We start from the raw sequence: 142,298 nt of genomic DNA on the forward strand, positions 1-142,298 counted from the left end.
GATCCAGTGGGGCTGTTCTTATGTTCTTATGATTGCAGCCAGAGTCTCACCTGATGGGGAGGGGGGAAACAACTAGCAGCCCAATCCTATCCACACTTTCCTGGGAGTAAGCCCTATTGACTCTAATGGGACTTACTTCTGAGTAGACATGTATAGGATTGGGCTGTAGGATGGGAAGAAGGGATCCCTACCTGCTAACAAGGAGAGCGGAGTGTGACAAGGGTCCCTCAAATAAATGTTTTTATTTAGGGCCAGCTTTAAGCCAACTGGGCCCCACACCTAAGGGTCCCATGCACTCGAGTAGTCTAGTCTCATATGCAATTTTATATTAAAATGTGCTTAGATCCATTTGGTCCGTTAACTCACACATCCTTTTTTTAAGTGCACATTTTGATGGCTTTCCATCACAGAGATATAAAGTCTATAATAAATTTACATCTCTTCTGCAGGCCTTGGCTGTGAACCTGGGGCCCTGCAAAATAATGCTTCCAGTTGGGCCCCACAGCGCCTAAATCCAGCCCTGTTTTTATTAGACAGCATCTGAAAGGGAAAAACACAAGTGCAGGGTTGCCAATTACCTTCTCCCAGCAGGGCTGGAACGAGAGGGCTGGTGACCTCAGCTGTGCTCACATCAGTCACTGCAGGTAGACAGGCCGTGTGCCTGTGGGGCAGCCGCCTCTGGGACAACTGCCTGTGGGGAGCACACTGAAACACAGAGAGAGCAGCAAAGTGTAATCAGTATCGCGTATTCTCTGGCTCAAGATGCATACTTGGTGTTTGCAGAGGAGCATGCGCCATCTGAATGTATAGGCAGTGGGGCCCTGTCGAGGCTGGGCATTGTGGCTCAGAGCATGATTAAGCACCGTACCCCAATGTACGAGGTTGTGGTGGAATGGAGGTGTCTATAGAACCTGGACTAAGCAGGCTCCCTGACATCACCACACCAAAAATGTTCCACTTATGAATTCTGGCCCAAGGCCCAACCTCTCCCACAAATGTTGCAGCCTGATGTGCCACTGGAAAACGCAGCTGTGATCAGAACCCGCAGTATGAGAAGAGAGGGCATGCCTGACCCCCAGATCATCAACACACATGCATTTCTTGTGTGGCTTCTTCAATTTTCGATGCTGGACCCCTGCTGCTGCTGTTGCTGAATGCACTTGATACCTGGAAGCACACAAAACAAACTCCCAACTATGAAGAGCAGCCAATTGAAAGATACCAGGAGCACAGCCTGTAATTTACCAGCAAGGGAGAAGATAGAAACAGCAATGACTGGAGAAGCCCAGACGAAAGAGGTGTATGTACCAGCATTTCTCAACCTTCGTCCCCTGACATACAGCTTCACATGGACCACCTATAGGAAGTAAAATGGTTGGCAACCTTCAGTCTCGAAAGACTATGGTATAAGCCTACAGCACCCGGTATTCCCAGGCGGTCTCCCATCCAAGTACTAACCAGGCCTGACCCTGCTTAGCTTCCAAGATCAGACAAGATCAGGCATCTGCAGGGTAATAGTTGCTGCTACCACTGGAAGTAACTGGCAATGATGATGATGTCATTACCAGTTACTTCTGGATTGGGAGGCCAGATGCAACATGACAAACACAGGTAAGAGGCTCAGGGCAGACAGGAAGGCTTTCTCGAGTGCACCAAAAGTTCACAGAGCTCTACCTGACAAGCTGGGCCTCCTATCACTCCCCTCCTGTCGTGTAGTGAAGCTGACATGACAGCTGAGCCACCTCCTGTCATGTCACGCTCACTGCCAGGTGGCAGGTGTCCACAGGTGCATACCAATAGACACCACCTCACATACCACTGGGTGATACACAAAACACTGGGCTGAGATCCCAGCACATTCTGGATCCAGGACTGTCCAGGAGTGACCACTTCTCTCCTTCCCAGGTTCTAGAGAGTCCATGCCCCCCCCCCAATTCAATGCCAATTACACAACATCACGCTCTGCTGACCAGCAACTCTGGTGCATCTGGTGCAGCAACTCTGAAGTCTGGAATACTCTGAAGACTGGAAAAGACTGAGGCTGCAATCCTAACCACACTTTCCTGAGAGTAAGCCCCACTGAACAAAATAGAACTTACTTCTGAGTAGACCTGGTTAGGATTGTACCCTGAGTCTGGAATAGCATGAGGGTCTGTATCATGGCACTATCTAGCTGGGAGGAACCTGTGGTACCTCCCATCCAGAAGCAGGGCTAGTAGTGTTAGCTGGGACAATGCGTCACTCAACAACTAGCTTGAGCCATCCCTCTATACCCTGCTCTTGGTTCATTCTCCATCCCCTGCTTCCTTCTCTGGCCCTCACTCCTGAGGTAATGACTGAGTCCGTGCTAAGCAGAGCTATCAGATCTCATAGAGACCCCATGGACACACTGAAATGAGGCACTTCAGTCGCCATAGGTAGTGCTGATCCTATACACCTGCTCAGAAACCCAGGAATGCAGTAGACCAGTGGTTCCACACATTTAGCACCGAGACCCACTTTTTAGAATGAGATTCTCACCAGAAGTGATGTCATGAGGGCTGCCCCGGAAGACAGTTTGGAAACTGCAATTAGTGCAGAATGCGGCGGCCCACGTGGTCACTGGAGCTAGGCGGTTTGACTCTGTCAGCCCGCTTCTCCAGGGGCTACATTGGCTGCCCATTCATTTCAGGGCCCAATTCAAGGTGCTGGTTTTGACCTTTAAAGCCCTATACTGCTCTGGGCCAGGGTATCTTAGAGATCGCCTACACAATCCGGCTCATCCTCTTAGGCCATCAGAGAAGGCCTTTTTACAAGTGCCGCCGCCTAAGGAGGTACGTGGGGCGGCAGCAAGAAATAGGGCCTTCTCAATAGTGGCACCAACCTTATGGAACGCCCTTCCCCTTGACTTGAGAATGGCTCCCTCTCTTGAGACTTTTCGGCAAGGCCTGAAGACCCTTTTGTTTAAACAAGCCTTCTGAGTTCATGGCCTTTTTAACATCTTTTTTACATCTTTTAGTATTTTTACAGGCCTGAGTCCTCTATGATCTGCTGCTTATGCTCTTTTTATCTGACTACTGTTTATGGTATCTGTTAATGTGTTTTAATATGTTTTTATCTGTTGTTAAAATATGTTTTAATCTGTTTTAATATGTTGTAAGCCGCCCTGGGTCCCTTTGGGGAGAAGGGCGGGGTATAAATAAAGTTGATGATGATGATGTTGATGATGATGATCGAAAGTGACATCATCAAGCAGGAAAATTTTTAACAGTCCTAGGCTGCAATCCTACCCACACTTACCCAGGAGTAAATCCCATTGATTTTCATTGTTAAAAGGATATGCATAGTAGCTGAGCTGAGACAACCAAAGGGGCCTTTTGGTGAAGTCTGGAAAAAAGAGGAAGGTCCAGGAAACTGGAGGCCTACTGAATGGTGAAGTGGTAACAGACAGAGTTGCTCAGGTCTTATTCTGCCCCTGTCTTCTCCCATAAGGGGAAGGTGGACCAGCCAGCCTAACAGTTGTGCTCGTCATTAAGGGGGCATCCCAACTCAGGACAAGTGAAGAGCTGACGGGGAACACCGTCTCTCTCAACGAATCTAAGTACCCAGGACCAACTCAGCTACACCCAGGGTCCTGAAGTGTGGATGTAACTTGGAGCAACACTCACTAATCCTGGAGAACTCCTGGAGAAGGGGTGAGGTGCCTGAGGATTTGAGATGAGCAGATGCTGGCTCCACCTTTAAACAGATGCTGACTCCCACCCTTTACTACTGCTTTGTGAACTAACTTTTGCTGAAAAGCCGTACAGAAATGTTCTTAATAATAATAATAATAGTAGTAGTTGTAAGAAAGGGGAAAAGGAAGATCAAGGAAGCTAGAGCCTGTTAATACCTGGACAGATCCTGGAAGAGATTATTATGCAGAATGTCTGTGAACACTTAGAAAATAATGGGGTGATTTCTAGGAGCCAGTGTGGGTTTGTCAAGAACAAGTCATACCAGACAAATCTCATCTCTGTCTTTGAGTGGCTAGTCTGGTAGACCGTGGGAACACCATGGACACAGCACACCTAGATTTCAGCAAAGCATTTGAACAGCCACCCATGGTATCCTTGTGGATAAAATGTGGCCCAAATGCTACTACTGTTTGCTTATTCCCACTTTTCCCCCTAAACTATAGGGCACTCAAGGTAGTTTATAATAAAGACAGTTCAAAAGTAAACACCACCTGTGATCCGGGAGCAAGGAGGAGTCCAGGAGGATCCCCGAGCTGTGAACCTGCTGTTGCAGAAGTTGCACAACCCCCATTCGGAACAGGTTGACTTCAGTGTGCTTTTCTAAACCAAGTGGACCTCTGTGTTGTCCAGATTTAATTTCAGCTTGTTAACCCACATCCAAATACTTATTATCTCCAGATTAATGCTGCATGATTTCAACACCGTCCTTGTCATTACATGGTAAAGAGAGGTAGGGCTAGGTGTCAACCATATATGGTTGACACCCAGCTCCAAACCCCTGGATGACCACTCCCAGTGATTTCATTATGGGACATGAAAACTCCATGGGAGACAAGATGGAACCCTGCAGCCCCCCACATGCCAAAGGTCAGGGTGCTGAACAGGTGTCCCCCAATAAGACCTTCTGTGACTCCAGGAACGACCAGAATCACTGCCAGACTGTATCTCCAAGACCCAACCAAGACAAACAGCCCATAAGGACACCAAGACTGATGGTGTGAAAAACTGCTGAGAGATCTAGCATGACCAACAGGGGTGCCACTTTCTCTGTCCGGTCCCTGGATCATCCACCAGGGTAGCCAGAGCTGTTTCAGTCCCAAAGCCAAGTCTGACACCATATTGAAAGGGATCTAGATAATTTGTTTGATCCAAGAACCCCAGGGGGCTGACCCACAACCCACTTGGTCACCTTGCTTAGAAATGGGGGGTTAGAAACTAGCCGATAATAATTCTCCAATACAATGGAGTCCAGGGTGGGTTGCTTCAGGTGGGGCTGAATTTTAGTCTGCTTTAAAGCAATTGCAATGCCCCCTCCCTCAAAGCTAAGTTAACTATCCACCCTGTCCATTTCACCAGTCTCGCCAGGTACATCCCATAAGCCAAGCTGGGAAAGAGTCAAGCATGCTGCAAAGGAACCTGTCTACGTCCTCAAGTTGTACAACTGAAAAAAATCCCAGACCACTGGAAACTGCTCCCTACACCCTGACCTTAGTGTTTTAGAGCAGTGTTCTTTAATCTTGAGGTCGGGATTCCAATGGGGACCCAAAGCCTCAGTTGTGAGGTCATGGCAACTTATAGAAATGCAAAAGGTTGAAGACCCCTAGATTAGGGCACCAGTAGACTAGGACTAGGTTGAAGACCACTAGACTAGTTAAAGGGGGAGGCATGTGATTTATCCCTTCAGGTACCTGGAGGTTATGCCCCAGTCCTGCTCTGGTTCTTGGCAATTGTGCTAAAATAGCTTTCTCTAGTCTGGATTCACGGTATCTTTTTTCTGCTCTAACAAGAATATTTGTGTACAGTGAATAGTATTGGGAGGGTATAACAGGGGTGGGCAGAGGGTGGCAATGGGGGTGGCAATGAGCAAATAGTGCCCTGGAAGGGGGCAGGATCGAGGGTGGGTCCCCAGTCTCATACTTTATTATTTATTTATTTGTTGGGTTCATGGGACTAAATAGGTTGACGACCACTGTTTTAGGGCACAGCCTGGTGGGAAGCCTTGCACAAGCCTCGGGGAAACAAGGAGATGTACAAAATGCCCTGACCCCACTCAGTCCAGTGGGACTTTGATGAGAGGAGCTTCCCTGCTGTCTAGTCAACTTCCTGAAGCAATGGAAGCTGTTTATATAATTGCTGCGCATTAATGACAGACTACAACAGTGCCCAGCCACTCATTGCACAGTGCAATAAAGCCAATTCGTGTGGCAACACAAAGGAAGGCACGTTCCAGGCCTTGCTGAACAGGCAGCTTGAAAGCCCATGTTATGCACACCCAGCAGTTTCATCTGTGGGGAGGAGGACCTCGCGCATGAATGCATCTGCTTCCAAGGAGACCTATGGAAGAAAGCGCTGAGCCGTACACAGGTGACTGATGTGCATGAAACTGGAACTTGCCCTTGTTCCAGCTTGGAAAGTCTTTCAGCCCCCCAGGCTCCTTCTGTTTCAGATGCAACAGATTGTGTATTGCTTGACTGGGCCCAACTTTGACATTGTGTTGGCCAAACTTGGCTATGACAGGAGATACTGGGGGGCTTGCATGTGGGGCCTTCCCCCCCCCACTCAGTGTGCGCTTTGCCTCTAAGCCCTGCCTGGGTCCCATTCAGTGCATGGCACTTGACCTTGTCTCAGAGAACATTTCTTCATCCAGTGTGCAATTAATCTGTGGAACTCCTTGCCACAGGATATGGGGGTGACTTCTGGCCTAGATACCTTTAAACGGGGATTGGACAGGTTTATGGAAGAAAAGTCCATTACAGATTATAAGCTACAATGGGTATGTGCAACCTCCTTGTTTTAGAAGTAGGCTACCTCAGAATGCCAGATGCAATGGAGTGGCAACCATGTTCAAGTGTCTTGTGTGCCCCCTGAAGCATTTGGTGACCCACTGTGAGATACAGATAGATGGGCCTTTGGCCTGATCTTATGTTCTTAGCAGAGTTCCTTTGTCTCTCTGTGAGTTTTACACTGATCAAAGAAATGCTGTGGTGTTTGATGGCTGCTGATCCTGCGGCTGATTTGCTCCGTGACCACCTCTATTTATTTATTTATTTATTCATTCACATTTTTATACCGCCCTTCCTCCAAAGAGCTCAGAGCAGTTTACACAGCTGCTCTTCCCCTCCTTCTTGTCCTCACAACAACCCTGTGAGGTAGGTGAGGCTGAGAGAAAGTGACTGGCCCAAGGTCACCCAGGAAGCTTTGTGGTTGAGGGGAGATTTGAACCTGGATCATCCAGGTCTAAGTCCACCTCCCAAACCACTACACCATCCTGGCTCTCTTGCACATTGAAGGTGTGCAGAGAACACAAGTGTTGTGAACCCTGGAACCTGAAATCTGATTTGGAGCTGGCAAATTTGAGAGAAAGAAAAGGTCCGTTTGGAAGGTTAGTTTGGGTCTTCCTGTTTATGACATGCTTTCCTGCATGTTCAAAACTCTTCAGATATTTTATTTTGGAGCTAAACTACATGTTACCACAAACATGTCATGTGATGAAGTGGGGGGGGGGTGTTGAAGGCTGGAGAAAGACCTTCTTTGCCTGGCCGAGATCCTCAGAGCTGCTGCCAACTCAGAGTAACCACATGCCTGGGGTCAGGGGGCCAATGGCCTCATCCCACAGAAGCCATCTTTGTATGTCTCCTCCCCCATTGCATTCCCTCCACGCAGCAGAGTAGCTAGAGGCCACTGCACCCAGTGTGGAGATGTCATGACATCATGTGACGTTGACATCACTTCCAAGCTCTTCTCTGCCAAGCAGCCACTGGTTGCAGCAGCCTTATTGCCTCCTTGTGTTTTGGCAGCCTTGTGGTCTGGCTGCCGCCCCTTTCACCTCCTTTTGAGGCACATTGAGAGCCTCTGCTTGCCTGACTTTAATAGAAACTGCTCAGTGGTGACCCCCTTCAAGTGGTGCCCAGGGCACATGCCCTGAAACTGCCATACCTTAGATACACCATTGCCTCCAGGGTCATGTTGTCCACCCCCCTTCCCTCACCTGCTGTGGTGAGCGAACCAGTGAATGGCAGGGAAGGAGGCTATCTGCAAAGAGCCATCTGCAATAGGGTCTTTAAAGGACAGTGCCTGGGGTTGGTACATCACATGGCAATGGTACACCACACCCACCATCCCAGGGCATTGCCCCATCCACTGCATCCATCATAGGGGTGGTCCATCATAGGGGTGACACACTGGCCTCCCACACCAGGTGGTGCAAACTCTCATTGATGCCACTGAGACGCATGTGTTTGTCTGTCCCATCTACCTGGCTGAGTCAAGCTTTGGAAACCAGGGTCTGCAGTCCCAGTAGGGTTCTACCCCAGACTAGCTCACTCTTCTCTTCTTGCAAAAATGGACTGGTTTGGAAAAAGGGGCATTATTCAGAATTTCTGGTGGAAGAAGTCTGGCGAGAAAGAGGGCAGTGAAATGATTAGTGAGAAAAACAGGAAGGTGCCACTGTCCCAAGGGAAAGGCGAGGCCTGTCTGCAAGTTACATAAGAGACGTTGCTCCCAGCTTCAGAGGTCCTGCAAATGCAGCACACTCCTGTGCATGACCCCATTTCGGGGCTCTAGTCAGGTCTTCTCTGCTGCTTGTCACCAGAAGGCAAGTTTCCTGTGTCAGGGCTCAGAGTCGGCTTCTAGTTGATATTATGGAAGAGGAACAGTCAGACGTCTTGGCCAAGATTCATACTGTCTAAACGATTTCTGAGTACTGTTTGTTTTTCCTTGGTGAGTGGGGGTGGAGGTGAAATCCTCTCTTAAGTGATCCCTGATAAAGACAGGTCCTATTTTGGCCTTCTGGGTCTGGCTGGCTGTTTGGTGAAAATTCTGTCCACAGGTGTTGTTGACGGTGCTATTAGAGAGCCAGGATGGTGCAATGGTTCAAGAGCTGGACCTGAAAGATCCAGGTTCAAATCCCTGGCTCAGCCATGAAGCTTCCTGGGTGACCTTGGGTCAGTCACCACCTTTCAGCCTCACCTACCTCACAGGATTGTTGTGAGTACAAAAAGGAAGGGAGGAGCCTTGAGTTCCTTGAAGGAAAGGCGGTATAAAACATGACAAATAATGTTTCCAAGGTTCACCTCCCTCCGTACAAACAAAAGTGAGTATCAGTTGCCACCTGCTGAGTCTAGGCTTTGGGCCGCCTAGCTGGGTTTTGGCTGGTAGTGGTTTTCAGGGGTTCCAGGCAGAGAAGGGTCTTTCCCAGCTGAACCTGGGACCTTCTGTCTGCAAAACGGACTGCCAGCCACGGGCTTCCGTGCCTTCCCCTTGCTTGCAGCCAATGGCCTTTTGAGCCAGCTGCCCTACTTAACTCAGCGGCGTTCCTTTGAAGGTCCTTTGGTTGTGTGATTGATCGGCTTAACTGCCCTGTAGCAACTTTCCCACCTTTGTGAGTGCCAAGAGCAGAGAACTTCCTCCCTTGCATGTTTCCACAAGCTTTCTCCTGCAGAGGTTCTTCTGTGCACTGGGGGAACAGCAGTGCCTCCCAGGCAAAATCACTGTTGACTCTTCGCTGTGGAGCCTTGAGAATGCACTGGATGGAAAACAAGCTTTCAATAAGGGGTCTTGGGAATGTCACTGTTGTGTGGCTGGATGGAAGTGTTGGGCTGGATGCAGTGGGCGAGACTGAACTATGCCCCTGAGGACTGCAGCTGGGGCACTGCCGTGTTGAACACCCCCCTCTTGCAAAACAACCATCGCTGCCACAAAGCAGGCCCCATCTGCCAAGTTTCTCCCCAATGAGCTACATTTCTCCTTCCATCAAGACTGAGGATTTCTCCAGAGTGCAGCCCACTGTCCCTTGGCAGCCTTAGAGGTTCTGCCACACTGCAGCCTGTAAACACCCTCCTCCCCAGGTGCAACAAGAGAAGCCAACATTCATGTGCCGTTGTGCAGGCTGGAAAGCTGACAGAGGACACGGGGCAAGGACCTCCAATAGAAAGTTTGCATTCAAGCACAGTGACGAGCCGAGGAACACCTTGTGTCCCTGTCATGAGTATGTACATGTTAGGCCTAGGTTGGCAGTGGAAGCCTGAACCACACTAAGACAGTGTAACTGAGAAGTTGCTAGCAGTTCCCAGCTGCAAGAATGTGAGTAAATAAACAAAAAGATTGTTGTCTCTCCTTTGCTGGCCAGGAAGGACAGATAACAAGAATTACCACCCATTGGAATGTTTAGCACCTTAGTACACAGAGAGGTGCCTGATCAAGCATGATGGAGTGCAGCTATGGATCTCCAGTTGGGAGGGGTAAGAACTAGGAGAGCTAGCAACCAGGCCAACTTTAAGAAGGTTCTGTCCTCAAAAGTTTCTGATTGGACAGTCTAAATAAGTATGAAGTCACCCCAGTACTATTAGCATAAGAAGTATAATAATGAGTGCTCAAGGGGGTGTCCCGTTCCTTCTTGGACAGAGTTTTGAGTGCAACATCCTGCACACTTGGAGCTCCACTGTCCACCATGGGCACCCGGCCTCATAGGTAGCCCTGGAGCTGAAAGATCTACAAGAGTTACTGACCCAGGTGAGAGGTAGGGATTAATAGAGATAGCCAGCTTGCTTTATTATTTTATTGCTGATATGTTTCCTAGATGTTTATGCCTCTAGCATTTGCTGCCTTATTGTAGAATGTGTAACCTTATGTACTTAATAAACTAAAACACCTTTTACCAAGCTGTTTCATTGTCTGTTGGGGACAAGGGTTCAGAATCCTTTCTAGCCGTTCAGCCAGCTACCAAGTGCTCGATGAGGTCTAGTAACTTGAGGACTGAAGCTTTAATTGCAGAAAGCACTCAGTGCCTGCAAGGGATAGAATTAAGCCTAGAGGGTCTCAGTGTCCCTGGACTGAGGCACTGGCACATACAGGGTGGTGGCAGTACTACTAAACAGGGAGGCCTTGAGGGCTTTAGGGTTCGAGAACCAAGAACTCTGAGCAGCCCAAACAACCCTTGTTGTCTCTCCTTTGCTGGCCAGCAAAGGAGAGACAACAATCTTTGTGTTTATTTACTCACATTCTTGCATCTAGGAAGTGCTAACAGCTTCGCAGTTACACTGTCTTAGTGTGGTTCAGGCTTCCACTGCCAACCTAGGGCTAACATGTACATATTCATGACAGTCCCCAAAGTGCCCCCTTTGGAAATGCTGGATCTATTTTTGGGTGCTGAATCTCCATTTGCTTTCTGCAGCAAATCCAGCCCTGGCCCTGCCTCAAATGCCTTGCTGGACATTTGCTTGCTCTTCGTGCTTCAGCAAATGAACGAGGCTTCTCCATTTTGGCAGCCACACTGCAAAGGCAGGATCCTGACATGCATGCATTTGCACACTCTGTGACAGCCTGAATGTGAATATATCCTGTTAAATCGTAGCAGTGCTATAGTTCAGTGGTTCTCTTTAGCACTGGGACCCCCTTTTTAGAATGACAGTCTGTCAGGACCCACCAGAAGTGATGCCACTGATGTGGAAATGATGTCATAGCCAGAAGTGACATCATCAAGCAGGAAAATTTTTAACACCCTCCCTACAAATCAAATCAATCAAGTAATAAGTAAATTAAATGTTTATAATAAATATGTTTTAAAAATTATTTAAAATAAAGAAGAACCCTCCTAACCCACCCAAGCAGTTGCTGATGTTTTAAAAAAAATTCCCCAAACATCCCAAAGGCTGCAATCCTATCCACATTTACCAGGGAGTAAGCCTAGTAACTATTGATTGTCATTATTAAAAGCATATAAAGTACATAGTAGCCTGTTAAAAGTACAGATCTTTAGCATTTCCCCAAATACACTCACATACTGTTGCAAGGTACCCAAGATGCTTACCTCGCATCAATACCATGGTGGCTCAAGACTAAAATATGAAAAATAAAATACACATTGAAATGAATGGGGACCCACCTGAAATTGACTCATGACCCACCTAGTGGGTCTTGACCCACAGTTTGAGAAACACTGCTGTCATTATTGAAAGTGCAGTTCGGCATTGGGCATTCACGCCAATGAAGAAGCACCAAAGGAGCACCACTCCTATCAAATGGAGCGGATTCTGGAGTGTCCGTTCCAGCCAGTGTGACTCATTTGCATTAGCTGAAGGGGCTTTCTGATCTGTTCATCCCGAGACGGCCCACAGTGTGTTGAAAACATATTGAGTATATTTGCCTGCCGGAGCTCTTGACATGGGGGCAGGGCATTGGAAAGGCATCCTTTATAAAACTTATTTTTTCGCAGATTTCATTTTTCCCCCAAGGAGGAAAAGTGCAGAAACTGTGTCATGTGTTTTTATTCCAGGGACGCATTTTTATAAACTAAATTATAATCGCTTTACAAGTGTACTAGGTAGGTACACTTGGATTGGATCCAAGCCCCCTCTTGCACAGGTTTTGAAAGGTTGCCGCGTCCCCCCAAATGAAGCTCCATGACCTCACTGGGGTCCCAACCCACAGGCTGAAGAAAGCTGATATATAACATATATCATATAACATAACGATGTATTGATGTTCAAAGTTTCCTGCAGGTGTTGAAAAAGAAGTCAGAATTCTGCTTGAGCATCTTGTAGTAGGGTGCCATCGTTCTCCGGATTCTTCTCCCGTAGAAGATGAGCAAAGTCAAGGTACCATTTACCTATGTTTAGATGGGAGATGGGCAGAGGTCCCAGCAAACTAGGCTGCATCAACAAAAATACTGTACTAGGTTATTGCTTGTGTGTACAATCAGGCTAGTATTTATGGGGATAGTAAATGCTGCAAAGGGGCGGTGAGGCAGTGAGTGGGTTCTATTAATGGCTTTGCCACAGACTTCCTCTGTGACTGCAGGCAAGTCGTTTGACCGCTCGGAGTTTCCCCTTGCATACAGTGCAATTAATAAGACTCAACACCTACCTCACAGAGGGCGTAGCACCAGGTAATGAGTGCTTGGAAGGTGCATTCAGATTCAGAGATGAAAGGTGCTGGAGGTGGGAAGGCTGTCATTACAGGCGGATCAGCAGTGACGCAGGCTGGTGGAATACCACCACACACCTCTGTGAGCTGTTTAGGAATCAACAACCCACAGGCAGGGCCTCACAACAGTGACATCTGGTGGGAATCAGGCCTACCAATGGCTCCACCCTGGGAGGAAGGAAGGCAGGCAGCGAGCAGAGAGCAGAAGGAACAGATCTGAGTTCACATTTCTTACAGGTGCACTGGAACACTGAATTTGGGCTTATTCAAGTAAACCAGTTCTCTAGTCCTCATTGTGGCAAGGGCCATAATCATAAAATACAGAATCAACATCAGCTGAAGCTCAGGATGTGTGAACAGTGAAGGGCGTGTGTTCCCCTGACCAGGGCCTAGGAGAGGGGGTAAAGAGGGTAATTTGTACCTGGGCGGTCAAAAGGGGGGCCCAGGAGCCAATGGAGGGGGCCCAGAAATTTCCTGGGATCTGACATTTCCCTATCTACTCAGACTTGTTGCCTATATGGGATGCTTGTTGCTATATGGGTCACTACCATGACTGGGGATGCTGGGAACACTACTGCTCTGTTTCATCTCTCCCCCTTTGCAAAAGGGCCGAAAAGAAACTTCATACCCCCTGATAAAATTCCTTTCAGAGGCCCTGCCCCTGACAACCAAACATCATTTGTAAAGACAGTGGTGAGAGGGCTCAAGCTTCTGACATGGGAACCCCTCCTGTTACCCCAGACCTGCAGGAGTCCTTTGTGGTTGCAACTAGTAGTAAGGCAAAAGCACTCTGAAGATACTCAAGGATCGTTTTCATTACTGCTTCCAGGGCCTCTGAGAAGAATTTTATCAGGGGTTCAAAGATCCTTTTGGGTCCCTTCCCTTCTCCATGAGATCATAATTTATACGACTTACAATATATAAAACTTTGGGCACAATCCTAACCAGGTCTACTCAGAAGTAAGTCCTATTGTGTTCAATGGGACTTACTCCCAGGAAAGTGAGGTTAGGATTGCAGCCTATGAATCCTAGGCTGCATTTTGTGAATTCCAGGTTTCACACAATATCTATTTACTTATTCTTATTTGTTTGTTTGTTTGTTTGTTTGATTTGTAATCCGCCTTTCTCCCCGGAGGGCACCCAAGGCGGCTAACAACATTTAGTAGTCATAAAATGCGTAAAAACAACAGCAATAAAATAGATAATAAAATAGACAATATTGTATCTACAAACATTTTCTGAGATTCCAGGAAATTTTCAGCTCCTCTCCTTTGGATCCTGGGCCCCCTTTTTGACCCCAGGCCTAGGTACGATGTACGCGTATGTTCTGCACCAGTGGTGGTCCTGGAATATTGTGCCTCCCTAGGACGAGCCTGGAAGTTGCACCCCCCTTCTTAAAGGATCTTAAAACATCTGGAGGCCTCAGAAGGCTTTTTTGGGGGCCTTAACATCACTTCCAGTCGTCGTCCCCCGCCCACCAGAAAACAAGAAGTGATGGTTTAAGGCCCTCAGAGGCTTGGGGAGGCGGTGTAACCCTCATAATGCCTCCAGACTGGGAGGCAGCAGGCGCAGGCAGTCCCTGGGTCGGCACAGTTGGGGGGTGTCACTACTGCCAGCTATGCCACCTGGGAGCACTTGCTCCCGCTGCACCCCTATGTATACCACTGCCCTGCACCTCACTCTCACTGGGCTCTGGTGAGATAAGAAAATGTAAGATCCCAGGAAATTTCCACGCCTCCTACTTTGGCTCCTGGACCCCCTTTGTGACCCCCAGCCCGAGTACAATTTACCCTCTGCACCCGCTTCTCATGGGCCCTGACTGCTTCACGCACTCCAGAGTAGAGGTTTCTCATCAAACAGAGGTGACGTACTAAGCTTTGCTGAGCTGGGATGAAGATCCAAGCATTCAGAGTTCTTGGCTCCTAAATAGAAGTAGGACCCACACGGTCCCCCAATACAGACTGGGACAGAAGGACACTCAGTCCTTTTGCCCTCCAGCAACACCTCTTGTAACTGCTGCTTGCCCTGTGGTCAAAGGGCAAAGGGTGAAAGCCCCCTCCTCTCCATCCTGGCCCCATTCAGGGCTCCAGACAATTTCTCTTTGCCTCTCGAAAACTCAGACATGCTGGCCCCAATCCCTCAGTAAGCATATCACCCAGTGGGGGGCTGGCTTTTACAGCGTGCCCTGCTTCTGCCACCTGCTTTGCTGCCCTGCAGAGCAGGCCCTCTTGTAATCCTGAGAGGCCGAGGAAGGACGTGACCTCAGGAAGAGGCAAGCAGGCTGCTGAGCCAGCAGATTCTCCGTCCCTCTCATTCCAGGGCTCTTTGTCATCTCACCAAAGCAACTGGGGGGTTGTGAAAGGAGGGCAGGAAAGGTTGCTCCACCCCACCCACTGCCCAAGTCAGCCTTTTCCCTCCCTTCCCTTCCCTTCCCTTCAGGTTCCCTTTCTTCTCCCTGGCAGTCATGGCAGGGCTGCCAAACCGCACTGGGCAGATCCCTTCTGCCCAGACAAATCACAGAGAGATAGGAATCAGCTTAGCTCCAGCAGCCTGGAGATGCAAAGGCAATCAGGGTGTGTTGCTTGCCCCAGCTGCCAAGTGTGGCTGAGCCACAGGCCTCCCTCTGACTCGGCCTACATAGTGGGGAGGGAAGACATTGGCTGTGGCTGCTCTCAAGGGGGGAAGTCCCCAGGAGCTGCAGAGGAGGAACACTCCCTGGGTCTCCTTTGACTTAGGCTGGCAAAGCGGCTGGCAAGGGTCCAAGGAGACCCATAGGTGATCAGGTAGCCTACCAGGGGGGTATTTTTTACATACCGCCTGCAGGCTGTCCAATCACTTACCCACCCCACCAGACCATGCAGCGCAGCCTCTGTTGGCGCGGTTACAAGCTATAACATGGCAGGAAATTGGATCGGACAGTCAATCCCTTGCTTTCCCCTCTCCAGACAGGGTCAGTTCTCCTGTGCACTATCTTTCGGGGGGGAGGGGTGCCCTCGTTCTGTGTGGCCACCACTGAAACTAGTCCTCCCAGCCCTGCCTCTGAGCAAACAGCAACACCAGGCGCACCCCTTGAAAGAGCACCACAATGAGCCTCTGCATGGACACCAACGGATGCTGCAGTCGTGTCAGGAGAAGAAGCCCTCCAGACAGGATGTGTCTGCTTGGAAGTACCAGTGTGCCTGTCTGGCTAATTGGTGCTTGTCCCTCAAAGGCAGAGACTCCGCCTTTTGGTCAGGTCTAATGAAAGGTCAGATCAAGCACTGAGCTGTCTGTTCCATGGCTTTGTTCACCAGCGCATACTTCAAGGCAAGAGGCAGGCAAACATGGGGAAAAAAATTTGATCAGCAGGGCCCAGGGATGAGTTCCTGGCCCCACCCAATGGCTTTTTGCCTGTTCACCATAAATCTCGCCCAAGCATGCTATAGCTTGGGCCACAGCTATTTTCTCCTACAATCTCTGCAGCCAGAGCAAGGGCTCCTTAACCCCTTCCCCTCCAGGTTAAATGTCCTCCCTTGCACCTCCAGCTGCTCACTCCCTTGTCCTTGGGTCTTGGCTTGCTCTTGGGTAGTGAGCAGCTGAAGTGCACACGGGGAGAACTCTGGGCTGGTGTCTGCCCTTACCAGGGAGGGGATGAAAGACTGGCCAGGATGCTACAGATTCCACTTTGCTGAACTTAGCAGCTGTAAGTTTCCCCCAGTGGGCATGCACTCACAGTGGCTTTCCATAGCTTTCACAGTGGGCCAGTACCCACTGGCTCTGTTGATTTAGTGGCTATAAGCTCAATCAGAGCAAGGGCCTGGTGGTTAAGCTGGGCCTTGGGGAGCTGTTCTGCAAGCAAGAGCTATGCACAGCAGATTCTGCTGGTGCCTAGCAGGCAAAAGCCCAGCCTGATAAGGAACTTTTATAGCAGTGATTGTTATGTATGTGAGTATTATCAACAGTGGGAAAAGCAACAGGTTATATGTGATTGGCTGTCCAATCAAAGGTGATGTATGTTGGCTGGAGTTGTATATATATCCGGGATATCTGTGTATGTGGGTGTGTGTGAATTTAACTCGTTTTGGGGTATGAATAAACTATGATGGAATTTTTATTCAAGTCTACTGATGCGTAAGACCCACCATATAACAGTGATTTTCAGTCTTTTCCATCTCGTGGCACACTGACAAGGCAATAAAATTGTCAAGGCACACCATCAGGTTTTTGACAATTGACAAGGCACACCATGCTGCCAGTGGGGGGCTCACATCCCCATTGGCCCTACTAATAAATGATCCTCCCCCAAATTCCTGTGGCACACCTGTGGACCACTCGAGGCACACTATTGTGCCATGGTACAGTGGTTGAAAATGGCTGCTTTATAAGATAGCTATTGTATTTAACTATAGAGGTGCGGGTGGTGGAGAGCCAATGGACAGCCTGATGGAGGGGTCAGTCTGGAGCCAAGGATGCCTTCACCATCCAGAGAACCCTCCAACCTCTGTGGCTCACCTCCTTGGGGAGGGGGGCAGCAATGCACTGCTCCATGAGTTCCAGGTTCTGGCCCCAACAGCTCTTGACACATGGTCCAGGGTTATAGGTAGCTCTCTTGCACCATTTGGTCACAGGTTGGAGGGGAAAGGGGTGGAGTTGAAAGTTCAGTAGATTTCTGTCTAGGAGAGGCATCAGGTTGAAAGACAGGAGAGTGTGTGACCAGTGGATTAAGAAAGGTCATGGGCCATGGAGAGACACACAAGGCAAGGACAGGTTAGCTGGTCAGGTTCCGTGATGGAATAGGCACCCATGCAGAAGTGGGTGCTGAGTGAAGAACAAGCCCCCCCCCCGCCCCGAATGTTCTGTAAAGTCATTTACAGAACCCAAGGTGTTGGAAGGGGACTGTCAATAGGCCCAATAAACTTGCAGGTTGGCAGCTTTGGATGGCTGCAGTGCAGGTCTGGTGAGCCATTCTGAGCCATCCATAACTGGAAGGTTTTGTTTTATTATTGGGGGTAGTTATAGTTCAGGTTTGGTTTTATTATTATTGGGGGTTGTTATAGTCCAGCGTTTCTCCACCAGTGGTATTCGTACCATTGGTGGTACTTGAAGTGGTGTCTGGTGGTACGCACGGGACCTCCAGACTTGTACCACTGGCAGCAACACCAGCAATGCAATGTGTCAAGCAACAGTAGGAGGCTCAGCTTGGTGGGCAGAGCTCCAGCATGTACTTCTCATGCACTCAAAAAATCTGTCCTGAAAAATCTGTCCCATTTGCCCTGAGTGTTTGCCCTTCCCAGTGTTTGTCATGTTGTGTTTGGCTTCCCAGTCTGCTCTCCCCCTGATAAACATAAGAGGATGCCATTTTGAAAGGTGCCTCCTTTGTCTCAAACTAAGGCTGCAGTACTGTATGCACTTCCCTAAGAGTTAAGTGCCATTGGATTTAATGGGGCTTTTTTCTGAGTAGATGTGCCTAGGTCTCTACTGTACGTAAGTGCAATATACTATGTGTAGGCACCTGGCCCATGGACTCCTGGGCTCTTTGATTCCTGTGGGGCACAGCAGAAGCCACCTTGCGCTCACAGAAGGCGCCCCTTCCTCCGGCAGCTCTCTTTACCTTGAATGCAGAAACAATGACTGCTGGCCCCAGGTTGTGCCAGGAGACTCTTACTGGGAGGGCCAAGGCCTCCCTCGCCCACAGCCCCCCACCTGCGGGTGGCTGGCCACACCCTTCATTTTGCTGGACTTCGGGTTTGCCCTGGGTGTGTCCTGTGTCCCTGTTTATGGGGTGAGGGCATAATTGCTGCGTCCTTGGGAAGGAGGAGCACACTCTTGGCTTCTGGGCCTTGCAGAGGTTAAGTGCATGACACCTGCCTCTAGTGGAGTTACCCAGCAGGTCTGCCCACCCATTTCCTGCTGTGCTGGTGTCTTTCGGGGTGTCTGGCTTTCTTGTGGGCAGCCCATTTATTTCCTACTTGGGCTTTGTTGGTAATTGAGCCTTCTTGCCCTGGCGTTCATTAGGGCTCTGAAGAACACAGCAGCCGAGGCACCCATTCACTTGGACTGTGGAAAAGAGTCATGAATAATGGAAGCTTCTTTCAGGCCTTGAGCTGCAGACTTCCACTGGTTCTTCGTCCTTGGCCATTTGTGTTTGCCCAGAGGAATTGTCCTCTCTGTTTACCTTGTGTGTCATCTACATTGACAGGTGCTCACAGAGTAGTGAAGAACGGCCTTGGCATACCCTGTTGGAACCAGTGAGCACAAAAGTCATGTGTCCAAGTCAGAAGCCCCATGAGTTGCACTTGCAACCACTGGCCTTCCACTGCCCAGAGCAGGAGGGATGGTGCAGTCTGGCTCACATACTGAACTTGGAGAAGTCTTTCGGTGGAGCAACCCAGAAGGGTGGGGTGGCCCCTAATGCCAAACTGGTGAGTGCCTAAGGGTGCCACAGCTGTCTCACAGTGCCCAGGGGAACATCCTAAGGCTTCCTGGCTGTAGGCTACCAGCAGAATTGTGTGTCTTGCTTTCTGAGTATCCTTACCAGTAGCATGACATAGCAATGTGCATGGCCAGGAGACGTACCACCTGAGTGTGGTGTGCTGTTCTTTCCACACTGATTTCTGTAAAAAAGCTTGAAAGCTTGGCAGCAGCCATGCTGGTCTCCCGCTGCAAGCTCTCAACAGCTCAGCTGTGCATTTCAGTGGAAAGTGTCCAGCCCTGCAGCCCTCTGCCTCACGTGGCATGTCCACTGCAGAGGACATGAGAGGGCTTGCTTCATTTCGCACTGCTTGGTGCTTTACCCGGCCTTGGGCTAACCCCTGCTCCCTTGCTGTGTGGCCTCTCCCCAGTGCCCTTTCTGACAGCAGAGGGTAGACCACCGTGGCTTTTCAGAGGGCCAGTTTCAATGCACACAACTCTCATTTCTGCAGTGTTCACGGAAATGTCTGTGATCGCCTCCTGTCCCCACACAATGGGCAGGACCACTTGGTAGCAGAGGGGTAGCCATGATGCCACACTGTGGAGGTGCAGGACTGCTGAGAGCTGTCATTGGGCTTGGGGAAAGATGACTGATTGCTGTCCCCCCCTTCTTACAGTCTCTAGAATACACTTGGGTAATTGAAAGTGCTTTGAAAGTGGATTAAAGCTTCATCTTAGGGAGGAGGAGAGTAGTGATGGAGATGGCCTGCTGGCTAGTAAGGGGGTAGGTGGGCTTCTGCCTCTTGCCCCTTTGGCCAGAGAGTTTGAGGGTGCGAAGCTGACTCCCTGCCTTGGGCATGGGTGCAGAGACACCCCAACAACCAGCCAGCCTACTCGCATGCTGGAGAGGATGCTGAGCTGTGCTGCTGTTGCCCCCTGCAGGAAAGGGGAGGAAAAGACAGTGAGCATCTTGTTTTAAAAAATGTGTGCCAGAGGTAGCAGGGCACAGCCAAGAAGGTGAGCCTCGTGGTAATGATGATGAATGTGCAATGGTGCGAATGTATTTGCATGAAGTGGCAAGAGGGCAAGTCCTTGCCTTGAGGGGCTCACAATCGAAAACTGAGCAGAAATGAGAAAACAGAAGAAGGTGCAAGAAACGGAGGCAGCCACAGAACTGGAAGGATGTGGCAGGCCTCTGGGTGGTTGGTGCCACTAGTACAGAGTGCCATCCACACTTGCTGTGGTTTATGAAGTTTCATAAGCAGAAAACACCAGAGTGACAGGCAAGAGGTGAATGGCAACAAGTGTGGGTTTCTGGTACTTCAGAACCAACAAAGCAGCAGGTGACACCTTAAAGGCTTTCCCCTTCAGCAGAAGTTTTCATGGGCTGGGTGCATCTCACACAGTGGACCGAGGTCTCTGAGGGTTCCGCTGAAAGCAGTGGGTTCACCTTTGAGGTACCACCCCGAGGCTGAGGTGGCTGGAACCCAGTGTGGAGCTTACCTCAAAGAGGCTTGGTGTTCCGGAAGTTGGGGTGACGTGATGACATTGTAACATCATTGTATCATTGCCAGCTGTTTCTGGTGTGTCCCAATTTGGAGCCAGTCGGAGGCCAGGGAAGGCGGGAGGACACTGTGCATAGAGAAACATCTGAGCACAGAGCTCCGCTCGCCGTTCTGGGCCTTGTCACCCCCCATTCCGGACTGTGTCATGTCACCCTCCCAGAGTACCGCACCCCAGGTGACCCACAGCAGCCACTCTGGCATTGTGATGCCCCTGGTGCCACTCTTTGTGTGCTGCCACTCTGGAAGCAATTTCAAATGAGGACGATGAAGCAGTGACAATTATGTTGCAGGGAAGTACAGATTTAAGTACAGCTTCATTGAAAATGGGTTTCCCCAACTCCCTCCCTCCCTCCCTCACACACACACACACACAGTTCATCTGCCCCTTTTATAACTATCACAGTTATAGGAGGCTATGCATACCAGTCAGTCAGCACCTGGATTCCTCAGCAGCCCTTACATTCTTATGCCCAATCCCATAACGTTCGACCTCCTGCGCACACACACGCTCCTCTGTGATGCTTCTGTGGCTGAAGTTGTCTCCCATCACTGTTGGGCCTTGTCAACTTGTACAACGGTGACTGCTACAAAACTTTCCAGATGACTTGATGCAATTGTTTGTGTGGTTGCTAGGCAATTTGCAAACATCTCCTCATACTTTCCTGGCTTCAGCTTGGATTCCTCTCTCTCTCTCTCTCTCCTTTGCTTCCCATGTTCAATGTGTCACTTGGTTACATTGTCTTCATCTGCACCACCCTGCACAGACCTGCCCTTGCTGAATCTGGGACCATGCTCTGCCTGTTTCTTGGTGCAAACTGGTGCAGCACCACGCTGCCTTGGTCACCGTCTGAACCGCACCTCTGTCATGAATTCTCACAAGGTGCCCTCAGGCCAGCCATTCCCACTTAGTCTCAGCTGCAGCTGTGGAAAGAGCCCTGGCTCCCCTTACAGGGTTGTTGTAAGTCCAACATCAAGCTAGTAACCATCTCTCCCACAAGTCCAGGGCTCATCCAGACCCAGAGCTCTGCTTTAACTGCAGCTTATAAACCACAATGAAACTGAGATTGAACTCTGGTTTCTAATGCTGTCTTAACCACAGTTTGCAAACCATGATTGTTACGCAACTCTGGGTACTGACAAGCTGCAAGGTTGTGAGGCAGCCAAACCATGGTGTGGGTAATGAAACTGGGGAGGTAAGCACAGGGGACAGTGTGCAAGCTGGGTTTATATCCATGACCCAATGTTTAGGCTGTGTTTGGAAATGACTGCTGGCAGCCTTGGGCTACGAAAGCAGCAGAACAAAGCAGAATTTGAGGATCACGTTTGGTGTTAGAGGTGGTGTCTTTCTATGAAGTGTCTACATTTTTCTGTGTGCTCCCTATGCCTGTGGTTCATTCTGCTGTGGGTGAAGCCCACCAGGCCTTCAGGACGGTGCAGGGTATGTTCAGGAATGCACTGAATGGCTTTATGGAAGAAAAATCCATTACAGGTTAAAAGTTGACTGGCTGCAACCCCTTGAGTTTTAGAGGTAGCCTATTGCTGAATGCCAGGTGCGAGGGCGTGGCAACAGATTCTAGGTATCTTTCTGCCTTGTGTGCTCCCAGAGGCAACTGATGGGCCACTATGAGATACCAGAAGCTGGACTAGATGGGCCTGATCCAGCAGGGCTCTTCTTAGGTTAATTCTTCCCTGTTGGTTAGGATCCAGTCAAGGATGGCCCTGGGCTTGTTCCTTCTTTCACCAGGTAATTGCAGAGAATGCTTGAGGGAGCGGCATGTGTTTTCTGAGTTACCTGCCTTGCATCACAGCTGGGCTCACTTATTTGATTTACTTTGCATGGATTTTGAGCGATTTCCATGATTTGGGAAAAAATGTGGCTTGGCTCACTTCCCTGAGTGACCTGCTTTGTGTGGACTGTGCTTCTTTTCTCCCATTGATTCATTCAAGGTCCTGCAGCTGGGCACATCTGTTTGAGATGCAGTTATAGTTAGCATGCTGTCCTCCTGCTACAGTTGGGAACTTACCTGTGTGATCTTGCCCAGACTTTGTGCTGGTAAACTGTGCATTCATGAAGCCTTAGAGGTGGTGAACCTCATTTTGCAGTGTTGATAACAGGCCAATCAGGTTTTCAAGTGCTGTGTTATATCTTTAGCCCAAGGAGCAAAACGGTTGCAGATTTTAAAGTACTGTAGGTCAAGCAAGTTACAACAGGATGAGCAAGTAGCAGATGACCTTGGCCCAGCTACCAACTTCCAGTATACCTCAGGGGTTGCTTTGAGGCTAAAGTGGGAGAGGAGCTGTGTGCATCACCCTTGCAGTTCCTTGGCAGAAGGGGCTAAGGGGGTGGGGTAAATGCAAAGCAGTCTCAAGTCCCTGATCTTTCTTGGAGCAGGTTAACTAAACTTATTGCCATATAGGCCTTCTGGCTGCCTGAGAATCTCTGCAGACCCATGCCAGCTGGTGTAAGTCCAAGGAGAGCAGGGGGTGTTCTGGAGCACAATTACGGGGATAGGATCTGGCATGCACAATTGCTGCTGGATCCACCCCTCCTTCTCCCAACACCCTCTCCTCCTACAGCTCAGCCCTGTCACCAACTTACTGGCACCAGTGGTGGCTAGACCATCACTCTGGTGATATGTGCAGAGCCACTTTTTCTAGCAGCCCCATTTTGCATGCAAACTTGGCAGCTGCTAGGGCAGTGGTCTGGGCCTTCTGCAAGTTCCATCAGCAGAATGCCTGGATAGGGCTGTTTGTGTGCCCGCCAATTGGCTCTGTGTTAATGACAAGTCAGAGAGCAGAGTCTTTGGCCTCAGTCTTAGCGCTTGGTTAGGTCCATACTGATAGAGGCCCAAAGTGAGAGATGGTTACACAGGATGAATGACAGGCTACAATGATGGTGTAATTGACAGATACTTGATTTCTGTGACCACAGCCTATTCTTCCAGGACAAAAGACTGCTGGGAAATGATGAGTCGCACCTCACAAGAACCAAAAAGACTGTTTTTGGCAGAACCACAGCCAACCTAATCAAGAGGGGGTTAAACTGAAGACTGAGTTGCAGTTGGGGGTATGTTTAGAGGTGCCTAGCAAGTCCCAAACAGCAGAAGGGAAATTAGAACTGTTAAAAGCAAAAATAATGTAATCACAACCTACTAAAAATTAAAACATTCATTTATTAGAATATTTATGTAAAAAGATTCTTTACCTATCTTTTTATACAAGTTTTTTTCTCATTGCTTTAAGTGCTCCTGCTGGAGACATAGTACATGAAAGCACATAGAGGCTCCATTCAGCCTGAAGCTGACAGCCACAGCAAGGCCCACAAGCCACAGAGTGCACACAGTCATGGGAACAAACCACACAGGCCCGCTTCTGCCACCCTACCCCCCTTACCTCTGCTGTGGTGAAGTTCTTCCCCCCCTGGAGGGGAGTCTTGATTTGGATGGAAGAATGGACAGGCACACGCATAGTAATTCAATGGGCCATGCCCAGCTCTCTGGACCAGGGCCCAAGGTCGCCAGATGTACAGAGCAGCAAATCACGACACCATTTTGCGCAGGCAGACGCTGTATGGCTAAAGGCACGACACGGGGCAGAGAAAGGAAATGCCCCCTACAGGGAATAGGGTGGGGAATGGGACAGAAGGCTATGAACTACTGGGAGGAAATTGGCACGGCTCTGTAGAGCTCGGGGTCTTGGAAATGATTTTTGCCGAGAAACTCACAAGGTCAAAAGTATAGAATGTAGCCCCTCTCCCCATATTTTGCATTCACAGCTATAGTAGTGTACCTAGAAGGGGGGCAAAATGGTAAGTACTGCAGCTGCTGCAATGCACTGTGTAAGTGGCCCCTCCTACCCACTGCCAGAGTCATTCTGGGCAGCGATGGCAGCATGCAGGCACACACTGAACCAAATGGCATCTCATGTGCATTACCACTGCTGCCCAAAATGACTTTGACAGCGAGTGGGAGGGGGGGCGCTTACACAGCATGCTGCGGCGCCTACAGTATTCACTTTTTGCCCCCCCCAGCTATGCTACTGCACAGCCATTCTCAACAAAACTCTGCCCACTCTCAAGGACACAGACCCAGATTGCCCCAGTGCAGGACAAGCAGCCTAGTGTCAAAGCAGAGTAAGAATGGCAGGGGGGGGTGGCTACCCTCTCTGGAGTTCACCCGCCTTGTCTCGGAACAGGTGGGCCCCCCAAAACCAAGCAGAGCCTCTACCCTTTTCTGGACTCCTGCAGCTCCTGCAGGGTTGTGCTTGCTGAAAAGAACTCTGACTAAAGGCTGTCCTGAACAAGTGACAAACTGCAGGTGGGGGGGAATAGGTGCATGGCTGAATGCTCACGATGCATAGGCACATCCCTGAGCATCCTCATGTAGGAACACAAGGATGCCAGGGAAAGACCTAGGATGCAAGTCTTTCCCATGGCAACCTAGTTTCCCACCTGAGGTTCACATTTATCCAACTGGGTGGGGGGAGGGCCTTTCAATCATGCCATTTCCTCACCTGCAGTGGGACAGTTCACAAAAGTTTGACACCACCCCCCCCAACACGACTCTTTCTTGCCAGAGCCATACTGGCACTGACTGGCAGATTACTCCTGGTTCTGGAATAAGCATGGAGCCCCCCTGAACAGAATACAGTGGGCCCTCCTTATCTATGGGCTCAGTGTTCGTGGATTTGTATATCCACAGATGCTGAAGCTGTGGCTGCAGGGCCTCAGAGAACCTCCCAAACGAGAGCAGAAGTGCCTTCCAGTCACACCCAGGTGAACGTGAGGAGGCTGGGAAGCAGCATGTGATCTCTGGAAGGACAGGAGCAGCTCCCAGCTAATTTCCCCATAGATTTCATGATCTGTGGAATCTGGTATCCATGGGCAGTCCTGGAATGGATTCCCCATGGATACAAAAGGCCCACTGTATACGGTAGGTGAGGATTGCGCATCCCCAGATAATGAGCTTCTCAGAAGCTCTGGGGAGATGTGGGTGATGGGTTATTGAGGAGGGGGAGAAAGGATAAGCAAGCAGGGGTGGGTGCGGAGAGACTAGCACCTTCTGGGTGAGAGCAGTGCCCGTGGTGGGAGAACACTGGAACAAGGGCAGCGATGTTAAGAAAGAGTTGAGCAGGCAGGGGAAAAGGTGGCAGACACCAGTTTCAGTTACGCTCCTGCTGGGATCTACGGGGATGGGCGGGACTGGCTAAGTACCGCAAGTCTTCTCCGCACTAGCTATTGCTTAACATATGGGCCCAACCAAGCTGCCAGGCAGAGTGACTCTTGCTTCCTATTTCTAGGCAGGAGAAACTATTACTCAAGCTTTTCACTAGAGGGTGTGCAAGATCTCTGAGCTGCCTGGCAGACATCCCCATAATGCCTTTTGTGGAATAATTTATTTTTAAAAAGAAATATATACCCTGTGTTTAAAAAAAAAACAAAACAACAACCAGTACTTCTACGTACACAACCACCTTTTAAAGTCTTTGGTCAGCAAAGTGTTCTTTGTGTGTATGCGCATTTTCAAAACAAAGAAAAACACCAACTGAGGTCATCAGAGGGAAGTGAAATATGGAGAGGTGAGCAGCAAAGGGTGGGCACCCTGGAGAGGTTCAGAGCAGTGAGGACAGGCAGGGTTGTGTGAACTCTGCCAAGTAGTGGAGAAGGGTTGAGGGGCAGCTCGGTGTTCACACACTTGCCATTTGCACACACTTGCCTCTTTCACAACAGACTGGAGCAAGGTGATCCCCTCTGTTGGAGTACCCTGGCTGCAGACTCCGTTCCAGGAGCAAACCACTCTGCTTCTCATAAAAGATGCGGTGGACAGGTGGGGAATCTGGGAGACTCTGGGTCTGGCAGAGTCACTGTTCTATGGCTTCATGGAATCTCGTGAGAAACTCACAGAAATGGCTGCTTTCTTCCCCACCCCCAACCAGCTCCCAGGACGAAAATCGTAAGTGGAAGCAGCACTGCAGTGGGGCAGGGGAAGTGCCTGGCAGCTCTGAAAACGTGTACTGCCACACCCTCTCTGAGCCAGGAGCACCTGAAGAAAGCAACAGACACACACACCTGATGGGGTTTAGCGCCATGGCTCAGAGATTCCATGTCCGTTGCCGCCACTGTTGGCCCCAGGACAGGAAAAGCTAAAAGTACAACTGGCAAAATGAGGCACGCTCAGAACCCCACAAGGCAACCCTAGACAAGGAGCTCAGCATCCCCCACTTGCTGGCTCAGACGCCTCTTCTCTATGGTCAGTCCAGGGGAATGCAGAGGGAGGCCTGGCCCACGAGGTCTGATGCAAGGAAAGCCCCCATCTTCTCAGCTTCCCCAAGGTGCACTTGGAAGAAGACAGTTGCTGAAGTGCAAATGGCCAAGAGGTTTCAGGCACCATGGCAGTGGAGCCGAGCACACCCCCTATCCCAGCAGAGAAGCTCCTCCCGCTCTGGGGAGTCTACAACCGTTACTTCCTTGGCAGAGCTGAGCGAGACGGATTCTGTCCAGTACTATTTCCCACCTTCCAGCAAAGAAATACGGTTTCTGAAATGAAGAGCAAAAGAGGGGCTGGAGAAAGCGATGAGGGGGAAGAGGAGAGAGCCCAAGGTGTCTGTGCAGGAAGCTCTCCCCGCAGGTCAGGTCTTGCAATGCACTTGGGGCTCACTGGCCTTTGGGGATGAAGGGCTCGCCCTCCTCAGGGTCCGGCCTGGGCCCAGGGTCGCTCAGGCACCGCATAATCCGCTGGTTGCTGGGACTGTCCCCAGCTCCAGGGGTGAAGACGTCATCCGTGCCTGGGGAGGAAGGCTCCTTGGCTCGCATCACAAGCCCTTCTTCATCCTCGTCTTCCTCTGGAGATGGCGGCAGTCGGCCCATGCCCTTCAGGGCCTCGTTCACCAGGTCGACAGACTCTGGAGACTGCGGGGATGCAGGGTCGATGGTTATGATGGGGAGGTTCTCAGAGTCCGGCTTGGGGTCATAGGCTAGAGGGTCTGGGGGGGAGGAGGAAGGACAACACAGCTGAAGGAAGGAGCAGACAAAAGGAAGCTGGCCAGCACCCCCCAACTCTGGATAGCTGAGACTCTGCTTTTTCTAAATTAAAACAGGTGATCCATTTCATACTTCCACCCACTTAAAAGTGAACCTTTTTGGGCGGCAAGCTATTGAACCAATCTTCAAAATGAGCCCCGCCCCCAAATCTGATTGTGAACAATTGCTCTGAGCTTCCCTTCTTCCACCCAGATCAGTAACTCACACAGAGACATGACAAGGAGGCAATTCTGTCAGTACTATCCAGGGGAGTGACTGAATCTCTCAATCACCCTGAAGCAAAGATGCAGCAGAATTAGCACTCTGAGTGGAAGTGGATAGGAAAGAGGTAAGGGCCAAGAAGTGAATCAAGCAGAGACTCAACAGGCAGCCTCCTCTGTTCACAACCTGGATACCCAGCAGCCTTTCATTCTGTATTTATTTATCATGGCACAACAGCAGTTCTCACTCTCCAAGCAGTTTGGAATCACTGAATCTGACCAGGGCAAATTGACATGGAGCCTCAGAGTCTACGAAACAAATAGCAGGGGACAGCGGGGGAGGGGAGGCACAGGGGAATAAAGTCTAGTGGATACAGGCAGCTAAGGATGCAAGACTGCATCCTTATCATGGGAAAAGGAGTGGGCTAGTCTAGGTTAGAGCGGGACTGTGCTGGGATCCATTACCAGCTGAGGAAGAGAGGCAGCAGTCCTGGGTTATAGGCAGGGTTCTGATAAAAAAGAGGCACAAGACAAAGTGAGTATCTTGGGAGAGACTGGAGAAGTCTTGGCTCTTTGCTCCCCCAGCTAGATGAAGACAGTATTCGGCCCCACAGGAAGTCTGCCTACATACTTTGGTTACATATCTTACATCTGTTGTGGCACACAGCTTTTCTTGGTGTGGAATTTGGGGTACCTGGGCTCAGAATTTTGATCTCCAATCTTTTCAAAGAAGAGGCTCTGCACAGCTGCACTCAATACTCAGCTGACATGGAGTATTAGAGGATATCTGGGACACTGGCTACCACTGGGATACATGCAGAATCAGAATGTAGCAATCCCCCCCCCCCCCAGATACCTTGGGTGGTTGAGCTGAGAACTGTGTTATGGTCAGGAGAAGTAGAGGCTCCCCTGTTCTGTCCAGCTCCAATGAAAATAGCCTCACATGCCTTCAGCAAAAGTAGCCTCATGTACAGGGAGAGGACAGCATGTGGCAGTGACAGCTCAGCCTCTCCTGTGATTGCGCACATGCAATTTCTGCGTGCTTGCATAAAAACCGCAGCAGCGGCTTGAAATTCCACTCCCAAAAGCTTCTTACTCTGTCTGGTCACTCCAACTTCTAGACTCTAGAAGCTGCAGCAGCCCCTACTTACCTGAGCCAATGCGTGCCCTTGACATGGTTGGGGAGTCAATTTTGTGCGCTGGGACCGTCAGGTAATTGTTCATCTATAATCAGATAAATACATGTCATGCATTAAGAAGGCACCTCACCTTGGAAGATCCTCATCTTGGAGCCCCTTCTCTCTCCATCAAGCCCAATCTCCCTCTTGGAAACGCCTCTTCCATATAGCTCCCTGGCCTCCTCTCTTCCCAAAATCCACCTCTTTTTCCAGCTCAGCAACCCAACAGCTTAATGGTTTTTAGACTGGAGAACCCTCAGGCTCCTTGAAGGCTTGTCAGGAGTCCTCAGCAAGAAAACCAGTGTCAGCACACAAGGCAGCTCCCCACAATCATTTTTCTTTCCCAGCAATGTCCAGACACAGGTGAGCATTGAGCAGGTCAGAGGGGACTCTCTGGGCTCCATCAGGGACATATTGAGGCCAAGGATGCTTGGATGCAGCCGTAGAACATTACCAAGAACCCTCTGCAACACACCAGGGTTCCATGGCACATGCCCTATAAACAAATTGGGAAAAGACCTAAGAAGATAGAAACCCCACTGCCTTCCAAACCTGTTCCATGGATGGTATATGCAGCCAAGCTCAGTCTACCTCAGGCTTCCTCATTGTGCTCTTCCTTATTCTTTGAGGGAAGAAGAAACTCTACCTTGAGGTCTGCCCATATCTGAGGCCAGACAGGATGTCTCTCACTCTGTGAAAGTCTCTATGGGCATGCCCACCATATTCCAGCCACCGATACCTTTTTGTGAACACACTTCTTCTTAAGAACACATGAAGAGCTCCACTGGAACAGCCAAAAGCCCTCCAAGTTCAGTCTCCTATATCTCACAGTGGTCCAGCAGATGACTCAGGGAGCGCACAAGACTACAAGATATCACCACTCCCTTGCATCTGGCATTCTGAGGTTGTCTACCACTAAAACCAGGAGGCTGCACATACACCCATCACAGCTTGTAACAAGTGATGGACTTTTCCTCCATAAATCTGTCCAATCCCCTTTTCAAAGGCATCTGGGCCAGGTGCTATCACCACACCCTGTGGCAAGCAGTTCCAATCATCACATTACAGCTGCAGGTCTCTCTGCTGCTTGGAATGCAGCCTAAGGACTGGGCTAAGCCTCCTCTGGCTTTGTACAGGTGCCAGCTGGACTGCTTTGGCAGATCTGCAAAGCCCTTTCCCTGAAAGTGGTCATCAGCTTCATTAGGTTTTGGAAAAAGCAATGCATGAAGACAGGTTTGTTTGCTGGAGCGAAGACCCTCCAAACCTCCCTACCACCCAACTCCAGCCTTCCCACTGCTGCACCTTCTGTTCCAGTTGACGGGCCTTCTGCCTCCTCAACAGCATCTGATTCCACGCTTCTTCATAAGGGTCCGCCACCAAGGTGTGTCGGTTATAAGATCGAAGCTGGAATGGAAGTCAAGAGGTCAAATACATAGACACACACACCCCCCTCTAAGGTTAACATGCTGAACCCCTGTAATGCAGTCAACCCAACCAGGCCACTGAGCATTCTGCTAAAGCATCTGGTGCGGCAGCAAAACAGCTGTTTTGTGGCCAGTTGGCCTCCAATGCCAAAAGTGAAGACCAATCCATATGCAAAAATTAGCCAGTTGGCCACCTTCTTTCTGGGAAGGACCAGAAAGGGTTTCAGACCATCTTAAGACTCCTTACCCTCTGCCTGGTTTTCTGCAAGTTGGTCCGCAAGATCTTCCTGATCTCCTCCTCTTTGTCCTTAGAGAGTGCCGGCAGGATGCGCTCCACAGGCAAGGCTTTCGGGTTGATGTTCCTGGGAGCACAAGAGCAGGAAAAAGCACAAGAATTTAGGCAACAGGATAACTCAAGCCTCTTGAGGGTTCCCAACTCTTCTAATCATGAGTAACCTGAATCCTTCACTCTGAGCCTAGGCTTGCACGTGGCTTCTGCTGACTGAGATTTTGCTTGCCCAAACTGGCTGCCTCCTCACACCTGGCATCTCTCTCTTCTGCTTGTTTTCATTTTTGTCCAAAGTTTATAAGAAGCTAAGAAGAGCCCTACTGGATCAGGCCAAAGGCCCATTTAGCCCAGCTTCCTGCATCTCAGAGTGGCCCCCCAGATGCCTTAAGAAACACACAAACAAGAGACCTGCATCTTGTTGCCACTCACTTGCAAATGGCATTCTGAGGTCACCTAGTTCTAAAAACCAGGAAGTTGCACAAACCCATCAGGGCTTGTAACCTGTGATGGACTTTTGCTCCATTCATTTGTCCAATCCCCCCTTTATAAGCATCTAGGCTAGGTGCCATCACCACATCCTGTGGTGAGCAGTTCCACAGATTAATTAAGTGATGGGTAAAGACATTTTCTTTTCTTCCCCATACGGGCACTTACTGCATAGAGACCGTGGAGACTGCAGAAGGGATCTTGCCCATCCCGCCGCTCTCCACCAGCTCGATCGCCTGCTTCATCTCCATCTTGTGATAGAAGGCGATCAACTGGGGTTCCTTCGACCTCTCCCCAGCAATCAGGCACTTCTTCACGTACTTCTTGTTGAAGCGATTCAGCCTTTCCAGAAGCAAATGCAAAGAGAGGGAAAGAGACATGAAAAAGCAAGGTGACGGGATGCAAACACCAGCCACAGAGCCCGTTTCAGCAGCAAAGCCCATAGAGGCTGGGACTGCCATTGTAACTCTGGTGAATGATGCTCACCCTCAACAGACCAGAGCGTCTGGTGCCTCCAGCCATGGTAGCCTCCAGGAAGGTTCTAGACTGATTAATCAGCTTTGGGCAGGACCCAGATATGGCCAAAAACGTCTACACCCCTCTAGACTTCAGGAGGAAGATGTTTGTGTGCGCGTTTAATTCTCCAATAGGAACTGAAATGTGCAGCTGAAATGTTTCAGGTGATCCTCCGCAAGGTCGTATCTTCATAGCCACCCTCATGGAGGGTTTGCAAAGATGTGCTCAGCTCTCACTGGCTCACAAACTGATGTCTAACGCTAAGATGCAGTAAGTAAGCTGCAACTTGGAACAGATCTCAGGGAGCAGAACCCACCTTTCAATCTACTGGTGGGGTTGCAGGGGCAAAGCACCCAGCCACCCAGTGCCTCAGGCAAAGCTCAGCTCTTGGAACAAAGCATTCCCTCTGTCCAACAGGTGAGACATCCCTGAATGGAAACCATCATCTCATTTGGACTGGAAATATGGCTAGGTGCTTAAAGTCTGCATGTGCACATATCAGAATGCCAGACTAGGAGCAGGGAGACCTTAGGTCATCCTTGCCTACCTCAAAGTGTTGTTGGAAGGATAAAGTGGAGGCTGGGGCAAGCAAGAGAACCATGCACACTGCCCTGAGCTTCTGGGAGGAAGGGTAGAACTGGAACGTTTTAAATACAGAATGTCAAAATAATGACAGTGCCCCCAGAGAATTAATTCACAAGGATAACACAGATCTAGTTATAAATCCTCATATTTTACTGTTTCTCTGGCTCTGCACTTACTTGTCCTTCCAGTGGTGGTGGCCGTAGTGGCCACAGATGTCCTCAATTCCTGTCAAAAGGTGATCCAAGAACTATTTAAAAAGAGAGAGAAAAAGGTGTTTCTCTGCTTCTGCAACCCCCAAGACGTTTCATCCAGCAGCCTAACCGGGGGCAGCACCAGGGGGGGTTGACATCATGACATCACACGATGCAGTGACATCACTTCTGGGTTTGGAGGAAGCCAGGAAGCTTTAGCTCAGTGGCACCCCCTTTCAAGTGGTGTCCATGGCACATGTCCCCACCTGCCATACCTTAGATATGCCACTGTCACCTCTGGCACAGAAAGTGAGGGAGAACTTTCTTCAACCTACAGAGATTTTGGGCCTGCAAAAAGCACCATTCTTTTCCCGATATCTGAACTGGCCTCATCTGACTGTTGTGGGGATCTTTTATTTATTTATTAGCTCACACAGACCTACAAACATATAACATACATTTAGGAGTGCTAAATACCATATACCATTACTAATTAATCATAGTATATCTCCTAATCTACATACTCATCTATTTCTACCTCTTATTGATTTATCCATTTATTTATATAATATACAATAAATTTTCCCTAATGCCCTATACTATATTTTCTAAATATTCACTTTCTACCAAGCGTAAACTAACTTCAATTGCTCATTAATATTAAAGCAAAATAATCTAATTACCAAAATTATCTCCTCAGCTATTTCAACGCCAATCTAATTCTCCAATCTAATTACACTTTTTTTTCCTTTGACATAATAACCACATATAAAACAATTCTTCCACACGTTTACATTTCCAAACGTTTACTATTGTGGGGATCTTGTGGCAAAGGATTTGAGCTCCTTGGAGGCTCTGCTCTGGGCAGGGTTCATGAGGAGGGATGCAGTTCCCCCCCCCCCCAATACAATCTGCCTCTCTCCAGCACGGGCCCAACCACTCTGCCTTGCATTTGCTTTGAGATTCTATGAAATGCACAGTGACCAGAAAAAGAAATCATCCCTCCCTTCTTCCCCTCATACATTGTGAAAAGACCAGCTACAGAACAATAGCAACTGAAAGGACTATTGCAACAAGGCTACTGTGGATACCAAAAAGCACTTAAGCAATCTGCCAAAATGGGAGCAAGACAAGAAGAAACTTCTTCAGCCTTGTCAGTGCCAGGAACCCTCTCTATCTGAAGAGCAGGACCCAGTGTAAATTCCTCATAGACACATCCCTCTTTCTCCTGCATTTTCTTCTCTTGCTGCCTTCCTGGGCACAAAGATTTTGCTGACATGCTACACAATGATCATTCCAAATTCCTAACCAACTTGCAGATCCCAAATAGATGGGCGCAAACTGCAAGAGAGGATATTCCAGTTGGCCATCAGGAAGGCATTCTGGATGTTTAGGGTGGTTTGGTAGTGGAACAGATTGCCAGGGGAGGTGGCAGATCCTCTCTCACTGGAGATCTTCAAGCAGCAGCTTAAGAGACACCTGCTGGAGATGCTCCAGTTTCCTGCTACTTGCAGGGGGTTGGACTGGATGACCGTGTAGGTTCCTTCCAGTTTGTAATGCAGAAGTGGCCCCAGTACTTGTTCAGCTTCTTGTTGCCCCCCTCCTCACCCATCTTGCAATCACTGTGATGGTGCCTCTGGTGCAAACTACCTTAACTCAGGTCACAACCTGCAAGTTCTAGACCAGGGTGTCCAAACTTTTTGGCAGGAGGGCCACATCATCTCTGTCCCAGAGCTTGTTTCAAGACTCTGCTGCCATCTGGTGGCCCACTGTAGCACTGTGCCTAATCCCAAAATGCACCAATCTGTTGGTCTAGAACAGGGGTGCCCAAACCCCGGCCCTGGGGCCACATGCGGCCCTCGAGGCCTCTCAACATGGCCCTCAGGGAGCCTCCAGTCTCCAATGAGCCTCTGGCCCTCCGGAGATTTGTTGAAGCCCGCACTGGCCCGATGCAACAGCTTGAGGGGGACTGTTTGACGTCTTGCGTGAGCTGTGGGATGAGGGCTCCCTCCATTGCTTCTTATTGACACTGTGTTGGGGGCCAGGAAAAAAAAGAATTTAATTTACATTTCAAACTTGTATAAATTTACATAAATGAATATATTAGAGATGGAACTTATATGAATGAATGAAGGTTTTGCAATAGCTCAAGGCCTATAAAAGGCCCTGCACAAAGCAAGATCAGCCTTTCCTTTGCTGCCACTGCTGCATCACAGATGTGAAACAGCAAGCAGTGGAGGGAGCCCTCGTCCCACAGCTCACGCGACAGGTCGAGCAGTTGGCCGTCACGCTGAGAGCAGTTGCATCAGGCTAGCGTGGGCTCCAGCAAGTCTCTGGAGGGCCAGAGACTCACTGGAGACTGGGGCCTCCCTGAGGGCCGGACTGGGAGCCCTTGAGGACCGCAAAGTGGCCCCAGGGCCAGGGTTTTGGCTCCCCTGTTCTAGACCAGGGATGTCCAAAGTTTTTGGCAGGAGGGCCACATCATCTCTCTGACACTGTGTCGGGGGCCGGGGGAAAAAAGAATTAATTTGCATTTAAAATTTGAATACATTTACATAAGTATACATAAATGACTATATAAAAGATTTATATATTAAAGATTATATATATATATTAAAGATTCATAACTTATATGAATGAATGAATGAAGGTTTTGCAATAGCTCAAGGCCTATAAAAGGCCTTGCACAAAGCAAGGCTGGCCTTTCCTTTGCTGCCGCTACTGCATCACAGACGTGAAATAAGAAGCAATGGAGGGAGCCCTCATCCCACAGCGCACGCAAGACGTCAAACAGTCCCCCTCAAGCTGTTGCATCGGGCCAGTGCGGGCTTCAACAAATCTCCGGAGGGCCAGAGGCTCATTGGAGACTGGAGGCTCCCTGAGGGCCATGTTGAGAGGCCTCGAGGGCCGCATGTGGCCCCAGGGCCGGGGTTTGGGCACCCCTGTTCTAGACCAACAGATTGGTGCATTTTGGGATTAGGCACAGTGCTACAGTGGGCCACCAGATGGCAGCAGAGTCTTGAAACAAGCTCTGGGACAGAGATCAGACTTTGGGACATTTGGCTCACCCACCCTAACAATTTCATTTTAAAATGGATTTTACATGAGATCACCGGCACTGTAAGCCTGTCTACTAATCAGTGGAAAGAGGCTGAAGACCGAAGAGCAGAGGAGAAGCCCCTGTGTGTATGTGGACAAGTGAGCAGCAGAGAACCAGGATTACCTGGGTGTGAATCTCCTCATTGATGGACCGCTTAGTCTCTTGCTTCTTCTTCACGGCCAGGAGGTCCACCAGAGGACGAATGGTCATGCCCTGTGGAGAGACAATTCTGGTCACGACCTCTTAAAAAGGACATAGTGGAAATGGAAAAAGTGCAGAAGAGAATGACCAAAACAATGACTGAGCTAGGGCACCTCCCTTACGAGGAAAGGTTACAGCATTTGGGGCTCTAAAGTCTAGAAAAAAGGTACCAGACATGATTGAGGCGTACAAAATTACACAGGGGATGGATAGAGAGATGCAATTTTCCCTCGCACACAACACCAGAACCAGGGGACAGCCATTAAAATTGAGTGGCAAGAAAGTTAAGACAGACAAAAGAAAGTATTTCTTTATCCAGCATGTCATTTTTCTGTGGAACTCCTTTCCAGTGGATGTGGAGATGGCAGCTGGCCTAGGTACCTTTAAAAGGGGATTAGACAGATGGATGGAGGAAAAGTCCATGCCAGGGTACAAGCCATGATGAACATGTACAACCTCCTGATTTTAGAAGTAGACTACCTCAGAATGCTAGGTGCAAGGAAGTTGCACCAGGAAGCAGGTCTCTTGTTATCTTGTATGTTCCTTGAGGCATCTGGAGGGCCACTGTCAGATATAGGAAGCTGGACTAGATGGTCCTTCGGCCTGATCCAGCAGGGCTCTTCTTATGGTATTATGACAAGCTTGGTTACATCCAGACAGTTGCTCATGGAGGTGGCTGGCAAGTGGACGGACCAGGTAACTTGCACCAGCTGGCCCACTTGTCAGTGCTGCCCCATCCACCCTCTTGCTGGGTCCATTGCCCTCTTCCCTTACTCCACTGCCTACAGCTTCTTCCAGGGATGTTGATGAAAGAAGGAAGCTACACTCCTCCTCTTCTGCCCTACAGTCATTGGAGCAATGAGTGGCTGTCATCATTCTTGACTTTCTCTGCCATGGATCACCCTGCCCTGACAGTGGGGCAGAGGCACTGACTGCAGGATGGTGTGGGGGTGCTGCCTAATTCCCACTGGTCCCGCTCTCTGGCCCTGTTTGCCAGAGGTCACTGTACCAAGCTGGTTCAAACAGAGGTTTTATTCAGATGCACTGGGAAGACCAACGACAGTGTTGCATGTTGGCATCAGCCTTTCAGCCTCTTGCCCACTGGCTGCCAGCAATCAAACAGGGTACCCCACCAGATCACCTCAAGGTGTAAGGCAAACCTCATCACCAGGCCAGTCACAAGTCTGGGCAAAGAAAAGGGACACAGCCTACCTGCACAAAGACAGTGAAGAAGATGACTGTAATGATCGCAGTGAGGAACATGGATTTCATGTCGAAATGCTGCAGAAGGTAACCCAGGGAGAAGGCAATGGCCCCTCGCAAGCCACCATAGGCAATGATAAACTGGTCCTTTGGAGTCAGCTTCACAATGCGGAATTTGTTGATGAACCAAGTCAGTCCCAGGACACCTGAACAGAGGAGGAAAAGGGTGGGAAATAAAGATTTTTTTTTTTTATGGCATACAAAGACATGGACAGAGTGTGGAGTCTCTCCAGAGGCACACAACCCATAGGAATGGCCAGGTTTCACGTCAGAGAACAAGAAAATATTTGGAGTGGAAAGCAAAAGTTGCCACCATTTGACTTCTTGCAATGACCCAGACACAGGACTCTGGACACCAAACAGGCCTGACAGTGGGCCCTCCTTATCCACGGCCTCAGCATTTGATTGGAGCATCCACAGATGCCAAGCCTGTGCCTCAGGGAGACCCTCTGAGTCTCCCTGGCACAATCAGAAGCCACTCCCAGCTCATGTTTGCGACTTCCGGTCATGTCCAGGTGTTCTGAGGCACAGGGGAGGTTGCAACATGATCCGAAGTCATCAACACCAACCAGAAGTGGCTCCTGGTTGTGACTGGGAGGTCTTCTGAGGAGGCTGAGAATCCAGTGCAAACTCCAGAGGACCCAGTGCAGCCTCCAGGTGGGTTACTGAGGCACTGCAACCCTGCTCCCCCATGGATTTCGGTGTCCACATATTTCAGTATCCAAAGGGAGGGGTGTGGAACTGATCCCCTGAGGATACACACTATACATCCTTCAATAAAAACAGAGCGAGTCTGAACATTCAGAACTTGTGGTAGCTATAATACCTGAAGCTCTTGCAGTAGGAGCTGCTCTGGAACAGCTGACACATTACAGGAGAGCCTGATCTTACTGAAGTCACCTGGAATGACTCTGCAAAGAGTTCTGCCCTGCCAAGGCTGCAGGTTTGCTTCCAGCTTCCCAAGCCGCAAGGCAAGCAATAGATCCCTCCCACCCCACCACCACATACTCTTGTCCCTCACCTAGAACCCTGGCAACCAAGCAGAAAACCAGAGTGGCTATAACGAAGGTCCAGTTCCAGTGGTGCTCTCCAGCCACGGTCGAGACACCCAGGAAGATGAAGATGAGGGTCTCGCTGACGCTGCTCCACATCTTCAGGAAATACTTGATGGTGGTGTGGGACTTGTGAGAGATATTGGCCTCCACATAGGGGCGCATAACAACCCCAGCAGCAATAAGCCTGGAGGATAGAAAGATGCATGCTGAAGATAGGACAACACCAGAATGAACCACCTCTTCCCCAAAACTGGGGGCCCACAGGTAAGAACTCAATGCACAGTGTGCACATGCAGAAGTCCAGACGCACAGTTTGAGAAACACTGATCTAAGGGAACATTGAGCAATAGGGAAGTGGGGGATCTGCAAGGGCACACTCAAGGGCATGCAGCAGTTGCCCAGAGACGTAAGCGGCACCTCTGATCCAACCCTAAATTCCAACGAGTCCCCAGCATTAGCCATTTTGGTGGTACTTGGATGCCTCTCTCACGTTCTTCACTTGGCCCCGTGGTCACTGTGTCCCCTCCCAGCTCATGGCTGCCCTCCACGCAGGGAGTCATTGTTCTCTTTTTATGCCAGCTGCATTGGCAATGCCAGCCTGATGATGACTCACACGTTCAACTCAGTGGATACCTGTTGCTATGTCAGCCTCTTAGAAACAGAGGCAAAGGGCTTTGTGGGGCAAAGCAAGAGGCTTCACACAAGACAACCTCTGTGTCGCAGAAGAACTGAGACAGTACAGAAACATCTCTGAGACACTACAGAAACATCTCTGTTCATGCTTGCCACTCGCAGCAAGTCAACTGCGAAGCACTGCTGGCAATCCACACAGACATTGAGATCTGTGTTGAATGATCCTTGGCAAGAGGCTCCTTTGCATGAGTTGTGAAAGTGATCTGTAAATCTCCAAGTCCTGGGTTCAAATCTTACCTCAGCTACAAACCAACAGGCTAGGCTTTGGCAAGAGATGACCTCTGAGCATCATCTGAGGCCATGAAACCGCCCTGCCCTGCACAGTCTCTGTATAGATGGTGGAGATAACTTACGAGACGCATCCAAGTACTTGGTAGGGCTCTCGCATGCTATAGAGAGGACACTAATTGAATGTTAACAGGAAGGAGGACAGATAGACCTGTACTTGCATTAACTGAGGCACCTTTAAGCAATTAAAAAAAATACTTCTGATTGACAAATCTAACCATTTAAAAACATTGCAGCCCTTGTAGGGCAGAGTGACATAAAAATACCAAGAAGAGTTAATATGAAATGCAACCAGTTTTCAGATCCATGAACATAAATCAGCCTTTACGATTTGCAAGGCAGCTAAATTCTCTGCATTGTGCCCTAGAAAGAGCTTGCAAATTGAGTGTTTTGTTCTGCTCGGCTTTCAATGGATGCTGTTTTCCTTACAAGTTCATACCTGGGGAGAAACCTACAGAGCTGTAGCCAACCAAAAGGGCTTGTACATCTTTCAGAGACCTGAGCCAGGGCCGGCCTTGCCATGAAAGCAAGCTGGAACAGACACAGAGTGGCACCTCTGGTGGAGTGGTGATCCAGCCTGTCTATAAACCGCCCTCATCGGTCTACAATTCCACAGGGGGCTCCAATCCTTTTTTGATCAGCTGAGAGCACATCGGAAGAGGATTGTGGCAGCGGCAGCCCCTTCTCCCTCTGCAGCACTGCTCCAGATCACCTCTCCCCAGTGCCTGGCATTTACAAAGCCCCAAGTGAGGAGGGAAGCCCCCTTCCCTTGACTTACCAGGTGTATGGTGGAGTAGAGCCCCCTCTACTCCAGAATGCTTCTGTTTGCAGTGAACAGAAGTGGTACAGACTGGGTTCTAAGGCTGCTGGAAGAAGAAGAGGAGAGGAAAAAAGCTAGCTGCCAGATTGACCCTGCCCAGTACTTACGCCATGATGCCTGACAGGTGGAAGAGTTCTGCAGAGAGATAGGCCATGTAGCTGTACAGAAAGACAAAGAGTGGCTCAATGACGCGGATGTGGGACGTAAACCGGGAGGTGAAGGCCGCAATGATGCCATAGACCACTCCAACAAAGACACCTCCCAGGGACACCACGAAGAAGCTGAGGAAACCCAGGACAATGTCCGTGAAGGTGATCTTGTCAAAGGTGGCAAACTCTTCAAAGAGATGGTAGAGGACCTGGAGGGACAAGGGAGGGTGGAGGTGAGCTCAAACTACAGGGGCACTGAGTAGAAAGAGGCAAAACACTGGTATCCCACAAAGGAAGGAACAAAATTTCATGTCACCAGGGTTCCCTCAGGTGAGCATGACACCCTTTCCTAACAGCTGCCTGGAAAGCATCCAGACCAATACAGGCCACCACTCAGGTGAGCCTAAGAGCACCACAGCAGGGAAAGGCAGCAGCAACCATCCTGATTTGGGATCAAAACAGTCCTCCTGCTGGAAGCCTCATATGTGCAGAATTCAATGTTGCTCCAGGCTATGGCTGAAAGGAGCCACTGTTCCACCAGTTTCTTTCTCGGGTGGCTGGGAGGCCATGGCTACCCTCAGGCCATTGGGCAGCTGCTGCCAGGCTCCACCTCTTTTCTGCTAGGCTCCACCCTAGGGTCAGATTTTCCCCCACCCCATTTTCAAGGGTTGGCAGCATAGTGAGGATACCAATCCCTGCCCCAGAAATCTCAGGGCTCAGGATGCATCCAGCCTGCAACATGTCCCTCATCTGTTTGCTCTTTTCAACATACATCCATACCTTGCACTTTCGTCTGGCTAGGGACCACGGCATGGATGAAAGGCAGAATGGATGAATGTCAACACAGAGCCTTACTTAGCTTGAAAATTTATTTAGCTGGCAAAAAAATGTAAAATAACTAACTACATAACATATGCAAATATATGAGAAACCTAAACAAGCAGAAATAAAAGAAAAACAAATATGAGTCATGGAAGGTTGGATGAATCAGACGAAAGAGGACAAAATTTGAAATGTGGCTATAATTGAAAGATGTCACCCTTTTGCAAGGCAGAGCAATGAAAGTCAAGGAATTGTTGTATACCCCAAGTGGCCCAGTTGTACTCAAACATTAAAGGCACAGCAATACCTCATTTTGGTCACTCTCAGAAGCATTTTTTTTTTTTTGGCTCCATACTGACATCCTGTTTTTCTAAGTGTTAAACATCAAAACTCCAGTGGATGGTTTTCTTGGCACCTGAAACATGGCAGCAATAAATCCTTTTTCAGACCACTGCCTGTCTCTCCCCTTCTCCTCCAGAGACCTTCCTAATTCTCCACATGTTAGCAGGGCTATGCAGGATGACAACAAAGAACAGCTCCTTTGTGACACACTGTCCACTCCGCACACTGGGCATCCACTCTAGGTGTAAGATTCACTAGAAACTCACGCCGTTGGAAGCACCATCCCTTTTTTAATGTGAGATGGTGCCTCTCTCCTCTATGGGCTCCAGTTATAGCTGCTTCCCTCCCCACCTGCACCCTCCTATGTGGGGCTGGCATCATAAATCAACCTTTTGAAGGGGTGGGCTTGACCTGCCAAGATGGAGGAGAGAAAAATGCCCTCCAGGCTTCCCAGGTGAGCTGCAGGACAAAGTTCACCAGTGAACCCCACCAGGGGTAGCAACAGGGAGACAAACATGGAACGGGTCTAACCAGTTATTTCTGCAGCACTTGCCCAACAGTCACTTGAGCTGGTATTCTGAACTCAGAGAGGTAGGAGAGGCCAAGACTGGGGTGACTTGGGACATTTTGGTTGAAACGCTGTCCTACACACAAGCAGAGGCAAGTCGCAATCACCAGCTCAGCTCCCCTTTTCAAACCATGAACAGGCACATGCCAGCCAAGGCCATCACCACCACAGAGTGTGCAGCCCCTTGCGAGGCAGGGACCCAACTGTGCTGGACAGAAAACATGCCTTGTGCTTCCTCATGGCTTGGCTTGCCCCTTGGCATTCAGTTTGCCACAGGGGAGAAAACCCATGGCTCCCTTGTCTTTCGGTCATATTGTTTTCTAGTGTACGAGAACAGGAAAGCCGAGCATGACCAAGAAACCAGTGGCAGGAACTGCGTGATTGATATGGTTCAGATATCATGAAAAATGGTGGTCTATTGTTTGATTTTTCTTATGTTTACCACCTTAGAAACCAAGGAGGAAGGGCAGTCCTATAGCAAATAAAACAGAAACAAGTGGCTTTGTGGAGAGTCACGGGCCCAGAGTGAAACCACAGTTCCCAGCTTTGCAGGAATCACAAAGCTGTGGTTTAAAGAAGCCAGGACCAAACCACAGGTCTGCAATGAAGCCAATGTGGCCAGGGAAAGGAGAGGAAGGAGCCTGCAGGTCTCCAGAGCTTATTGTAGGAAAGCAGGTTTCCCCTGGGGTCTGAGGCTGCCCATGGGGTGATTTGAAGGGTGGCTGAAACCCAAGAAAAAGGCTGGAGAACTAGGGCAGAAAATAGTTTGCATTTGTCATTCAGCAACAGAAGTTCACTGTAACCCTGGAAAACGTGGCTGAGTACCTGTATCCTGCTTGTCAGAGGAAAAAGATCCCTCCCACCCCATCTCTTATTAGAGGAATGCTTTTTTTTAATTGCTCTTCGCTAGTGTAGTACAGAAAGGCAGCCACAGCTATCAACTATAGCTATCAGCTATCAACAGAGCAATTAATTCAGCAATTAATGCAGAGATAGGATGGACAATTCCTCTGAGCGTTGTGGCTTCTTTGATCAGCTCACTCCTGATGCAGAGACCCAGCAAAATGGACCTGCTCCTGGCAGAGCCTGGTCAGTCTCAGCCCGACTCAGCGCCTCTGCATTCAGAGGAGGACTGGCTTGGCTCGCCCACAAGCTGCCTTGCAAAAGGGTGACATCTTTGCAGTGGTCCAGAATCCCTGTGCTCCAGTGCATCCAAGATTCTCCAGTGGCAATAGATCACTGTCCTGTTTTCTCCCTAGTGCCACACGTTCAAAGGACCCTCTTTTCTTAAACCTATAAGCAGATCCCACTCCAGGCCCCTGCAGGAAAAACCAAAGTGCAAACAAAGGAGCATTTGGTAACTCTCCCTTTTCCTGTTTGAAAGCAGACTAGACAAATGTTTGTGGACAAGAGTCTTTCAACATCCAAGAACCAAGACAGCAAAAGGAGATTTCCACAGTCACAGACCAGAAAACTCTGCATACCAGAGCCTCGGAGCCAACAGCTGGGGAGGGAAGCTATCTCCTTTAAGCCCTTCCTTTCTTGCAAACTTCCAGAAGCCCCCAGCAAGCTCTTACTAGAAGCAGTCCATTAGCTAAGCAGTGCTGATAGTGCTTGACTGGTAGTGCTCCAGAACAGCCCAAAAAGGATTGCAAAAAGACCTCTGCCCCGTTTGCTTGTGCTTCTAAGAAGCATTAGGGAAGCATTCGGCTAGTGAACACCAGAAATTGAGTGAATGGAACCCTTTTGTTTCTCCTGAAACCAAGAAAATACTTCTTTACTCAGCAGGTAATCAATCTGTGGAATCCCTTGCCACAGGATATGGCAGTGGTTTTCAAACTGGGGCATCGTAACACCCCAGCCTGAAGGCTCTGGCCTCTGCCCCCTTAATGGGTGGGAGCAGGAAGGAGGCAGCTTATCCCCAGGATTGCATTGCTATTGGGGCTGCAGGGACTGGGATACATTCACCAGTCCCTGCAACAGCCGTCCTGGGATGCGGAGAGCCCTGTGTGAGCATCTGCAGGTCTCCCCAGGTTGTCAAAAGTGAAAGTGGAGATCATGTCGCTGCCTCCCCCACCAAGACTTACAGTTTCAGACTCTCCCAGAGAGTTTGAAAACTGCTGGGATATGGTGATAGCACCTGGCCTAGATGCCTTTAAAAAGGGGGACTGGACAGATTGGGAGGAAAAGTCCATCCCAGATTACAAGCCATGATGGGTATGTGCAACCTCCTGGTTTCAAAAGTAGGCTACCTCAGAATGCCCTGGCATTCTTGTTGTCTTGTGTGCTCTCTGAGGCATCTGGTGGACCACTGTCAGATACAGGAAGTGGGACTAGATGGGCCCCTGGTCTGATCCAGCGAGGCTCTTCTTAGGTTCTTAGGTTCAATACCAGCCATGTTCAATGAGCTCTAAGTCATCCTTTAGGAAGAGCAGCTGGAGCAACTGCCCTGGGTCCTCTGTTTTCATGACCAATATATGGCTGTAATGGGGGGGCTGCACTGGTTGAGTTGCCGCAGGCCCACACCCTGCCTGGGCCAGTGTCAGGTCTGGCTCTAGGAATAGGGCAAAGCAGGGGGGAAAAATAAATCTATGGGCATAACAAGAACATGATCCACCCATTGCCCCCTTCGAGAGAGCTGAGCCATATATGTGGTTCTGTTCATCCCCCCCCCCCCAAAATATTCATTCATTCATCTAATAGTCTCAGGAGGAACATTGTTCGAGGGCGTTGCTCCCTTCGAGCACACACAGTAATTCTCAATGTTTAAAACATTCCCCGTTCTGGTTGACAGACGCTGTGTTTAAATACTGCCCCAGCAAGACTCTCAAAATGTTTTTGAGAAAGGTGCAACATTGGCTCTCTTGGCAAAGCTCAGGTTACACCAGACCAAGTGGAGGCTGAATAATCTAAGCATTAGAACAGGAAAAACCAAACAAGAGAAGTGGGTGGAATCCAGAGAACCATAAGTGACTGTGTCTCTGGCCTCCTTGTTCCCACTACAGACCCTTGCACTGAGATTTTCAACCTTTTTCATCTCACAGCACACTGACAAGCCACTAAAGTGGTCAAGGCGCACTATCAGTTTTTTGACAATTGACAAGGCACACCATGCTGCTGATGGGGGGTTCACATCTCACTAATAAATGACTCTCCCCTAAACTCCCACAGCACATCTGTGGACCACTCACGGCACAACAATGTGCGGCGGCACACTGGTTGAAAATGGCTGCCCTTGCATCTCCCAAAAGGTCATGCAGAAGGACTTGGAGGCTCCCTGAAACAGCATGGGCAAGAAGAACAGCCAAGGGTCAAGAGGCAGAGAAACTGGAGTCTGTGCAGACTGGGTTGCTGATATTCCCTTTTTAAAAAGCCATTTGCTCCTCAAATTGGAGCCTTCCCTGTCTAAGGAGCTCAAGTCCTTCTGATTCACGTAGACAACTTTACAGACCCAAAGCAGCAGCAATCTCTTATTATTCCATTAATACCATCCTGATGACAATTTGGGATGGAAAAGCAATCTTTTCAGAGAGCATTCACAGGGCGTGTGGAATCAAGTGAAGAGGAACCACAGCTAAAAAGGAGATGCCCTTCCTGAAAAGAGAATGGCTGCATTACTAGGAGCTCAGCTGCATTCTTGGGGCACAGACAAACAATGCACAGATCAATCACTTCTGGCAGCCTTTCTGTAAGACAAGATGATGCGCGCGGGGGAGGGGGAGCTATGTTCACAAGACTGTAAGCATGGCGTATGTCACAGTCCCAGATTCAATTAACATGCTTCCCATCCAGTGTGGCTTGAGCCACAGACTGGTGGCAGACACTTCATGACCTGTTTAATTGTTTTTGGTCCTGCCAGGTGGCCTCATCACTTGATGGGATGCAGGACAAGCTGTCCCTGCCCACAGGCAATAATGTGCGATAGGGCTTAAGTTCCTCAACAGGTCTGCCCAGAGTCAAGGATGCACTGCTAGTCTGGATTCTGTCAGCTGACTCCAGCCTAAATATGGAGAGCTGCCTCTGCTGGCAGGAATATAGCAATACATTCAGGTGCGGATCCAGTGATTGTATTAGGGCAGTGGTTCCCGGCCTTTAGGAGCTCAGGGACCACATGCAACCCCCCCACCCTCACACACTCAAAATTACAATTAAATTTGTGATACATAAGAAGATTATTTAATAATTAATGTGATGGTTGTGCTTACATTTGCTTCACTAGCTGTGAAAGTCTTGGGTTTACATGGAATACATGGAACCCAAAATAATTCCCCCCCCCAAATCAGAGGTTTTCATACCCACCCAATTCAATCCAGTCTCTTTTCCCCCACACCAGACCACATTACACACAGCCCTTGCCTCTTTTAAGTGTGGAAAAACACCTCAAAAAGGGAGAAGGTAAGCACAAGGGGATTTTAGACAAGTCATGCAAGGTAGTTAAATGAGCCAACAGAAAGCGCACACATCCCTCCACAGTTCCTTTTGTTACAAAGCCCTGGCCCTGCTCCCCCCACTTGTGAGTCCAGAGTCCTTAGGAAAGTGTTCGACACAATTTAGGCAGGTCGGTCCTGAAGGAGAAGCACCAGCTCAGAGCAACATCTCAGAATGGCTGCTGCATGTCTCAGGAAGAGAAGTCCTTTTGGTGTGCACTGCAAGGTCTTTAGGGGGGAAAAGCCTCTCTTTACTTCCTGTTCTAATTGCTGTCATGCTCTAGCTGTGGACTACTTTGGTTGGAGCTAAGAGAGTGTGAGCAAACCTATAGGTAGGAGGCAGCCACAAAACAAAAGCTGCCTGCTCTGCCATTAGTCTGTGGAACTCCTTGCCCCAAGATGTGATGATGGTGTCTAGACTAGATGCCTTTAAAAAGGGGAGTGGAGAAATTTCTGGAGAAGTCCATCACAGCCACAGCCACAGCCCCATTCTAGGCATGTCTAATCAGAAGTAAGTCGCATTATAGTCAATGGGGCTTACTCTAAGGTAAGCATGCATAGGATTGCAATCTGAGGAGATGGGAACTGTCCAAGTGTGGGGTGGGGGAGGGCTCTCCATGGACACTGCTGCTCACTGAGGAGGAAAAGTCAGGGGTTACACCTGCTGTACTTGGCTATGGTGGTGCCTGTTCTGCAACTTCTGGAATTGCTTCTTCCCAGGTGGGCAGCTTGCAGGAAGACAGCAGAGATGCTGCCTGTTTCCCTCTCCGAAAGGGGTGCAAAAACCTGGTTGCCTGGATCCCTTGTTCCACCCCGGGCATTAGAAGAGCACATCCAGGGGGCCCAATCCTGCCAACTGGGGAGGGGGTACCAGGGCTGGGGGTTGAGCATACTGTTTCTCCCCTCTCCTGCTGCCACACTGTCTCCAACTCCCTTCCTCTATGTTCCCTGGCCAGCTGGAGTCTGCAATCCCAGGGAAATCACATCCAGAGAAACCCACTCCCAGGGAAACCCCCACAGCCAGCCAGCCAGAGATGCCTTTGGGAGCCTGCTCCTTCTCCTCCTCATCCTCATTACTTCCATTCCTCCCCGTTCTCAGGCCTCTCTCCTCCTCCTCCCCTCCTCTGGCCCCCCTCCCACTCAGGCCCCCCCACCCACCCACCCGCCTGCAAAAGGGACTTCCCAGGCTGGCTGGAGTCCTGATCTGACTCCTGAGAAACCAGGCTGCCAGGGCTCACCTGAAGGCACAGGGTCAAGGAATGGGGGCAGTGGGCGGCAGGGCACCTCTCCTCTGCATGCAGCTGAGCCATGAGGCTGCACAAACGCACGGGCACCTTACAAGGCGCCTGCACTTCACTTTTTTGCTTGTCTGGGCACTCACAGACCAGGAGGGAAGGGAGGAGGGAGGTAGGAGAGGGAGAGGCTCTGAGCTGCTCTGATTGGCTGCTGGTGCTGCAGAGGCTTTTTTCTGCCTGGAAGGGCTTTTTTTTTCCTTTTATCACCAGAGACCAGTGGTCCGCGGACCCCGGGTTGGGAACCCTAGTATTAGGGGGAGAGGCCATGAGCATTACCTTAACTTCAGAGCCCAGGTCAACCATGTGGGTAGACCTGGGCTGAACTTAAGGCCTCCATGGCTGAGGTTTGCTGGGTGCCCATACTTGGAGCTCAGATCTACCTGCCAGGTACCTGGCATCTACCTGGACTCCCATTCCAACCGAACTTGCTGGCACCCTGCCCAGTGGGCACTCCCCTGGCACCCGATTTTGCTCCCCATACCGGCAGGCACTCTTCCCTGCAGGAACAAGAGATGGGGGGGGGGCTATGCACCCATGGCTCCCCCCTTGGATCCACCCCTGAATACATTGCACTTTCATCTGGAAAGGAACCAGAGCATGGATGAAAGTCAAAAATGGATGGATGTCAAAGCAGAGCCTTATTTAGCTTGCAAATTTATTTTGGCCAAAGAAAAGTGTAACTGAATAAGTATATAACATATACAATCCAGGTGGAATCCAAATCAACATAAGAACATTGACAAATGTCGTGGAAGGTGGATGAAATTGGACAAAAGAGGAAAGCACATGAACAGAATTTAAAAGGTGGTTATAATTGAAAGAGCAAAGCGATGAAAGTCAAATATATGCAAGTCAAGGCATGTCTGAACCGTGCCAGCAGGCCAGCTCTCCTACTGGAGAGTAGTAGCTCAGTAGTAGCTATGGTCCACTTGTTACTTTGCTGCCCAAACCAGAACTTCAGATTCCCCAACTGAGTGGCTGCCCGGCAGGAGGTGCCAGTGCTGGTTGCATCCTACTTACCACAGTGACTGCATCATTCAGCAAAGACTCCCCAAACACCAAGATGTGTAGCAGCTCATTAATGTGGATCTCTTCGAAGACGGCCAGGACGGCAACGGGGTCCACAGCGGAGATGATGCTGCCAAAGAGCAGGTTAGGCAGGAGGCCAATGTCATTCAAGCCGGTGCCACCGATCTGGCAGACGGCGTACAGTAGCATGCCCACAAAGAAAGCGTTCCAGAGTGTTCCCACAACCGCAAAGACAAGTATCGTGCCCAGATTCTCGGTGAATTGGCGCAAGGGTAGGAAGTAGCCCGCGTCCAGGATGATGGGCGGGAGGAGGAAGAGGAAGAAGACCTTCGATTCGAGGATTGGTGGGGACTCCCCTACGGCCTTGATGAGCCCGCCCACCAGCAGTCCGACGACAATGAGCAAGCAGCTCTCTGGGACTATACTTGAAATAGTGGGGATCACATGGAACCCTGGAAGAGGAGAAAGAGACATCAGTTCCTCTGCACAGGGACGGACCTCCGGCACCTACAGTTGCAAGTAAGCAGAACTCCATGGGGCAATTCTTCTAGCACAGGATTGGGCAGCAAAGCTCGGGCATCCTTCACTCTTCAAAAACAAAACCACTAAAAAACAACATTGCAGCCACAACCCCAAGCAACCCACATTATCTAGCAAGGAAAGTGGAATTCCATGGCCTTGTGTGCATTATGCACACTAGGTAGAACTGTCTTGTCTTTGCATCACTTATTCGGACTCTGATGGTTTTGGGGAAGCATGACAAAGAGGCTGTTGGACCTGTAAGATCAGCATTTTAGAAGCTTCAACAGACTAGCAAGGGGTCAACTTCCAGTTTGGAGAAACAAGCATCATGTGTTGTGTTGAATGCCAGCAGTAACCCAAAGAGAGAGAGAGCCTTGCGGTCCTCACCCAGATGTCTTTTCCAGCCTCCACTGGTCAACCCAAGTCCAATGGTGTTTCCTCCAGCTGTACACAGCTCTCTCCAAAGTCCCAGCCAGAAGTCTTGCCCAGTTAAACAAGATCCTTCTGCATGGAGATGCCACCAACTGACCACAAAGGCACTTGGACCTGTGGGTTCCACAGTCCCAATCCGTGGGCTCTCAGGACTTTTGCCATGTTCTTCTCCTTCCTCTCTCCCATGTTTACACTCTACAAAGCAGCACTCCTGGCTCACCAGGGAGTGCACACTCAGGAGTAAGCCACAGCTGGCCCCCGGAAGCAATCACAACAGTGATGCTTCTCAAGCATACACCTCCAAACACGATACACAAAGTAGCACACAAGCCCTGGCAGTGTTGAGAAAACAGCTTTTGCCCCTCAATGTGCACAGTTGTTGCAAGCCTGCCCAGTGGCAATCCTGGCCTCTGTGCCACCCAGAGCCAGGACTGCAAAATGCTGCCCCCCCCTCCACCAATCACAACCAGAGGCCTTCTAAGGGCCAGAGAGGCCACGTACTCCCTCTCAGGTCTTCTGAGGCAAGAAAACTGGAAGAGACATTTTAAGGCCCTCCAGATGCCTTAGAAGGCCTTCTGAGGGGCAGGGAGGCCACACTGGGCCTCTCCGGCCCTCAGAACATCTCCGGAAGGGGAGGCAGCTGGCACAGCTGCCCTCATGGCCGCACAGCTGGGGTAACAGTGCTGCCCCCCAGCCGTGCCGCCCGGAGCCACCTGCACCCATGGACCCCACCTAGGCACTCCACTGAGCCTGCCGTTCCCTTTCACCACAGCCCAGCTCCCTTCCTTCATCGACATCTGCTTATTTGAAAAATGGCCACCATTTCCCACATGTGCACTCCTTGGAACAACCTTTTAATCACATTCAGCAGTTTCTTCTTCCCAGAACAGGCTTTTCAGTGCCGCCCCCCCCCCCCGAATCCAGCCCTGCTGCTTAGGGGAGCAAACTACTCGCTGGCACAGCATGTTCCATCCTTGACAAACCTGGCACAAACATGTTCCATCCTGGTACAAACACAACTTGTCACAAGGCACAGCAAGTTTTAATCAGTACTTCAGTTGTGCTCTGTTCTTTCTGGTGGAACTGTGGGGCACACACAGCCATCTGCTCTGGGTGCCACCACCAGTGAAGCTGCAACCATCTCATGTCGCTGTGCACCTTTTCGTGTCTGTGGATAACACAGCTGGAGAGGGCAAAGACAACCTGGTCCAGATGCTCTGGGGCCCTCTCACCATTGCCCCAGGTTCTGCCACGGGCTGCTGGCAGACCTGTAACCAGGCCACAGTTGCATAGATCAGGTGAGAGAGGGCGCAGGGCTGCTCTGAACAATTGTGGCACCTCACAACTGCACACACTTCAGTGGCTGCATCTCCACCCCCACATGGAGGGGCTTACTCAGCCAGGGCCCCTACATGAACCCAAACAAGGCAAGAACTCCAAGGACCGAGGGCTGGGAAGCCTACAGCTGTGCTATATGTAGTGCCAAGAGCCCACTGCCCCATAGGAGGGTGAAGCAGATCTGCCTCCCAACAGCAAGTAGAGGTCCAGATGACATGCATTCCTTGTGTTGTTCAGGTGGGCAATTCATTTAACAAGAAGCAGCTGCAGGGCATCCACTCCAGTTGGGAGTGGGACGGATTCACCTTTCCATTCTTGTGCTCTTTTTCCTGCTAAAAGCCATCCCACAACAGCTATTTTTAGCAAATACAGCCATACCTTGCACTTTCTTCTGGTTAGAGACCAGGGCATGATGAAAGTAAAAAACGGATGAATGTCAAAGCGGAGCCTATATAGCTTGCAAATTTATACTGGCAGGAGGAAAAATTTAAATAAATAACAATAACACACGCAATGTGTGCAAAACCTAATCAATCAGAACTAAAAGAAACACAAACACAAGAATGTCAATGAATGTCATGGAAGGTGGGATGAAATTGGACGAAAGAGGGAAGCACGTGGACAAAATTTGAAAATGGGGTTATAATTGAAAATGGCTGAAAAGAGCAAAGCAATAAAAGCCAAGTGGATGAAAGTCAAGGGAGTGCTGCAGCTGCTTTGGGGACTGGTGAGAAACAGCTGGGGCAGAGGTAGGAAGCATCACGCACGCACACACACACACACACACCCTACTTATGTGCACCACAGTTCCCATCTGAGTTCCTCCCCATAACTACTTTTCTTCAAGGAGAGGATGCCAGCCCTAAGCACCCCTCTTGTCACCACCAGGAATGTAACACACACTGTTGTTTGATCCCTCATCTCTAACAGAACATCAGCAGCACCAGAGACCCTCCTCTGTTGCTGCAACTTGCTACTTCCCTGCTATCAATTTTGGCACTCGTTACAAAGGCATCCTCCCACGTTCACTGCCTCTTAAACAGAGAGAGAGGCTGATAAAATAATTTTTTGTGTGGAATGAGGGGGGGGGGAAGGGCAAGCAGGCAAATTTTAGAGTAAGTGTGTGAGTGTCTCTCTCTCTCACACACACACACACACAAACACACACACACACATTAACCTGTACCACCATATAAGAACCTAAGAAGAGCCCTGCTGGATCAGGACACCGGCCCATCTAGTCCAGCTTCCTGTATCTCGCAGTGGCCCACCAAATGCCCCAGGGAGCACACCAGATAACAAGAGACCTCATCCTGGTGCCACTCCCTTGCCTCTGACATTCAGGGGTAGCCTACTTCTAAAACCAAGAGGTTGCATATGCCCATCATGGCTCTGTAAGCTGTGATGGACTTTTCCTCCAGAAATCTGTCCAATTCCCTCTTAAAGGCATCATAAGAACATAAGAACAGCCCTGCTGGATCAGGCCATAGGCTCATCAGCTTCCTGTATCTCACAGTGGCCCACCAAATACCCCAGGGAGGACACAAAACAACAAGAGACCTGCATCCTGGTGCCCTCCCTTGCATCTGGCATTCTGACATAGCCCATTTCTAAAATCAGAAGGTTGTACATACACATCATGGCTTGTAACCCGTGATGAATTTTTCCTCCAGAAATTTGTCCAATCCCCTTTTAAAGGCATCTAGGCCAGATGCCATCACCATATCCTGTGGCAAGGAGTTCCACAGATTAATCATATGCTGAGTAAATAAATATTTTCTTTCACATGGACCAACTAAGTAACATTAAGGCAGCAGATCTTTGCTACCCTATTCATGTCCCTCCCTATGATGAGCAACAGAAAATAAATTATGCAACAAGTATGCATGTTTACTTATTCTATACAAGTCACAGAATCCAGTTTTCCTTGCTGCAGAATATGGGCTCTCTGAGTGCAGAACTGTGCTATTTTTAGCCCAGAATACTGCTTGCCAGGCCCAGCTGGTGCAATGCAATCCAACCCGCACTGCAGAGAAACCTCAGGCAGTAGCCCTGGAATGCCAGGCGCCAAGGCCAGCTCCAAAGGAACTGCTTGATGCCTGCACTGCCGCTCTGCACCTGACTTATTTGCAATGACATCCCTGCTGTTCTGTCTCTTCAAAACAGATGAGAATTCAGTCGGGTCATCCAAGGACGAAGCGGTGAGTCAGCAGTTTGTGCATGCATTTTTTTCATCACGCATTGCGAGTGCACGCCGAGTGGCAGAAAAGAGGATCAAAGGCAGAAGATGCAGCAGACTTGGACACCAAGATTAGGATGTTTGCTTCCCCCACTCCAAACTGACAGAGCCTCTCCAAATTGAATGCAGAATTTCAGTTAAAATCCCCAAACCAGACAGCAGGTGCAGCCCCGTGCCATCTGTGGCAATCTCCAGGGTAGATCGGAGAAGGCCCACATTCCTCCCCGCTGCAAAATCTGGTGCTTCTCCCCACGCAGAGGTCATGTTTAAACTACAGGTATAGTCATGGCCAGACTGTACATTTGGGGGGGGGGGTTCACTGCCACCAGAAATGCAGGATCAAGGTTGTGTTTCCACCCTTGCAACCAGCCCGGGGGGGGGGGGGGGAAGTTGCCTGAAAATATTTGCTGGGTATTAAAACGGAATAGATAAATCTATTAGAAGGCCAGTTTGGATACCAACTCGTGTTGTTGTGAGCTACTGTAGTTGACAAGTGATATATAAGTAGTAGTAGTAGTAGTAATGTGGATGAAGATGTTGTTCCAGGTGGATCTTTCACTGTGGAGTGAGATTTGCAGTTAAACTCATTCCAAACAACAGGTCTGTCAGTTCAGGCAAATGACAAGAGTCTGAAAATCTGGGATAGAAAAGTTGAACTATTTAAGGTAGGGTTGAACTATTTAAGGCTAAAACCTTCTGTGGAATTTCCACTGTGAAGAGGAACAAATTAAGGGCTCTGTGTGGAAATGGGGTCAGGACTCAGGGAGTGCTGGAAATTTTGAGGTCTGAGAGAGTCTCTACGGAGAACTACAAAGACCATGCTTTTCTGTGCTAAAATGCAAGATGATGTGTACAAGATGGTGAGTGGCTCTTAACCCCAGAAAATAAATCTACATTATGCTGAAGTTTGCGGGTTGGGCTGTTTTCGCTATATTCAATGGCCTGCTTTGGAGATACTAGAGCAGCCATTTTCAACCACTGTGCCATGACACAGTGCCTGCCATGGTCCCGAGGTGTGCCGCAGGAATTTGGGAGAGGGTTACTTATTAGTAGAGCCATTGGGGGATATGACAGCACAGTGTGCCTTGTCAATTGTCAAGAAACTGATGGTGTGCCTTGACCATTTTAGTGCCTTGCCGGTGTGCTGCAAGATGAAAAAGGTTGAAAATCACTGTGCTCCTCTACAGCCCTTCCTCCATCACCATCCACTCAATTTATGCCTCGGTTCTTGCAAGAACAATTCTGAAAAAGGCAAGGCAAAGCTGAGAGCCAGTACAGTACAAAAACTCCCGTTAACTCATGCAACTTGCTTGCAAAATTGTGAGCTGCTTTGTTTGCTGCTAAGTCCCTTCTACTCATGAAAGGAGGAGAGTCAAGTACAAATTAAAGACACGAGTCTGGCAATTATAACTGTCTCTCACTTTGTCCCAGGGGCTGTCAGGATTCCATTAGGATGGAACACTTCTGAGTTAATGAGATCAAAGGATTCATCGCCTCTCTGCAAAACTCTAAAAATATACCTACAGAAAGCTTGCTTCCATTGTGCCTCTGAACTGGGAGAAATTCAGTACACCCACTTACTTTGCAACTCCCCTCCTTCAATACTGAACATGCCTGGAGCTGTGTTTTGTGAGTGACTTGCTCACAATACCCAGTGAGAGTCTGGGCCACAAAAAAAACAAGCAAGCAGTACATAGAACCACAGCTTGTCAGGTCACCTGGAGTGAGCAAAGAATCTACTCTAGGCAACCAGGCAGCAGAGCTATTACCAAGTGGGAACCCATCAATAGGCAAGTTGACTCTCTATGTCAATATTTCTCAAACTGTGTGTTGGGACCTATTAGGTGGGTTGCCATTCATTTCAATATTTTATTTTTAATATATTAGACTTGATGCTAGCCTGGTATGTGACTGCATTTGGGGTAATGTTACAGATCTGTACTTTTAACAAGCTACTATGTATATTCCTTTAACAATGATAGTAAATGGGACTTACTCCTGGGTAAGTGTGGGTAGGATTGTTGAAAATTTTCCTGCTTGATGAAGTCACTTCCAGACATGACATCACGTCCTGACAGTTTCTCACTCTAAAAAGTGGGTTCCAGTGTTAAATGAATGAATTGAGCTCAGACCCCCGTGGAATCAACAACCATGTTCCCTGGAATCTCAACCTCTGCCTCCCATGCAGACTGGCTCCCTGGAACTAGAGACCAGCACTGGGAGACTCCAGAGCCAGCTAAGACCCTTGCTTTTCACCTTTGAGGGTTCTCAGCCGGATAACATAGGTGAGCCAGGTGAACTGGTCCTTTACTGGACTCCATAGCTAACTGGAGACCAAGATTTTAAAGAAGAGCCCTGCTGGATCAGGCCAAAGACCCATCTAGTCCAGCTTCCTATGTCTCACAGTGGTCCACAAGATGCCTCAGGTAGCACACAAGACAACAAGGGACCTGCATCTTGTTTTATCTGGCACGTCACAGATAGCCTACTACTAGAACCAACAGGTTGCATTTACCCATCATAGCGTGTGACCTCTTCATACTGCCAGTCCTTGGTGTTGCCAGAGAAAAGCTACTTTCATCTTCCCCCCAACAGGGCAAGCAGGGGCTGGCTTGCAAGACTGATGCGCCCCAGCACCTCCTCCTCACCTAGGGAACTGCCAGCCCCCCCTTTATTTTCAAATTCTCTCCTAGTGCAACACACTGGCTACAGAATGGATTACATCAGGCATCGTCCATGCATATCCATGCAGTGAGCTGGCAAATATCCCTCCAGGCCTTTGGGGGCAGCTTCTTAAACCTTCCGCTCTGCTTTCTGCCGAGAGAGCTCTTATAGAGCATATGTTTCAAAAATTGAAACCGAAAAGACATTCTTGCATGGAGAGTGAAGACGGAACAGTCCGGTAATTTTATACTGGATGGAAAGTGGTCAGGTTCAAAGCCTTTAAACAGCTTTAGTGGAAGGATACTTACTGATACCCAGAACGTTTGCTTTAACACACAGTCCCACATGAAATGTCATATGCCAATGTGCTAGATATGCAGGAGTTGCTTTGCAGTAGAAATTCTTTGCATTTCTTCCTCTTAAGGAGGGCAGGTAAAGAAACTCCAAGTGGAACTGGTAGCTAAGGAACTGGTGTTGAGATTTTTTATCAGAACAAAAAGCCCAGCACTGAGAGCAATTACGTAGATACCTTCAATGACAAACCGCCAAGCTGCTTAAATCACTGCAGGAAAGAGCAGGGACAGTGAACAAAGATCTGTAAAATGGACTTCTTGGCCTCTAAGATTAAGCAGCAGCGGGGCACAGGGCTCCCTGGACTTCCACTTCCATATGTGGTACACATGTGGTTTACAGACGCTCCTAAAACAAGACTGCATAAAATGAAAGCCCCTGATGGCCTCACAGAATTCTGAGTACATTCACAAGAAATTTGTACAAGACAACACAGTGACCCAGTACAGCGTTTCTCAAACTGTGAGACTTGATCCACTTGGTGGGCCATGACCCACCCAATCTCTGGTGGTCCTGCACAGCCTTCAGTGAAAATGGGGGGGGGGGGATGGAAAGATCAGATCATGAATTGCCTCAAGCCATGAGGCTATGCAAAAATCAAATACAGGTGCAACCTATTTATCCACACATTTTTTATCTTCAGATTTGTCTCAATGGGGTGGGGGACCTGAAAGTCACACACACCTTTGCCTCCTTTGTCTGCTCCTTTTCCAGGCAGCCCAAAACACTGCAAAAAGGTTCCCCCTTGACCAGACAGGGAAATAGCCAGGAGCCATGGAAGAGGTCCCCCTTGCTAAGGAACAGTAACACTCTTGGAGCCCCTGAGCCTGCAAAGAGGCTGAAGAGGGGAAGGAAAACCTCTGTAGCCGGAGCACCTGCAGCAAGGTGGAGCGCGCTTTTGCGCTCTCTCTCCCCACACACACACAGGTGCATCTGTAGTAGCAACAGAGGGGATTGCTTTAAAAAAACCCAGTGAATGTTTGCCAAATTCCCCCCCCCCAATTGAGATGGTGCAGGCTCTCCTGCTCCAGCAGACACAAACAAAACCATCCACACTTTCCTGGGAGTAAGCCCCATTGACTGGAATGGGACTTACTTCTGAGTAGGCAGGCATAGGACTGGACACTTAAAAGCTCAGCATCGCACCTGTGAATGAAGTGGGAAGTGGGACAGCTGGTAAAGGGAGGGCTGAGGGTGGAGGGGAGGGGATTGATAACAGCTGCCTTAGTTTCCTTCCATCCAGAAGTGTCAGGCTAACTCTATGGAATTTAGCACAAAGCTAAATTTGTTTTTTTTTTAATCATGCCAGGATTAAAAAGTCAGGAACGGAACTTACATGGATAAATAGGCTCCACCTGTGGTTGCTAACTGCCCTGCAAAGAGCTGAGCTCCTGCAGTTTGCAAGCTTGTATAAATATAGGGAAATATAAATGTTTGAGCCTCTTTTTCTGGTGTGTTTCCACCACCCAAGTCTGTCAATGACAGGTAGTGTGGGCAGGTGAAGGCTGGGTCACTTAACTAAGCCCCTCAAGCCTTGGGACTATTCATTAGGGCTGCATCATTATGAGAAATGGAGTTAATTTTTGGAAATAAATAAAATGTTACTTATAAAAAGAAATATTATTTACAACAAATATTTTTTATTTTAAAAAATTATTTCTTTTAAGTCTTGTAAAGCTAGGTGGGTCTTAACAGAGTGTCATTTATAAAAGTGGGTCCTGGTGCTTAAAAGTCTGAGAACCACTACTCTAGTACAATCTGTGACTTTCCCCTAAGAAGTGCACTGACTATATTGGAGGAGGAAGAGGAGGTTTCTCCCCCGCACAAGTGTTCTACAATCCTTGGGCAAGCCTTCTAAACCTCCTAGATCAGAATGCAAAAGAGTAGCAGGGCTTTGGTGCATGACCAACACATACCTGAGTGCAGCACCTGCCCCCCCATCATCTACACAGCTAAGATATTGCACAGTTTGTTGTAGCAATTTGTTTGAATGAGAGAATGCTACATGCTGATCTTACTTGGCTGCCTGACAAGGGGCGCAATCCTAACCCCTTATGTCAGTGCTTTCCAGCACTGACATAAGGGCAATGCAGCTCTGAGGCAAGGGAACAAACATTCCCTTACTTTGAGGAGGCCTCTGTGAGTGCCACCCAACTGCAGGATGCAGCACGCATCCCACTGGCACAGCTATGCCAGTGCTGGAAAGCACTGACATAAGGGGTTAGGATTGCGCCCAAGGACAATCAAGAAGGCAACATAAATGAATGTGAACCTTCTCACAAGGAGTGATGAAAAATCTGGGGTGGGGTGGGATGGGGGGTAAGGAATTTTTCAATACTGCTGAAAATGAGCATGAACTATGGGGTTGTTTCAGTTTATCAGAAATGAAGAGGGGCTGTTAATATTGGCACCACCTGCTTTAGGAACTGGAAGCCCTGGAAGAGTCTGCCACAAGCAGTACCCAAACCTTAGACATACTCATGGCAATATCCCAAGACATGGCTCAAAATCGAGGCAAAGGAAGCGGGCCTATGGGCAGCTCCCCACGTTTCCCCAGGTTTGATTACAGCTGCTGAGCCAGGCACATTGATGTTTCCAGCTGGTAAACACACACAGACTCAGGCTGTGTCTGTCTCATTTTTACCTAGAACAGTGGTTCCCAAACTTTTTAGCACAGGGACCCACTTTTTCAAATGACACTCTATTGGGATCCACCTAGGTTGACCAGACTTTATTTATTTACTTATTTATAACAACCAGAGAAAAGACCCTCAAAACATTTATCTCTCTATATTTACACAAGCTTGCAAACTGCAGGAGCTGAGCTCTTTGCAGGGTACTTAGCAGCTACAGTGTCTGATTTTTAAACTGCCTCAGGGCTGGAGGTACTTATCTGACCTTTCCAACACCCTTTGGGGACCTACCACTGGATCCTTATCCACAGTTTGGGAACCACTGATCTAGACGCATCCAAGATTTGGTTAGGATCTGCCTGCAACAGAATATTGGCACTGCAAGCAATAGCAGGAAAGGCACCATATGGGGTCCTTCTGTCACCTTGACTTGTTGCTCCAAGCAAGTGAGACTCTCCCCCAAGCTGATTTCTGAATGTCCTTGTATAATTAGCGAAGGCTGTGGGTTCTGTTATGAACACACATTGGCTGCTCAGGAGGAGGAATTCCCAGCTTCAGAACTAACTACTTTCAGGTAGTCTCAAGTAAATCTCTCAAGGCCAAGTTAGATGGGACTTAAACACAAAGCATTTGACCCAATGTGTATGGGCAGGAGTCTACTGCAGCTGTGGGTCTCCAATTCATATTGGAACAGTGGTGTGTTGGGAAGAGGTTTCAGCATACCCTTCAGGCTCCACCCCCAACTTCATCCAAGTCAGCTTAAAAATATAATAAATGCCAACCTTGGGAGGTGCAGGGGATGGCAGGATGGAAATGGAGCAGTCAGCATTTACTTTGGAGATCAACACATCAACTGTGCAGTCTGAAGCGGGAGGGGGGGCAGAACCTCACTCAGGTGAACACACACACACACACACTTTTAGGGGTTTCTATACTGATTTACACCTGCCCTTATAAATCACTTTAATGCCTTCCCTGGACTCCTGTAAACTCACACAAAGAAAAACCACGTATACACCCCTATCTTAACATAAGAACAGCCCCACTGAATCAGGCCATAGGCCCATCTAGTCCAGCTTCCTGTATCTCACAGCGGCCCACCAAATGCCCCAGGGAGCACACCAGATAACAAGAGACCTGCAAGGCTTCCTGGGAATTGTAGTTTAAGGACATAAGAACAGCCCCACTGGATCAGGCATAGGCCCATCTAGTCCAGCTTCCTGTATCTCACAGCGGCCCACTAAATGCCCCAGGGAGCACACCAGATAACAAGAGACCTGCAAGGCTTCCTGGGAATTGTAGTTAAGAACATAAGAACAGCCCCACTGGATTAGGCCATAGGCCCATCTAGTCCAGCTTCCTGTATCTTACAGCAGCCCGCCAAATGCCCCAGGCAGCACACCAGATAACAAGAGACCTCATCCTGGTGCCCTCCCTTGCATCTGACATTCTGACATAACCCATTTCTAAAATCAGGAGGTTGCGCATACACATCATGGCTTGTACCCCGTAATGGATTTTTCCTCCAGAAACTCCATCTTATGTTAACACAAGGAGGTTCCTTTTCATTGTAAGGCACTCCTATAGATAAGGAATCAGAAGGGCACCCCCACCAAAGTCCCACCCTGAACTGGCAGCTTCATCAACCCTCCAGACCACCCAACACATACACATGTCATGCTGACTTTGGCCTCCTGCCTCTGGCCCCTCAGTCTGAAGCCTGAGGATATTACAACTGACCTACTTTGCCAAGAGCCCTGTAGCACCTCAGAGGCTTGGCACAATGGTTCATGCATAAGCTTCAGCAGAGTGGCTTCGTCAGATACAGCAGGCTACAGCCCACAAAAGCTTGCTCTGGGAACTGTGTCCCATCAGTCCTTAAAGTGCTGTAGGACTCCTGGTTGCTTTTATTGCTGTGCTTTTGGAAGCCAACATAAAAATGCCAGGAAACAGACAAGCCAAGTGCTTCAAAGATACTGAAGCATAAGGGTATCTTGTTTCAGAACTTTCCTGATTTACCCCACAATGATCCAGAAAGAAAGGAATGGTGGGCAGCCATTCCCACTGAGGGTCCTTGGTGATATGTACAGAAATACATTCAAGACACCAACAGACCGAAATCTGTTCCTCTGCCTTTCCTTTATGTACATGCAGGCTTGCTTAAGAGTGAAACAGTAAGACCCATTTTGGAAAGCACAGAGGGAAAGAGAGCACTGAGAATTGTAAGCTAGAGCCTTGGGAGGCCCGTCTGTCCCCTTGTATACTGGTAAATAAGGCAAAACCTATCGGTTTCCAAGAGGAAGCTAAACCCAGCCATGATGCCCCTGGATTTTCTCACGGTTGAGCGAAGCAGGGGCATGGAGCCTATCCAAGCAACCCTGCGGGCAGTTCAACAGCTTCCCATTCCAGGCTGCTTGATTTGGCAGCAAGGACTGCATTTTTCAAGGCCATAAAACACAGAAACCACCCCCCCACCACCACTCCCAGCCTTTGGAGGTTCAAGGAGAGCACAAAACTCCAAGCTGGGTAATTTCATGACTATGACAGAATTCGTTCCCAATGCACGAGACCCCAAAAGAACATACCTTGTAAATTCAAACCCCAGCTCCTATGCCATGCCACTTCTATCAGCTTTCAGAGCTCTGTGAAGTGATTAATGACCCTGAGAGTCAAGAGAACACTATGCCCATGCAAGTGCCAGAACAAGGAACAAATGAATTAGGCAGTAGGATTCCTGCACACCCAACTATAATTTAAAAACAATTTGGAAATAGAGTTATAGGAGGGTAAGGATGTGGGGGGGAAGGAAGTTGCATTCCTCCAGAGCCCCTGGCTCCTTGTTCCACCATAAGCCTTAGCAGCCTGAGCTCTGTACTTCAAGGCTGAACTTGGAGCATCTGAGTTCAAATTCCACCACAGCCAGCTTTGGGTTGGCCAAGTCACTGTGTCACTTCTCTGCCTGCAAAAGCGACCAAGCCTTTTGAACCGTATTCAACCAAGTGTTCAATGGATTCTCTGAAAGCACAACCCAGACTGATCCCAGGGCTTCCTTCTTTGGGAGGGAGAGTCCCACAGAGCTCCAAGAGATGTACTTCCAAACCTATGTGCCCAGGTGAGAAAACCCTGAAGAAACCACAAGCTACCAATGCCAATACAAATATTCGAAGTCTTCTGATTGTTACGTTAAACCCAATATAACCAATGCAGGAAATTGGGAGATCAAAGGCTGTCCAGCACACATCTCTACATCACCAGGATTCCAGCAGATTCAGATTTCCAGTTCAAATCCAAAGCAGACTGTTTTGGCCTCTGCAGACAAAGCATTCCTGCAAACCAACATCACCACCTGGAATTAGGCCTCGGGCCTGGTCTAAGGGCACCCAATACTGAAACTAAGTAGGTCTAGCTCTAGTAAAGATGCCGATGGGGAGACCTGGAGTCTCCAACATGCTGCCTGGAGTTCATTAATGGAAGAAAGGTGGGATGTAAATGCGACCATGTCCCATTTTGCAGGTGGGAGGCTAGCTGCCAAGCAGGTTCACGGCAAAGCTGAGATCCCAGAGGCTAAAATCTCACTTCAAAATTCAGTCTCTTATACCAGCTGTCAAGTCTGAGAATGCATTACCCTCAGCAAAAGCTAGTGGAGACTTAATTGAGCTAGGGGAAACAACTGAGAAATATAACATTATGCAGGGGATTGAAAGAATGGATAGAGCAAAGTTCTTTGCCCCCTCACACAATGCAAGAACCAGGGGACATCCACTAAAATGGACTGGTGGGACAGACAGAACAGACAAGGGGAAATATTTCTTCACCCAGCATGTGGTTAACCTGTGGAACTCCTTGCCACAGGACATAGTGGCGGCACCTGGCCTAGATCAAAACACCTTCTGCTTTGGCAGGCACTGGACTTTGACCTTTCAGGAAAGTCTGGGAGGCAAGACACACTGAGAAAATGTCACCAGCCCCTTAAGTAAATAACAGCTGACTGGAAAAAGGAGAGCACAAAGTGGGCATGACTTCACCACCAGAAGCCACACCTTAAGCTCCTCCTTGTGCTTCCTTTGGCCTTGTAACAAACAAAGAGCATCACTACACCAGCATTCCAGTCTCCTGGCCTCAGATCAGGGACCACCAGGAGAGGTGCCCAGGGTGTTATGGTTTCATCATGAATGGCTTGTATTTTAAAAAGTCACAGGGAAGAGAATGCAAAGAGACAGAAGCCACTCTTCTCACAAGGCCTTCTATGTTGCTGTTCAAGGTGTGGGAAAGCAAGGCTGCAATAGCAGCAAATCTACATGCAACCACCAAGTCACCACAGAGCATCTTCTACACACAAGCCCAGAACAAACGCAAGGAAAAGAAAACTTTTGAGAGGAAGACAAGCACAGTTCCCAGGGCAGGCAGCTTCAAAAGAAGCAAACACAGTTGAGCTACCTATGTAGCTCGCATGCTCAATGCTGAACAGCTGGTCCAGAAATAGGCTGCCTTGCCCCAGATATTGAGCACAGAGGGGGGAGGAGTTGCTAATAGGTAGGAAATTGGTTTGGTGTATTGAGGGGGGAAGCTGCTTGAACGAGGCTGCCCTTCTGAAGGACGCTGCAGCCAGATGGCTTCAACCAGAGGAGGTGCACACACTCCTGCACTTGGTCCCCAGGGCAAAGCCTTGCACTGCCCTCTGCCCCCCCCCCAGTACATTGGGCACTACTGCAGCCACTAGCCCCAAGGGCTCAGACTGGACAGGTGGTCCTTCTGATAGGCACTAGCCCTAAGCCAGCATGCCACCTCAGCCCCCCAACACACACACACACACACACACACACACACACACCATCTCTATCCAGTGGTTTCTCAAGCACCATGTTCTGTTCTTGAACAGATGAATATGGAACATAGCACCAAACAGAAAAACTAGTGTGACCCAATCAGGCTTTGCACAGTCACGTTGGCCTCAGCTCTGTACAGATGTGTGCGCTGCCTTTGCTCTGAGCCAAATATGGTCAGCTTTCCATTGGTGCATGAATAGAGGTGCTGGCCAAGAATGTCAGGCCCACCCCCGCCTTCATCCAATTCAGCTTAAAAATATAATAAATGCCAACCTTGTGCCTATAACAAGGACAGCACAAGGTGCAGGGGATGGTAGGATGGAAATAGAGCAGTCAGCATTTACTTTGGAGATCAACACGTCAGCTGTGCAGTCTGAAGGGGGGGCAGAACCTCGCTCAGGTGAACACACACACACACACACACACACAAGACCCGCTTTTAGGGGTTTCTATACTGATTTACACCTAACCTTACAAATCACTTAAATGCCTTCCCTGGACTCCTGTAAATTCACACAAAGAAAAGCCACGTATACACCCCTATCTTATGTCAACACAAGGAGGTTCCTTTTCATTGTAAGGCACTCCTATAGATAAGGAATCAGAAAAAAACAAGCATTACATGAGAGCTTCTACATACTAACCTTCCTGGCACAGCCACCTACACCCAAAAGAGAAGGGAGACAACACATTCCTACAGCAGGCTTTCATCTTCTCAGAATTCAGAGTAGGGCTCATACATCATCATCTCAGGCACCCCAAGCCCACCTCTGATTGACAGGGTTAGTTTTAGCCCCATCCTGCAGATGTGAAGCAAAGCTAGAACAGCTCAAGGGGATCAGAGAAGCCTGCTGGGCTCCATCTGGTCCTGCATCCAGCTTTTTCCCTCCTCAGGGTTCAACTTGATGCTTCTGGGAAGTCCACCAGGAAGGCAACAGCCTTCCCCCCCCCCCAGCAAGTGCTGCTGCCCCTGGAGCTGGAGGTTCTGCTGAGCCATCACAGTTGACATGGTGAAATGCTGGGGCCTTGGGGACAGAGGGAGGCAAGGGAAAAAACCCAATGACTATGGGCTGACCATGAACATTTTGCAGGGCAAAGAGAATCCAAATGCCCCCTGCCCAGCTAAGGGAGACAAAGCTCCACTGCAGCAAGGAGCAATGAGCATCCACACCAAAGACTAGCAGCGCTGCAGAATTCACAAACAGGTGGTATTTGCTGCTTGCTCACAGCCTATGGGCTGCTCTCTCCTGCTGTTCCTAGACCTCTTCTTTGACTTCTTGCCCTGCCTCATTGTATTCTGTCTCTATGTAGTGGTGGCTGCAGTCCCAGTAGAATTCTTAACAAAAGCCAGTCTGTTGTGTGTGGCATGCATGAATTTTCAGCACTGTCAACCAGACATGCACCTCAAAGACTCCTTCCCTACAGCTGGTAGCAGTGCCTCCCAGGTGCACATTACTGCATCCATTAGAACTCAGCTTCCATGGCTGGCAGGAGCTAGGAAACAGGAAGCGCCCCAGAAATTAACTGCAGTGGGGGACAGCTCACCATTCTTTGTCCTGGAAAATAATGTGGTAGAGAAAGGTCAATGCCAAGGTGCAACCTCACTTCAACACTGTCTGTAGCCCAGAAGCACATTCAGGCAGTACCTTCCCTTCCTTCCTGGTTCAGAGATGCAACACATCATTAAAGTTCTAGAAGACATTCTGTCCCCTCCCAAGCAAGTCAAATATGAGGATGGCATAATTTGGGTTGGCCCCAAGACCTGCAGGCACTACTGAAGCAGCCTGAGCATCCAGGCTGCAGGGGAAACAAACAGCTTTTTACACCTATCAGCAGGAATGCGATGGAACCACAGAGCCAAGACTTGAGTCGAGTCCCAAGTCTCTGCCCCCCTTGACTCAAGTTGCCCACAAGTCATAACAGAAGCCATCGCAACTTGTCCAGAGTCATTATTTTTTTTTAGTCATTTTGACTTAAGTCTGAGTTGTTTTGAAACGCAAGTCAAGACCTGGATACAGGGGGGGGGGGGGAGCAAGCACACACAAAAGTGAGTCTTGACCTGAGTTGATTCTTTCAAGACCTAAGCCAGTGCCCAAGTTTTTGACATGCATGACTCAAGTCTCTATGAGTCGTGTGTTTTCACAACTCGAATCAGTCATCTGAGTCTTAGCCCATCCTTGCCAAGTGCATGGTGGTTCTAAACTGTGAGCCATGGCTCCCCATTGAGCCATAAAACCAGAGGGGGAGCCACAGAATCCTCACAAAAAAGCTGCCCTACACAACGTATAGGATTGTAGCCCCAATAGGGAGCCATGGCTATTACCCAGCAGCTTAAGGGAGACCTCAGTTGAACAAGTTTGGGAACCACTGAGAGTGAAAATACCAAGGGTGGAATTCAGATGCTAGGGCAAAACATAGAAAAGTGCAGAGTTTTGTCATGTGAGTTTGAACTAAAAACACTGAGTTGCTACCATGAATTTGCTTGGATAGTCCCTGGACATATTTGCTATGGTGGAAAGTACAGGGGGGGGGAGAGAGAGTTTGGAAAGGCTGTACCTTTTTCTAGCACTACCTGGAAAACCAGGAGAAATGGGAAGAATTCACACCATTAACTCCACTATGCAGAAAATGAAGTACAGGTGCAGCCTATTTATACACAGATTTTTTTATCTGCTGATTTGTCTCAAAGTGAATGGGGTGGGGGAACTGAAAGTCACACACACCTTTGCCCTTCACTGGCATCTTGATCCTTCTTCAGGCAGCACAAAACACTGCAAAAAGGCTCAGGCAGGGAATAGCCCTGGAGCCATGGAAGAGGCTCCTCCTGCTAAGGAACAGTAAGATTTCTGGAGCACCTGAGCCAGCAAAGAGGCTGAAGAGGGGGCAGAAAACCTCTGCAGCCAGAGCATGTGCAGCAAGGTGGAGCGCTCGCGCACACTCACTCTCTCTCTCTCACACACACACACACAGGGTCAGCTGTGGTAGCAACAGAGGGGATTGCTTTAAAAAACCCAGGGAGTGTTTGCCAAACTCCCCCCCCCCACCCATGGTGCAGGCTCTCCTCTCATGGTGCTCCAGCCTACGGAAACAAAACAGCCCAGCAAGGCTACAATCCTCTCCACACTTTCCTGGGAGTAAGCCCCATTGACTACAATGGGGCTTACTTTTGAGTAGAAACACATAGGACTGAACTCTCAAAAGGTCAGCATCCCACCTGTGAAAGAAGCAGGGGCAGAAGCTGAGTACGGAGGGGAGGGGATTGATAACAGCTCCCTTAGTTTCCTTCCATCCAGAAGTGTCAGGCTGCAGCCTATTTGCATAACTCTATGGGATTTAGCACAATGCTAAATGTTTTTTGTTAATCACATGGAGTCATGAAAAGGCACTAGGATAAATAGGTTCCACCTGTACTGTGCATTTCCCTGGAGGCAGAAGCAGAGAGAGACTCAGTCAGGAGCCTCAGGGTTTTGCCACAGATATCCTCCCCTGCCTTGTGAAAACACTTTGAAGAATCTCTCCCCCAGCATTAACCCTGATCAGTATTAAGTGACCTTGGACATCCCCTAACCCTGCTGCATATGTCACAAGGCCCATTCCAGAGAATGCTAGATTGCAATGTGACTCATCAGGCCTGAGCACTAGGGACTTGGCTTGCTCAATTCATTAATTGTCCCAAACATTAGCAGATGCCCTCAGGACAAGCTGAACCTGCTATTACACAGGGGTCTCAAATGCAAAGGAGGACCCTCTGGAAGGCCTGCAGAGACTACAGTTCATGAGTCTCAACAGCCTTGGGCAGCTCTGGACATACTGCCTCTCCCTAGCAGCTATGGCCAGCAAATCCTTTTGCTTCACAGTGGTTTCTTCCCCTTGTTCAGCCTTAAGCTTGTCCCATGTGGGTTTAGAACCAAATACACATCCATTCACACATTTTGGGATCCAAGCTTAAGAAGTCCAATGACAGCCTAACCCAGGGGTGGCCAAATTATTCACCAGGCTGAGTAAGAATGCCAGCTGTGGAGAAAACCAGAGGCCCATTGGCCCAAAACACAGGCAAGGCCCACTTCTGCTGAGAGACTTAAAAGATATCTATTGCCATGTCCCCCATACACATTTCTCTTGAGACATAAGTATTGGTTATTGAACTCAGTATTGGTTCATCCCTGATTCACTGGAAAAACTGTTCAACCCAAAGAGTTAAACAGGAATATGAATTCCTGTGAAATAGGTCTACTACAGTGGTTCTCAAACTCGGCACCGGGACCCACTTTTTAGAATGAGAATCTGTCAGGACCCACTGGAAGTGATATCATGACCAGAAGTGACATCATCAAGCAGGAAATTCTTTTTAACAATCCTACCCACGATTACCCAGGAGTAAGTCCCATTTACTATCATTGTTAAAAGCATATACATAGTAGCCTGTTCGAAGTACAGATCTGTAACATTTCCCTAAATGCAGTCACAGACCATGGTAGCATTAAGTCTAGTATATTAAAAATAACATATTGAAATGAATGGGGACCCACCAAGTAGGTCCCGTCTCACAGTTTGAGAAACACTGGTCTACTATATGTCCTACTAAACTGGAAGCTCCATGGGGCAGAGCCTGCCTCGGTTTCTGCACAGGGGTCCCAGAACAATGGCACTATAGAATGCAGACAAGAATTCACCTAATTTCAGAAGGACGGCAGTGTTTGTCTGCTAGAGCAACCCACATGGAGTCTCAGCCCAGCTCAGCTCTAAATGTAGCCCATTTATCTGTAGTGAAAATTTCTGTGGAAAAGGGCTCACTTCATCAGCTGTATCATCAGCTGACTTGGTGATCTCCAGGTAATCACCTGAAAGAGCTGTTGCTTCCACAAAGGAGTGGCAGGGATGGCTTCAGCAGTGCTGATGTTCTATGCTTGTCTTCTCACCTGCAGGCATTGAGGGCTACACCTGTAAGGTCAGAGGGCTGGACTTGCCACATTAAGCAGAAGAGTTCCTGGACAGGACACAGGCACAACTCTTCCAGAAGTCATGACAGGAAGAGACCAGTGTGGGGGAAGGATCTACTTGGAAGCAAACAAATTTGTCAAGAGGATGAGGAAAACCAGAAGACATTCTGAACCACTGGAACACCGCAAGAGCTTCCAGTGTCTTTCAAAAACCTGAGCCTCTGAAGAGCCTGGTGTGAGGCATCAACCACAGGGAATACTCTACATCCACAGGGTATGTAGGACAGTAACAATCAGAACAGTTCAACAATGGGACTCATTAACAAGGAAATCAATAGTTTGCCCTGCACTGGAGCAATTCAGGCAGAGCCTCAACAGGCATCTTTAAAAGATGCTCTAGAAATAATTTTCTGGCTTCAAACAGGGGGTCAGACTAGACAGCCTTGAAGACTCCTTCCAAGTCTAGGATATTGTGTCCTCAGCTGGCTGACACATCTCACAGCAGCAGCAACAAGCAATAATACCTTCTTCCTAGCTTGACGAGACTAATTTAGAATGTGTAGTAGAAACAGAAGCTCTGGCATTGAGTCCTAAGCAATCAGAATCAAACCAAACAATGACATTGAATTCAGCCACAGCCACTCATTGTGTCATGACACTCTCACTGTGTCATGCCACAGCCTCTCACTGAAGATCTCCCCCCCTTCTCCCCCCCCCCCAGGTCAAATAGGAGGAGGAAAGAGGCTATTCTGGAGCAGATTGATAATGACAGAAGAAGCAGAGAGATAATGAAAGCCACTGACATGCAGGCAGAAGATGGGGCTGGGCCTTTCATCACTGGTCAGGAAGTAGCTATTTGGGGAGATGACCTGGAGTTCTTTCTCCAAGGCCAGGGCAATGGCTGCTTCAGTGGAAGGCAGAGGAGGCAGCTTTCTGAACCAGCAGGACTGCTGCAGGAGGACCCAGAGGCTCCAAGAGCCCCACTGCAGATGCCCAGTAACCCATGGCAATTTCCTATCATTTGCATAACTGGGAGAGTCCACTTTTAGCTCCCCTCTAAAGTCACCATTTCGACAGAAGTTCCTGCATTCCTCCTGCTCTGGGAAGTTTAACAAGCTGAGTTGGAAGGGGTCAGGGATGGGTTAGAGGAAGGCAAGGCTTTTATAGGCAAGGATTACAAAACACAGTTGTGCAGGAAAAATGTTCTTCCGCTCCAAACAGAAAAGCAGCACTTTCCCCAAAAAGCAATTGTGTGCTAGAGCCCTGGGGCAAGGCAGGCAAACCAAAACTGCACTCACACCAGCTGCTGCCCTCCCCCAAGTGTGTCTGTCCTGCATCCCAAGGAGTAGCAGCAGCCCCAATAAGGGAGAAGGCCAAGAGGTCCTCCATCTCCCAAAGATATTTTTGATAATCTAAACCAGGGGTGCCCAAATCCCGGCCCTGGGGCCACTTGCATCCCTTGAGGCCTCTCAATGCAGCCCTAAGGGAGCCCCCAGTTTCCAATGAGCCTCTGGCCCTCCGGAGATTTGTTGGAGTCCACACTAGCCCAACACAACTGCTCTCAGCATGAGGGCAACTGTTTGACCTCTCATATGAGCTGCGGGATGAGGGCTCCCTCCACTGCTTGTTGTTTCATGTCTGTGATGCAGTAGCGGCAGCAAAGGAAAGGCCAGCCTTGCTATGTGCAAGGCCTTTTATAGGCCTTAAGCTATTGCAAGACCTTCATTCATTCATATAAGTTCATCTTTAATATATTCATTTATGTAAACTTATGTAAATTTATTCAAATTTTAAATGTAAATTAATTTGTTTTTTCCCCGGCCCCCGACACAGTGTCAGAGAGACGATGTGGCCCTCCTGCCAAAAACTTGGGATACCCCTGATCTAAACAAACATGGTGCTCACCAGTAAGACAGCCACATGCACACTCTTCCACTGAGCCATAGCCTTCTCTCTATGCTGCAAAAGAGTGCCATGCTTTAGATAGCTGTCCACAGTTTGGTGCCTACTATGAATACAGAAGACACCTTCTTATGCCCAGCATGTGCCTGAACTCTCATAGGCACAAGTTGATGACAGCAAGATTGTTGGCATCCTTCAATCTCAGAAGACCACGGTATTGCGCTCTGAATGGTGGTTCTGGAACAAAGTGTCCTCTCCAGTGCGCGAAGCCTGGGTAAAGTAGATATGAGGATAGACTGTTTCCCATGCAGCAAATTCCCCCTCTCCACGTCACTGAAATGGTCCAATGGAAAGGCAGAGGCCAATACAGTTGGTTCCAGCAGCATCGCAGGAGTTGCCAGAACGTGACTGCGTTCAGCCATGAACTGCCTCAAGGACTCCGGCTCCGGATATTGCCTCGAGGATGACTCCTGAAGCCTTTTCCATAACTGGATGTAGCCACAAGGCAGTGGAGGTTTGGGATCAGAGTTTTCCTTCTCTCAGATGAGCTGCCTTCCCAGGCTAACGAGTCCCATCTATCTAGTGGCTGTTTAGTCACCTCTTAACACAAGTACAGCCAAACTGAGGGCCTATTCTTATCCCAGCTCCCAGGGGAAGACGGCAAGATTAGATAATAAAAATACAATATAAAAATACAGCCACTTCAGCTTGTGACTTTTTTTTCTGTTTTATCATCATCATCAAAAGATTTAAAATTATATTCTCTATGGCAGTGGTACTCAAAACTTTATAGCAACAGGGCCCACTTTTTTAAATTGGGACCCACCTACATTTACAAGCCTTTTAAAAAGGCAATATAGAAAAAAGTATTTTTACTTACAAGTAATATTTTATTTATTTGCAAAAAAAAACTTAACCAATTTCTCATAATGAGGCAGCCTTAATAAATAGCCTCAAAGTTTGAGGGGCTTAGTAATGTGACCCAGCATTTACCTGCCCCCACTGCCTATCACTGATGAACTTGGAGGAAAAAACACACACCAGAAAAAAAGATACTCATCGATTTATCTCCCTATATTTACACAAGCTTACAAACTGCAGGAGCTCAGCTCTTTATTTCTGAATTAGACTCGGGGCTTGTGGCAATTAGTTATCCAATCTTTCCATCACCCATGTTTTCACTGGAGGCCCTGTGGGACCCAACAGAAATCAGGTCCTGACCCATCAAATGGGTCCCGACCCACAGTTTGAGAAATGCTGCTCTATGGCATAGACTCTACAGAACCAGTAAAACAAATCTAATACACTTTGTAATAACAAGCAGATCATATTAAAAGGATGATGGGCAGATCATATTAAAAGGATTCATGATCGTAATCTGCCTCTGCTTTTAACCTAATAAGCGCATGCTCAAGCTTTTTTTTTTTTTTTTTTTAAGACTTCACAGACTGTCCTCAGATTTTTCAGCCTCTTGCAAAACTGGACATAGAAGATGGTTCAAACGCTGAAAGACAGCTGCTTGAGTATCCATATTGCAAGCTGAAGATAGGGCAACGCCTCTTGAGTTGTGGCATCCCTTCCATCTCCCGACCAGTAACAAAACACAAGCTCATTTCTCTCCAGAAAGTTTGTCCTGCCAGAGATAACTGAAGCCTCATAAAGCTGTCAAATCTGAACAGCCATTCAAGGGAAAAACAGCCCCTTGTGTCTTGTCAAGAAGCTGTGTCCCCCTCTCCAATAGAACAGTCAGGTTGTCCTGAATCAGCAGACCAATCCTAGAGGGCCCCCAAATGTATACCCAGTTCTACTCATCACTGCACCCCTGATGCTGGTAGAATTTGGCACAAAGCAGGCCAGACTTAGAGCCAGGCCTGCCAACTGGAACCTAGCCTGGGGCTAGTTCCTTCACACCATGTCATGGCATGCTCCACCATGACAAAAAGCAGATCTGCTCAAGTTGCTGGAGGTGCCTCTCAAACTGCAACTGACCATATGAGTGATACCAATGACCCTGACCCAGGAGCTTCAAACACCCAACACCAGCCTGTTCACTAGCAAGTCCCTTGCTTGCCAGGACTTCAGTCTCTGGGAGGCCTTGGGACACTCCCTCTGGGCAACCTGGCACCCTGCCAGAACGCAGAGCAGGACTGGAGTGGACACAACCGCAGCTGCGTCAATGAAACTTGGCTTCTTTGCAAAGGACACTTTGGGGACAGGCTCAGCAGTGACTGTAGCTCAGCAACTCAGCCCTCACCCTCCACACCAAACAGCTAGGAGCTTGTCCTTGTATGGGCTTCAGGACTGTTTCAACCCACACTGCCCTTCCTGCACTTTTTTTTTTTAAACTTGCATGCTTTTGGAGGGAATACAGCCTTTCACCTCTGCTTCTTAGAAATCCCAGGCTTCTTCCCAACAGTCCCTTATCCAGAGGCCTAGACATGCTGGAGCAGGGCAGAGCAGCACATCATCACTCCCTCTCAAGCCAGAGCACCATGTCCTCAGGCAGGCTGCTCAGGGAAAGCTTTGTGCACCTGCATGGCATTGCAGCACAAAGAGCTCAGGGGACAAGAGGGAAGTTAATGGTGTCAGCAGTCAACAATCCTGAGTGAGTGAGGAGGATGCTCACTGCTGCTTGCACCGCTCACTTGCTCCCGTGGTTGTGGAAAGGTAGAGGCCCCTCCTACTCCAGTAGTCACACTCCCCATGACAGGTCACCACAGCAAGAGTACTCCCATGCACTAGTGCAGGGGTGTCCCAAGTTTTTGGCAGGAGGGCCACATCATCTCTCTGACACTGTGTCAGGGGCCAGGGGAAAAGAGAATTAATTTACATTTAAAATTTGAATAAGTTCATAAATGAATATATTAAAGATGAATTTATATGAATGAATGAAGGTCTTGCAATAGCTCAAGGCCTATAAAAGGCCTTGCACAAAGTAAGGCTGGCCTTTCCTTCACTGCCACTGCTGCATCACAGATGTAAAACAGCAAGCAGTGGAGGGAGCCCTCATCCTACAGCTCATGCAATACATCAAACAGTTGCCCTCACGCTGCAACAAATCTCCAGAGGGCCAGAGGCTCATTGGAGACTGGGGGCTCCCTGAGGGCCACATTGAGAGGCCTCGAGGGCCGCAAGTGGCCCCAGGGCCGGGGTTTGGGCACCCCTGCAGTAGTGGATCAAGTGTCCTGGGGACACAGCACCCCAGATCCCCCTCTCTTTGACCCAGACCTCCCCAGTACCTGCTAGTTTCGCTGCAGTGTGTATGTATCAAATTGGGGATTTTCCTGCCACTGGAGTGGGAAATTGATGAATTTCAAGAATGTTGATTAGCTGAAGCAGATTCAGGGGAGGGCAACTGAGATGGGAAAGGATCTGGAAACCAACCCCTATGAACATAGGTGGGAGAAACCTTTTTTTTTTTTTGTGAATTTTGGTATTTTCCAAAGTTAGAAAGTGGCATTAAGTGTTTTTATTCAAAATTTACATTATAATTATTATCTTTAAAAGTATACTAGTTAGTTCATATAGGTAGTATAGTGTCAGCAGATGCAGTCAAAGTCATTTCCTATGCACATCCATTCCCCATTAAATAATAAAACCCAAATAATTTTTTTTTTTTGCAGGTTCCAGTTTTAGTTTGTTTTTACAAAAATGAGAAGTGCTGAAAGCAGAGTTAGGTGGTTTTATTTAATTATCGCCACTTTCTCCCACCTCTACCTATGAGGGAGCCTGGAATGCTGAGCCTAGAGTAGATGCAGGGGAGATGCATCAGCCATCTTCAACTGAAGGGCCATCAAGCAGAAGAAGGGCAGCACTTGTACTCTATGGGCACAATCCTAACCAACTTTCCAGCACTGGCATAGCTGTGCCAGTGGGGCATGTTCTGCATCCTGCAGTTGGGGGAAAGTCACAGAGGCCTCCTCAAGGTAGGGCAATGTTTGTTCCCTTACCTCGAAGTTGCATTGTCCTTATGTCAGTGCTGGAAAGTGGGTTAGGATTACACCCTATGGCACCTGAGAGCAGGACTAGAACCAGTGGGTTGGAACTACAGGGACATAGGTTTAAGTTAGACACAAGGAAGGCCTTCCTCACTGCAAGATCTGTCCCAGCACAGGAACAGCCTGCATCATGCAGCAGTGGGCTCTCCTCTTTCAAACAGAGGCTGGGTTGCCACCTGTCATGGATGCTGTAGCAGTTGCTTACACTGAGCAGGGTGTTTGATTACCTCCAAAGTCCCTTCGAACTCCATGACTCTAGATTCTTGAACTGTTAAAACAAAAATGTAGAAGATGCATGCACAGGCTTTGAGCAGAAAACTTGGCTGAACTGCTAACAAAGAGTTGAGCATATCTGCTTTATAAATCCCCTTTTCATGAACTCCATTAACACATACAGCGTACCTTCCTGACACCATTTTAAGAAAGAGAGTTTCAGCAAGAGACCTCAAAACATACAGCTAAGGAAATGTGGGAGGGGAAAAAAATGATCTCAAAAATCCATCACAGTCAAACCAACTGCATTAATCATCTTGACAATATTTACACTTTGCCGGTGAACGATGCCTCTTTTAAAGAAAGGCGTTTGTCAAGTCAATCCTCCAAGACAGAATCCAAAAATGATTCAATAGGCTGATATCCGGGTGCTTATCCTAGCTTGATAGACCATGCTGTGCAGCCTTTCACGCTGTACCAGCTGGTCGGCTGTAGCTGCACACTGCGACTTATGCTTGGAGACAGTGATCAGGGGATCTGGATCCATGCTCACCCCTTTCAGAAGAGATGCAAAGGAGTTTTGACTGAGAGTAGCAGCTTCTCTGGCATGAGCCAATCATGTACAGTCCTGACAGCCACTGGTGTCAGACTCACACTTGCCCACCACCCACTTAGGAGTCACGTTTGTTTATTTTTTTAAGGTGCTTAATAGAGGTATATCCAGAGGAAAATGCTAGACATTAAAAGATGTGGGGCAGGGAGAGAATGCCTGAGCCAGGCAAGGAAGATTCAGACACAAGAGACACATGTCATTTGAGGAGTGAAAGCAGAACTCGCCTCACCATAGAAAATGACCACTGTGGCTCCTCTCAGCCGGCACCTCAAGACAACAAGCTTGCCACATTCATCAGCCTCTTCAGGGTGATGCTAATGCTCACTATTGGGGGGGGGGGGTAGGAATTGAATGATGCAATCCAAGCAATACAAACACAGAATCTGGTAAAAGGGGCAGAGTTTAGCTTCCCTAGAACCTTATCTTTTGTGAAGGAAGAAAGTTTCTAGCCCTGATGTTTGCAAAGATGCAGCTCCAAGTGTGGGAGATAAATGCCTGTTGTCATCTCACCACCTGGAAAGGCGATTGGGGGGGCATGCAGGGCTCCAGCAGCCATCACAGCCCTTCCCCATGACCAATAGACACAGAATAAGTTATGAGTTATAAGTTATAATAAGTTATGTATGAGAAACTATGCCAAAATGCACAGTTTTGGACAGGCGACCAATTGAACGTCTTGGGCAGAATTTGTTGATGTGCTTTAAGTGGCGCTGCTCACTACCTCTAATTCCCGCTAATTCCAGAAGCAAAGACACAGGGTTCACTTGCTCCCTTTTTGCATTTGGCTTCCATCTGCTTAACTACCATTAGATACCAACAAGGATTTTCTTAGCTGCAATATTTACTGCACGGCAAGACGCAAGACCTTTTCAGTGTGCACCTTCTCTCTCTGTGCGAGCCTGGTGGGATTTTCGATTTTATTTCAACAAATTAAACCTTGGGGAACAAAAGAAACCCATAACATAAAGGTGTTTACAAGGCTGCTACTGCAATTCCTTCCTTATTATTTACATGTTTAAGCTTCCTTCCCTTGGCAAGCTCAAACGGAAAGCGTACCCACAGACGTCCATGCCAGTGACGTTTAATCAACTCTTTGCAAAAACTGGCCCCAGAAAGTGAGAGAACAAAGGCCAGAAATGATCCTGTCAAATTTTATGCCCAAACTTCTCCAGGATTCCTTAGTGGGGGACTCACATCCCCTGATGACCCTACTTATTCCCCTCTCCCAAATTCCCACAGCACACCAATGTGCCAAGGCACAGTAGTTGAAAATGACTGATCTATTCCACGATGCAGTGGGAAGAGGATTCTACCACTTCTAGACAGTGGATGCACCAACATGTTTAACTCCCAACCTACACATGTTGCACAGATGGTTTCCTATTCCTCTTGGTGATCTCCTTAAAAATATATGATGATTCAACCAATCCATCTTCACCTCCCCAAATTAAACTTCTCGCTACAACAAGAAGTTTTTTATAAGGCACCAGAAGGTTCTGCTTTCTATCTGAGCAGTCATTAAGTGTCATGGTCTTGATGTGGGCCATAAGTGGAAGAGCTCCCCTTGAAATATTCAGTTAGTCTTCCTTCCTTTTTATCACTATGCTTATCATGCTTCTTAAACAGATGACAATATTGTGACGAGGATGCCATCCAATGAGATAAGCAGAGCTCTTGTGTCACCAAGGGGCACTTAAGAGTTTCTGAAACTACTGAAAGATGCTTATCCAACAGCAACTGGCTGCTGGAACCATTTCTCCAATAAGCATTGATGGTGACAGCACCTAGTTACAAACCATCCTTCTTATTCTGGTGAGGCTGAGAAGGAACTGCTTGATTGGAATGTAGCAAGGAAAGGCTTTGCAGCTAGCTGAAAGCAAACTGTGGGCACTTGATGCTAGATTTGAAACTAGCATCGTGACCTGGAAGGAAGCACAACATTTTAACCTCCTCAGCACAAACAGAGACTGGCAGCATGACACAGGATCATGTACTTCTCCTCTCTCTTAACACACTCATTTTTCCCTCTCTTCCCTTGACAGAGCTTGCCATCAGATGCCTTAAATTTGCACTAATGTTCACAATAACCATTGTTAACTATAGCTGAGGGTCTGCACACTTGAGTATTCTTGGTTCTTGCTCTCTCAGTTAGGAGGAGATAACAGACCTTTCCATTCTTGGGTGTATAAATGATGACGATTTTATTTATTTTATAGTATTTCATGCAGCTGTTTCATAAGTCTTGTAAAAGCTTTTTTTTTTTTTTAAGTTCAGCAGACACTACCACCATATGCTTTGCAAATCAGCTTAACATGTATTTTAATTTTTAAACTCTGGTTTAAAACTAACCATGGCTACTGTCAATAGCAGTGCGAGAAGGAAAACTTTAACTGCAGAGGGAAATGAGAGAGAATTTTTGCACAAGAAGATAGAGAGCCTGCAAGCCCAGGCGTAATCATGCTTGAGAGAGTGCAGCAGCAGCCCCAGCAAGGAACTGGCTGCACTGAAAGAGCCATCAGCAGTCTTTGGGATGGAGGCCGCACAAACCAGGACACAATTTCAGGGGTGGGGGGGAGGAAGGGGTCTGCATTCTCCTGGACAAGCTGAGCTGGAGCGAAAGTGAACCCATCTCTCCTTTTCTTCCCAGACAACCTGGAGAGCAAAAGAAGAAGGGGGTATCTCTTCCTCTGCAGGACTGAGCAGTGTTGCTCTGCACATTTGGGTATGCACAGGTTACACATCTTCAAATCAGCTCACTGTGTGACTTGAGCACCAAGACTCAGCACAAGCGGTTCTGCCTCTGCAGTGGGGTAGGAAAGCTGCTCCAGGATGCGCAAGGAGAGTTAGGGCGCAATCCTACCCCCTTATGTCAGTACTTTCCAGCACTGGCATAGCGGTGCCAATGGGACATGTGCTGCATCCTGCAGTTGGGTGTCACTCACAGAGGCCTCCCCGAAGTAAGGGAATGTTTGGGGAATGACATAAGCTGCATTGCAGTGCTGGAAAGCACTGACATAAGGGGTTAGGATTGTGCCCTTAATGTGTCCTGTTCCACTTCTCCTGCTCCACCTCATGCTATCTCCCGCCTCAGAGAAAAAAAACAAAAGCCAAGTGGGAACAATGTCCCACTTAACTGAGCAGCAAGACCTTTTCTTGTGTGTAGGATCTTTTCTTGCTGCTGCTATTAGGCTCTGCAGAGCAAAGTTTCCCAGCCTCAAAAGAGAGAAGCGCCAGATTTTGTACTGACTTCCCCCCTCCCTGGATGATTAAGGGGAGAACCTCCAAAGAACCAAGTGGCTTCAAAAGGTTGTGCTCACACAAAAACTTGTAGAGGACAGACTTTGTGGAGAAGAAGAGTATGCTCATTGGCATTTTTAGCCCCAGTGATGAGAAACACAGGCTGCAATCCTAACCAACTTTCCAGCACCAAGGTAAGGGCAAGAGATAAGGGAACAAACATTGCCTTACCTTGAGGAGGCCTCCATGACTTCCCCCAATTGCAGGATGCAGCACATGCCCCACTGGCACAGCTATGCCAGTGCTGGAAAGTTGGTTAGGATTGTGCCCACAGTCTCCTTGGACTTTGTAGTGACAGAAATGAGGCCTTAGGTCTGGGTACGCGTAAAAATGGAAGAAATTGCCTGTGGCAAGAGTATTAGCTGAGGGAGAAAGCAGCATTTTAACTGCAGAGCACTGCCAGGTGAGACTTGGGAAACATCAGAACTACGTTTTATTATGTCATTATTATGTCAGAATACAGACATGTGGACTGCCAGCCAGACTACAAGCCCTTCTCCTTAACTCCGACTGCGTAGGAGCAGGTTGCACTTGCTCAGTGCAAAAGGAGTAGCACTCTTCATGTGCTCGGACGCCTTTTTAGTACATTCCCACTGGAATGAAAGACAAACTACTGGGGACAGTGGCGTCACTAGGGGTGTGCGGGCTGCACCGGGTGACACGCAAGGGGGGTGACACACACTGGGAGGGTGATGCGCTAAAATCGCAGTGGTTAGGAATAACACCATCATGTTATATGCCAGCATAATGCAAAAACGGGAGTGAAATATCTCCTTTCTATCAAAAGTTATTGGCAAAAAACCGGAAAACAAAAAATGCATGGAGCCCAATGGAAAGTGAAAACAAGCCATATCGTGTGCTTACTCAAGAGTAGGCTAACGTGCCTTAGTCCATCTGAAAGGGCAGGCTGAGAGGAATTCGACAACATGAGAATGGTCCTGATCCAATGAATGTAGCCCCAAAAAAACATCCGAGAAGGAGGTCCCTCCCTTCAAGTTGGCGAATGTATTGAGCCCTATGGAAAGCGAAACTAAGCCACATGGTCGCATTTACTCGCAAGTAAGCAAACATTGCATTTACTTGCAAGTAAGCAAACATGCCTTGGCTCCTGGGCAGTTCAGGCAAAGGGAAATGTGAGGCCACCAGAATGGTCCTGATTTGATGCAAATGGAGCTCAACAAATGCTCCAGAAGGCAGCCCCCACCCTTAAAAAGAATGAAACAGAGGCTTGACAGGGTAAGGTGAATCTTTTTGTTTTAGGGTGCAATCCTATCCACACTTTCCTGGGAGTAAGCCCCACTGACTATAATGGGACTTACTTCTGAGTCCCATCATCCATCACTCATCACTTACTTCTGAGGCATAGGATTGGTCTCTCAGACTTGTAAAGCCAGGTGGGTCCTGATAGTGATATGCTTGAAATATAAGAACTTAAAATCTTACTGATTCTTTTTTTTGGGGGGGGGGGTGTTATTGCAGGCAGGCTACAGAGAAAATTCAATTGGTGGAACAGGGCTGGCTTTCCCTTATTTATTTCTCATACTCTACTTTAATTTATTTATAATTATTTTAATTTGCTTTATGATGGGTCCTGGACAGATTGTCATTCTAAAAAGTGGGTCCCAGTGCTAAAAGTTCTGCTCCAATAAGGTGTTAGTAAGTTGACACCCTGGGGGGAGGTGACATCACTATTGACCAAAATCAGTTTGCAAAATCATGTTATATATCAACACATAATTTCATGCAGAATGCGATGAAACAAACTGTGTTGAAATATCTTTATTCTATCAGAAGGTACAGCCAAAAAAACCAGTGGGGGTGGGGCAATGGTAGATCACCACACCCACCACATGGGGCATTGCTCCACCCACCGCATGGGGGTAACGCACTGGCCTCCCGCACCGGGTGACACAAACCCTAGTGATGCCACTGACTGGGGATGGTTGGGACGCAGTGGTTCCCAAACTTTTTCGGGCTAACGCCCCCTTGAGGCCCAGGAAAAATTCCTAGCGCCCCCCCACCTCTTTGCTTAATAGTCTACTGCAAATTCAAAACAAGTAATACAACACTATAAAAAAAAGCGTATGTATTTGACAAATAAATCTAGTAAACAGTATTTAAAGTTAAATATATAACATTTAACATTTTTAATAAATAACTTTTTAAAAAGCTAAATTTGCATCTCTTCTGCAACTACGTTGTCTTCACAAGTTTAATGGGATGGATGTATTTGGTGTAGGGATATCATATCAACATCTGGCTGGAAGGAACTAAGGAAAAGTCTTAGATCCCCACGTTCAATAATGTTCAGTCTGTTTCTTTGCTTGGAAAGTAGGTAGGCGACTGCACTGAAGCCTCGCTCCACTAAATATGATGTAGGGAAAGCAATGAAGTACATCTTAACTTTGTTCCACAGTGCAGGGTATCGGTCAAAAAATTTTTTTTGTAACCAAAAGTCTTGATATGACTGTTTGAACTTTGGCCTGAGCTCAATGTCATTTTGGAGTGAAATAAGTTCTTCCTCTACCATTCCTGTTTCATCATTGCCGATATCTAGGAATGGATTTATCACCCAGTCTGGTATCTGAAGCAAAAAAAGATCCTGAAATCTATGAGACATGTCTCTGTGCAACTCATCCAGGTGTGCACAATACACTTGTAGGTTATCGTCTGGTATGCTCTTCTCCTTCTCCAATTCAGAGAGGCTCGGAAACTGAAAGAGCTCACTATGGGCTATGTTACGTCTGAACAACTGTAACTTCGAGCGAAACGTGGAGAGAACAGATTTGACTTTGATAGGGCTAATCTCATTTCCTTGCAGTTGCAGATTAACTTCGTTAAACTTTGTGAATACATCAGACAAGTAGGCAGTATCATGCTTGATGTTTCTTAGTTCATCAGAGAGAACAGGATTGGAGTCTTGGAAGAATTCAACAACTGTTCCAAAAACTGAATAGAAACGTCTCAGGCAGTTTCCCTTTGACAGCCATCTAACTTCTGTGTGTAACAACAAATGTTCAAAATCTTCATCGTTCTCAATGCAGAGCTGTCGAAACAATCGAGAATTGAGAGCATGTGCCTTAATTTTATTTATCACTTTGATAATAGTGTTTAATGATTCGTGAAGTCGACTGTTTAGGTTTTTTGCGACCAAACGTTGCCTGTGAATTACACAGTGGACCGTAAACACACCAGGTACAGCTTTTTTCAAGAAACTGATGAAGCCACGGTAACAACCTGTCATCGCAGGTGCCCCATCTGTTGCACAAGCAAGAATGTTGGTAAGCGGGATATCTTTCTCCTTGAAAAAAGTCTCAACAACACGAAATACTGACTCCCCTTTTGTATCTGTTTCTAGTTGTCTTGCAAATAACAGCTCTTGAACCAAACTTTCATCTTTGACAAAACGAACATAAGCAAGAAGCAAAGATTGATTGCCTGGAAGAATGGACTCATCTTATTGTAAACCAAATTCTATTGTTCTAAGCATGTTGCACAATGTGTCTTCAATATTTTCAGCCATTTCATCCACTCTTCTTTGAACAGAGTTATCACTGAGAGGAATAGCTTTAATAATTTGTTCGGGTAACTTGTGTAGAACTGTGCGCAGAACCTCACTGACTGCTGGCAGAATAAGCTGTTCCCCAATTGTATGAGGCTTACCAGATCTAGCAATTAGCAATGAGATGTTGTATGATGCACGCAAACCATCACTGGATTGCTGTGAAGTGCTAGCAAACATATTTACAATATTTTTCCTTTTCTGTAATTGTTCCCGAAGTGACTGAAAATATGCTAAGTTTTCGTCTGCTTTATCAGAGTGCATTTTCTTCAAATGTTGTAGGAGCCTGGAAGGTTTCATGGCTTCATTTGAAAAAACTCCCTCACACAGTAGGCACATTGGTTGCTGCTCGTTATTTGGTGCTGGTACAAATCCATATTTCAGATATTCCACACTGTATTGCCTACACTTCTTTTTTGTTTGCTGTGTTGGAGCCATATTTTATTCTGGAACAAGAATATGCAATTCTTTGCAAAGCACACACTCACTATTTGCAGCAAACTTTGCAACCAACCTTCTCTGCAGAGTCTGCAAAAGTCTCCAGCAGGCCAAGTCAAGAAACACCTGTGCAAATCACACACCACTACTTGCAGCAAACTTTGCAACCAACCTTTTTGCATCCAGCATCAACCATCTTGTATACGTATAAATTTATAAATAAATATGTATAAATATATTGCATATATTTTTTATCTTGGGGCGGGGGAGTGCATGCATGATGGGATTTTCTTTGGGGCAGTGCAGGCAGGTCCAGAGGGGTTGGGGGGGCAAGACTAGTTAGGCTGCAATCCAAGCCACTTCATTTCAGGGGGCGTACTTCTTAGTAGACACAACTGGGATGGGGCTCAGACTGGGAGATAGAGGCTGCAGGTGCAGGGGGGGTTGGGAGGGGGAGATTGCTGGACTGGGGACGAGCCCAACTGAGTAATGGACCTTACTTATGAGTAGACACAAGTAGGATGAGTCATGTTTTTAACGTAATGTATTGAGGCTGCAATCCTTAAGACACTTTCTTGGGAGTAAGTCCCATTGAATATAATGGAACTTACTTCTGAGTAGACAGCCTCAGGATTGCACACTTATACTTCCTTCTCCTCTTTTACCTGTATATCAATGGAGAAGGCTGCTGCTGAGCTGTGTTGGTCCCAGGCAGGCAGGCAGGCAGGCAGCACAACGCCGCTGCAGAAGCTGTAGTGGCGATGGCAGGCACACAGCACAGGCAAGCAGCTGTGGCCACACAGGCAGCAGGCAGGCACCACGACCAGCGTTGAGGCTGTGGCCACACAAGCAGGGAGGTAGGCGGCAAAGCGGCGCAGGGGAAGAGCACTCACGAGGCTGTTGCCTCAGAAGTCTGGAGCGCTCTGAGCGGTGAGGGGGGGAGGAGCCTCCTTCTCCCGCTCATTGACTCCAGGCAGAGAAAAACAAATCAGAGACGCGCAAGGACAAAGCGCGCCAAATTCAAACGCTGGCCGCCTGGAACCCCTTTTTTTTTGGTGGCGGCCAGCGTTTTTCACCTGGCCTGACCTGTCACTGCCCCCCTATCGCCCACTTTGTCCCCATCACCCCCTTAATGCCCATTTTACTTTCAACGCCCCCTTGGATCTTTCCAACGCCCCCTGGGGGGCGCTAGCGCCCACTTTGAAAATCACTGGTTGGGAGTATGCTCTGGAGACTATGTGGTGCATGCACGTGTCTGTTGGCTTGGATTAGGAGCAGTGGTGAAAGTTGTTTGTGGGCAGACTGAAGAATGCAAATGTGTGTATAGATCAATGCTTCAATAGGAAGCCAAGTAGAGATTTGCAGACTTTTGAGGGCAACTACTAGAAAGAGCTGGACCAGGAAAGTACCAGGATGCAAAAAGCTGAAGGAGACGATTTGGAGCAGGGAAGAGACAGGATTTTGCTCTCAAGGCATGCATTTCTCCAAGCTCAGTTGCATCCCAGGAGAGCAACACTGCAGCAGGAAGCCAGGGCATCATTCCAGGAAGCAGCCTGACAGAGCAGTGACATTTCTGCAATGCAACCATCCTGGGTTACAGAAATAGTACATTGTGTAAAGGGACTCGGGTGAGGCTTCTCATATGACAGCACTCTGAGTTTCCCTCCAGCGCCTGCCCCGTTGCACCAGGGAGTCTGTCTGAATCACAGGTCAGCCAGTCTGTCTGCCGGCATCAAAAGTGAATTTGCAAACTGTTACTTTTTCAACCATAATAATAAGCTTCAGCCTAGTGAGGTTCACAGTCAAGCTTACCAGTCTCAATTATAGACGTCAGTAAATCTTTTCCTGCACAAGCACCGGCTGATGCCAGGTGGCTGTTCAGAGCTCAGTTAACAGAACAGGTTGCTGCACAGACAGACAGACCTCAGTAGCAAGCCCCAGGAAGAGTGGGAGGGGGACAACTCACAGCAGTGACTCAGGCAGCACAGCAGGCCTGGCTAAGCAGAAGAGTCACACTGCTGCTGATCTGTGCAAACTAACAAGAGTGCCTTCCTACTTTGGAGGCTGGAGGCTCTCTTTTGGAGTGCTCCTCCAGTAGCAATTTCAGGGTCCAAAGGTTCTCCCCATTGCCACGCAGGACTCTGGTCTTGTCTCAAAATCTGGGGAAGAAAAACTCAAAGGACTAGGTAGCCTGGGGCACCTCATCCATTGACCTTGATGCCGGGACACTCAAACTAAATTTAGTCAAGGGTCAGGACAAGGCTGGTGCCAGCATCATACTCCCTCCTGCTAACCCTTTCAGCAAGGAAGTGCATTTTCAGAGTGTTCATAAAGCAAGCGCTGTATAGTATAGTGGAGAGGCATCAACCCAAGCATTCAGCTGTTCACCATGCAACACATGGTGGGCTTGCTGAAAGGGCTGCAGAATGAAGCCTGGAGCAAGCAGAAAAATAAGCAAGCCAGCATATGTCACTTGCATGCGAGTAAGGGAACCATGTATGTCTTCTCTGAAGCACCTTCCACCTCCGAAGAGGCAAGCCAGCTTGACTTGAACAGTCGATGGTCTCTTCAGGATTAAGAGAAAATCTCCAAAGAAACTTCTGGCTAAATAAACTGGCACATAAATGGCCTAGGACAGTAGAATGACCCCTCCAAAACAAGTGAACATCTTTTTAAGGCTCAAGGCAAGTTCCACAGGAAACAAGACCTGCTGAAGCACAAGGCAATCTTCAACATACCACATCAAACCTGCTTCAGGAGGCATCCCAGAGGTGAGACACAGAAACACACAGACTTAAAAAAAAAACTCAAGAGTTTGACTGATTTAGCACTTAAAGGACAAGAGCCAAAAGATGCATTTGTTTATGCTTGTGGGCACACATACAGAAAATGACCCAAAACATTAAATATGCTAAGGAAAAATATGTGAAGAAGCAGCAGCAGAAAGAACAGAACACTTCTGCTTTCACTGGTGCACCCACAGCTCCAAATCCTGGAATCAAGCTTGGGTTACGCAAAACCCTTCAAAACCTTCCAATCACAAATGAAAGAACCCCAGTTTGAACAGCCAATGTCTCCATCCCAGTCAGCCTGAAAAAGGTCAGGCTCTTTTTGAGAGCACATACCCAGATGTTCTAACTCTAGAGCAGTGGTTCTCAAACGTTTAGTACCAAGAGCCTCTTTTTAGGATGAGAAACTGTCAGAACCCACTGGAAGTGATGTCATGACAGGGTGCGATATCATCAAGCAGGAAACTAATCCTACCCACTCTTAGACAGGAGTAAGTCCCATTTACTATCATTGATAAAAGCATATACATATGTATATATATGTATATATATACATATATATATATATATATATATAGCCTGTTAAAAAGTACAGATGTGTTACATTTCCCCAAATGCAGTCACATGCCATGGTAGCATCAAGACTAATATACTAAAAATAAAATATTGAAATGAATGGAGACCCACCTGAAATTGGCTCATGACCCACCTAGTGGGTCTCGACCCACAGTTTGAGAAACACTGCTATAGAGGACTAGACTAGAGGACTCTTGAGACCGAAAAGTCCCTGCTCATGTGCCACAAAAGCGTCAAGCAACACAGAGACTTGAAAGTTCACTCAGGGCAAAAACCTCCAGAAAAGAGGTGAAAATATTTTGACAAGGAGAACACATACAAGACAGGAAAAAATAAAGCAGCAAGGTGCGGGGGATTCTGTCCCCACCAAGAACATTAAAAAAAATATCTACCACAGAAGTTTGGAAGCTGGACAAAATGTCAGCGAGCAGATGGTTTGTGCCTTATGAGTGTCATCACAAATCCAGAACCTGGCAACATTAACTATGGTTTCTAGAAGGCAGCATCTTTGGCCTCCCCAGCTCAAGCGGAAAAAATTATATGCAATTTCAGCTGAAACCCCCAGGCAACAGTGGGTTTGCTTATTCATCAATAGATAGGACTGTACTCGGACATTAGCTACATCTGTATCCATTTCAGCTCCATTACAATATACAGCTTCCCATTTATTGATACAATGTTATCCCAGTCACATGATTGATTTCCCTCTCCTCAGCCAAGGGAGCCACATCTATCAACTTATTTGTTACACGGGCAGTTATTTTATGTCTGCTGATGTATATTTGATTCAGGGAATGCGGGAGACACATAGGTCAACACGTTCACCTATGCTGGCCTTTGCTCTCTGGTCAGACCAGGATCATGACTAGTAGGAGGCCTGCTGGCTAGAAGCCATTAATCCTCAGACTAGGAAGGCCACATTTCTGATTTTTCCACTAGAAGACCATGTAATAGGCCCCCCCCAACTGACCCTGGAACTCAATACTGCAGATTTGGATGGAGCTTGCATACTGCTTAAAACAAGGGGTGTCAAGCATAAGGCCCATGGACCAGATGCTGCCCGCAGAAGCTTGGGCTCTCCACCATTCAGTCGTTGGGCTCTCCACCATCAGATGCTCTCCACTGCAGAGCTGTCACTGCTGAAAGGGCAGCCCATGTGATAATTGGGCTCTCCCGTATCTTGGAACTATGATAAAGATTTCTGTATTTTCTCTTCTGTCATTTGCAGCTCACGAGCTCCTAAGTGAGAAGGTAATTTCTGGTCATTACCTGCTTAATGACATAACTTCCAGACCTCTGCAGGCATCATGAATGCTATTCAACCTGCTGTACAAAACATTAAACCCCTGGCTTAAATGCTAACTTCATTTTCATGCCTCCAAAACAGAGATGACGCAACTTTTGGCACAGCCAAGGTTTAGCAAGAGCCAATCTCATCCCTTGTACCTCATCCCAATAAGAAAGGTTCACTGAGGGCATCCCATTCTTCTGGAGATCACATGCATCAGTTCCAGAGAGGCCGCTCTGCACCTTTGTAATAATTCTTTGGTCCAAATAGTTGCCCCATAATGGTTTTATTTATTAATGACTTCATGCATTGTTTTGACATAGAGAATTGTACATTTTTAGTGTGAATTTGTAAGCTGTCTTGGGCATTTGGGTCAGCATGAGAAAGGAAGAATACAATTTTTAAAAAAATGAATGAGTTCGGACTGATACAAAAAATGACAGTTCCTGGCTTAGCTCCCCCCCCCCCAACTCCCAGCAACACCTAGCAGAACATCACTGAGCTCTGTATTGCACAATGATGTCATGACACACCCCACTACTCAGGTTCAGGAATGGTGGCAGCTCCCATTTCCATTTGCTGATTTAAGGGTTAACGTATTTATGAAAGATATCTGGAGCAAAAGGCACACATGTATTCATGCAAGTCAGGTTTCCAGGAGATAAGAAGTGGGTGGCTTTTGTACACTGCAGACTGAAAGAAAAAGGTGTGTCTGGTTCTCTCTTGCTTCCCCCCTTTGCTGGCTTGGAATTTGTAAGCTTGGTTTCTGCTGGAACAAATAGTTGAAACAAATCTGTTGAAACAAATAGTATTCAAACAAATGGATGAACTATAGGTTTGGGTTCACCTTATTAACGCCAGTGTTTCAAACTCATTTCATGCAGAGGGCTGAAGTAAGCATTCATGATGCTTGATGAGGGTCAGAACATGGAAGGGACATCATTAAGCAGATGATAGCCAAAATAAGCACTTTGTTCTGACATAGAAACCCATGAGCTGCCCATGAGAAGCCCATGACAATAGAGAAAATGTGCAAATCTTGTTTATCTTACAGTACAGGTTGAGCCTCATTATTTGGGTGGGTTCCATTCCAAGCACTCATGTGGATGGCAAAAACATATAGCAAATCAATTTTAGAAAAACAAAGTTTCTTTGCTCCACTGATTTAAAAAAGCCTTGATGACCTTTGTGATGTAAGAGTCATTAAGAAGACAATCCATCAATCAGTCCCCCTCCAAGTGCTTCACTCAGTAGCTCCCTTCACCAGTGCAAAGTAATCACCTTTCTTTCATGTGCTTAGAGGGAAGGGAGGGGTCCTCTGGAGAGAGAAGGATTGATGGATTGTCAGCTAGCTGCCCCCCCTCTCTCATTAAGGAGGCTATTGTTAAAGGACTGTTCAGTTTTTTAAACTGATTTTAAAGGGGTGCATTTTCCCCTTCTCCAGGGATCAGCACATTCCTTCTCATTTGCAGGGGCCATACTTGTTGAGTCAAATCCATGTATAAAAAATCTGTGTATAAATAGACTGGACCTGTATTTTCAAGATATGAAATAGGCCAAATATTACACTGGGATAATCAAATTATAATTGGGGCTGGATAAATTGCTGCCAGGGGCCGCATTTGGCCCACAGGCCTTATGTTTGACACCCCCGTCTTAACCAATTGTGGGCTGTCTAACATGGGTGGCTGCTTTCATTTTTTTTAAAAATGAAAATGTAGGAGAAAGGCTTCTTCCCCTTAAAAAAAACTGCTGAATTTGCACAGACTTCTCAGTAGCAAAAAGCAGATTAAGTGTAAGGGGAGAGAGTGAATCAGAACCCTAAGGCAGTGAGGCTCAGAAGAGTACTGGTTTGTATATGTTTGGGATTGTATATGTTTGGGATTTGTATATGTTTGGGATTGCATGCCACTCTCTACAGTCCCCATGCCCACTTTCAGGGCAGTGAAGGGCATGGATATAAATACAGTCCCCAATAAAACTCCAATTTACATTGTTTTCTTTGCTTGTTGCAAAAATTCCCCCTTTCACTAGAAGTCCAAGTTTTCCATTTGCCAGCTCCAACTTAGGGCCGAATCCTATCCAATTTTCCAGTGCAGCTTTGTTGGGAGGGCATGCGCTGCATCCTTTTGTGAGGAGACAGTCACAGAGGCTTCCTCAAGGTATGGGAACATTTGTTCCCTTATGTTGGAGCTGCATTGCAGCTGCACCAGTGCTGGAAAGTCAGATAGGATTGGGCCCTTAGAAGAGGACTCCTAAGCTGGCTGTGAAATGCAAACACAAGAACAACCCCAGGATAAGCACAACAGGAGGGGCACAACCAGATCATAGTGAAGGGCAGGCAGGCCAAGACAGGAGGAGGTAACACTTCCCCCTGTTATTTCCAAGTCAATTGAGCAATTACCTGCCTCAGGACTGCAATTAGATGCACGAACCTTGTCAATTAGACAGCCAGACCCCTCCAACACATAGGTGGAGACACAACAAGAGAGTTCAAGCCCCACCATTGCCCTCTCCCCACATCATTCAGACTGAAGATGCCTCAGATCAGAAACCCACATTTATTTGGGAGACACTCCATTCTAGACCTAAACCAATAATCAGAACCAAGAGCTACAAGCCACAAACCCCCACCCCTGTCTGACGCAACACTGAGTTGTCTGAAGACCAGGCAGAGATGTTTGGTGGGACCAGCATCTGCAGACCTGCCCAACCCTTCACTGATTAAGCGGTAAAGCCCACTCCTGTTCCACCGCACCCTTTTCGTTTCTTCACATTCCCTTTTGACCAGAAGGCATGTGAGGTGGTGCACAACACAACCAGACTCAGCAGCACCAGACAAATTATTTTATTTCATGAGAAACAAGCCAAGCCTCAAGCCCTACACTTTAACTGTCTGGATTGCACCTCACCCCCCACCCCAGACAGGGGCTCACTGCCCTTCCTGCTTCAGGGAACAGAGAAGCTGGAAGGTACAGAGACTATTCCTGGGAGATGGTAGTGGTGATTATCTCGTAATCTGCCACCTCTCATGCCCTTTACAAATCATCAAGGACACCCTTAGACTGAAATCCTGTTGCATGCAGCCTCCTCTGATCTTATACTTACCAAATGAGACAGAAATCTCTTAAGAGGTTAAGCACTAAGTTGTACATGGGAGGGGATACAAAGTATTTCAGATTCCTGGCTATTGCAGAGATTTATGGAAACTGCTGCTTTAAAACTACTTGGTATACATCACAATATAGGAGTGCCTCTGGAAACTCCCCATTTTACAAAGCACCTCTCCCCTTCATTTTTTGTACTTTGCTTCCTAGCTGGTGTTTTGCTCCCATCTTTCCCTTGAGATGCTTGCTATGAGTCTCTTCATAAAGGAAATACATATTTGATATATATTTTAAGAGAGAGAAAGATGCATCTTTTTTGGGGAGCAAGTTGAGTTTAATTTAGTGCCCAATCCTATCGATCATTCCAGGGCTGATGCAGCTATGCCAGTGCAGTGGTAGGGGCAGTCACAGAGGTGTTCTGCAAGGTAAGGGAATGTTTGTTCCCTTATCTTGGGGCTGCATTGTGAACACAAATGTATTGTTAATTTGAATTTTGGGGTATATCTTAAGCACTTGTTTGGGGGGTGGAGGGCAGCTCTCGTTCCTTGACTTTGCAAAGAAGTCAAATGTGCAGGAAGGTTTTAAAAGAAGGTATAGCATCTGAACGCAGATGGGGATTTCTGCTCCAGGTCATAACACTTGTGCTGATGCATGTTCAAGGCTGTTTCTAGAAGGATGGGATGACTCTGGGCCCCCCCCTCCCATTATGGCCATATAAACATATTCTTTTCTTGGTAAAACTTGATGGGTTCCAATAGTTCGTTGTTTTAAAAAGTGGGTCCTGATGTTAAAACGTTTAGAGACCCCTGCCTCAGGCAGTTCTGTCTCCAGCACAGAGAAGCAGCCAGGGCCTAAGCAGAGCCTTTTTCTTGCCTTTAGGACTTTCAGCAAAATTCAGCTGCATCCCTCCATTCCCAGTACTGCAATGGGATTCTCCTCTTTGCAGAAGTCAACCACCAGGGAACTGAGGGTCTGGTCCAGAGCAAATCAATTAGCCAACTCCAGCCCTCAAACTGTCTTCTCCAGCACAGACATCTTCACACAGTACATGCTTTCCCTGAAAGCAAGACCTTTGACCCATAAAGCATTTGATACTGGACTGGACCGGACCAGACCGGACCAAGAACATCACCCCCCCCCCATTATAGTTGGATCACTGTCGCAGGGCAAAAGCACCCTGATGTTGCCTCTGCAGAAAATACTCTCTGCAGAAAATACTCTCTAGCACCAGATTGCAATTTCTCTGGCATCCACAGAAACTGACCACTCAGCTGTGAATGAGGGTCAGGTGGGGCCTGCCAAGGTGGGAAAGAGATTCCCCCAGGCCCTTCATCCCTGGCTTTTGAATCTTATCTTTCCTTGCCAGTGCTATTTCACCAGCTGCTCCACATTCAGCAACCAAAACTTCTGCCAGGAAGACACTAAGGGGTGCCAGTCTCTGTGCCAGTTTTCACACACAGCCTGGGAATGTGGTGATGCGTGGGTCTTGAAACACAAGGCAAAGATGCAATTTGAATGAGCTGCTGCGGATGTATAATACCTAGGGCACAATCTCTGAGAACATCCCCCACAGCATGGCTGAACTGGTGTTACAAAAGAGACTAGTAGACAATTCACCCCTACCGGGAGGCTTGTGCAGGAGACTCTCCCAAGAAACTGGAGGGCCCCCCCCCCCATCTAGTTGCTTTGAGGTTGCATCTTCTGGCTCAGAGGAAGGGAACAAGTGCAACATGGAAGGAGGCGCTGCAGGCTATAGAAGTCCCACTGCCCCATAGCACTTCCTGAAAGAGTTCTGAGGCAGGCACAGGACAGTCTGTGGCTGCCAGCACCAGTCTGGCTTTTGGCACTCACACCCAGCACCTCAAATCATAGGAACATAAGAAGAGCCCCACTGGATCAGGCCAAAGGCCCATCTAGTCCAGCTTCCTGGATCTCACAGTGGCCCACCAGACGCCACAGACCACAAGAGACCTGCAACCTGGTACCCTCCCTTGCACCTGGCATTCTGAAGCAGCCTACTTTTGAAATCAGGAGGTGGCACATACCCAGACTAGATCAGGGAACCTGAATGGGTGAGAAGTCAGGCAATGGCATAGCTAGAGAGGTGATATGCACTAAGTGCTGCAGGGAGCCTCAGAGCAACGTATAAGGGGTCCCTCCCCTTCAGAGCCAATTCAGGTGGGTGGGAGCCAAACAGAGGGCTCTGAAGTGGTGGGGGAGGGGCCTCCTTGCACAACTTAGTGCTTTGCACCCCCTCTCTGCCACTGAAGCCAGGGGGCAAGACCTGCCCCCCACACACACCCAGAGGAGCTTCTATGCAGATTTTGCATGACCATAATCCATGGGACAGACACCCCTTACACCAGCACCCCCAGTTAACCCATTTCTGCCCAGCCCATAGGTGTACACATTTTTAACTCTGTTGTGTATATGGGGGAGAGGTGAAGCCTCCCTCCTTCCAAAGGGCAGAGCTCAGGGCTTGGTGGCCAAGAGAGTCCTGCACAGTGCTCAGGCCCCCTGGGAAAAGCTCCAGGTGATGCAGCTGCTTCCCGCCTTTTTGAGGCTAGCTGGGCCTGGGCTGCCTGCTGGAGGTGACCTTTGATGCCCAGCTTGCCAAGGGGGGAGGCCAGGCCAGGGGGCCATCTTCATTGACTTACTTCCAAGTAAATAGGTATAGGCTTGGGCTAAGGCTAGCCACACTTTCCTGGGAGTAAGCCCCACTGACTCTAATGGGACTTGCTTCTGAGTAGACATGCCCAGGCTGGGGCTCTGAGGCTGCAATCCTAGCCACACTTTCCTGGGAGTAAGCCCCGCTGACTCGAATGGGACTTGTTTCTGAGTAGACATGCCCAGGCTGGGGCTCTGAGGCTGCAATCCTAGCCACACTTTCCTGGGAGTAAGCCCCACTGACTCTAATGGGACTTGCTTCTGAGTAGACATGCCCAGGCTGGGGCTCTGAGGCTGCAATCCTAGCCACACTTTCCTGGGAGTAAGCCCCGCTGACTCGAATGGGACTTGCCTCCGAGTAGACAGGCACAGGCGTGGGCTGCTGCGCGACGGGGCAGCAGCCTCTCCCCCTGCGCGGAGCCGCCTCGCTCGCCCCCGGCTCTGCCCGCCACCTACCCAGCTTCATGAGACAGGCCAGCAGGATCCAGAGGGAGATCTCGAAGGGCTCGCGGACGTGCGTGTAGTCGATGCCCAGCACCGGGAAGGCCTTGCGGGGCTTGGCGGGCCCGTGGGACACGTTGGGCGCGGGCTGCGGGCCGGGCAGCTCCGGGGGCGCGGGCGGCGAGCGGGTGATGCCGTGGCTGGGGGCGGCGGCGCCCTCCACCGCCGGCGGGTAGGGCTGGGCGGGCGGCGTGACCAGCTGCGAGCCGCGGCTGGGGGGCACTGCCAGCTGCAGCCCCAGCGCCAGCAGCAGCACGGCCGCCGCGGACAGCGCCGGCCAGGAGCCCGACGGGGCGCCCATCCTTCCCGAGGCTGGCAGCGCGCAGCGCCCGTGCCCAGGCGAAGGCTTCCTGGGAGGGGGGCCAGCCTTGATCCGGCGGCGCAGGAGGAGGAAGCGGCGCTGGTTCCGGCTCCTCGTGTGTTGCTGCTCCTGCTCCGCCCCGGCAGCGGCAGCAGCCCCTCCTCCGGTGCGCCCCGGTGCCTTTCAGCGGAGGAGCAGCGCAGAGCCAAGGAGGCGGAACGGCCCTTGCCTCCTCCTCCTCTGGCTGGGGGATGCTCACTGCACAAGCCGAGGAGTGTCTACTCAGGAGTAAACCCCACTGTGTTCAATGGGGCTTACTCCCAGGAAAGAGTGGAGAGGATCGCGCCCTCAGGCTGCAATTCTATGCGCACTTACCTGGGAGTAAGCCCCATTGATTATATTGGGACTTACTTCTTGAGTAGACAGGCACGCATAAGGACTGGGCTTTTTCAGCCAGGTACGGCACTCCCGGTCCTACTTAGAGCCCAAGCCTAGGCATGTCTACTCAGAAGTAAGACCCCTTGTGGTCAATGGCGCTTACTCCCAGGAAAGTGTAGCTAGGATTGCGGCCTCCAAGCCCAATCCTATGCATGTCTACACAGACGTAAGACCCATTGTAATCAATGGAGCTTGCTCTCAGGAAAGTGTGGATGGGATTGCAACCTAAGAGCCCCAGTCTAGGCATGTCTACTCAGAAGTAAATCCCATTATAGTCAATGGGGCTTACTTCCAGGAAAGCCTCAGAGCCCAATGCTATATAAGTTTACTCAGAAGTAAGTCCCATTATGGTCAATGAAGCTTGTGCAGGAGGACCAACAACACTATAGCACCGATTTCCACAGTCTCTCCCCCCCCCCCAACTCTTGGGGACCTGCACAGAGTGCCTTACGATCCCACTGCATTTGAGGGGCTACTGGATTCCCATTTGCAGCCAAGGAGACTAAGGGCCCAATCCGGATGGCACTGATGCCAGCCACACCAATGGGGAGTGCACTGCATCCAGTAGTAGGGGGGCAGTCACTGTCAAGATAAGGAAACCTTCTCAAGATAAGGGAATGTTTGTTCCCTTACCTCTAGGCTGTGTTCAGTGCTGGAAACTTGGGTAGGATTGGGCCCTAACTTCAAAGTCAGGAGGGTTAGGATTGCACAGGAATGCAGGAATCAGTGGCATCCCACCCACTGCTGAGTTCCTGTAGCGACTCAAAGGAACGGCGCTTTTAACATACTCAGAGAATGCTTTTCCTTGAGCTCAACTTTGCTGAGGTCTAGAATGGGAGCATTAATCCAAAATACACAGCTTATTTCTGGAATCCACGGCACCAGGAAAAGTTCAAGGACAGCCCTCAGAAATGCACTGTGCCACTCCCATGCCCCCCCAAAATCCTTGCCATTGAATGCGGGAGAGCTAGAACAGGGGTGTCAAACATAATGCCCACAGTCCCATGGAAGCTCTTTATCTGGCCCTCCCAGCACCACCATCAGCTGCCCTCAACTGCTGAAAGGGCAACTCGCATAATTGGGATCTCCCATATCTTGAAAATATGATCAAGATTTGCATGCTTTCTCTTCTGTCATTTGCAGCTGATGAGTTCCTAAGTGTTTATTTCTGGTCATGACCTGCTTAACGACAACACTTCCTGCCCTCAGCAGTCATCATGAATGATATTCGGCCCATTGCATGAAACAAGATTGGCACATCTGAGCTAAGAGTTCAGTTGTAGTCACTTTGCAAAGCCTCCCCATTTAAGCAACACAGGCGGCAGCTTCAGTGAATTTGGGGCATTTAGGGCCCAATCCTATCCCCCTTTCCAGAGCCGATACAGCCATGCCAATGGGGTGTGCACTGCAGCCTGCAGTGGGAGGGCAGTTACAGAGGCCTCCACAGCGTAAGGGAATGTTTGTTCTCTTATTTCAGGGCTGCATTGTGGCTGCATCTGTGCTGGACAGAGAGGAGAGGAGAGAGACCACAGAGTGCAGCCAGCCCCACTGCAGCAAGCCTTGCTCTCAGCAGCATTCTGATTGGCTTCAGTAAAGGAAGGGGGTGGCTCACACACCACTCATTTCTGCCTTCTGAAAGTCATTAAGAGGACCTTGACTGTGATGCCACAACACCCAGTGGGCAGGTATTTACTTTGTGGAGGGCAGGCCTTCCATACTTCTGGAGATTACAGAATTTCTCATCAGAAAGCAACACTCATCCCCTACTGCACTTGAATAGCACTTGGGCATATGCAAAACACACTAGCCCTGAAAAGTCAATCTTCTTATCCCATAGATCAGGGGTGCTCAATAGGTGGATCGCGATCTCGCGAGGCAAAATGAGTAGATCGTGGAGCCCTGTCTTTCCAAACTGTTAATATGTCAGTTTCGTCTAGTGACTAGACGAAACTGACATATTTAGCGGACACTAAACTGAAACTGACAATTTAGCTGCTCTTCAGGCATGCAGCAACAAAACTGACAAAACTGACTAGACTCCAGCAGGGGCTCCATACATTAAAGGGGGTGTCTGTCAGACGCTTCCTTCCCCCCTGGTAGATCTCCGGGCCTTGCTGGGTTTCAAAGTAGCTCTCGAGCCAAAAAAGTGTGAGCACCCCTGCCATAGATCATAGATCATCCCATAGATTTTCAACCACTGTGCCCCAGCACATTGGTGTGCTGCAGGAGTTTGGGGAGGGTCATTTATTAGTAGGGCCATTGGGGGATGTGAGCCCCCTGCCAGTAGCACAGTGTGCCTTGTCAATTGTCAAAAAACTGATGGTGTGCCTTGACCATTTTAGTGCCTTGTCAGGGTGCCATGAGATGAAAAAGGTTGACAATTGCTACTGTAGATGGTGAGGGGAATGCTGAGGTGCACCTAAGGCAACTTGGTGAGAATTCATGGTGGAAGTAAGTTTTGAACCAGAGAAGTTTTGATCTGCAGCTCTATCTCTGAACCAGTGCGCTATGCCCGGCTTCCTTGGATATAGAAATCAGCATTGTGTGTATTTTGTGGCAATTATTTGCGCCCTCTCCTTCCAGCAGCTTAGAGGAGAATTCATAGAGCTGTCCCATGCTATCCTCACAGTATCCCTATGAGGCACATTTGATGGGCTGAAAAGGTGGGGCCTGGCCAAAAGTGTTCTGTGAGCTGTACAATTAATTAGGGATTTACACTTGAGGCTGCTTGGTCTAAAGCCAACAACTCAGGTGGTGGCTCGTGACTGAGGGCCCTGTCCTATCCCAATCCTTTCCAGCACCTGTGCAACAGCAATGCAGCCCCAAGGCAAGGGAACAAATGCTCCCGTGCCTTGACGAGGCCTCTGTGACTGCCTCCCTGACACAGGAAGCAGTGCATACCTATTGGCACAGCTGCACTGGCACTGGAAAACTGAGTGAGCCTGGGCCTGAGAGCCCAATCCTATGAATGTCTACTCAGAAGCAAGTCTCATTATAGTCAAAGGGGTTTCTTCCCAGGAAAGTGTGGATAGGATTGTGGCCTGAATCTGTGCTCCTCAAATGGTACCCTCTGGCTCCCAGTTGCAACCCTAGGAGCAAAAGCACCTTATGGGTGAGCAGCATCTGTGACTGTGAGATTCACCGGCAGACCATTTGGGGACAGGGCACGCATCTCTTTCCAAGTGAGCTGACCACCTGGGTGCAATGAGAGTTGCTGAGCAGTGGGTGATACCTGCTGACTTGTGTGATGACTTCATGCTTCTGTCTTTTGCTGTCTTAGGCATGCAACTAGCCTATTTCACAGGGCTGTCATGAGGACAAAAGGAGGGGAGGAACCATGTACACCCTTGGAGGAAGGGTGGTATAAAAATGTAAAAAATAAATAAAGATGGTTTATTTAAGAGATAGACTTAAGGTTATATAATACTATGAAAAGCATTAGGTATTTCAGAGAATAAATACTACATCAAATGCTAAAATAATATAGCTAAGCTCCTCAGCTTTCTTGATCCTAACACTCACTTGGATCTTTCCAACTTCTGAGCATAAGCAAATAGTATCTTTTCTACCTGTACCTAGCTGGTACAACCAGCAATCCATGATGGAATGGTACAGAGCAGTTCCACCTCTCTCAGCTTCAGGGGTTTTAATACCTTATACCAGCAGTTCCCAAAGTATGCATTGCAACACCCCAGGATGTCACAAGGCACTTGCCTGGAAATTGCAGGCTGCTTGCTTCCCTGGCAGGGAGACCTTGGGGCAAGCTTCCAAGCAGCTGCAGAAAACTCTTCTACTCACCCTGACACTGCTCTTTGGAGGCTTGTGACAACCTGGGAATGGCTGGTGACATCATTGCTTGATGATGATTGTGTCACAGCCAATCACTTCTAGGTTCTGAGGGTATCACAGCCCATGGACCCATTGCCTAAAACTTAGCTCCTAGCCAATCAGAGGCCTGGAGTAGCCAAAGCTTCTGGAAAATGATGTAATGGCCTGAGGCTACTGTCAGTCACTTACCCTGCGTACCTCTCAGCTGGATAATCACAGCTGAATCATGTTCCAATTAGCCATGGCTTTGGCACTTGCAGCATTCAATGGCAATGTCCCTGCAACAGGCATACTGGGTACAGTGCTTTGTACTGATGGGGGGGCGCGCTCTGCTTTTCTTAAGACAGTGAAAGATGTTATTATTGGTTGGCAAATCAGAAAATATCCAAAAGCTGCACAGAATTGGGAGGACATGAAAGAGCCCTTTGCAAACAGCGCCATCCTCTGTCAAAGAAGCAACATTCAAGCACAGTAACTGACTTGTTACTAGAGATGTCTCAAGAGGAAGAAAAGGATCTTTTACACCAGGGTGTTGTTGAGGCTATCATCATACTGACTAGGGAGTCTGTCTAGTTGACCTCAATGGGGCATACTTCCAAGTCAGCATTACAGTTTAAGTAAATTCCACTGCACCAAGTGGGGTTGGCTTCTAAGCATATATGTTTAACGTTAGGGTGTAAGAACATAAGAACAGCCCCACTGCATCAAGCCATAGGCCCATCTAGTCCAGCTTCCTGTATCCCACAGCAGCCCACCAAATGCCCCAGGGAGCATACCAGATAACAAGAGACCTCATCCTGGTGCCCTCCCTTGCATCTGACATAGCCCATTTCTAAAATCAGAAGGTTGCACATACACATCATGGCTTGTAACCCATAATGGATTTTTCCTCCAGAAACTGGTCCAATCCCCTTTTAAAGGCATCCAGGCCAGACACCGTTATCACATCCTGTGGCAAGGAGTTCCACAGACCAACCACACGCTGAGTAAAGAAATATTTCCTTTTTTCTGTTCTAACTCTCCCAACACTCAATTTGAGTGGATGTCCCCTGGTTCTGGTGTTATGTGAGAGTGTAAAGAGCATCTCTCTATCCACTTTATCCTTTCCATGCATAATTTTGTATGTCTCAATCATGTCCCCCTCAGGCATCCCTTTTCGAGGCTGAAGAGTCCCAAACGCCTAACATTTATGAAGGATATATATCTTAAATTTGTTAATACAGATGTGATTAATCAGGACTGATAAAGAAAGTCCTGTGTTTGTGCAACTGGGCAAAGGCTTGGATGAGTCAGCTGCCTTAGGCACAGGGTAACCAGATATAATGGAGGGCAGAGTGCCTATATCTTTAACAATGGTACAGAAGAGGGAATTTTGGCAGGTGCCGCTCAACATGGAAGAGTTCAAAAAGCTGCACATGCCAAAATTCCTTCTTCTAAAGAAAGGTTAAACTAAGGTAAAGGCACTCTGTCCTCCATTGTATTACTGGTCACTCTTCTTAGGCACCATCTCCATTATGACCTCAGAGCCCAATCCTATCCAATTTTCCAGTGCCAGTGCAGCCGTGCCAATGGGGCATGTGCTGCATCCTGTGGTGGGGAGGTAGTCACAGAGCCCTCCTCAGGGTATGGGAACATTTGTTCCCTTACCTCAGGACTGCATTGCAGTGGTGCTGAAAAGTTGAATAGGATTGGGCCCTCAAGTTACCTGCATGACAGTGAGGAAGGCAAGTTTGGGCCATGTGCTTTTAGAAAGGGGTGGATGGCCAAAAAACTAGGTGCTACATAAGGTGCCTGGCAGCTTTTCACAAGTTGTTCATGCAAGAGTGTGAAAAGAAGCTCGTGCCCCATTCATAGGCTCTTAAAAAGTTTTTTTAAAACTTGCTTTTGCTTTTTAAATTGATTAATAATTGCAGAAAACAGATGCGTAAGTCAATCAATTCTACACCATTACTAAGACAGGAACTGAGATTAGACTCTAATCAAACTGTGGGTCAGGAACCACCAGTGGGCTGTGAGCTGATTTTTGGTGTGTTGTGAAAAATATAAAAACACAACTTTGCAAGCACCCTTGCCCAGTTTACAGAAGAAAATTGTCAGCTAGAATGCTAACCTGTGGTATGAAATAATCTTCATGCCCCCAAATTAAAATGTCTCATTTTCTCTAGTAATTGGCATGCTATAGATTACTGGTTCCCAAACTGTGGGTCAGGACCCACTGGTGGGTTGCAACCTGATTTTTGGTGTGCCACCACAGGGTGATGGAAAGATCAGATAATTAAGGGCCCAATCCTACCCAATTTTCCAGCATCCAGCAGCATTGGGGCTGTAATGCAGCCCCAATGTAAGGGGACAAATGCTCTCATACCTTGAGGAGGCCTCAGAGACTGCCTCCCCACCACAGGATGCCATGCATGCCCCATTGGCACAGTTGCACCCACACTGGAAAACTGGATAGGACTGGGCCCTAATTGCCTCAAGCAATGAGGCTATTCAAAAATCATATACTGTAGCTGCTAATTATCCTGCAAAGAGCAGGAAGCCCAATCCTATGCCTATCAGAAGTAAGCCCCAGTGGCGTAGCTAATGATCATGTAGCCCGGTGCCAAGTTCAAAATGTTGCCCCAGAAGTGACGTCACAACCGGAAGTGACATCATGCCTGGGCTTTTTAAATAGTGAAAATTGGGAAGAACCCACCTCCTTCCCTCAGCAGCTCACCACCCTCTTACTATGCTGCCTCCCCCCAGTCAGTGGCATAGCTAAGGCATATATCTGCTACCTGAGGTCAAAGATTTTGTAATCCCCCCATGACAAAATCAAAATTAATAAAAAGTTATTGGTTCCATGCTGTATCATAACAACATCTCATTGGCACTCAGAACAATCAGTCTCACAGGTCAGTTTGGAGTTAAGCAAATCCACTTTTTGTTCCACAAGGCAGTTGTGTTTTCATTTTCTGGTTAATTGGCCATAACTTTTGATAGAATACAGATATTACTGTGCAGTTTGTTGCACTGCATTCAGCATTAAATTACCTTTTCAACGACATATAACATGATAGTATTGTTCATACATACCAAGATTTTCACAATTTTGGTCACTAGTGTCAAGCTCAGAACCACCAGAACCACCATTCAGAGTGCCACCAGAACCGCCATTCCAGAATCACCATTCAGAGTGCGATACCATAGTCTTTCGAGACTGAAGGTTGCCAACATTATAACATTATGTCAAGCTCAGTTTGTCGCCCCCCTAAAGCCTGATGCCCGGTGCAACTGCTACCCCCCTGAACCCCCTTAGCTATGCCACTGGCAAGTCCCATTATAGTCAGTGGAGCTTGTTCCCAGGAAAGTGGGGATAGGATTGCAGCCTCAGCTGCTTTAGTTTGCAAGCTTGTGTAAATGTAGGGAGACAGGGCCTCTGAGAGGAATTTTATCAATGGGTTCAAAGTTTCCTTTGAGCCCCTTTGCAAAGGGGGAGGGGTGAAACAGAGAGAGTGGTGATGGGTGAGCAGAATGGGGGCAGGGAGGGGCAAAACAGGATGGAGGGGAGGGTGGAGACACCTGGAAAAGTCTTTGGAGCCAGGTCTACCCACTCATGTGGCATAGGCAACTGGATACAGTAATATTAAAAAGCAAACATACTCCTAAGTCTCTCTAAAATCTTTTAAATAAAGAAAATCATGCAGAAAATTAGCATCATCCTATTTAGGCTCACACTAGAATGGAAAGTGTCCAGTGCAGACCAAAACTTGCTTCTGCAGCAACTGTAGCCCTGCAGCTGTGATCCTCAGCTCCGCCTTCTTGGGCAGCAAATCCACAAACCAAAGAGCTACTGTAGCAGGCCAGTTTCCTCCCAGATTTGATACTGTGTTAAAGAGTGTCATGTATACCTTACTTGGCCCAGCATATAAGGCCTGCCCTCAGCAGCAGCTGAACACTCGTGGTAGTGTCCCCACCATCCCATGTGGGTGACAAGTCTGGTAGACAGGAAAATGTAAGACCCCAGGAAATTTCTGGGCCCCATCCTTTGGTTCCTGGGCCCAGGTACAAATTACCTCCTTTACGCGACCCCGACCCCTCCAGCCCTGTAGGAAGATAAATGTGTGAAGGTCTTCTTTTCTGGTTACTGTTACTTATAAACTTAATAAATAACTAAATAAATAAAATAATATCTGGTAAATGTAGGGGGGTCCCAAATGAGTGTCATTTAAAAATGTGGGTCCTGGTGTTATTAGTTTAAAAACAGATAGAAAGATTTATAATATATATAAATATATATATTTAAACACACATACACATATAGACACACACACACACACAAGCACACACAAACATATATATGTATATGCACACATATATATACACACAAACATACGTATAATATTTATACATATATGTATGTGTATCTATGCATACATCTATGCGGATATACACACATATACTGTATACACACACAAATATATATATATTATACATAAATGTATATATTTATATATGCACACATGTATATACGCACACATGTATATGCACACACAAACATGTATATGCATGTATGTATATATATACACACAGACGTATATGTAATGAACACACACCCCTGTGTGAGCTGCACCCACCACTCCCGTCAAGCATACAAGAGGCGCACCAGACCCAGGAATTTGCAGTGGGCGTGGACAGGGTGGGGGCGTGTCTTATACTAGCCCCGCCCCAAAGCCGCCCGTACCTTCCTCGTCTGGGGCCCAGGAAGCGACGCGACGGTTTCTCCGCCCTTCTGTCCAAGGAAACTTCAACTCCCAGAACTCCCTGGTGGGGACCCGCCCCCTCTTTCTTTTCCCGCAGCCGGTCGGTCAGCCTCGCCGTCACTCTCCCTCCCGGGGGCCAATGAGGCGTCGGACATAAGCGTGAGGCACCTGCGCCATTCTCGAAGCGCGTCTGCGCCTTTCGCGCTGCGTAACGGCCGGTGCGAGGATAGGGCCTCGGTGGCGCAGTCGACGTCGCGCATGCGCGCTGAGGACGCGAGGAGGAGGGGTGGTCTTCACTCAGCCCTGGACAGCTGAAGGGGGTAAACAGAGGCGGAGGGTCCCGAGGGGGTCCCCGCCAGGCCCACCCCGTCAGGCGCCCCGCCTGGCCCGAGAGGGAGGGGGACGCGCCGCCCACGCCCCCCCGCATGGAAGAGGCCGCTGCTGAGGAAGAGGAGGAGGAGGAAGGCCGGCCCTGAGGAGGAGGAGGGGGCGCTGACAGGTACTGCCAGTGGGGGGTCCTGGGTGGCCTTCCTCTGGGGTGAGTCCAGCCCTCGGCTCTCCCAGGGTGGGTGGGAGCCCTCCAGCCGCGGAGTAGGACTGCCCCTGGGGGGCTCGGCCTGGGTCCCCCTCGGGCCCCCCTGCTCCCCCGAGAGTCTTCCTCCCCCCGCCACGCCCCTTCTGGCCTGGCTTCTGAGCTCCCCCTGGCTGCGGCGGTGGGGGGTCTCTGTGGGGGCAGGTCTTCCTCGACCTTCTCTGCGTGCCTGGACCCCACCAGTACACGCACACACACAGGATGAGAATGGGGACCTCCCATCCATCTGCTCCCCCAGGACCCCCATAAATACATATGTAAGTACAGTATAGGACTGGAGACCCCCCATTGATCTGCCCCCCTCCCAGGACCCCATATGTACGTACGTACAGTTTGAGACTGGAGACTCCCCATAGATCCAACCCCCATGCATACATACAGCATGAGACTGGAGACCCACCATCAATTTGCCCCCACCCAGGATCCCCATAAATACATACATTCAGCATGAGACTGGAACTCCCCATAGATCTGTCCCCACCATGACCCCCCCCATATATACAGTGTGAAACTGGAGACCCACCATCAATCTGCCCGACTTCCATAAATACATACATACAGTATGAGACTCCCCATCAATCCACTCCCACTCCCAGGACCTCACCCCTGGCCCCGTCGCTGCCCACTCCCCGCCCCAGTAATACCCTCCCAGCACTGTTCACTATAGCCAAATATTCTTGTTAGAGCAGAAAAAAAGTTGCCACGAAGCCTAGCACTAGTGAAAGCAATTTTAGCACAACTGCTGAGAATCAGAGTAGGGATACACTACATGCCATCTTCTTTACCTGGTGGTGCTCTAGTCTAGTGGTCTTCAGCCTTTTTTATGCCATGACCCCCATAAATATAGACAGTATGAGATTGGAGACCCATTGTCAATCCACCCCCCAGGACCCTTTTCTCCCACCCCTGTCCCCATCGCTGCCCACTCTCCACCCTAGTAATGCCTTCCCAGCACTGTTCACTGTAACCAAATATTCTTATTAGAGAGAACAAAAAAGTTACTATGAAGCTTGGCACTAGTGTAAACTATTTTAGCACAATTGCTAAGAACCTGAGCAGGACTGGGACACAATCTCCTGGTACCTGAAGAGTCCAGTGATCTACAAAGGAATGAAACAATTCCTGTAAGTTGCTAAGACCTTTTAGCTGAGGCTTCATGACCCCATTGGGATCCTGACCCAAGGCTGGAGAACACTGCTATAGACGATGGTCAGGGCTGGCTTGCTCCATGTGTGGGTTGCACTGTTGCCTGAAGTCCACTGATTCCCACACTGAAAAACTGCTTGAAGCACCTCTTCTTCTTCTGCGCAGAGGTGAAGCCCCATTTGGGCTGTTTCATCTGACCAGTGGTTTTGGGAGAATGGTGCAGTCTTTAATGCATTGATGCGATGAAGGGGACACTCAGAGTATAAAAAAATGAGGGAAGAGGATCTTGACAATCAAAGGCAATGGCTGGTTTTGTGGAGCATATTTGCACCTGCACTGGTTGCTGCTTTTGTTTTGCTGCACGGTAACTGACACCAGCTTGTGCAGTGAGACGGGTGATCCTTGCCCCGTTGAAACAATTGAGTGCTATGATCAACTCAGATTGGTTTGAGAGGTACCAGGGATGGGATTTCTGTGCCACAGGTGTGGAAAGCACTCTTGGTGGGTAGCTTTCAAGTTACCTTTTCCTGATCTCAGAAGCTAAGCAGGGTCAGGCCTGGTTAGTACTTGGATGGGAGACCGCATAGGAATACCGGGTGCTGTAGGCTTCTACCATAGTCTTTCGAGACTGAAGGTTGCCAACCATTTCCTGCCTCTGAATGGCAGCTGAAGACTGGTCTTTTCCACAAGGCTTATTAGGATGGATTTTATTCTGTGCAAGGCTCTAGATATGTCCCAGTGCTGCTGTGAAATAAAAGGTCCATGGCGAGCTGGAAGAGTTGAGAGATGAATAAACAGGACTGTGTATACTGGGTTTGGAGGATCCAAACTTTGACCCCAAGGTCAACCAAAGAATTGCTTGTCCAACATACCTCATTTGGCCCATGCTCCTTGGCTCTGTTGAGACTTTGGAGATCTCTCCAGGTGTTGCTGAGACTTCAGCAAATCTGTGGAGAAATGAGAGTTGAGAACTTGCTCTTAAGATGCCTGGACAGGCTTTCAGGGTGCTCAGTTCTATCCTCAGTATTGAATCCTGTACTTTTTTGGTGCAGAATTATGGACTGCATCCATTCCTTGGTCTAGAGGGGTGTGTGGGTTTTCTTGCCTGTGTTGGAAAAGCACAAGGCCAGGCTGTTGACGTAAGGTTATCAACTTTATTTCTTGAATAGAGTCTGCTCTCCTTCTTCCTTCATGGGGTTGCCTGCCTCTTATCCCCTTCCCTTCAAATTTTCAACCAATTCACGTTCAAGAGGCAATAAGTCTTGTAAGAGAACAGGCAGGCCAAAATTGAGTGGTTGCTCTGCACTCCAGGAAGAACCTGGATTTTAGGTTCATCTGTGCTCTTTCGTGCCACTTTTGTTTCCGTGGCACTCGTACTTCTGACTTTCTCTGCATTGTAATCTACAATGACTCTCAGTTTAACAGACTTTAGAAACAACAGATTTTTCTGCTCCATTAGGAACAGCCATATATGTTTGGCTCCTCTCCATTGACTTCAGCATGTTTGAATTAAACAGACTTTCACCCTTAAAAGAGCATTCCTTTTTCCTCCCGTTAGTTGGTTAAATCAAAGGTTTGCTCTGTGTATGTGTGTAATATACCTAGAAGGCAGAGAGATCTTCTGAAGGTATTTGGCAGGTAGGATTTTTTCCTTAGAGCAGTGGTTTCCAGACTTTTGACTGGTAGTTCTCTTCACCTATTGGCCGCATCTCCCAATTAGGGCTACTATCCTATACATCGTTTAGGGCCGTGAGTTTTTCGCAAGGATTCTGTGGCTCCTCTGGTTTCCATGGCTCCCCAGCAAGCTGTGGCTTACAGTTTGGGAATCACTGCCTTAGGGTACAAACCTAACGGCTCAGTTAGGCTGGCACAAGTCCCTTGCACTGGCCCAGGAGGGTCGCAAACATGCTATAAAGCATGTTTGTGCCTCCTCATGTTTCAGCTGGGCCGGTGCAGTGACGCACGCTGGCCTACGGAGGCTGCATCCAGCCTCCACACCGACGTGGGGAGGGAAGGTTGTGCCGATGCAGGGGTCTGTGAATGGCAGGGAAGAGTTGGGGAGGAGATGGGAGGAGGGCGTTCCAGGGCGGGTGGAGGGTGGGCAGAGAGTGTTCCAGGGGGTGGGCGGGCAGGGAGCAGGTGGCAGGGCTGGGACCCAGTAGTGATGCCGGATCCCAACCCCATTCCCCGAGCAGCGCCTAGTGGCTCCAAGCTACTCTGTTCTCCTCAGACTTACGTCACCTCCTGAATTGCGTCACCTCCATTGGGTCTGTGGTGGCTTACCCGGGGGTAAGGGGAAGAGTTTCCTCTTGCCTCCATCTGAGACAATTCTGGTCCCAATGTTGCATTGGATACAGCACAGGCATCCTCGCCTGCCTGTTCCAGCACAAGATAGGATTGCACTAATAGAGGATGTTCAGATTTTATTGACAGAGGAAATGAGCAAACATACGTATATTTTCTCCCCCCCCCCCCATGGTGAAAATACATGGTAGATGGACTAGGGTTGGGTCACTCTCCATGCTGGACCGAGGCTGCGCTGACCTCTTTTGGACCTGAGCTAGCCTTGCTCCTGCTTGGTTGACCTTGAACATTCAGGCCTGTGCCAGCCTGTGGCTGAGCAGTCGATGTTCCAGAGTTTGGTTGAATTTTTATAGTAGGTTGTTTCTTTGTTTTACTCTTCACACTATTATACTGCCCTTCCTCCATAACGCTTTCCCTTGTTTTGTCCTTGCAACAACCCTGCAAGGGGTAGGTTAGTTTGAGTGATGGTGACTCGCTGAAGGTCACCCTGGAAACTTCATGGCTGAGCAGAGATTTGAATCTGCATCTTCCGCATCTAACACCAGAAAGGCTACAACATATACCTCGCCTCTGTGTTCTTCCTTTGAGTAACTAAACTCCATATGTGTAACATGAAACAATTGCACCTGTCTCAGTTGTCTTCCTTGTGTCAGTATTTAGTTTGTAAGCCCCTCAGGACAGGGACCTGACTCTTGCATATTGATAGTGCTACAGAAATGAAGATGATAACTTGAAATGCTTGGTACATTCTAGGTCCTCTTAGCTTTTTGTTAAAGAAATACTATAAGGTTTCTCCTCTTGGGAGGAGGAATTTCCTTACATGAAACTGATAGTTCAAGTGGTAATCCAGGCCTGCAACGTGTCATGTGTTGGAAGGATTTTGGTTTTAAAAATATCTTAAAATGGAGCTGTCATGGCTGGCAGAATAGGAGTCCTCACCAGATGCCTGACTGGATCAGCGTCCTGCTTGGTCTCTAAATACTTTTTGTTACAAGGCTGCAGCAAAGGACTGATTGACCAGCTCTGCAGCATGCAGTAAAACGTGAGTTAGGCACCTGTAATGTTAGGTTGGTTTTGAATGCCACAGCAGGCTGCCCACAGTTAGTGCCACCACTGAAGGCTGAAAGGCTAGTGAGGTCCCTGAGCTCTCTGCTTGGAGGAGGAACAATTAAAAGTCTCAGATAGTAGTGGAAAGTTTGTCTTTGCCATCTCAACTGGAGGTGCTGCTTCACTTCCTGTACAATTAACTAGAAGCTCTCTCTTTCCTTTTTCCCAACCCTCTCTGACCCCAGGTAATGTCAATGCCTCCTCTGTGGACATGACCTCAGCGGGAACACTTGGGTGCACAGTGACACCTCTGCTTACTTGTGTCCGACAGCCATATTGCGAGAAGATGGCAAAAGCAAACATTACTAGGGATCTCATCTGCCGGCAGCTCAAGGTACGTTTTGTCTGAAAGAATTTTAGGGGTCTGCCTGGCTGGGGTGGCACTGAAAAGGCTGTGCTGGAGTAATGTGAAGTGGCAGCTCAGAAAATGGCAACTCTGTAGGGTAGCTGCGTCCCAGTTGGAGTGCTGTGACCAAACCAGCCTCTTACTGTCAGGAGTGTGGTTGTGTGTTTGTCGTCCTCCTCTTGTGCACTCTTGTCCCCTCCTGCACTGCCTAGTTAAATGACATGTAGTTTGCAGTGATGCTCAAATGGGAAAACTGTGGGCACTGCCATCAATTGTCTCTGAAGCAGAATGCAGCTGAATTCTGTGTCTTGTTCAGAGGCAAGCTATGGCTGCTGCTCTTGCCCAGTTTGCATGTCATGGCAAATGGGTGACTGCAGAAGCGCTGGAGGGCAGGAGGGAGGGAGCATGGAGTGTGTTCTTGGCAGTTGAACCAGGGTTGGGTGTAAGGCCTGAACTGAGCTACAGTAATACGCATACACTCTCTCTCTCTGAGCTGCTTTTACCTTGTTTATTCATCTTATGTAAAGAATTTGTACACTGCCTTATTGGCTAAGCATTGAGACAGCAGAAGTGATGGTGGAAGTTGTGAACTTTCTGATGGTGGTTGAAGTGAAGTACGATCAGTCTCTTTGATATGATCTATATATGAATTTTAATTTTGTTTTCATTGGTTTATTTATTGGAGCTGACAGCTTATACCAATAAAGGTCTTTGAATTGAATTGTATTGAGACAGACATTAAAAATTCCGCTCCCAACAAAATGCAGCAGCTCAAACGCATCCAAAGACAAAGAAGTAGAGCTGATTAAAATAGTAAAACGGAATAAAAGCAGTGAGGCTAACAATAGAGCATCCATGGGAGCAGGGGTGGGTTTGCCTGGCCCCAAGAAAATGAGAGAGAAGGTGCCAGGAGTATTTAGCTTGGGGAATGGTTGCAAAGTGTGGGTGCTGTCACTGAGAACGCCCTCTGCTCCTTCACTTGCCACTGTGGGGAGGGGGCACCTGGAGAAAGGTCCTGCAAGGTCACTTCAGCTGCCACACGAGTTCTTGTGGAAGGAAGTGGTTGTTCAGATGAGCCTGAAAGGTGGTACCATAGCCTAGAGATTGAGGTTCCAGTCTAATTTCGAGAGGCTTCTTGCCTGGCCTTCTTCCTTGAAATCTCCCCTCCTCATATGTCTCTGCTCACCTGGAAAACAGCAAAAAGTTCTTTGAACTCCTCCCTAGCAGTGTGAATAAATGCTCTGTCAAGAAGTAACTCGTTTTATGATCATCAGCTTCTCATTGCAATGTGGATGCCAAGATTGGTGCAAAACAGGTGTGAGCCGCTGAGGTGCATGAGAAGAGTTTGGCCCTGCCAAGGCTTCTATTGCTATTTGCACTGGAGAGAGGTGGGTGGGTTTACCAACATTGTGGCTGAAAGTGTGGACAGAGCCAATGTTGTTGGGTCATTTACAAAATCTGACTCCTCTTAAACATGAGTTGCTAGCCATAGGATTGGCTAATGCAGCATGCAAGAATTATATTCTCTTCTTTAGTTTCTCCTGTGAGAGAGTAGGTTTCAAACCAGTCCTCTACCTGTGGGTGACTTTCTGTGGTGGAGACTCAGGGCACTATCCTAACCCCTTATGTCAGTGCTTTCCAATGGGACATGTGCTGCATCCTGCAGTTGGGTGGCACTCACGGAGGCCTCCTCAAAGTAAGGGAATGTTTGTTGCCTTACCTCAGAGCTGCACTGGCCTTATGTCAGTGCTGGAAAGCACTGACATAAGGGGTTAGGATTGTAGCCTCAGCTGAATAAGAAGCAGGGATCCCAGTACAGGCTCACCCTTATTGGTGCCTCTTGATTCCCATCACTCTTGTACGACAAAATCTACTCTTTGGGTATACAGGAGGGAAGGTTTTTCTTTTCTAAGCTAGCTCTTGCTTTGTTTTTCATGCACGCCATGCTTGGTGAGACCCAGTAGTGTCCTTGGATTTACCCTGAAGCTCCATTAATGCTTAAACAAATGAACCCCCCCATCCCTCCGACCAATCCCTCAGCAGTCTAAGGTATTAGAGACACTCTAGTGGGCATCTGGTGAGCTCCATGGCTTCTTAGTCCACTGCAGATGCCTCCTCGACAACATGGTTAGAGTGATGATTGCTGCAGCAGCTGGGGACCCACTATGGTCTTCTCTCCTCAGTGAAGTCCTGGGTGCCTGAGAAGCACCTTGCTTTCTGCTGTTGTGTGGAGGTAGAGAGGACCTGTTTATAGCCTGAGCACACTGGGCTAGCTAGGCTAATGCAACAGGTATCTCATCCATGCATAAATATGATTTGCTACTTACTCTTTCCAGGAGAAAGGCGCCCTCAGCTTTGAGCGACACTATCATGTTACTGACCCATTCATTCGCCGCCTGGGCTTGGAGGCAGAACTGCAGGTAAGTGGACAGTGCTGGGAGAGGAGGAGTTTCTATCTGTCCTGGGATAGAAATCGCAGAGCACCTGAGTCCTCCTGCAAACCTTGAAAGAGTTGGCCAACCTCTTCTGATGTGGTACTCTGTGATGAGCAGACAGGAATGACCTTGTCTAAAGTGCTGAGGGCAGGAGATGGTCTGAGTGTTCTATGAAATGTCCAGGAACATTGGAACTCTCCAACTGGAGGAGTTTGTTGTAATCCTGGGGCATTCTGTTAATTCCTGAACCAGCGTAACGTTTTTTTCCCCTCTGCCTCCTTTTAGGGTCACACTGGTTGTGTCAACTGCCTGGAGTGGAATGAAAAGGGAAAGTAAGTATGTCTAAAAGTGAGGGATAAAGATGGCAGCACAGTTTATATCCAAGGTGGAGTTGCAAGAATCCCAGCATCTAGGTGGGCAGCTACTGTTATAAGTGGCTGCTTTTTCAGTTTGCTCCTGTCTAGCTCAGCCAAAACATGCCTTCTCTGTACCGTGTTCCAGTGGAATCTCCTTTTCTTAGTTGGTTTTGAAAACCAGATGAGGTAACTTCATGGAAAACAGGCCTGTTAATAGGTGGTGGCCTTGCTGGGGTCCTGCCTCCCTCCACCTCCTTCCAGGAAACGTCAAACAGGCTGGGGACCTGCAAAGTGGGCTCCATCTCACTGTGAAATCATTGGTGCCAGGAAGGAGTTTATTCTGTATGTTGGCTATGTGAATGTTCCCTTGGTCAAGTCTCCCCTTGTGGACCTTCCCAGTTGATTTCACTGGAGATCCACTGCTGGAGATGGTTTACACAGAACCCTGCCTAATGAAGGGGGCTGGGTTAACTGGGAGAAAAAGGTGGAAGTGGAGATGAAGGGCTTGGCATTCTGTAGGTGTGGGAGTGTTGCTCCCAGCTCTCTTCCAGATAGGGAACCTCCTCTTACAGCCTTCAGGGAGACTCTGACTCACCTTCCTACCTGTCCACTCCAACTTAGCATCTTGCTTGCCTTCTTGTCCTTGTCACTCCTTTTCCCTCTCTTTGTCCCTCCAGTCCCTTGATGGCACCTCCTCTACTCCTCTGTCCCACTCCTTCTGTCTCCTGCATGCGTCACTGCCTCTTCCAAGCTCCACACTAGCATCTTCTTTCCTTGGTTTCTCTCTTTTCCCTGCTCCACCTGATTTCTCCACACTTGCTTCCTACCTTACTCTATTGTCTAATGCTCCCATCCTCTCCTCCATTTTCCAGTTAGGCTCCCCATCCAGTTTCCTCCTCCTGTGGCTGGCTCTCAGTGCCTGGGGATGATGTCACCCCCAGGTCTCTTGGAGCTGTCTGGTCATCTGGGTGATGTTCTTGCAAACCATGTGACCCAAGCATAAGTGTTGGAGCTCCACAAGCCTCAACAGCAAAATAAGGCTACAGTGTAGGGAAGGCAGTATGTCTCTGAACACCAGGTGTTAGGGTTAGCCTTTTGCGCTGCATGTGAGCCTCCAGCGGACTCTGGAAACCTAAGGCTGGGTTGGTATGAACTTGCAAGGCAGAGCTAGGCAGAGCTAGGGTTCATGGCACACTTTACAAGGTCATGGTATTTAGAGGAGGGTCAGATGCCGAGAGGTTGGAGTTATGCTGAACATGGCATGCCACAGAGTTTGAGGTTTGCCTAGCGACATATGGAAGCTTGCCCGGCAGGTATGTGTGCACACACAAAACACTAGCAGCTGAGGGTGACATTGGAGAGGAGACCTGTTGGGTTAGTTCCCTTCTGGCTGGCAGGGTGATGACTACTTACCTATAGTTCATTGCACAGTATTATATTTACTGTTTTCCTGGAGAAGTAGACCCAGTGCTGTTTAAATGTCTACAGGAAGCTAATCTGAGCAAAGGTGCAGTTCCTATCAAGGGAGTCTGCCCACCTCAGAGACTCTTCAGCCACTTGCTTAGCTGTTGGCTTGTTCCATTGCTGTTGAACTAGCCTACATCTGCTCCCATTCCTGCCACTGCAGTCTGCAGCCTGACATCAGCTGCAGAGTGTCCGAGTGACGCTTGCGTTATGGGGCTGATTGCAGATGGTGTGAAAAAACTGATTGAGGTCGGAATAACTCTGCAAGCCATTGAAACAGCTGAGCTGATCCTCTGTTTGTCTCCTTGGATTTTCCCAGTTTGCTGGCCTCTGGTTCTGATGACCAGCACACAATTGTGTGGGATCCCCTGAACCATAAGAAGCTCCTTTCCATGCATACGGGGCACACAGCAAACATCTTCTCAGTCAAGGTGAGCTAACTCCAGGCAGAGGTGGTGATCTCCTTAAACAGCATTCATTATCAGTACGGCAAACATGGTTTTCAGTCTCCAGAATAGGGGTGTATGGGCACCCTTGCTTGGCAAACTCACAGTACAGTTTCAGTCTCTGAAACTCCAGATGTTTTGATGGCTGAGCTGCAAATCCCCAGTGACACTACCTTGTTAACCCTGCCTTTGCTCAGCGCTTGTTCAGGAAACCTTCCTAGTTGCTCGTGCAGTCGCCGTCGCCAACTTTGGCACCTCAGATCCACCACAGCTGCCCTCCTTAAGACCAAGACCCTTTGCTGATTGAGTTTATTTCAACCAGACTGGATAAGTGGTTGCCCCACATTGTGATTGGCTGTCACAAGCTCAAGCCTCAGGTGCATGCAAGGGGGTTTTCTGTCACAGCTCCTAGCATGTGCACTGGTCATTGTGTGTGTGATGGATGACTGACAGTATTGGCTTATCCCACACATGTTCAGTTGGGGCTAAAGGGGAAGGAACGGCTGCCCTGACTAAGCTTGCAGTCGTGTGAGTCTCCCCTTTTATGCCATCACTTAAATTCCCTGGTTTTTCCCTGAATTTTATGGAGGCAACTTGCCATTGTTTGTGACAGTAAATGCCTCATGTTGTGACTGGACAACAGCCTAAGAAAAACACAAGCTCTGTTGCACTTCAACCCTGGAAGCAGAACATATCACGTGACAGCAGCAAATCTGTTTGCAGGTGGAGCTGGCAGACTGTGTTAAAATATTTTCCCCACCTTTGTGAGAGGCTTAAGGCAGCTCACACTTGGCACAAACCTATGCACTGGGGGGAAGGAGGACCTGTAGTTCTGGGTTTGAACCATTCCTGCTTTGCATGCTGAAGGTCTTCCTGGGTTTGGCTGCATCTCCAGGGAGGGCTGGGAAGTCGCTGCCACTCATTGTTGGCAGTGCTGACCAAGAGGGCCCCAGGCTGCCTTCCCTGTCTAGTGTGAGGGATGGATGCATGCTTCATTACATCTTGCTTGCTTTTTCCATAGTTCCTGCCCCATGCAGAGGATCGAATACTGATCACTGGGGCTGCGGATTCCAAGGTGCATGTCCATGACCTGACTGTTAAAGAGACCATCCATATGTTCGGTGACCACAAAAACAGAGTCAAGCGTATTGCCACGGCTCCCATGTGGCCCAACACTTTTTGGAGTGCAGCAGAGGATGGGCTGATCAGGTAAGGGCACTGCTTTGCATCAGGGGGTTGTCTGGAGTCTCTCCTTGTTGGCATGTGCCACCCTTTATTCCTCTCCTCCGCTCCAAGCACTCAGTGTTGCTTCCCCACTAGGTGTGGCTGCTCCATACCAAACTTCTGCTGGGGGGGGGAGGAAAGAGGACAGTACCTGTCGCACCACGTTGTCTTTAGTAGGGGACTGGGCTGCCTTGCACTGAGTCAGTCAGAGTTGTTTGTCTCCTGTGACTCGTGAGGCCTTCCCTGGTCTTTCTGCCTTGGCATTTTCTGTTGGAAGTGCCGCGGATTGAGCCTTGAGCCATATGCAGTTGCTCTGTAACCAAGCTGTATGCCTCCCCTGCAGCCTTCGTGTTGGAGGACACCTATGCAAACGAAACCCAGAATTGGTTGCCTTCCGCAATGACTTGGAATGCAGTGACTTGAGCTGGCTGCTTCTCTGTTGTGGGTACCTGCTAGTCCTCATTTTCTCAATTCCTTTTTGTAGGCAATATGACCTGAGAGAGAACAGCAAGCACTCGGAAGTCCTGATTGATCTGACTGAATACTGTGGGCAGTTGGTGGAGGCCAAGTGTCTCACTGTTAACCCCCAGGACAACAACTACCTAGCAGTGGGAGCCAACGGGCCCTTTGTGCGAATCTATGACATACGCATGATCCATAACCATAGGTAATGGAGCTAGGGCTGGTGACCTGGTGGGCCAAAGCCTCTCTCAAGTGGAAGTGGTGGTAGGGCTAGAACTCAGAAGACACATTCTGGATGTGTTGCCATGTTGCAAAGAGTTCCACAGAGCCTTAAAGACGTTAAAAGATAACGTCTATTATGTAAGATCCAGTTAATGATAAAATTGATCAGGCTTGTGCAGGTGAACATGTGGACCCATGATTCATCTGGCCAGGCAATGAAGCAGTCATAAAGCCAGCAGAGTTGTGCCTATTATAATAGGACATGTTGCAGGAAAGCAGTCAAGGTCGTTTGTAGCAGAGAGAGACCTGTCTGTAGTACCTCACAAGAACTGTTGTAGCACATGCTTTCCTGGGCCCACTTTCTCTGTTCTGTGAAATGGGTCTGGGACACGGCTCAGTCTTCATAAGGTGAGATCAAGGGGTGCATTCTGATTGTATTTCTGCTACAAAATACAAAGACCGTAGTAGAACCCTGAAGCCCTTTGGGTATCAGTGATATGTAAATGCTCCCGTTCTTTGCTGAACAGCTCTCCGTTTGTCTGCAGTGGTACCTAAAAGTCCTCCTTCCCAAGCTCAGCAACCACATCTGAGTATTGTGTTCGCTTGTCTTCAGAACTACTCTTCTTTCCTCCACTCTCTCTAGTTCTCTCCCCCCCCATCATAGATTTTTAAACTTCTTGGGAGAAGGATCTCTCCCTGTTTCTTTTGTACCTCTTATTTAGGAAAGCACATGTGTGTTCATGGCAGTTTGACTTTGGACACTAATCCTAATGATGGGTCCCCACATTGCACATGGGATGCAAACCTTAGTTGTGCTCAGAGTACTGTGTCTTCCTGATTTAGAATCCTGACAGACATCAACTGCAGCCTCGGGTCTCTTTTCCATCTCTGCCTTATTGTGCAAATATTCTTGTATACTTGAAGCAGTTTCAAAGTGGCTTGAAGTACTCTTGCCCTTCCCACCCTGAGAAGTTTTTTTGTACCCTCCTTTAACTGAACTGCTTTGGGTGTGTTCTCAGCTGATCTGCAGGGCGATGGCTTGTGGAAAACCTCCTGGATGTCCTTGGTTTTAAAGTGACTTTTCCTTTCTTCTGGTTAGAAAAAGCATGAAACAGAATCCCACAGCCGGAGTCCACACGTTTTGTGATCGGCAGAAGCCCCTCCCTGATGCCGCGGTGCAGTATTACGTAGCAGGTACAACTGGTTGGCCAGGTGCATTGGAAAGGTTGGTCTTGCTGGCTCATTGAGGGAAAAGGTGCAGCAGCAGCCTCTCGGCAACTCAGAGAAGACTGCTCCCAAGGCAGGGCTCTGCTCAGCAAAATGACTTACTTGAGGACCCCTTTTGTTCTTGATGGGTGCTGCAGAGGCTGAAATGCATCAATGCTGAAATGCCTTCCTTTCCGCAAAGTTGTGCAAGTGAACTATGCTGGGGTTTCTTTCTCTTCCCCAGGACATCTTCCTGTGAAATTGCCAGACTACAATAACCGGCTGAGAGTTCTGGTAGCCACGTATGTCGCCTTCAGTCCCGATGGGACAGAGCTGTTGGTGAACATGGGAGGGGAGCAGGTAAGACTGTGGCAGAGTTTGCGGGCTGATTTTCTGCATTTCCCTACTTGCTACCCTTTGTATGCTGCTGTTGAACCTTCTGAATTGGACTGGAAGGATGACTTGGATGTTTTGTAACTCGTAGGGTAGATGAGAGTATGATATTAAGCTCATTCACCATGCAGAAAACATCACAGAATGTGACACAGTAGTGTTATGTGGACCCACCTTATCCATGGATTTAATCAAGTGCAGATTGAAAATGTATTTTTAAAAATTAACTTACCCTGTCCTAGCTTTGTTTTGCCTGTATCATCAAAAGCTCACTGTCTGCTTCCCTTGACTTCTAGGTTTACTTATTTGACCTGACTTACAAGCAGCGGCCATACATGTTTCTCCTGCCAAAGAAGTGCCACTCTTCAGGAGGTAAGATGGTGCCTCTTGCAGAACGGGGTATTGCATGCAATCTGTGTGCATTGCCCAGATTTCCAGTGGATATTAGGGATACCAGACTCCAGTACCCCGCAGGGTGCCAGGGAGAAAACGCACAGTATTTGGTAGCTCTAAAAACATAAGAACAGCCCCACTGGATCAGGCCATAGGCCCATCTAGTCCAGCTTCCTGTATCTCATAGCGGCCCCACCAAATGCCCCAGGGAGCACACCAGATAACAAGAGACCTCATCCTGGTGCCCTCACTTGCATCTGGCCTTCTGACATAGCCCATTTCTAAAATCAGGAGGTTGCGCATACACATCATGGCTTGTACCCCGTAATGGATTTTTCCTCCATAAACTTGTCCAATCCCTTTTTAAAGGCATCCAGGCCAGATGCCGTCACCACATCCTGTGGCAAGGAGTTCCACAGACCAACCACACGCTGTGTAAAGAAATATTTTCTCTTGTCCGTTCTAACTCTCCCAACACTCAATTTTAGTGGATGTCCCCTGGTTCTGGTAAGCTCTGCTTAAAAGTGAAGGCACAGAATGACCAAGGGTAGCATAGAGCACCAGCCAGGGCTTTTGATGCTGTACCATAATCATCCAGTGTCAAAACTTCTGTTTACAGAGCAATAGAACCAGGTGTCTGTAGCAGATAGATGCTTGTCTCTCGGGAGGAAAGAGCGTGGAGAACTGAAGGAGACAGAGCTTGAGTGACTTTGAGCAATCAGTAGTCATGACTAAAAGTGTACCTAGAGGCCCCCCTCTTACTTCTTGTAGCTTGGGGCATCTCTCTGGTGCATTCAGGTTTTTCACTCAATGTGGTTTAATGTGGGAGGAGAGTTGAGAAGTGCAAAGTTAGTGTGTAGCTGCTCCAGTGACTTGAACTGGTTCAGTGGCCTTTCATTTTTTCCAGAAAGCTCTGGGTACTGTGGGGAGGTGAAACTTGGGATCTGTCATGGGACTTGCAGCTGTTTTTCTGAGCTAGGGTTCTTGGTGAAAGCCACAGCAGTTATGTTGGCACAAATGTGGCAGTTTGTATTTGGGCAGAAGAATGCCCTGAGACTTTTCACTAAGCATTTAGGAGTGGGCCCAGCATAACTTGAATATCCTATTTGGGGGGGGTTTCCCTCTATCTGTACTCCCCACTGTTAATAGGATGGTTCAGGAGCACTGACTACTATGGGGGCTGCCTGGTGCACAGAAGCATTTCCAGAGACAAGGGATGGTTTTTTCACGAACCACACAAAGCATAGGGGTGGCAGAGTCCTGGCAGATCCTCTGATGAAGCAAGGTGGGTTGTGAGGGGCACCTGGATTCAGGATGGTTGCTAGGCAGAGGTCTGTTTTCTCTCTGAACAGGAGTGAAACTTGACTTCATTTCGGCAAGATAGAAATTTGCTGTGGGCACTTGGTAGAAGCCAAAGAGTTGCTGGTGCCAGCTGCTGGAAAGGAGCAGGGGACCCGGCACAGTCCATCTTACAATTCTGGCTAACTCTGGTTATGCTCCTGACTTCTAGCAAAGGGACTTCTGCTGACCACTCTGTTCACTGGGGACCATCTGAGACTGGAGATAGTCTCAGATCGTTTGTTGTTATCTCATCCTGTTCCCAAGATAGTGATGGAGATAGAGGAAGGCATTGGGGACAGTGAGGCACACCCACCAGCACCTCTGCTATAGAGACTTTGCAGGGCCTTGAAATAATCTATGTAGCCTACCTGATGATGCATTTGTCCTCCTACTCTTGCCTTGGTCCAGCTCCCCACCTCAGTCAATGCAGGGACAATGAAAGTGATTGCCTTGCCACACTCCTACAAGGACTGGGGGCATAATACTTGCAAAGTGCTTTGAACTCCCTGAAATGCTGGCTGAACATTGGTCTCTGCCATCAGAGCTGCTCTTTGCCATAGTGGCCAGCGGGAAGCTCACAAATGGGGCAGAAGACAATGGCTCTCCCACATTGTTGTCCTCTCGCAACTGGTATTCAGTGGTAGAGTGCCCCAGAACATGGAGGTTCCATTTAGCTCTCTTGGTTAATGGATATCAATAAGGCCTATCCTATCTTCTATTAATTTGCCCAGTTCCCTTTGAAGCCGTCCAGGCGAGTGGTCACCTAGTGGCAGTGAATTCTGTATACTAACTCTGTGCCATGTGCAGGAATGCTTTCTCTTGTTGGCCCTGAATCTGCTGCTGATTGGCTCTGTGGGATGACTGAGCTGTGGCTTTGCAGAAGGAGAAAACCGTTCCTCTCCACGCCACTCATTGTTTGTATCAGTCTCTGTTATCTCGCCTTTTCTGTGGTCTTTCCTCACGGCCAGTGCTATGACCTTTCCTCCTAGGGAAGATACCCCCCCCCCCCAGTCATTACCACAGTTGTCCTCTTCCTACTCTATGTGCTTTTGGAGATGGGGCAACCAGAACTGAAGAAGGGGTGGGTGGACTCTGGGAGTGCTTGGGGGTTGCCTTTGGCCTCCTCTAGGCTGAGGGGCAATAGGCCAAATGCACAGAGGGTGCTTGCATACCACCTGCTGCTGATACTCTATTTGTCTTTGACTCTCAGAGGTGCAGAATGGGAAAACATCAGCCCCCACTGTATCCAATGGCATCCACCTCCACAGCAACGGGTTCAGATTGTCCGAGGGGCGAGCACACAGCAGGTACAGTAGCATCTCTGCCTTGCTGGCCAGGCCTGTGATGTGGGCCTATTCTGAGAGGTGACGACACAGTGACCAGCAACATCTTATTGGAGTTTTTCAGCTGGGTTAGGTGTTGTGCCTGTTGCTGTGTCCTCCCAGTGCTTTTGGCAGTGGGTGTATACCAGAGGTGGCCAAGCATATAATAATGTGCAGCTCTCAGGAATATGTTCGCAGAGCTCTTTTTTGCATCACAATTAATATAAAAGGTAAATAAGAAATTTTTGAGTTTTATAGTTTATTAGGTATAAATGGAGAGTCCACTGGATTTAAAACATGTTTAATGTTAATGGGGAATAAATATTAAGAATTTAAATATTGTGGCTCTCAAAGATTCAGTTTATGGCTCTTATGTTAAGCAAGTTTGACCACCCCTGGTGCATACACAGGCATAGAAGGGCAGGGCTGGGGGCAAGAACACTAATCTCTTTTGGAGAAGTGCCTAGCTTCTATGTCAGCTCAGTCTGCACAGCACTGATAAGAAGCCCTCCAGGACAAGTAGGTGCAGAGAGCTGTGCTCGTTGCTGACCCACTCTCTAGGGCAGGGGTGTCAAACTTGTTTCATACTGAGGGCCGAATAGCATTCATGATGCCTGCTGAGGGCTGGAAGTGATGTCGTTAAGCAGGAATTGATGTCATTAAACAAGTCATAATAAAAAATAAGCATTTTTTTCTTACTTAGGAACTCATTAGCTGCAAACAACAGAAGAGAAAATACACAAATCTTGATCGTATTTCAAGATATGAGAGAGCCCAATTTTCACGTGGGTTGCCCTTTCAGCAATAACACCACAGCACTGCTCAGCAGATGAGAGCCTGAGGGCCAGATAAAAAGCTTCTGTGGGCTGCATCCAGCCCCCGGGCCTTATGTTTGACACCCCTGATGTAGGAAGCCCCATAGCAGGCAGAAGGTCGTCCTCCTCCCCTTGCAGCAATCCTGTGAGGTGGGATCACTGAGAGAGAGTGACAGGATCACCCAGCGAGTCTCATGGCTGAGAAGGGCGGCTTTGAAACCCACTTCTCATCCAACACTGGAGTTGCTCCACCAAACCAGCTCTCAGGAATATACATGAAGTCATTACGACCAGTCCCCTAGGCTCCTGGGGTCAGCAAGAAGGAAGGCTTTGGCACCAGTCCCTTTTTTTCTTCTTAACATCAAAACAAGGAGCAATCAATCTCTTGAGCTATAACTTTTCTTGGCTTCATGACTTTCACCTCTACTGGTCAAAGTTCTTTGCTCAGAAGATTCTGCCTCTATGGAGAGCCACAGTCAGTTAGTCATCCCCCCAGTCCCTTTGCAGCTACTCCTGAGGGAAGGAAGCTGGACTCTGACCCTTGATGCCAGGGACCAAGAGAGAGATGTTGGGTCCCTGTTTCTGTTGGGTCCCTGTTTCTGTTGGGTCTTTTGTCTGTGTGGTCATAGGATCCAGTCCTGGCTGATAAGTGGAGTCTGAATGTGAGACGTGTATGACACAAGAAATGGAGATGAGATAGGCAGGCACCACATTCTGTCTTGCTGTATTCCTTGCTTCTGCAGCCCACAAGTGGAGCTTCCTCCCTATCTGGAGAAAATTAAGCTGCAAGCCAACGAGGCGTTCGCCTGCCAGCAGTGGACTCGAGCCATCCAGCTTTACAGCAGAGCTGTCCAGAAAGCCCCCCACAATGCCATGCTGTATGGAAACAGAGCTGCCGCCTACATGAAGCGCAAGTGGTGAGCAAACGGGACCCTTTCAGACCCCCCGACTGCTGTTTTAAAATGATGCTAGGGGAGTCTGGGGAGCTGTTGGCCCAGGCTGAGGCTGGTTGAATTGCCACCACCTGTGTCTTTAAGATGCCTTCCTCCCAACAGCAAGGGGATTGGTCTGCCTTTCCCTAAAGGGTAGAGAGATTCTGCAGTTGACAACCAAGGCCGTGCAGCCCTTGGCTTGGACTAGGAATACAGAGGTGTTGGAGAGGACTGAGATGCCTTTAGGAAGGGGGGAGAAGCATGTACCTGTTGGCTCCTCAGGAGATGGTGGGGGTGGGTGGGCACCTAAGTGGGTGAAGACCTGACTCGTTATCACCTTGCAGGGATGGGGATCACTATGATGCTTTGCGAGACTGCCTGAAGGCCATCTCCTTGAACCCCTGCCACCTGAAGGCGCACTTCCGCCTGGCCCGCTGCCTCTTTGAGCTGAAGTACGTGGCAGAAGCTCTCGAGTGCCTGGATGACTTCAAGGGGAAATTCCCCGAGCAAGCCCACAGCAGCGCCTGCGACGCCCTGGACCGGGACATCAACGCAGCCCTCTTCTCAAAGAGTGACAATGGTAGTGCGTTGCCCACTTACCTAATCAGCAGAGGCTTGCACCCCCCTCCCCAATCATAAGAAGCTCTTCTAATGAAGGGCAAATTATTAAAGGTTAATAATTGAACCTTCTGCCTTTCTACTATGTGCTTTTCCCTAATGGGGAGCACACAGTTTCTTCACACTGAATGAGACTTGTGGGGGTGCTGCTTAGCTTAGGGAAACAGCCCAGGTTCAGCCTGGCTCCTGCAGTGTTGCAATCCCTTCTCAGTTAGAGGACCAAACCCACAGGTGCTTTTAGAAAACGTAAGGGATGCAGAGCTGCTTGCAGCTTCCCCTGAGTGGTGAATGGTCACTCAGCAATTTCTAGGTTCCAATCTCAGATTGGGTTTTGACGCTGAGGGGTTGTGGGGCTGGTGGTTGGCCCATTTTTATTGTGTGTGGAGGTTGAGAGCCAGAGCTGCAGGACTGCTTCTGTTGTGAGTGATCTAAGGGACCCTTGGCCAGCTGCTCCCTCTCAGCCCTCCCACCTGCAATGTGGGGATAATGCACTTACTGGGAGAGGGTGAGGGTTATCGTGAGGAAAGACCCATGACTTGCTTTGCACAGTCAAGCAGTGCCTGGCTGCATTATCTTGCCATCAGCTGTGACAGGTAGGGTGGCCAAGAAGGCCTCATGTTGCCTTGAAGCCTCGACAATAAGTCCCGTGTTCTTCCAGCTGAAGACAAGAAAGGGAGCGGCCCCATCTGGATGCGAGCAAGCGGGCGTAAAGATTCCGTCTCCGAGGACGAGGTGGTGCTGAGGGAGCGCAGCTTCGACTACAAGTTCCGGTACTGCGGCCACTGCAACACCACAACGGACATCAAAGAGGCAAACTTCTTCGGCAGGTGTGTGGCCCTTGTGCCAGGACTCTGGCCACACGGCATTGTGCAGGCAGTCACCTTGAAGGCCTCTGAGAGGAATTTTATCAGGGAATACAAAGTTTCCTTTGGGCCCTTCTCTTCTCCATTAGATCATATTTTCTACAAATTACGATATACAAAATGATTAGGCTTACACAAAATGTGAATGCACATCTTCACACAATATACGCAAACGTTTTCTGAATCCCAGGAAACTTTATGGCCCCCTCCTTTGACATCTGGCCCCCTTTTTGATCCCAGGGCCCAGTACCCCTTGCACTCCCTCTCATGGGCCGTGGGCTACCTCCACTGCAAGCACTTTCCTCTGGCCTTAGGGAAAAGCAACTCTTTGGCTTCTCGCTTCCTTTCTCCACCAAGTGGAGGCAGCTCCCTGCCCCCTGCTTCTGTGTTGAGGACGCTTCCTCCCTCTGGGCCTGCTACTTGAGTTTCTACCACTGGAATGGGGCCCTCTGTGGCACACAGTGATCTCTGCTTATGTCCCTCCAGTAATGCTCAGTACATCGTTAGCGGCTCAGACGACGGCTCCTTCTTTATCTGGGAGAAGGAAACAACCAACCTGGTGCGGGTCCTGCAGGGCGATGAGTCGATTGTGAACTGCCTCCAGCCCCACCCCAGTTATTGCTTCCTGGCCACCAGTGGCATTGACCCAGTTGTCCGCTTGTGGAATCCCAGGCCGGAGGTAAGAGCAGATGGGGGGGGGGCCTGCGAGGGTGCTTTGTGCAAAGGGGTAGTGGGAAGAGCACTTGCCTTAGAGGCAGAGGCAGAAATGTAATACATACTCTGTGAGATGACACTTCTAGCCTGCCCTTCCAAAGTGAAGTGTAAATGGGTGCCATAAAGAGTTATAACTCTTTCTTCCGCCTTGCACCTCCCTTCCCTTTCATCTTCAAGCAAGACTGAGAGGGAGGCCATGCTGCAGAATGGTGACTTGGCCAGCCAGGAATTTGGGTCTAGGTCTCCTTGTTGCTAATCCAGCCTTTGTAACGTTACACCATACTGGCCCAAGTGACCACTTCCTGTGTCATTGCATGTTGCGGAATCTCGGAATCTGCTCACCACTGCTTGCTTTCATAGTGAGCAGAATTGGAGAGTTTGTGTGCAACACAGGGAAGAGCTTCTGGCCCTGCTTCTGGGACACACAATGGTGCTTCCTCCTAGTTAGTATGGAAGAGCAAGACTCGAGAGGCCAGGTGTGCCAAAGGCTTTTGGCATGTGGATGTTGCAGAACGCCCTTTGGGGACTTTCTAAGAGGGTGAAACTGGCTTGTAGGAGAGGGCTGCCAGTGGCTCCTTGCTGTGTTTGGAGGAGGCATGCCTGCTGCGGGGGAGGGGTGTTGGTGCGCCCATAACGAGCAGCCTTTGTGGATGTTTCCTCCCTTTTGATCTTGCAGAGTGAAGCTGTGAGTGGGCGTGTGGTGGAAGACATGGAAGGGGCTTCCCAGGCCAACCAGAGGCGTATGAACGCTGACCCGCTGGAGGTGATGCTCTTGAACATGGGCTACCGGATCACAGGACTGACCAGCGGTGGAGCCGGAGGCTCTGATGATGAAGACAGCTCCGAGGGGCAAGTCCACTGCCGGACCAGCTAGAGCGGAGTTGCTTCTCCTTCCCACAGTTGTTTCTTTTGATTGGTTGGTTGTTTTGAAGGGCAATCTAGTCTGCTCAGTTGGAACTTGAATGGACAACCACATTGTTGCACGCTCTGCACAGAGCAGGCAGGGGGAGGAGGAGTGGCGCCAGCTGTGTGGGTCTGCTGCTACCGTCTCTCCCCTCGGCCATACCATTCTCCTCTTTGGGCAATCTGTGAACAGGGCATCCTTGCCTGTGCAGGGCTCCTTTTTGCGGTGTCTTTGAGCCATTCAGAACTGGCAGCAGCTGTCCCCTCCTCTGGTACTGCTGCTGCATGGCCTGGAAGATGGGGGAGGGAGGGCAGCGTTGCCAACATGAATGCATCTTGCCGGGTGGATGTCTGGAAACTCAATAAAATGTAAATTAGGGCAGGGATTCTGGAATGAAGTGTCATGCGGTGATCAAAGCTTGGCTTGCCTGCTGCGCTGCTAGCTGCCTGTCCTTAGTTTGGCTGTCACGTTTGGGCTTCCGTTGGTGGTCCCACCGCAGAAGCCAACTAGCGTTCACCTGGCCTTTGCAATCTAACACGTGGTCACAACAAAAGTGGCCAGATAGAAAAGCAGGCACCTTAGTTAAAGCAAGACGGCAGCACGGAGGACCTGCAGCCGGGCAGAGAAACTAACTCTTTGCTGGCTCTCGTATCCAGTACTTTGTTTCTTCCATGTGCAGAGAGATGGCTGTAACAGGGAGAGGCCCCTTTCTGGGGTCTGATGAGTTGTGTGACCTGAGCTAGTAAAGGACCTGATGTTGCTGCTCTTTTGGGAACTCCTGGTGATTTTATTTCCCCCTCTGAAAGAGTTGAGTCGATGTGTTTCTGTGGCCAGGAGCAGAGTACTTTGCTGTTCTGCCTCATCACCCTTGGAGGCTGGTGATGCCTGGTGTGATGGAATAGCTCACTGGCCCTGGAGAAGGTTCCCCTCCCCCCCCAGCACTGATGCAACTTCCTTCTTTGCCACAGGCATGAGAAATCCCATGGGTGGGTAGTCTTTTGCGTTCCTTCTAGCCCCTCCCAGCCCTGCTCCCGGGATATACCTGGTGTGCAAAACCCCTGAAAATGGCAGAGTGTTGTCTTCAGTGACCCATCTGTGCAACCTCAAGTGTGTTACTCTTTTAGATTCTCTCCGTGGAAGTCTCACAAACACGTGTCATGTTGCTATCACTGTTTTGCTGCCAACATGGGGCTTTGGAAAGTGCTGCTGTTTGTAGTGCTGGTCTTGGAGACGTGGCATCCCGACGCACTGTGAGTTGCATCTTTGGGAAAGAGATAGTTCAGCACCACACTTGGGCCTCGACTTTTATGAAAAAAGGTGGCAGAAATGAGGGTGGGGGTGGCATTGGTCTGAGCCACCAGCATAGAAGGCATAAGGGAGAAGCATTGCTGCTCAAATGCAAGGCCCTCCCAAACAGGTGAACTTCAGGAGGAGCTTGAGGAAACATTTGCTCTTCTTCCACAAAAGCCCTCTGTGGCACAGTTGCTGGGCCATATGCATCTGGAGTGCAGCCTCTCCAGGGCTGTGGCGCCCCACTTTGCTCTTCTGGATAAGAGGCTCCTTGCTCTTCCCTAAGCGCTTTGCCTCCAAGGGCTTTTTTGGCTTGAACCATCACACAAATGCTCTTTGTGGGGGATTTCTCTGGAATGCTTTGGAACTGGAGGGATGGTAGGCTGCAGGGCAGGGTGGGAGGAGAGAAACAGGGTCTCACTGGCATCTCTCCACAAAACGTTTTCATCTCTTTGCTCTTCTCACCTCCAGGAAAGGTCAGCAACACCCAGCCACATTTTCCTCTGCAGAGAAGGGACTGCTTCAGTTTCTTCCTGTTGTGAAACTGGCTAAGAGCTCAGTTGGGTCTTCCAGCTCCACTTGGTCTGGGTCTAGATCACTACGTGGTGGCCTCCTGGCACTGTGGATTTCCCTCCTCTTCCCCCTAGAGATACGGGTTGGAACAGGCCAGCTTCTGCTCAGCCCTCTTATTACCTAAAGCCAGGTTCTTCTCTACTAACCAGGCAGCTGCTTACAAGGTGGTGCCTCTGATGTATCCTTCTCCCTTTAGAAGTTAACTGTGTTTTGCAGGCCCTTAAAACTGCATTACCTAGATAGACATTGTTCAGGGTAAACCCTTGATGTCAAGGTACTGGAGAGATCCTTCAGTTTTTCTTTTTGTCCCCAGACCTCACTGCTTGTCTCAAAGTGTGGGTTTTTTGAAATGCAACTGAATTGGAAGTTTTGCCAGATACATACCAGGCATCTGGAGCCCATCCCCCTGTGCCCTTGTTTTTTGTGGCTTATCCTGTTGCTGTTTCTATTTCTTCCTTGGTTTGTATGGGATAGTCAGTTGGCCTTAACTTCCTGCTGAAGAGCAATACTTTGCAGGGGATGGGGGAAGATTGGGAGGCAGGGCAGAAAGAATTGTGTTTCTCCCCACCCTACATCTTCCTGGAGCATAACAAAAGGCTTATCCTAAGGAGTAACATGTAGCAAAAGCTTTGCAGTCTCTTCTCTCCCCCTCCCCAATATTCTACACATAGGTGGGACAAAAGGAGTAGTAAGAGAAAATGGCAGTCAATGGGGGAAGAGTTCAGTGACGATGCTTCCAATAAGTGAGTAGCCTTCTGCAATCTGGAGATGAAACTGCTTATAAATTATGGGGTGGGGGGGAAGACATCACTTGCAAGACAAGTTGCCTTGAGCGGTGAAGTTGAGACCCTTGGTCAGGTTTTTCCTCCTTGCAAGGACCTTTCAAACATGGTTCTAAACCTCCATGGCAAAAGCTTGCCAACTCCCTCCTTTGTCCCAAGAACTCGGAGTTTAGGAAACAGGATCAAAGTCCTGTTCTGTCTCTTCTGTTATGGCAGCTACTGTTTTCCCGTTGTGAGAGCCTGGCTTGCATCATTCCTTTCCTAGGTCATGCAGAGAGTTTTTAATTGATTGCTGCTTTGTGTAAGGAGAAAAAAAAAAGTAGTGGGCAAAAGGCAGTCCCATTTTCTAGACACCTTGTTCTGGGTACATAGAGCATGTACATAGTCCATTGATGGAAGAACACTGAGGTGGGATAAGAAGTGCTGCCAAGCTCACCATTGCCCTCTCCCATTTGGGTCCTGGGAAGAAAGAAGCTCTATTCTTCTGTTTCTTGGGTTAACTTTTTCTAAAGTCTAGAAGAGTGCTATTTTTGTAATCAAGCAGAGAGGATCCCTTGTGGTGTATAAAATGAGCACCCCAAAGAAAGCTTCCTTTTGGCTGCTAGGAAGATAGTTGCAACACTCATATACATTTTCAGGAATTGAAACAAGATGACAGCAAGCCTAAAAGTTGCCCCTGCACATGTAGAAGTAACACAACAAGGCTTGGTCTTTGTCATTGGGAATGGGATTTGTGTTTCTCTGGAAGAGAAAAGGGATAAGCAATTAAACACTACTTTCCTTCTAGTCTCCTTTTGGTGTGGTTCTTCTGTTCTTAAATTGGCCTAATGGCGGTTTTCTGCTCTGGCTCTGGAAAGGAGAAGCCAGGCTGCTGGCTTAAGATCTGGCCTTCCTGATTTGGGGCACACATCTTTCTTCCTGCACCCACTGTTACCAAGAGAGTTGTGTGGAGAGTTAATAAAATGCGACATAGTGTGATCAGTCCTGCTTCTTCCAAGGAAAAAGTAGCTAAGGCAAAGTAGAGCAGCTCTGTTAAGGATCTTACACGGGATACAATTGGTGTTATGCAGAAATACCCCCCCCCCATTTTGCAAAGACTGGTGGAGAGAGAGGACCTCCAATCGAAGGATGTAGATTTAGTAAGAAAATACCAAAAGTAATACTCTTCCTGATCTACATCTTGAGTGCCTGGCCATGCTGGTTGCAATATGTTGTTGTCTTGTGTGCTCCCTGGGGCATTTCGTGGGCCACTGTGAGATACAGGAAGCTGGACTAGATGGGCCTTTGGCCTGATGCAGCAGGGGTCTTCTTATGAACATGCATTTAGGGTGCATCTGAAAGGGTGAAAGGAAGGAAGAACATGGATTGGAGGGAAGATATTACACAAGGGAAACTTCCTAATCTTTTATCCCAATCCCTAAGCTAAAAAGGGGGAAAGACATAAAGGATTTAGAGAAGAGTTTGGAGAGAAAAGCACCAAATGTGGTGATAGTTCCAGAAGATAGATATTGCAGAAAATCCCCCACCCTTAATATATATGTCTCTCTCCTTAAGGGGATAGGAACCCTTTACTGTAACACTCATATAACCAGTGTGAAGCACACTATACAACTTTATTTTGGTACAGAGGTCTTAGACTGGATAACAGATCAGTGTAACACATTGGAATGGAGAATCCCCTTCCCTCAAAGAAGAGGCTGAAATAACTTCTAATAAAAGATTTTAACTTTATTAAGAGAGAATAGGTAAGGAAAAAATACCTATTTCACCTGAAAAGAATTATGTCCTAACCAAATGAAATGAATTCCTATTGATGGTGAGTGCAGTGTAATGAAAGGGTCTAATGCATCTTAGGAAAAGAAGGGGGGACACTGTTTAGGGAAAGGGGGCCAGGAGTCCCTACTGTTCCACCCCAGCTTCTCAAAAGTAGTGAGAAGGGAAGGAAAAGGTAGAGTGAAAGGGCTTCCGGCACAATACACCTATCTGTATTCTTGAAGAAGGTTTGTTGTGCAGGGATCCAGAAGTCCTTTGAGCGGTGAATGGAAACCCTGTCCTGACACAACACCTGGGAATGTACCAGTATAGAGTGACAATTGCTGATCAAAATCCCTTACTATAAGGATTATTTTGAGTTGGTGCTACCTGCAGAATGGGGGATAGGCTGGTTAGGTGGGGATATTGAGGTGATAAGGGGTGTTCTGTTTTACTGTGTAACTTGCTGTGTGAATGGGAATTCTTCAAAGGCTTTAGTGGTGTCAGCAAAAATGCAGGCTTACAGTGGTCACTGAGTAGAGGGGCTTGAGGGGGTCTGGAATCTTGAAGTGAGGTTTATGTACATGCAAAATGCAGGTACCTTACTACAGGTAAAATGTTGGTGTTTTGATGCAACACACAGAGGTTAAAGAGGTTGCATGCACTAAGGGCAAATGCAAAATGTAAATACAGCTAGGAGATGCATAGAAAAGATGACAAAGTCGCACACTCAGTAATACATTGTGGGTACAAAGTTGCATATATTTACAAGAGATACAATGTGAGATTCTTCTTCCAGAATGTGTGTTTGTTGGGCGGTTGGGGGGGGGGCCTCAGGTACACAAGACTCAGAAAAATGGCCTGCACGTCAGAGGAATAAAATTCTACTGTTGTAAAATGGCTTCCAGCTGCATGGGAAGTGTGCAGTTGGTGTTCAATTTTAGTAGCACTGCCACAATTGACTGCACCACAGGAGAACCGCTGTTCAGACCCAGCAAGGTAAGTGCAGTGGTGGAATGGGAAGGGGGGAGAGTGGAACAGTGAGGCGACTGGGTAGGGAGGGGGTGAATGGAAGCCCGAAAGGGGGGACAGTATCAACTGTGCTATTCTCTCCCCCTTCCCAGCTTCACTCAAACTCAAGCCAGCAAAGGTGCTGGTGCAGATCTGGGTAGACCCATGCAGGTGGTGGGGGCTTATCCCAAGCAACTGACCTCTGTTCCCTTACTCAGAGGAAACCTCCCAGGGCCTGGAACTCCCTTGCAAGCTCCAGTGAAACACCCTGTTGGTGCAGCTGCATTGCCTCATGGGCCGTTAGGTAGGATTGACGTGGTAGTGTCTGACCTGGTAGTGACCTGGAAAATTTTGTGTCCCGAAGTTCTGGGGGACATAGTTCATTTTGCACACTGGCATCCGCTAGTGTTGGCGTATGAAACTGGCAGTAGGTTGCTTGGCATCAGCGTCCTTATTGCCTGTTATAATGTGAGGACATAAAATAACAGAAAGAAAAATAAAGGGGCAGGGAAGAATATGCCTAAGAATCTATCTGTAATGGAGATCCCTCTACAACAGAGCAGGCCCTGCCTGAACTGCCCACCTGCGGAGATGGTTTCCAGCCTGGTGATAGTTGGCCTGCCTGCCTGATCTTCTCTGGCTGTCTCACAGGTGCAATGAGGGCTGAAGCAGTCCTGCAACGGTGGAGCCAACGGTCTTGATGGGCGGTGGTGCAGGTGCCCCCTGGCCAGGGGCCTGCTCCAGCCTGGGAGTGGGCACACCCTGCTTGGCCTTGGGTGCAGCCCTGCCCTAGCATCTGACAGGAGTAAGCAAAGAGCTTTGAAGACGGGAGCAGGCGCAGGGGAGGACCCTCCTGCCGCCCTTCTGCTACCTGGAGAGTGTCCCAGTCTTGCTCAGGTGCTCCTTCTCTCGGGCCAGGCCTCCTGCTGACTTTCTTGCCCCTCCTTCAAGAATATCTGGCTGCGCTGGACAGTGCTGGGCAGGGAGTGGGTTGCGGCGGAGAGGCAGGAGGGGTCATGCTAAGGGGGTGGTGATAGTGGGGTCCTCGTACTTCATTCATTTTATAGATCTGGATGTATATGAACGTATACATACATACATATGCACATGTGGGTGGGGGTGCATATCCATGTGGGTGTGTATGTACATTTGCACCTGCATGTATACATATAGGCGCGTGTGTATATAAAATGCGCTGCATGCATTATAGGCAACCTTACAGGAAGCCCCGCCCTGCCCCTGCTGACCTGCAAGCGCAGCCTGCTCGCCTGTGGCGCCTGCGCGTGGAAGTGCGAAGGTCGCCGCTCCCTCCTGCTATTCCCGGCCTGGCCGGCAGGGGGCGCGAGGCTGCTGTGGAAGCGCAGGCGCGGCGAGCCTGCAACCCCTCCCCTGAGGAGGACGATGCGGCTCTTCTGTTCTCCTCGGTCTCTATGGTTCTCGGCCGCTCTGGTTCCGTGTCGTCTCTATGGTCCAGGTCGGCCATAGAGGAGGACGGCTAGAGCGGCGCGTGGCGAGACGTGTCGCAAAAGCTCGCGCGACGGCAGCGGTGTCGCGAACGCGTGGAAGGAGTCGCCGGCGAGGTCGTTGCCGGCCGCGAGGAGGAGGAAGAGGGTGAGCGAGGCGGGAGGGGCTGCGCGACCCCCCCGGGGGAAGGTGGAGGGGGCGTGGAGCGCTCCTAGCCCCTCCCCCTCCGTGGGGTTGCCCTGTCAGTGCTCGTGTGTGTTTGTGCGTAGACATAAGTGCACAAGCGTGTTCATACGTGTGTGTGTGAATATGTACATATGTGTGTATCTGTGCGTGTGTACATGTGTGTATGTGTATGAGAGCCAGGATGGTGCAGTGGTTTGGGAGGTGGACTTAGACCTGGATGATCCAGGTTCAAATCTCCCCTCAGCCACAAAGCTTCCTGGGTGACCTTGGGCACTTTCTCTCAGTCTCACCTACCTCACAGGGTTGTTGTGAGGACAAGGAGGAAGGGAGGAGCAGCTGTGTAAAACCACCCTGAGCTCTTCGGAGGAAGGGCGGTGTAAAAATGTGAATAAATAAAATAAAATAAAATGTGCAAGCATGTGTGTGCATGTGAATGTATATGCACATGTGTGTGTGTGTGCACATGTATATACATGTGTATATATGTGTGTGTGTATGCAGGTGTGTCTGTGCACATTTGTGTGTATATATATACACTTGTGTATACTTGTGTGTGTATGCACGTGTGTGTGTGTATGTGACAGGGACCCAATGTCAGTCCCCCATCCCACCCGCCTGATGCAGCCTGCCAAATGCCACCCCTGACATGTGTGCAGGCACCACCTCCTGTGGTGCAGGCACCACCTCCTCCCAATTCGTGTTTCGGGGGGGGGGATGCAGTGCTGCTGGCCTTCCTCTCTTCCGGCCCCCTCCCCTCCGTGTAGCCCGGAAGGGAGTGGTGCAGTATGAGGAGTGCCCTGTTCGTGCTTCTCTGTGCCAACCGTGTCAGTGATGCTCTGGCTTGAAGGCTGCTCAGCTGGAGTTCAACTCGGTATGAATGTTCTACTTCAGGTGCATACGTGTCATTCAAAAAGCCTTTCTGCAGCCTTATTTTTGTGTAGACCAGAACCTCATCTCTCAAAAGCAACAGCAGCAACTAATGAAAGACCTGTGTTGAGATTAACATTGTTGTATTATCCCACAAACCCTCCTTGTGTCTCCTGCCTCACAGAAGAGGCTTTGGAGACATCCAGGACACCACTACGAGGTCTTGGTAAAAAAAAGTTGCCTGTGAACCAAGTCCTATCCAGTTTTCCAGGGCTGGAACAGCTGTGCCAATGGGGCATGTGCTGCATCCCTGGGTGGGGAGGCAGTCACAGAGGCCTCCTCAATGTTAGGGAACATTTGTTCCCTTACCTCAGGGCTGCGTTGTGGCTGCACTGGTGCTGGAAAGTTGTACGGGATTGGGCCCTGAGGAGCTGTGCTGTATTTGAAGGGGAGGAAATTTCTCTGCCCCCTTGCCCTTAGGATGAGTCTCTGTTTCCAGAATGAATGCCCACACTGCTAGCTTCAGGAGGGATGGGGGGGGGATAATACTGGTATGGGGAAGGCAGTAGTACTTGGAATTGAATGGAATGGAAGTACTTCCCTTCACCTTTAGGGTGGGAAGAAAAAAATTTTCTCACTCCATCTTCTCTCCTTGTCCCAATCTGTTTGTCAGTTTCCCAGGAGGAGAATTCCTCTGAATCCTATTGTGTTCCTGGCCAGGGATGTTGGCACTCTTTTGCTGTGGCTGTTTAATGTTAGCACTAATCATTTTAAGACCTGCCTCTTTTTTTTTTCCTAAGACCTGCCTAATCAAAAAAAGACCTGCCTCTTTTTTTTTCCTTAACCCTCCTCTCCTCCTTTTCCCCCTCCCCTAGCCATGCCATTTCTTGATCTCCAGGAGCAGCTGGGAATTGATGTGGACAGATGGTTTACCATACAGAGTGCCAAGCAGCCATACAAACGGGCTGGATTGTGCCATGCATTCGAGAAGGAGTGGCTGGAGTGCGCTGACGGCATCGGGCGAACACGTGCAGAGAAAGAGTGCAAACTGGAGATGGATGACCTCTTTGAGTGCATGAACAGGCACAAAATGGTGAGGAGAGTCCAAAGGACTGGTTGTCACGACTTCTGAACTGTAGCTGGTAGTTGAGTCCTGGGTGACTGCTAGGACTCTCACCGGCTGTTCCTTGGATGCCATCTTCTTTTGATCTGGGCAGTTCTGTGGTTAAAACTACTGCTAAATGTTGCCGTGGTAGTTTATTTCCATGGGTTGGGTTCTTGCAATAGAGGCCACAACCAGTTTGGGAGCAGAAATGTAGTATTTCCCTGGGCAGAAATAGTTGACAGGAGAGCTCATTTCACAGATGGAATCCTGTCTCCCTTTCCTGATGCACAAAAGAGAGAAGTGCAGAGTTGTGACACAAAACTGCTTCTTCTCTCTTTCTTTCCCCTTCTAGCTCCCTACATTTCCCCCTCTAGCTCCCTACATCTATGATAAACAAGAAAGACCACCAGGAGCAGGCTGCTTAGGTCTCCATAGTTCACAGATTGAACCTCTTGGCCATCTATGCAGGCACCATAGGAGCCTGGCAGACCTTGTGTATTTGTTAGCAGGTTGAAACTGACAAGGATGTGTGGAAGGCTGCCAAGAAAAGGGGCTCCATCTTTCTCTGCATCTGATCACAACTCTCTCCCCTGTTTTTCTTGCTATTTCTTTTTAAAAGAAACCTGAAAGTGGTAGTAGTCCCCCTAGCGTGACCTACTTCCAGTTGGGACAGTCCAAATGAGGGACACAGGAAGCTCTCTTCTGCCAAGTGAAACACTCCATCTTACTAGGCTCAGTGAAATACTAGTTCAGCACTTGCCTGTATTAAATAGCAGGATCTCTGCAGGGCTTTGGACAGGGACTTTTCCCAGCCCTCCCAGGGACGGAATCTGGAAACATCTGCATACGAAGCAGGGGCTCTGCCACTGAGCTGTAGTTCTTCCTCAGGGTCCTGGCTGGACATTTGCAGACCAGTGAGTAGAGCATACTGTCATGGAAAGGTAGAAATTGGGGTCATTTTATTTTAAATACCCACTGAGATTTTTTTTCCCTCTTGACCTGGGATGATTGGGCCTGTGATTGGGAGTTGAAGGCATCTGTGAAGCTGAATGGGAAGGAAGGGAGAGTGAGCTGTGTTACTGATAAAACCTCCTCCAGTTGGTGGGGAGAGACTGAGCTTCCTTGGGGAGGTTAATACTACTTAGAATGTATTGTGGGGGAAGACTTCTTAGCAAAAGATTAATGTTGTTTTTTATTAGTCTTGTTAAGAGTCTATGTGTTAATATTGAATGGCTTGTCAGTATTCTGTACCTTTGTAGTGCTATGTATTTTAAGTATTATTTGTAAATAAATTACCCTTATTATTTGGGAGGACTTCTGGGTTCATCCAGATTAGATCAGTAAGTATTTGGAAGCTGAGAACCCTTATGATCACATGGTAGCCTGCTACAGTAGAAGGGGGCAGGCAACATGTGTGATACATAGCAAGAGGATTGGTAAGCAGAAGTAGCTTGGACAGTGAGACAGGAACCTGTCCATTTTCTGTACAAACTCCAGGAGGCTGTGACTGATGGAGCAGGCTTTGGTTGACCAGATGGCATCACAGCTCTTTTTCTGTTGTTTTTCCTTTGACAGATAATGCGCCTGAAGACTATCACAGAGCAGAAGAAGAAGCTGATCAAGGAAGGGAAGTACACCCCACCTGACTACCACACCGACAAACCAGAGACCAAGCCTTGAACTTGAGCTGCTGATCCAAAGGCAGCAGAGTAGGAAGCATGTCTCAGTCTGCTAGCTTGCAGTTCTGTTGAAGATCTCTTGGCCGTGTCTCCAAGTGAGGCTTGTCGGTTTTGGCTTCTGCCATTTTCTTTAGCTGCCCTGCAGGTCGTTTTCGGCAACATGAAGCTGCTGTCTGTCCCTGGTTTGAATAAAATTTCACTTTGGGTCTTGCATGTTGCTGGGTGAGACTGTCCTCTCCCCCCTCCCTGAAGATGTGTATCTAGACAATACCTGAGGCTGAGATGCTGTTGGAGGTCTTGCAGCAGCTCTTTTGTGGGTCTCTGTCTCACACAAACTATCTGCCATTAAGTCCTTTCTGTGCCTCCTGCCCATCCACCACCAAATCCATGTCTTCTGTCACTGTTTAGCTGGAATAGCCTTCCCATCTCTTTTCAGTCTCTGTCACGTTCCTTCTCTTCTTTGGCATGGTTGGTCATGCAGCAGGGTGAGGGAGGCAATCTTTGGGGGATGCTGTTAAGGACTGCAGTGGGATACAAGAGAGGTCTAGTCAGGTATGATCCATCAAAGGGGTACAGTGGGCCCTTGGTATCTGTGGAGGATCAGTTCCACGACCCTCTGTGGATACCGAAATCCATGGATGCTGAAATCCGCAGGGGACCAGGGTTGCAGTGCTGCAGTAATTTACCTGGAGGCCATGCCAGGCCCTCTACTCTACATGGCTCTGCCCCCTCCTTCCATTTTATCCTCACAGCAATCCTGTTAGGTAGAGTAGGCTGACAGCAAACCTAGGCTGAGAGCATACCAGAGGCTGAGGCTGAGGCTAGGGTTACCCTACAATTGTCATGGTTAAGTTAGCATATGAATGTGGATCTCCCTAATCTTAATCTGGTATCCTAACCTCTATGCCTCCTTGGCTCACTGCTTTTACTTGATGTGTTTTAGTTTAGTTCCTGCAATGTTCTGCCCAAAGCAGGGAAGTGGCCCAGTTCCTCCTTAGAAGGCACATATACTAGCCCCTTCCCCGTTTGTGCACTCATACGGTAGAAAGATGAAATCTGTGGTAACAAGAAAATAAGCCCATATATGTAGTCCATGTGATTTGAGCTTCCATAGCTGCGCTGGCTTGTTTGGCAAGGCTGAGAGAAGTTTTATTTATGTATGTATTACAGTATTTATATACTGCTTTTTTTGTAGACTTCAATCTCATAGACTCAGAACAATTTACATAGGCAGGCTGACCATAAATCCCCTTTTTCTTCAAATGGGGTTTTTACAAACAGTAGTCTATGAGAGAAACTCATAGGAACCACAATTTCTCCAGATGTTTCCCTCCATGGTGAATTGTTCTCCTGGTTGCTCAGCTCTTGCACTTTCCAGGCTTCAACAACAGCTGCAAATCACATCCCAGGCTGGTTCTCAGGATGTTAACCATTCCTTGCCTATCCACATTCATTCGTTTCTAACCAGAGGCTTGTGATCACTCATCCAAGGCAAGACCCGAGCTGACCCTGTTTAGCTTTTTAGGCAAGGTGAGAGCTCCACCTCCAGATCACACCTCCTGCACATGCATGACCACGTGCAACAAAAGAATGAGGTACAATGGAAGCACTCCAGGTCATGTGAAAGCTGCTGCAAGTGATTTGCAGAAGGTGCTCCATCTCCCCTGAGCTGTGCTCCTTCAGGGCCTCTTCTTTATGCCCAGCACCAGGACAGCCTCTGCAGAGAACCTGCAGCCTCCTCTTCCTCAGAGGCTTTCAATAAAAGGTTAAGCAGGCACCTATCCATAGCGACCACGATTCCCTTCATAGCAAGCACTGGGACTTGATGGAATTCCCAGAATTCTCTCTCTCTCTCTCTCTGTGTCAGTCCCTGTACTACAGAAGCAGGGCTCCTTGAGACATCATGTGTACTTATCATGCAAGGGATGCAATTGAGGCTCATTATGCAGGAGCAACAGCAATTTCTCTGGTATCTATGAAATCTGCAGATCACGTAATTATTATATATGCAGGAACAACTCAGACCCTGCTTCAATATGGCAAGCCAGAAAAGTTAATCTAGATGGCAAGGCTCCTAGCTGTACTGACTCATATTTATTTAGATGCACAGAGCTGCAGGTGGGGATTGTATTTTTTTCTGCCCTACCTACCAGCCTGGAACTGTGCAGCAAGGAAAGCTTGGCTTTTAAGCTATATCTGTCACTTCAATCAAGGCACAGAGTTCAGTTCATGTTTGTGCCTGGCGGGCAGAAAGAGGATAGCAGGGTCTGAGTTGTTCCTGCATATATAATAATTCCAGCTTCTGCAGCTCAACATTGAAACAACTATCATATGATATTTAGGATTAATTTTCATACTAACTGCATTGTTCCTACTACAATGTTACCACTGATATGGAACATTTTATAAAACACTTAGGAAGTAGTTTAACCTCTTTGTCTTGCCTCGCTCTCTCCCACTCCACTGATAAAAGTGCAAAAGGCCTCTTCCCAGTCTCCTGTACTTGATATGATTCAGTGCTGAAGCTCTACCCCAGTGATTTTCAACTGGTGTGCCATTGATATGCCACGAAAGGTCTGCTGGTGTGTCACAGGAGTTTGGAATACAGTGGCTGAAAATCACTTAAAGACTATTCTGGGTTCTGCAGCTGTGTTTCTAGGGCAACTCTCTGTAATAACTTTTTTCCTCCACTGGCTCTGCCCTAAACAGTTACTACAAACAGTTGCCCTAGAAACAGAGTCGCAGAACCCCGAAGAGTCTCATAGACTGTGGAAGTGACATCACAAGAGAAGACCATTAGAGGTCACTGTGCCATGAGAAGAAAGATGTTGAAAATCACTGTTCTACCCTAATATGGTTTGTTTTCATAATCAAGAAGAAATTTGGGGGGGGGGGGGTTTAATACCCAAGATATGGTTAACTCATCCATAAAGCCACTTGGAGCATTCACCTCAGATGGAGATTGACAAGGAGTGCCTACCACCTTTTTTCACCTACCCACCCACCTCTTCCTGCTTCTCCCAGCCCCTGAACTTGAAAAGGAAGAGGGAAAGGGTGAGTCAGAGGCACTTTCCCCTGCACTCTTCTTCACACTCCTGCTCTGTCCCCCTCTTTGGACGCAGGGAGGGGGCAGGGGTTGCTGGTTGCTGCCAGGGAAGGGAGAAGCAGCATCTTGTATACAGCCTGAAGTGCTAGGAGGTCTTGATCTGGCTGTCTCCTATGACATATGGGAAATAACACATGCAGCCAAAAAATAATCTCACAATGAAATACCAGCAGGTTTAATGTGTGCATTCATAAGTGAGACACAGCTTGTGTCCAAAATACAAATCTACGCCAGCTGTTTTTCAGATTCTGTTTTCTTGGAATATTTTGGAAATCCGATTTTGTAAAATAAACTTCATTTCCCAAAGGGGCAAGGACAGAGAGAGAGAGAGAGAGAGCGCAAAAGTATTGGAGAAGAAGCAAGCCTGCCATGCTGGCAAAAAAGCACCATAAATAGCTGGAGAAAAGCAGCACTCCAGCTCTCTCTTCTCAAATATGATCAGGAGCACAGGGCTGGCTTCCTAGTCAGCAAGAAATCTTCACTTGGCTGAGTGCGTTAATTTCCCCACTGCCTGCAGAGAAAAGCAAACTGCTAATTACACCAGGCTGCATTTCCACAGCTGTTCTCTGGCCTTGTGATGCTGCTGCAGGACCAGAATGCTGGGAAGTGGAACAGGCTGAACTTTTAGGTGGGCAAACCTCTTCTGACTTGGCCCCGCCTCTCACCTACATTCATGGCCATCCTGGCTACTTGGGGGCAGTAATGTTTCAGGGGTGCAATTTGAACAGCATGGTATCTAGCTAGGGAACTTACAAGTAGTTCTGTAGGTGGGGAATGCTGAGGTTTTGCTCCTGAGGAAGAGCTCCTACAACAAGTTGTGTTGCTTTGTAGGATAGGATGTGAGGATGAATTAGGACTCAAACTAGAAACTTGCTGACTTATGCACTGGTGCCCCCTTGTGGTTGCAAAGTGGAGGAAGGAAGGGTAATTACTGTACTGTGCTCCTTGAGATGCAACAAGCCCCCCCCCCCACCACCACCACAGAGCATTGGGTCCTCCTGACCTATCTCAGAGATATTCAGAAAGGAAGTCATGAACAAGAAGATGATGATAGGATCTTGGTTGGCTCAGCCTACAGGTAGGACGGGAATAACTCATTTCTAAATATTGTGCACATGTAAGGGACTAAGGCTGCAATCCTATCTACACTTTTCTGAGAGTAGGGCTGCAATCCTAACCTCACTTTCCTGGGAGTGAGCACCACTGAACAAAATATAGCTTACTTCTGAGTAGACCTGGCTGGGATTGTGCCCTAAGTCCCATTGAACACAATAGGACTTACTTCTGAATAGACATGCATAGGATTGTGCCCAAAGTCCACAAGGAAGCTGAAATGTGTAATAATCCAGCAACAGCTGCAACAAGCCAAGGACTGAAAGCTTGTTTCAGTGGTACTCAAACTTTTCTGGCCAGTGGCTTCCTTGACCTTGGCTGTTGGCCATGATTCCCCATCATGTTCCTGAGGGTTGGAAGTGACATCATTAAACAGGAAGTGGTCAGAAATATTAACTATATTATATTAATCATATCATTAATTAAATGCAGATCTAAAAATATATTATTAATACAGAGCAATATACATGCTTTATAAATGATCAGCTGCTGATCACTGTTGGAGACAGGATGCTGGAGTAGGTAGATTTTGTCTGGTCCAGGAAGACTCATTTTTTTTACTTTGTAAGCATACCAATAGAATTGTTTTATCAAATGAACTTTGTGAGCAACCATTCCGACACACACACACACACACCCCTGTGGACCCCAATCCAACTAGTCATTTCTCCCATTCTCCTTGGATAGGATTGAACCCTTTATTAATTTAATTTAATTTTTCCAGCAGCTGGTAGGGAAAACAAAAATAGACCATGAAAATATATCAGAGCTGATAAGGGTTTGGTTATTGGAAGCTGATTTGTCTCCTATACTAGGAGATGCACAGCCCAATCCTACGCATGCCTACTCAGAAGTAAGTCCCATTGGAGTCAATGGGGCTTACTCCCAGGAAAGTGTGGATAGGATTGGGCTGGCAATCACTTCTTCAATGGCTGATAAGTATTCCCTTCAAATAGCAAGATTCATCACTTTAAAAATACAGCCTCTCCTCTTCAGTCAAACAACAAGATTAATAAAATTTAACACTTTAAAAACTGTTCCCTTTTTCTTCTCTTGGACAAGTAAAGTGTGTGCTTGTCTCTCCCCTTCCCCCTTTGCCAACTGCATGGAAACAACTTTAAGGGGGAGGAAAGCAGGAAGGTTTGGAGATCTAATGAGGGGAGTGGGGTTGAAAAGAGAGATTTCACTTTGATGAGAAGCGATCCCAGGCTGGGAACTAGGAACCAACCAGACAAGGATCAAGGAGGGTTTCTTTCTGACAAGGACAAGGCAAGGACAAGGACTGCAAAATGAGCATGCTTGTTACTTGCCAGATGGGGGTTGGAGTGGAAGAGCTTTGGAAACAACATGCAGTGAACACAGAAGGCGGCAGCCTCAGAGTGGAGGGAGAAGAGGGCGGGGCGGCAGCAGCCACTCTCACAGCTGAGCAACTCCCGTTTCTTCTGCTTTAAGAAAAAGCACAGACAATGGGCAGAAGACAGGCTCCTATTCTGCCCAGGGGTCTGAATGCATAGCTGCGAATGGACATCCTACACCTCCCCTTTGAGTTCCTGGCACCTCCCTAAGTAGCTGCACCTCCCAGTTTGAGTAACACTGGCCTACCCTCTCCCCCATGATCTTAGCTGCTCTGGTGGCTCTCACAAATATGGGCCATGTAGAGGGGAGCAAAGTGCTATGCTTTGGTAGCAAGAACCAAAGGGCCAAATAATCTCTGTGGCAGCAGGTCAAATACCCCTTGCCTGATGGCGTACCAGTCACTACTTCCATTGCTTCTCTTTCACTCCCTAGATTCCAGAAGGAAATGGGGTAAAAGAGGAAGTGTGGAGGAGAGGAGTGGACTTGAAGGTCGGGAATGGTGTTCTCTCCTCCACAGTTCCTCTTCTGTTCTTTTTCAAATCCAGGGAGTTGGAGAAGTTGCAGTGGTGGTGAACAGGCAGTAGGTGCTCTCAGCCAATCAGACCCTAACCTAAGGTGATTGCCTCATCAATGATGGACCTCAACATGGAAAGGTAATACTGAGGATTCCTCTGGGGCACAGTTACAAGTGTCTTCTTGTGTGTGGGGGGGTTGTTTGTTTGGGTTCATCCATTGGGAAGCCGATTCATATACTGTACTGTAGTGATTTCTTGCTGGGTGTATGTCTGATGCAGCTGAGCAATTCTGCATTACAATTGTGAATACATTTTTGCCCTGCACATATTGGAAAGCTGAAGCTATGAAGCGGACCTGCAGCAAAGGTATTTGCTCCTAAGGATCTTCTGTGGCATATCTCCCCCAACCCCAATGCTTCCCAGCTAATAGGTCTTCTTCACCTGGTCCCTGGAAAGCCCCCCTCCTTTTGAAAGAGCTGCTAGCTCTACCTCTGCTCCGGTCCCAGATGGAGTTATTACTGTAGCACAGATGGGCCCTGCAGGAAGCAAGCTGTTTATTCCGCATCTCCCTGCCCCAGTTTGGCTGGTGGAAAACAGGGATACTCCATTTCCCCTGGCAGTGCCAGATAGAATGAAGCAGAAATAGCCTGGAGAAGAGAACAAGGAAATGGAGGAAGGCCCACTTCCAAGTAGTCCCTGGATTTTCAGGCTAGATTTGACATTTGGGCTAATGCTGCTCATTGCTATGACTTGGGTCTTGTGTTAATCCTCTGTTGGTCCTGCTTATTTCAATGGGGCTTGTGCAGGAGAACTTCCTCCTGGATTGTGGCACAGAAGCAGGGCTTGTACACAGTATTCATTTTTTAAATTCTGCATCTAGGTAATCCAAATATTGCATTCTGACTAAATTACACATGGGCTACACGGGCACAGTTTCTCTTGCTTTCCCTAATCCACCATGGGCATGTTTAGAATTTGCAGTGGATACAGCTTTGCATCATGTAGTCTGGTTATGCCAATCAAAAGGAGAAACAAGAAGCTCTCAGATCATGGAAGCCCCTCCCTCCTTAGGATGAACCATAGCCGGTCCATCTATGTTGACTGGGAAGGTTGTCTAGTATGGCATATTGTAGGGG

General features: G+C 48.5%; 3 protein-coding genes and 1 pseudogene across 6 annotated transcripts; 2 read left to right on the top strand and 2 right to left on the bottom strand.

The window, feature by feature from the left end:
* Positions 1-1,409: 1,409 nt before the first annotated feature.
* Positions 1,410-1,529, bottom strand: LOC136661933 (5S ribosomal RNA; annotated as a pseudogene).
* A 22,217-nt stretch (positions 1,530-23,746) lies between these two features.
* Positions 23,747-93,845, bottom strand: SLC9A1 (solute carrier family 9 member A1). Of its 2 annotated transcripts, none has more exons than XM_066638460.1 (12): positions 93,405-93,845; positions 48,545-49,005; positions 40,029-40,279; positions 38,087-38,304; positions 37,015-37,211; positions 35,725-35,814; positions 32,487-32,557; positions 31,378-31,551; positions 30,682-30,796; positions 30,313-30,414; positions 28,984-29,056; positions 23,747-27,574 (listed from the first exon to the last, which is right to left on the bottom strand). In XM_066638460.1, exons 1-12 carry the CDS (start codon positions 93,748-93,750, stop codon positions 27,246-27,248), a joined length of 2,427 nt encoding a protein of 808 aa, XP_066494557.1. In that variant the 5' UTR covers positions 93,751-93,845; the 3' UTR covers positions 23,747-27,245. The 2 variants fall into 2 exon arrangements, with proteins under 2 accessions (XP_066494557.1, XP_066494559.1); XM_066638462.1 differs by having other exon boundaries at positions 27,323-27,500.
* Positions 93,846-103,031: 9,186 nt separating this feature from the next.
* Positions 103,032-127,794, top strand: WDTC1 (WD and tetratricopeptide repeats 1). 2 transcript variants are annotated; one of them, XM_066638421.1, is made up of 16 exons: positions 103,032-103,257; positions 108,093-108,241; positions 110,590-110,673; positions 110,974-111,020; positions 112,828-112,939; positions 113,976-114,163; positions 114,663-114,845; positions 115,962-116,056; positions 116,313-116,428; positions 116,758-116,833; positions 119,406-119,502; positions 121,076-121,249; positions 121,609-121,847; positions 122,541-122,709; positions 123,232-123,424; positions 124,136-127,794. In XM_066638421.1, exons 2-16 carry the CDS (start codon positions 108,119-108,121, stop codon positions 124,331-124,333), a joined length of 2,094 nt encoding a protein of 697 aa, XP_066494518.1. In that variant the 5' UTR covers positions 103,032-103,257; positions 108,093-108,118; the 3' UTR covers positions 124,334-127,794. The 2 variants fall into 2 exon arrangements, with proteins under 2 accessions (XP_066494518.1, XP_066494519.1); XM_066638422.1 differs by having other exon boundaries at positions 121,609-121,844.
* Positions 127,795-131,273: 3,479 nt separating this feature from the next.
* NDUFS5 (NADH:ubiquinone oxidoreductase subunit S5) lies at positions 131,274-135,285 on the top strand. 2 transcript variants are annotated; one of them, XM_066638696.1, is made up of 3 exons: positions 131,274-131,382; positions 133,164-133,381; positions 134,969-135,285. In XM_066638696.1, exons 2-3 carry the CDS (start codon positions 133,166-133,168, stop codon positions 135,071-135,073), a joined length of 321 nt encoding a protein of 106 aa, XP_066494793.1. In that variant the 5' UTR covers positions 131,274-131,382; positions 133,164-133,165; the 3' UTR covers positions 135,074-135,285. The 2 variants fall into 2 exon arrangements, with proteins under 2 accessions (XP_066494793.1, XP_066494794.1); XM_066638697.1 differs by having other exon boundaries at positions 131,302-131,382; positions 133,109-133,381.
* The last annotated feature ends 7,013 nt before the right edge of the window (positions 135,286-142,298 follow it).

Source organism: Tiliqua scincoides, chromosome 10 (genome assembly GCF_035046505.1).
Source record: "Tiliqua scincoides isolate rTilSci1 chromosome 10, rTilSci1.hap2, whole genome shotgun sequence".
In the NCBI taxonomy this organism is placed as follows: domain Eukaryota; kingdom Metazoa; phylum Chordata; class Lepidosauria; order Squamata; family Scincidae; genus Tiliqua; species Tiliqua scincoides.

What these genes read in the sequence shown, in the direction of transcription:
- SLC9A1 (XM_066638460.1), bottom strand. Translation starts at nt 93,750, where the DNA reads ATGGGCGCCCCGTCGGGCTCCTGGCCGGCGCTGTCCGCGGCGGCCGTG. An exon ending in CTTGGTTGCCAGGGTTCTAG is followed by an intron (nt 37,212 to 38,086) that starts GTGAGGGACAAG and finishes TCCTCTGTTCAG; the next exon opens with GTGTCCTGGGACTGACTTGG. An exon ending in CACCACCACTGGAAGGACAA is followed by an intron (nt 31,552 to 32,486) that starts GTAAGTGCAGAG and finishes GCTTCTGGAAAG; the next exon opens with GCTGAATCGCTTCAACAAGA.
- WDTC1 (XM_066638421.1), top strand. Translation starts at nt 108,119, where the DNA reads ATGACCTCAGCGGGAACACTTGGGTGCACAGTGACACCTCTGCTTACT. An exon ending in GAGTGGAATGAAAAGGGAAA is followed by an intron (nt 111,021 to 112,827) that starts GTAAGTATGTCT and finishes GGATTTTCCCAG; the next exon opens with TTTGCTGGCCTCTGGTTCTG. An exon ending in CGCATGATCCATAACCATAG is followed by an intron (nt 114,846 to 115,961) that starts GTAATGGAGCTA and finishes TCTTCTGGTTAG; the next exon opens with AAAAAGCATGAAACAGAATC.
- NDUFS5 (XM_066638696.1), top strand. Translation starts at nt 133,166, where the DNA reads ATGCCATTTCTTGATCTCCAGGAGCAGCTGGGAATTGATGTGGACAGA. An exon ending in GCATGAACAGGCACAAAATG is followed by an intron (nt 133,382 to 134,968) that starts GTGAGGAGAGTC and finishes TTCCTTTGACAG; the next exon opens with ATAATGCGCCTGAAGACTAT.